The sequence below is a fragment of the Bactrocera dorsalis genome, chromosome 1 (genome assembly GCF_023373825.1).
Source record: "Bactrocera dorsalis isolate Fly_Bdor chromosome 1, ASM2337382v1, whole genome shotgun sequence".
Classification (NCBI taxonomy): domain Eukaryota; kingdom Metazoa; phylum Arthropoda; class Insecta; order Diptera; family Tephritidae; genus Bactrocera; species Bactrocera dorsalis.
In genome coordinates, this window is record NC_064303.1 from 98,155,994 (window position 1) to 98,300,172 (window position 144,179).

General features: G+C 37.4%; 10 protein-coding genes across 13 annotated transcripts; 2 read left to right on the plus strand and 8 right to left on the minus strand.

Annotated features, from left to right (window-relative positions):
• Positions 1-367: 367 nt before the first annotated feature.
• LOC105232381 (sorting nexin-2) lies at positions 368-3,270 on the minus strand. Its single transcript, XM_011214052.4, has 8 exons — positions 2,943-3,270; positions 2,313-2,434; positions 2,099-2,253; positions 1,739-1,908; positions 1,557-1,673; positions 1,041-1,484; positions 832-984; positions 368-770 (listed from the first exon to the last, which is right to left on the minus strand). Exons 1-8 carry the CDS (start codon positions 3,105-3,107, stop codon positions 720-722), a joined length of 1,377 nt encoding a protein of 458 aa, XP_011212354.1. The 5' UTR covers positions 3,108-3,270; the 3' UTR covers positions 368-719.
• Positions 3,271-6,857: 3,587 nt separating this feature from the next.
• Positions 6,858-7,834, minus strand: LOC105232399 (lectizyme-like). The gene has a single exon (XM_011214064.4). The coding sequence runs from the start codon at positions 7,785-7,787 to the stop codon at positions 6,981-6,983; it is 807 nt and encodes a 268-aa protein (XP_011212366.2). The 5' UTR covers positions 7,788-7,834; the 3' UTR covers positions 6,858-6,980.
• A 2,612-nt stretch (positions 7,835-10,446) lies between these two features.
• LOC105232407 (trypsin delta) lies at positions 10,447-11,415 on the minus strand. Its single transcript, XM_019992674.3, has one exon. It carries the CDS (start codon positions 11,372-11,374, stop codon positions 10,568-10,570), a length of 807 nt encoding a protein of 268 aa, XP_019848233.1. The 5' UTR covers positions 11,375-11,415; the 3' UTR covers positions 10,447-10,567.
• A 4,335-nt stretch (positions 11,416-15,750) lies between these two features.
• On the plus strand, positions 15,751-20,041 carry LOC105232418 (ras-related protein Rab6). 2 transcript variants are annotated; one of them, XM_049461434.1, is made up of 3 exons: positions 15,751-15,894; positions 15,961-16,162; positions 16,224-19,032. In XM_049461434.1, exon 3 carries the CDS (start codon positions 16,238-16,240, stop codon positions 16,862-16,864), a length of 627 nt encoding a protein of 208 aa, XP_049317391.1. In that variant the 5' UTR covers positions 15,751-15,894; positions 15,961-16,162; positions 16,224-16,237; the 3' UTR covers positions 16,865-19,032. The 2 variants fall into 2 exon arrangements, 1 of the variants encoding a protein (XP_049317391.1); XR_007423509.1 differs by adding an exon at positions 19,593-20,041 and having other exon boundaries at positions 15,817-16,162; positions 16,224-19,526.
• A 466-nt stretch (positions 20,042-20,507) lies between these two features.
• LOC105232434 (threonine--tRNA ligase 1, cytoplasmic) lies at positions 20,508-24,220 on the minus strand. 3 transcript variants are annotated; one of them, XM_011214124.4, is made up of 5 exons: positions 24,114-24,220; positions 23,027-23,084; positions 22,421-22,854; positions 21,690-22,360; positions 20,508-21,625 (listed from the first exon to the last, which is right to left on the minus strand). In XM_011214124.4, exons 2-5 carry the CDS (start codon positions 23,073-23,075, stop codon positions 20,710-20,712), a joined length of 2,070 nt encoding a protein of 689 aa, XP_011212426.2. In that variant the 5' UTR covers positions 23,076-23,084; positions 24,114-24,220; the 3' UTR covers positions 20,508-20,709. The 3 variants fall into 3 exon arrangements, with proteins under 3 accessions (XP_011212426.2, XP_011212417.2, XP_011212434.2); XM_011214115.3 differs by having other exon boundaries at positions 23,773-24,176; XM_011214132.4 differs by lacking the exon at positions 24,114-24,220 and adding an exon at positions 23,255-23,538.
• A 1,138-nt stretch (positions 24,221-25,358) lies between these two features.
• LOC105232457 (uncharacterized) lies at positions 25,359-28,299 on the plus strand. Its single transcript, XM_011214142.4, has 3 exons — positions 25,359-26,791; positions 27,028-27,519; positions 27,607-28,299. Exons 1-3 carry the CDS (start codon positions 25,772-25,774, stop codon positions 27,796-27,798), a joined length of 1,704 nt encoding a protein of 567 aa, XP_011212444.2. The 5' UTR covers positions 25,359-25,771; the 3' UTR covers positions 27,799-28,299.
• Positions 28,300-28,527: 228 nt separating this feature from the next.
• Positions 28,528-31,897, minus strand: LOC105232469 (engulfment and cell motility protein 1). The gene is made up of 4 exons (XM_011214153.4): positions 31,628-31,897; positions 30,165-31,184; positions 29,544-30,095; positions 28,528-29,470 (listed from the first exon to the last, which is right to left on the minus strand). Exons 1-4 carry the CDS (start codon positions 31,740-31,742, stop codon positions 28,971-28,973), a joined length of 2,187 nt encoding a protein of 728 aa, XP_011212455.2. The 5' UTR covers positions 31,743-31,897; the 3' UTR covers positions 28,528-28,970.
• Positions 31,898-32,173: 276 nt separating this feature from the next.
• LOC105232375 (protein purity of essence) lies at positions 32,174-50,918 on the minus strand. Its single transcript, XM_011214036.4, has 15 exons — positions 50,763-50,918; positions 50,486-50,580; positions 50,000-50,076; positions 49,219-49,578; positions 47,013-49,155; positions 46,438-46,944; positions 44,884-46,373; positions 40,203-44,821; positions 39,933-40,137; positions 38,847-39,551; positions 37,125-38,785; positions 36,567-37,046; positions 34,273-36,340; positions 32,605-34,201; positions 32,174-32,438 (listed from the first exon to the last, which is right to left on the minus strand). Exons 1-15 carry the CDS (start codon positions 50,855-50,857, stop codon positions 32,359-32,361), a joined length of 16,182 nt encoding a protein of 5,393 aa, XP_011212338.2. The 5' UTR covers positions 50,858-50,918; the 3' UTR covers positions 32,174-32,358.
• A 391-nt stretch (positions 50,919-51,309) lies between these two features.
• Positions 51,310-52,672, minus strand: LOC105232363 (cytochrome b-c1 complex subunit Rieske, mitochondrial). Its single transcript, XM_011214028.4, has 3 exons — positions 52,442-52,672; positions 51,740-52,119; positions 51,310-51,672 (listed from the first exon to the last, which is right to left on the minus strand). Exons 1-3 carry the CDS (start codon positions 52,530-52,532, stop codon positions 51,454-51,456), a joined length of 690 nt encoding a protein of 229 aa, XP_011212330.1. The 5' UTR covers positions 52,533-52,672; the 3' UTR covers positions 51,310-51,453.
• A 43,746-nt stretch (positions 52,673-96,418) lies between these two features.
• LOC105232353 (malate dehydrogenase, mitochondrial) lies at positions 96,419-97,950 on the minus strand. Its single transcript, XM_011214016.3, has 4 exons — positions 97,781-97,950; positions 97,518-97,725; positions 97,231-97,427; positions 96,419-97,167 (listed from the first exon to the last, which is right to left on the minus strand). The coding sequence occupies exons 1-4, from the start codon at positions 97,841-97,843 to the stop codon at positions 96,589-96,591; spliced, it is 1,047 nt and encodes a 348-aa protein (XP_011212318.1). The 5' UTR covers positions 97,844-97,950; the 3' UTR covers positions 96,419-96,588.
• Positions 97,951-144,179: the final 46,229 nt, after the last annotated feature.

The following is a 144,179-nucleotide window of genomic DNA, read 5'->3' on the forward strand; positions in this document are numbered from 1 at the left end:
AAATATGCGTTCTTTTTCTGTTCCTGGCTTCTGATGACGTCTACACATAAGACCTCAATTCTCAGGCATTGGTCGCACATAATAAAAACGCACAACCTAAATAGGTTTCTCAAACTCTAATATAAGGTGACGTTAATTTTTACAGAGAATTGTGTATTTGCATTTCTGTTTCTATTTTTAAACCTGCCTCATACATAAGCTTAAAGTGTAATGTATAAATAAATATCTTTTAAATTGCATTCTTATTTACAATTTTATTTATTCCATTTACGTAATTTTATATATTCATTTATAAATTTTCAAAATATTCTTGAGATATACATAAGTGTATATGTGAAATAGATCTAACATTTTTATCATGCCGATATATTATATATTAAATATTCAATAGTTTTTATTAGCTAACAGAGCACATACTCAATCAATAATCCTATACATGTATTAAATGTTTTTAACAAATTTTCTTTTTGTGGAATACTTTACAAAAATCATAAAAAATAATATTTAATAAAAAATACTTTGTGGAACGTAGATACACAGAATTTTTGCCCTTTAGTTTTATATGCTATATATAAAACATTTATAACGGCATTTCAGTAGCACAAATTTCCTGCTTGGATACGAATTATTTATTAGTTATTACTTTTAATACATATATAAAAGGCGTTTCACAAAACGATTCTGCATTTAAGCGATTTATGAGAGCGTAAACAGTTTTTTTAAACAATTTCTCTGGCAGAGGGTATAAAAGTTTCCCAATAAGAAATAATCTGAAAAGCAAAAAAATATATATATATATTACATTTATTTATTTAAATTATTTATCTTCACCTGTTGTTGATGCGCCATCTGATCCTCAATATATTTCATCGTGTTTACTTTGAATTCACGTATTCTGTTCAACTCAAACCGTTCCATTTCTTTTTTTATCTCGGTTGATATATCATCAAACTGTTGTTGGCAGCGTTGAACCTTTGTTTGCCACTATAATTGAGAATTTAATCAGTAAAAAAAAGATATATATTTTTATTATTTAAAACCTCTTCGACTTCTTGTTGCGCTTGTTCTAGTTTGTCAGTGCGATTAGCGAGTTCATAACGCCCTCGATTTTCTCGTCGCTTCGACAATTGTAGTTGTGCATGTTGCCAGTTTTGAAAAACTTTGACGCGCTCATGAAATACCGATTTAACAGCGCTAAATAGATCGATGTAATCTTTTACGAATTCTGCCATTATGAAAAAGTCCGAGTTGGCCTGCTCTGAACGTAGCAATTCGATTTTCTCTTCTACATCAGCTAAGTTTGAGAGTGCACGGGACAAACCAGTGTGCTCTTCACACGTACTTAGCATGGCCGCCGATTTTGCAACTAGTCCAGTCAGCGCAGATAACTCTTTACGTGTGTTAACTAGAGATTTCAATGCTGAATGCAATTTTTGTAGGTTCGCATCCAAATTTTCTACTTCAGTAATTTTCTCATCAAACCACTATAAAAAAACGAACGTATAGAACACAAATTGGTTATTTTAGTTAAATGTATATGTAATTCGTATGCTTACAGGATCACTTTCATCCATTTTATAGGTGATTTTATTTACGGTTTCTCCGACTTTATTAAAAAGACGCATTACTCCAGCCCCGCTGAGAGTTGCTGTATTAACTGCGCGAGGGAGTTCCTTTGAATATACATATGTGCATTAAATATTAATTAATATTAAGTAACCCCATAAAAATTATTTACTTGATCACTTTCCAAAAAATTTATGAAGTCGAGATCTACTCGCAACACCGGATGCTGAGCTGTGCGATTCACATATCGTTGCAAAGCAGCTCTTCGCGTTTCAACCCACTCGGCATTTCGCGGTGCCCCGGGCTCTGTTTGTTGTGGACTCATTTTCACTTTGGTACTACCTAAAACAAAAGTATTAAGCATCTGAAGTTTCTGTTTGCTATTAATAATATTTACCGCCTTGTTTATATTATTGAATACAAATGATATTTAAAGATAGAAATACATTTTTTAGTTTTAAAATTTTGCAGTTTTTAAATAGTTATTATTGAAATGTTTTTGATTTAATTAGGTATGATTGTAATGGTTTACCTATAATATTTTTTGATGGTGCCGGTGGGATAATTCTACCAAGTCTTGTATATTTTCCTGATAATACATCGTGTATTCCTAAAAAGTCACTAAATCTTCTCATTGTACTGAATTCAGAGCGTTTGAATTTCGGAATGTTTGTTTTCGTTGTTACCCTACGAAAAATAAATATTTGTTTATATAAATAAATTATATATATCTTTCCGGTACTCACTTATAAGTAAGATATGAGCCTATGCCATCGCCTACTTTTTGTGGCTCTGCCACTGTTACCTCTATGAAATAGTCGCCATTGTCGGTAAGCACATCTTCGAGATTACTTGATGATATACGGCGCTATAAATATAAACGGTTTTTATTTATTATTTGAATATAAACCTCCTTTCGTATTCATTATTATAATTCCTTTCAATACTTAAATATATATATTTCTGCTTTAATCAATGAATTCATTGCCCTCAATGAAAATTCATATGCATATACAATTTGCTGATAAGAATGCTTAATTTACGTCTTTCACAATGCAAACAAATAACTATTTCTGCTGGTCAAACTACAACAACAATGTTTAAATTGTAATTGTAAAATAATACAAAAGATGTCCATGCCGGCAAGTATTGTGTACTACATATGGATATTTTATAAAACTACAGTAGGGTTTGACATTTAAGCCTATATCTCAAATTGATGTGATAACAATTTAATGCGTAGGGAAAGTGGTTTATATTCGAGACACCGCCCATCATTTTCTGTGAGTCAGCAAACAATTGTGGAAAAATATTGTTTGTGCCAGTGTAAAGGATGTAGAAGTTTCCGAATACTTAAAATGTTAAAATAATCTTACATGAATTTCACTAGTTGGTGTTATGGCAAATAAATCGTTGTCGACAGTACCGGGCGCTGGAACCTCTTCTTCCTCGTCATCCTCTGCTCCAGAGGCACTGCCGTTATTTATGTCCACATCAGCGAATTGTTTTTGAGCATCAATCATGTTCTGTTCATCGGCCATATTTTACGATTTGGTGTTAGATTATTAGCAACAATATTTAAAATTTACGAAATTAGCTACTTTATTTAGTGTTATGGTGGATAGAATCTCTAAATGTTAGTTTTATTGTACCACCCAAAAACACAAAGAATGCAAATGTGAAATTTACATTTGTCAATTGGACGGTTCAACTGTGTAGATAAAGCAGATTTACTTTTAACATGGTTGCCAAAGTATAAATTTCGTTGATTAACTGATACGATATTCTTAATTGTACCAAATACAAAATCGATAATTTAAATTTCACTTTGATAAATAGACTTCAAATATTTATTTTTTTCAAAATCTATTTTTGATTAATTTTCTTTAGTATATAATTTCATGGTATCGTTAAATATTTTTTTTTTTTTTTTGGGAAAAATTCAATGTTTATCAATATAGTTGCAATTCAGAGACATATCATACAACGATTATCTTCCAACCAGTTGACACCATTTTTAGTGCTATTTATCGATAGTTTTGAAATAAGACATATGATTAGTCGCAACATTACGGTACAGCAAGGACTCTCTTGTGATTTGAGAACAAAATCGGTTGACCAAAAACGGCATATATACAATTTGCTATCGTGTTGATTGATTTTTCACACGGTGTGTTGTGTTATAAAGGAAGTTGATAGGGTTGTTGTCCGATATCTATATTCAAACTGTAATATGAGAAGTTTAAAGTAATATTATATATGTATGCACCTAACGTCACGCCCCTTGTCCTTTGTTGCAAAACTGTGCTTGTGTCCCCCTTTTGTATAATCTCGGGTCTTCAATTTAATGTCTCTGATATATAAATTGTTTGAGTTATCACACTAGGCTCGACATAACCTTTGTATACGAAGTGGAGTCTGTTTTCCATTGTGTAATAAAATTATAGAGAGAAACATGTTTAGTAAGTTTGATTGATATGCTTTTAGTAGTTTGTGAGATATAACAAAAATAACTTTTAGGTGAATCAAACTATTATACTCTCCGCAAAATGTTGCGAAGGTATAACTAGAAATTGCTACCTAAACTAGTTAGAAAATATCAAACTTATACCAACTACACTTATTTATTAGTGATTTATTTTATTTGTCTAGTGGTCTTGTTTCTTATCGATCTATAAATTTTATACTCGTTCATAATAACAATGTAGATAGACATGGTGTTACGCATATCAATAAATTTAGGAGGTCTGTTTGTCAGTTCGCCCGTATGTCCCTGCAATCGAGATATCGTTTTACATTACTTGAATACAATTTCGACAATTGGGGTCAATAATGTTTATACTCTTGCCACATCTTCATACAGAATATCATCTAAAACTGATCGAGATAGATATAGGGTTATATATAATTTCTAAGAATCTTATGTTTTCTTAAAAAAAAAACACACTAATTGTTAAGGAAATTCAAATGTTTTTTTATTCAATTTGAAGTACAATCGATATAATTACAGGATCGTTTCAGTGTAACCCTCCGAAAAATAACTGATTTTCGAGATTTTTTTTTAATGTTGAAATTAACTAATCAGTCCAATTATTTTTATAAATAAATACATTCATTAGAATGATTTTAATTATTTTTATTTATTGGATGTAAATTGTTAAAATGACACGTAAAAAAAAGGTCTTGTACGATGTCCTCGATTGCGGCCGTAATTTTGGTCTAAAACAAAAATTTCAAAAAGATTATTATTCTGTAAGAAAATCGCCATCGTGCTAAGGAAGCTTTTCTTATTTTTTTGAAATTTGACAAAATGGCGGTGGGTTGAACAAAAACTATGGAATTTTGTCCATTTTTCGACAGTTTTTCATAGAAAAAATAAGAAGATTAAAAAAATCTTCAAAACTCTTCCTTTGAGAGTGGAAACACCATTCTGAGAAAAAAGCGTTTAAAGATTGGAGTTGCAGTGTTCTCCGCTCTGTTCTTTTTCTACAATTTACAACAAGAATCGATTTCTCGAAAACTTCACACTGAGACGATCCCTTCAGTTCTGAATATAACATCATTCAAATGACCTGCACGACTTCTTTTGCATGAACGAATTGCCAAAATCGGATTACAATATAGTCTAATATAGTATAATATTCATACAAGTATAACACAATTTTAAATTCCATTTCATCAAATTTGACTTTTTACCGCAAATATCGGTCAATGCGTGAGATATATAATTGAATTTCCAGCATAACCCTTTCCTGACAACAGTGTGTCAAAGATGGGTTGAAACGGATCAAAACTTCTCTTAGTTGTGCATTTAAAAAATTCCTTGAAAATACGTTTTCAAGTATCCCTGAGCAATTTTTAAATTAATGTCCTTTTTCCTGCCCCCAAACGCCCTCCATTTAATGATTTCCGTTTTTCCTGACTTTAAAACGTTCAATTTGATCATATTTTAATGAAACTAAGTGAACAAGTTTTCTTAAAAATTACATGATTTAGGGCTAAATTAGAATGGAATTCTATATCTTGGTCTTAACCTCATATCCCTCATACATATAAAGAATTTCGATCCTCTGGTTGACGTTTTCCACATTAACTCAATATACATACAATATTAAATTTAGCCCCTTCGATCGAGTTGATATCACTCATTCGAAGATATTTTTAATACATAAAGATTTGCCACCATCTGAAGGAATTTCCCGGGCTTTGATTACTGCAAAATGCTGAAAAGTAGCTTTATACCGTATATATCGATGATTTATTAAAAATTATATCCAACATTTTAAAATCAATCTAGATAGCTAAAAAAGCCTTACTAAAAATATGAAACAATCAATTTAGCCCCATATTCCTAAAATATTTATATCGCAATCAAATGCATCGGTTGCCTTTATAACGCTCAATATGTTTGTGAATGAAATTAAGTGGGCATGTTTTCTTAACTATCATATGATTTAGCATAAAAATTAACGATATCGGTCCAGACTTTGGATTTTCTGCCTCTCTCATTGTCTATGCTGAATACATATAAGAGGGTGGTCTGACAAATACTCAAACTGACAGCATCACTATCGCAAGAGAAATTTGCTATCGTGTAGTACATTTTAGTACGATTACTATCAGAATAACATTGCAATTTTGTTTTAACCACCTATTAAAGCGGGTGTGTACGTTGATTATCGAAAAACGAAAAATGAGTGGGTAATTCGTCTTCTTTTTATAAAAGAACTCGCGCAGTGTAAAAACTCCTTTCAACGTGGCCGCATGTCGGTGTATGCTGAGTTGCGCCCAGGTGCCTCGAAAACATCTATAAATGGATGCAATAGTCTACGATTTGAAGTCGGTGGACCACCGAGATAGCGGAGAAATTAGAAATCTCAAAAGACTGTGCGGGTCATATCCTGCATGGGTTATTTGGCATGAAAAATCTGTCGACACGTTGGATGCTACGTAGAAAATTGATAGCCGTCGTTTCCTAGATTTCGCAAGGTATAATCTACATCGACTATCCTGACGAAGTAGATGGAAATTTATGTCTTCGACTCGGGACCAGATCTTTAAAAATGTATATTTAGATGGGTGAAGAAGTTAATGCATCAATAGGTCAAGCGTATCTAGCTAAACAGAAACTAAGTTTGCTAGTTTGCTTTGTTTAAATCTCTATTTTCCAAAATTATCGTTTTTTGTAGGCGAAGTACTTAACTTTTATATGGTGAAGAATATACTTGTACGTATTTTCTTCAATTTAGTTAGAGATTTGGTATTTTTCCATTAAATTAGAACACAACACGTACTTGAAAAAAGGGATTTTCTTATTTCTGAGTTTACTAAAGATTAAACCGCCTTTTATTCATATTTTCATTATAGTAATTTATTAAACTATGTATTTACAAATCTATGATCGTTCCAATATCTTATTTTTGTTTGGCCGAAATCCATGAAATAAAATCTGACACTTGAACATAAACAGATGGCGAATTGGGCTGACCACATGGCACCTTTCCCCATGAAACAATACCAATTAGAGTAGTTTTACCATTTTGAGTTTGCACCAAAGGACCTCCAGAGTCCGATGTACAAATTCCAATACCTCCAGTTAGAGGTCCTGTACATATATTTGTAGAATGTACATCAATACCCTTTGATCCAAGTGCTTTAACGCAAGCGGATTCGCTGATGATTGGTATGTTTTTTGCCACTTGCAACACACTGGGATAAGATGGTACAGATGTGGTCGAAGTCGAGCCCCAACCAAATAAATCTGCATTTCCAGTTGGCACAACCTTAGCTGATGGTAAATTTATGGCTTTAACTGCAGTCGTCCATTGAAAAGCGGTTGCTGTATAAACAAGACCAATGTCATAAGGCGCTATACCCCCGGTATAAAGGTCATGTATCACATAAGAACTAATTGCACGCTTTTGTGTGGTACTTGCTGCGCCATTTACATTGTTGGTACCAGCGATGAGTTGACTGCTTAACACTTGGGATTTCGAGGTCAAGCAGTGGGCTGCCGTCAGTACCCAGTTCGCATTTAAAATGCTGCCTGCACAATAATGTATACCACTCCGTTGAAATGAAACAATGTAAGGCGCGGCCTGTGTCGCAGCTACAGTGCCCCCGACAACACGTCCAAATACCCGGGTTTCCGTTGAGGTAAAACCGTGAGCGTGTTGACAGTAAAGTAGAATTGCCAAAAACACCGAACAGCGTAGTGCCATTGTTAATACTTTGAAGTTATAAACGCAACTGATCGTATATAGCTTGATCAATGATATTTCTACTTTTTAAACGATAATAGGATATCTTATTTATAGTACTTAAATGTATATGTATTATGTATAGTAGCAATAATTATCTATACGAATTCGTAGAATAACAAGAAAGGCTACTCTTACATACTAAACGTACTTATCGATAATCGCTTCAATACAACTCAACTAAAATGTGTTTATTCCTGATAAAGTATATTTTTTACTCCCCCAGAAGAGCAAACGGGCTTCTCTTTTTTAGCTAACCACAACATGCTCTTTGTTTGAACCCTCAACTGTTGTTTATTATTTTTATACTCTTGCAACCAGTTGCTGGAGTGTATAATAGTTTTGACTTTTGTCAGCCGGTCCGTCCGTCCTTCCGTGCAAGCTGTATCTTGAGTAAGAATTAAGATATCTTGATTAAACTTGGCACAAATATTCATTTGCGAAAAAGTAAGGCGTTCATAGATGAGCGTAATTGGATCTCTGCCACGCCCACAAAACGCCATTAATCAAAAATGTATAAAAGACCATAACTAAGCATTAAATTAAGATATAAAACTGTAATTTGCCAAGGGGATCGCAGTGGCAAGCGGTTCACCATATATTTGATTGAATGGACCTCCTAAACCACTTAAGCCACAATAACTAAATTCACTCTCGACAAATCCCTTTAGCGCCTCTATCAACGCTGTAAAAATTGAAGACTCCCACTCTACTGCCCATATAAAGGTGCTATTAAAAACTACCTTTGGCCGATAAGCCACGTATAGACCAGTTTGGTCCTTAGCGATAACAAATGGAGTTCAGTTGCTAAGTCCAAGATGAGTAGTCTTCCTTTAGGATGCCAGCGACGCGAGTTTTAACATACTCTGCGGCTATCGATACCTTCTCCAGTGTATCATACCCATGATACCTACCGTGTAGTCTTTATAATGTGTGCACAAGAGATGCTCCAATGTTTCCCTGGAGCCCTGCTCTAGACATTTCCTGTAGTCTTCTCGTTCGAGTGTCAATAGGAATTATGTCTACTTCAGATCAACCGTTTTGCACATGACTTTTGCAGTTTTGCACGCAGGTAGCTCGTTCCATTGGGTTTTGTTTTTTTTTACCATGTTTCTGTCGATATCGTCGTATAGACAATGCATAGGTTTCCCAATGTTGATCACGTTTTCGTATGTTAGCCGTACACCATTCTTGGCAATCTCGTCCACTATTTTATTGCCCTCGATGCCTTTGTATCCTGGGACCCAGTAGAAGTGAAGTTGCTTGCTTCTGGCAACCACTGGCGCTCTGCTTTTCTTCTCACAATATGCGATAAAAGGTTATTTATTGATTTGCTGCTTGGCTGTTTACGCTGATGTTGAATCTGGAATTGCCTGTAATTGTGGCTTTCGCAATAACAACTGAGGTCTTTGATATTGCGAAAATATATTGAAATATACTGCAGAGGTCCGTCAACTTAAAAGGTTGACTTATGCCTAACTCTGGACAGCATATTCCCGCACCAACTCCTTTGTCCATTTTCGAGCCATCTCTTTCTTTTGACTTCCTCTAGGTGGGTTTCCATACGGCCCATACTACTGCACCGAAGACTAGAATTAGTTTTATAATAGCTGTGAAGCAACAGTCCATGATAGGGGGAGAGAACTCAGGTTGTGCCGAGTATTTGCCTACACGTGCTCTAGAAATGTCCAGGAATGCTTCAAGAGCGTATTCCTTTTATTCAAGACATGAAATACCAGTGTATGGATTGCAATCTCTACTGATTTGCCCCTTCGTATATGCGTGCTGCGCCTTGGACAAGCTTCTAGGAGGCTCTACGGCCCTAATGTGCGCGTCAAATATTTCCTCTAGCGTTGCCTGCAGAAAAAAAGTTAAGCATATACGTCTTAACTCTTTTGAGTAGGTTGGGTTGTTCCTACCTGTCTTCGGTATGAAAATTACCCTAGCCCCTATGAGTGTGGTACATAGCTGAACTTCAAGCGTCCCCTAGAAATCACCCTTAGCCATGGCACGGATAGACCGAGCGCTTTCTGTAGCATTACTGAAATGATTCCATCAGTACCGGGTGATTTGTATTATACCGCTCACTCCACTACTTTTCCGAATTAGACCGGACGAGGTAGGGCTTGGGGATAATAGTTTCCTAAGTCTCACTTATACATGGGTATTTTCAAATCCATTTTACACCCGAGATGGTTTGATTCTTGCAAGTAGCAAGAGTGTAAAGTGATATTGGTACACACCAGAGACCAAAGATCAGTCTAACAGTGAACTTCTGCTCTGCAGAAGGGGACGACTGCCCTACCAGTTAGAAAATTTATAACCGTCTTTTCCTGTTTCGTTGTAATATACATCGACTATTTGGACAAGGTAGATGGAAATTTGAGTCGTCGCCTCGGAACATTTCAGATCTTTAAGAAGCATTTATGAGTTAAGAAGTGGAGCATCGCTAGGTCGAGCGTATCTAGCTACACAGAAACTAAGTTTGCTAATTAAATCGCTATTTTTCCAAAATTATCGGTTTTTACCTTTCATATTGTTAAAGAATATACATATGTACATATTTTCTTTAATTTATTTAGAGATTTGGTATTTTTCCACTAATTTAGAATACAACGAGTACTTGCAAAAAAGGATTAATTTTTAGGTTTACTAAAGATTAAACCGCCTTTTATTCATATTCATTTCATTGTGGTGTTTTATTAAACTGTTTACAAATCTATGATCGTTCCAATATCTTATTATTTTTGATTGGCCGAAATCCATGAAATGAAATCTGACACCTGAACATAAACAGATGGCGAATTGGGTTGACCACATGGCACCTTTCCCCATGAAACAATACCAATTAGAGTAGTTACACCATTTTGAGTTTGCACCAAAGGACCTCCAGAGTCAGATGTACAAATTCCAATACCTCCAGTTAGAGGTCCTGTACATATATTTGTAGAATGTACATCAATACCCTTTGATCCTAGTGCTTCAACGCAAGCGGATTCGCTGATGATTGGTATATTTTTAGCCACTTGCAACTCACTGGGATAAGATGGTACAGATGTGGTCGAAGTCGAGCCCCAACCATATAAATCCGCATTTCCAGTTGGCACAACATTAGCTGATGGTAAATTTATGGCTTTAACTGCAGTCGTCCATTGAAAAGCGGTTGCTGTATAAACAAGACCAATGTCATAAGGCGCTATACCCCCGGTATAAAGGTCATGTATCACATAAGAACTAATTGCACGCTTTTGTGTGGTACTTGCTGCGCCATTTACATTGTTGGTACCAGCGATGAGTTGACTGCTTAACACTTGGGATTTCGAGGTCAAGCAGTGGGCTGCCGTCAGTACCCAGTTCGCATTTAAAATGCTGCCTGCGCAATAATGTACATCACTCTGTTGAAACGAGACAATGTAAGGCGCGGACTCTGCCGCAGCTGCAGTGCCCCCCACAACGCGTCCGCATACTAGATTTTCCGTTGAGGTAAAACCGAGAGCGTGTTGACAGCAAAGTAGAATTGCCAAAAACACCGAACAGCGTAGTGCCATTATTAGTACTTTGAAGTTATGAACGCAACTGATCGCATATAGCTTGGTCAACGATATTTCTACTTTTTAAACGATAATAAGATATCTTATTTATACGTATACGTATAATAACATTAATTAATCTTTTTTAGTATGTGTATTCTAATATTTCATTCTTTTGCATTATACAAATTCGTAGAATAACAAGAAAAGGCTACTATCTTATCGTACTAAACGTACTTATCGATAATCGCTTCAATACAACTCAACTAAAAAGTGTTTATTTCTGAATAGAGCAAAGTTTTTATTTTCCCAGAAGAGAAAACGTTCTTCTCTTTTTTTGCTCCTTTTGACACGCTCTTCTTTTGAATCCTCAGCCTTAGTTTTTTATTATTATTTTAATACTCTTATCAGCAGTTTTTGCAGAGTATAATAGTTTTTTTTTTGTTTCATCGGTACAAAATGGTAGAATACAGTGTTTGTCCGGAAAGTGATAGGACAATCGTTACAATTCTTTAAAAACATTCAAAATAGGCTCCTTCTGCATCGATGCAGCGCGATTTCCAAGCATTGAAGGCGTCACGGAAGGCATTCTCCGGAATAGCCTTGAGCGCCGAGGTGCATGCTGCTTGTATGCAGGCGGGTGCCAATCGGAAGATTGCTCGTTGGTTTCGGACTCATGACTCGTCATCTGAGATTACGTTCTTCAAAAATTGGGGGTCACTTTCACAAATGTTCAAGTTTTCTTGGCACACTTCCACTCGCCATAATTTATGGTCGTCAGTGAGCACTTTTGGGACCATCTTCGCGCACAGCTTGCGCATGTTCAAGTGCTCCGTCAGGAACCATAGATTTTGATAAATTTAACATCTGGGCAATTAAACGAATACTTAGTCGACGGTCTGAGTTCAAAACTTTGCGCACACGAGTCACATTGTCGGCGTATATCGAAGTCGCAGGTCTCTCAGCACGGTCTTCATCAGCGACCTCTTTCCGGCCCTTCAAAAAGGCCTGGTGCTACCGAAATACACCACATCTTACTAAAGCATCATCTGGGTAAGTCTGCTTGATCACATCAAACGTCTCTGCCGCAGATTTACCGAGTTTCACACAGAATTTAATCGCGTACCTCTGCTCTAACGAACGCTGCATTTTCGGCTTGCACCACTCACAGAAACACGTAGCGCGAAAATGTTTGTCCTGACACTCCAGGTGCTCGGAGACAACTGACCAGCCACATGTTCGTTAGCTAGGAACGCCCTCTACCGCATTCGCGGTGGAAGAAAACCAGTTCTATTACTTTCCGGACAAACCCTGTAGAACTACAACCAAATACATGGATTATATTGGCAGACAATTTCTGCACTTCTATTCACGGCAAAAATTGATTAATTGAGAGAATATTCCTGAAAGTGAAAATTAATTGGTTGGACCATAACTGGCTCATTAATCAGGCTACATTAGCGCCTAAAAATGTAGATGTTGATGAAATTAATGTTAAGACGTATTTTAAATCATTCACAACTGTTGTTGATGAAAATTAAAACGCAAATTATCTAGATATGCCCGAAATGACATCACATAAATTTCGATTAAAAATTAATTCACCTACAATTATGCAACGGTACGCATTACTTAAGCAGAGGAAATATTATTGTTGCAACCATTTCGACTGGAAAATTTAATGAAGAAATGATCATTAGAATGCACAATACGATACAGATTAAGATAATAAATTAAGTTTGATAATTTATATAATTAAAAACTATGTATAAATATTATTTATAAAAATAAAAAATGATCTACCCTCTTTCATTACCTCAAATGTTGTCAAATGACAATTTTGATCAATCATTTCAAATTTGAAATTAATATTCAAATTTTACCCTCGTGGATTCCTGCAACGGAAATAACTTCCTTTGTTTTTATTCATAAATACAATTTACCGTATTGAATAATTGATGATTAATGTATACTTTCGCCACAGCAACGCGTAGAAAGGGTCTTCATGTTTTTTTTTTTTATAAATATAAAAAATGGCTACTATCTTATCAAACCAATTCGTACTAAAAATTGTTAGATAAAACAGCGGAATCCAATTATTAATTAATTTATTACTTTGTATCTGAAATCCGCCATCCAATTTATTAATTATAAATCGGACGATTGCGTGAAAGATCCAAACATTTCATTTGAAATAATATTCATTTGAATTCCGTAAAACACTTTAATTAAATTCATTTTTCATTGTTTAAGGTGCATAATAGAGCGTAATTAAATGTAGTATTTTACAAATAGGAAAGGGCAACGGGTGTAACCAAACATTTTATACTCTTGCAACTTGCAAGAATCAAAGCAAGGGAAATACCTTAAAGTATTTTATATGGCAAGTAGACGTGATTGCAGACCGATTACGACGAATGTCACGTACCAAAGTTGGTTGCTATCGGTTCGGGCGGATTTCTAGATATGTTATTTCACCAAAAAGTGGGCGGTACAGCGGCCATCGTCCAGTTTTCTCCCCGGTTGCTATTAAGTTCTCTCATACCATCTCGGGTGTAAAATTTTATGTCTCTGTTGTATTTAGTTATTGATTTAACGCACTTTTAATAGTTTTTAACAGTACCATTATATCAGGAGTAGTCAGTGGTTATCTTCCGATTTCATTCACTTTTACATTGTCGGTAGGAGTGTTTAAGGGATTTATCAGGAACGAATTTAGTTTCTGTAGCTTGAGTGGCTTACGAGATATTTACATTTAACCAATTAGAGAGCGAGACACGACCACTTTTTCAAAATTTTAACGCAAAGGTGCCCTTATTATCTTAATTTGGCTTAGTTGTGGCACTTTAAAAGCTTTCGGTTAATGACATTTTGTAAGCGTGACAGTGGACCGGTTACGGCCTTACGATGTCGTCAAACATGTGTGACAAGTTTGATTAAGATTCATTTTTTAGTCAAGTTACAGTTTGCGCAGACGGACGGACAGACAGTCATCCGGATTTGTTTTGCACACGTCCCTTTCTTCTATACAAGTTTCTCATTTGTCGAAATCGTCGATGTTGAACCTCTCGCACAAATTGATTGATCGGAATCAAGTTCCTGCAAGGAATATTTTGTATTTGTAAAGGGTATATACTTAGTTATAGCTTCGTTGCAACCAAAGCTAACAAGTTTTCGTGTATATGTATATATTTTATAAATAATATAAATATAATATTTTATGAACGTTTCTTTCTAAGCGTTTCAAACTTAATATACACCTTTATATTTTCAATCAAGAATGAAAATAATAAAACTATCTTCATAGAAGGATCGCATATAAAAAACAAACAAAATATTAATTAATTAAATTTTTAAGTAATAAGAAATTAAGGGCAGAAGTAATAAAAACTCGAAAAACTACTAAAATTCGACTTGCGTTAAAAACTTAACTTGATCGGTCAGTTTGGACGACGGCTATATGCTACAGTGATCCGATCCAAATAATTTGTTCGATGACTGTTGCGTTGCCTGGGTCCATGCCAAATTGTATGAAGAAATCTTGTGAAATGAAAGTTTTTTGTATATACTATAGTAGTACGATCTGAACATCTGAATGTACAAAGGGTCATTGACACAATAAAATGTAAACAAAAAGGTCATTGACCCCAAACGTAAACAAAGGTTGCGGACTTGGCTAAATGTGAACAAAAGAGTCATTGAACTAATAGAATGTAAGCAAAGGTGGCATTAACCTTGCCAAAATGTAAACAAACGGGTCATGAACCTAATAATGCGTTCAAAGGGGTCATTTACCCCATTAAATTGAAACAAAGGTTGTGGACTTGGCTTAATGTAAACAAAGGGGTCATTGACCTCATAATGTAAACAAAGGGGTCATTGATCTCATCAATTTTAAACATACAAAGTTTTTAGTCAAAATAAAATCCTTAAATGTTGTTTTTTATTTGACAAGATGGCTTCCATAAATTTGGCATCAATGATTGTCCACTACAATCTATGAGAACATTGTACTATGAGTACTGTAATGCAGTAATCCCATACAGATTGAAAAGTAAACAGCACCACTTGCATAACGATTTATTTGTTTTGATAAATTAATAGCTAAGCATATATCAATATAAGAAAAAAAATGGAGACTGCTTCTTGTTTATGCTCAACATAATTATTGTGATAACTATTGACTAAAAGGTCAGGTGGCGTAAGATATATTTTTTGTAATGAAAATTTGCATTTCGTGCGAAATCAACGGCAAAAATTGCATTCGTTCACTAATTCTATCCATTTTAATAAAAATATCTATGTTTGTGCAAATATCGGTATTTTAGTTCTATTCGTATTTTTATTCACAATCAATTTTTATTTTCACTAAGTTATTTTGGTGAAATGGTAACTCTATTGTGAATATGGAAGAGAAGTGAAATGAATAATTTCTTATTTGACAGTTTATTAACACGACACATGTCGGTAAAGTAGTGTCAATCAAACGTTATAGAAAGATTGCTGACGGTGACTAATGAAAAAGCGATCCAAAAAGTGTAGGTGAAAATTATAAAGCCACAAATTGTAATTTAATTACAAGAAATACGTATTAAAATATTTAGAAAAAAGTTACTTCAACAGCCAAAATAATAGAGTGAGAATAGTTTACTAACAGTGCATTGAAAATTAAAAACCCAACCCAAAGCAAAGAGGTCAGCAGTGAGAAAAAAAGAAAGCAACTACGCCAACGTCGACGAAGATAAGTGCAAGAAGGATAAGTAAAGGAGTGAACTATAAGCAACATTTTAAGAAAGGGCCGTAAAGGTGATATCTTTAGTGCTGTGGGGAAAATAAACTAATTAAATAATTACAATCATTTAAACAGCTTATATTTAAAAAATGTCATCCGGCGAGTTTGGTAATCCCCTGCGCAAATTTAAGCTTGTGTTCCTTGGCGAGCAGAGTGTCGGTAAGACTTCGCTGATCACACGCTTCATGTACGATAGCTTCGACAATACTTATCAGGCGACAATTGGTATTGATTTTCTTTCGAAAACTATGTACCTTGAAGATCGAACCGTGCGACTACAATTATGGGATACTGCCGGCCAAGAACGCTTTCGTTCACTTATCCCCTCATATATTCGCGACTCTACTGTAGCCGTTGTTGTCTACGATATAACAAATACAAATTCTTTCCACCAAACCTCCAAATGGATTGATGACGTTCGCACGGAACGAGGTAGTGACGTCATTATCATGTTAGTAGGCAACAAGACAGACTTATCGGACAAACGACAGGTGTCCACCGAAGAGGGTGAACGCAAAGCTAAAGAGCTGAATGTGATGTTTATCGAAACGAGTGCGAAGGCCGGTTATAATGTGAAGCAGCTGTTTAGACGTGTAGCGGCTGCGTTGCCTGGAATGGATTCGACAGAAAATAAACCCTCGGAAGATATGCAAGAGGTTGTACTGAAAGATTCACCAAATGAATCAAAGGATCCCGAGGGTGGTTGTGCCTGCTGAAGAATCAACGAATATAGTGAACGATCTAAAAAAATATTAAAAACAATTATATAATTATAGCAGTCTAGAGCACTGAATGGTAATTTAACAGTATGAAGATGACGATGTAGAAAAGTATAAAAAGGCTTAAGAAGAGATACACAATTTTATGTTTAAGTTTATTTATAACGTAAATAAAACTAAAATCGATTAACTGAATAATCAATTGATCTTTATGATGGATAGTAGGCGCATAAAAGCATTTAATATATATGATTAATTATGATATCATAATATTACAACTAGTACTGAAACGGTCTGAACAACAAATGCTGAATTAGAAGCTGAAATTGTTAAGCATTTTCAGCGAAGAACGATTGGTAGTTGGTGGGATTAGCTGATAGTTTTGTGCTTACAAAGTAAAAGCACCATTAATACAACTAAGCATTTGAATAAGTGTGAATCATAAAATTTCATAAATACACATTTATGTAGCTTAAAATATTGTGAAATTATCATAAAAATGCCAGCCTACTTAAAAACATAATATGCAAATGCACCTGACACTTATGTATGTAGCATATAAAATTGCTAGAAATTTAAGAGCCATAGCGCTCAAGTACACCTACTTGAAATGCATTTGCAACTTCCAGAGATACAATTTTGCCGAGTGTGTATTTTTAAGAGAATTATTTAACTTTTGTATTTCATTGCACAGACTTCGTTTTATGCTAAACGCACGATTTGTAAACTTTAAAAATCTTTGTTTTAATATCTGCCTAGCTAAAATTATGAATAATCTTTCAATCCTAATCTCTATAACTATACTTATATGTTATTGTCATATACATATAATTTGAACTTGGCTTGGGTAAAATGAAAAAGCGAAATGATGTGCACAAATGGTACGCAAATAATATTTAGTTAATAATAAGAATCAGCTGAATTTGACAAGTTGTGCAAATATAAAGTATATACAAATGATGATGCATGCATATGAACTTTATTGAGTTGAAAAATATGTAATTTGTTTTTTTATTCGATATTGTTTACGAAGATTACATAATTGAGTTTAGCTATGTACATACATGAATACATATTGGTATAGTCCGCTAATTTTTTACAATCGATGCATAGATATTTGACTTGGAGGCGCTTATTTACAATACTATTTTATACACATAACTTTTAAAATTGCTTAACATTCCTGTTTATTTTATTGTGTTACTATCTAATTTGTATTGATGTAAACCATTATTGTCTTTTAATACTCATTTGAGTTATTTACTTAACTTCTTATAGAAAAATAATTGAACAGTTTTACATGTGCTAATTGAGCTTCAAAGATGGTAGAACCACAATTTACAAAATTTTATATACATACCTAACCGCTCATAAAATATATTAAATGCTCGTTGCGTTGATTTTTGTCAAACTCGGATTCATAGTTTCGGTTCCTCACACTTGTAAAAAATATATGTTATATTGAGTTTTTTTGTAATTATTCAGTTAACTTTTCAACATCAAGACATGAGGAAGTTAAAAAAAAAAATACCAAACATTTATTTATCAGTACCTGTTGTTGCTATTCATATTTTTACTTCCTCCAGTTTTATTATAAGTTCTGCCCAAAAATGTTTAGACTGTAAAAATGCATCTATAGGTAGGTTTGCTCACCGGCTACCACTGTGTGTTCAAGCATATGAAGATTAAAGCAATGTCTCGCTGAAAAATAACAAATTATATAGTTAATTGCAAAACCGACAGTCACATTACTTTTAAAAACACATATTCAGCCTAATACAACTAAAGATTTAAAACAAAATGGCAAAATAAAAACGAAATGATTTAGTAATATTACAACAATTTGGGTCATCTTATTATCAATGACATGCAAAAAGCACATTATAAAATTTGACAAGCTTCGAATTAACGGCCGCCAAAATTAAATTTCTAATGCAGCTTAACAATAGCATTAATTAAATTATGAGATTGCGATCATTGTAGTAAAAAGCAAATAACTACCACAAGTAAGAGTAATGAAGTTTATATGAAAATTAAATGAAACATTTTAAGCAAATTACACATTAAGTTAAAGTATTTGAATGATCAGTGGAAATTGCACTTGCTACGTGAAAATATTTTTAAAGGAATAACATATTTGCAATAAAGTTTTTTGAAATACATAATCCATTATCTAATTTTGTTGTTTCGTACATTTTCCATGTAAGTAGGAAAGTAAAAACAAAAAAAAATAAGTACAAAAATAACACTGAGACCCTACGTAAATTGCTTACATTCCACCAGAATAAAAAGGAATCTTTATACATACGTGAATTCGTTGACACAACATTTTTACAGCAACAGTAATGACAGTTTCTTAATTTTGTTACGTTCTTAACGTTAAATATAATGTAATATTTGTTAAGGAAGTAATAATTAATATTTAAAAGTAAGCTAAATCTACTGTATGGCAACCTCATACAACGAACATGTTGGTTGAAGTAATGACACAACAAAATTTTTGTTGCCTTCGCGTCGTCCTTGTGCAGTTAGCGTTATTTTACATTTACCGGTTGAGCTGAGCAAATACGCGTGGCTGTGATAGTCTTTCCTGTTATAAACTTTTATAACTACAATTATAAATAATTGGGAGCAACATTTATTTGACTTGATAATTGATGTAAATATATTTGATTTTAATGCTTTATGAATTTGATTGTCATTATATATGGTACATAATTTTTAGATGACTGCGCATTGTTTGATACTGACAAAAGTACTTCACATGGAAAAAACAGCAATCGACAGGAACTTATTGGCGAAATATGTGGAAAATATGTGCAGACTCAAGCAAACACGATATGCGCTTATTGCTTAAAAAGTATCCAAAGAATTATATATAATATATATAACTTATTGGCGAAATATGTGGAAAATATGTACAGACTCATGCGCATTATTTGATACTAACAAGTACTTCACATGGAAAAGGCAACAACCGACAGGAATTTATTGGCGAAATATGTGCTGACTCATGCAAGCACGATACGCGCTTATTGCTTAAAATCTATCCAAAGGATTATATATTTATAATTTTATTTGATTGCACTAAGTGCATAAACAGATGATTATTTAATTAATACTTTTATTAATTTTTAAACGCAATGGGAATTCGTTTCATAAAAACGCCTTTTTCTATTTTGTCTTTAAAATATACGTTGGTTCTGTTAATTATTTTCTTTCTGTGTATATTCGTTTTTGGAGGAATAAAAAATTATATGGCAACTCAGCGGTTACCAGATGCAGCATAAATTTTTCGCATCGGCCTACTGCACGATTCTGGGGGCCTGGTGCAATTCGGCGATTCGTAAAACGAATTTTAGCGTCGCGCCGAGCGGCTGCATCATGTTCGAAGCAACCCCGAACCCAACATGTCGAAGCAACCCCGAACACAACATGTTCGAATGTTCTCATGCAACATGTTGCAACGAGTTTGATCATCCACCTACTGCACATTTCTGGGCGCCTGGTGCAAATCGAGGATTTTTAAAATGAATTTCAGCGCGCGCACGACGCCGACGCCGGCATCGCTGCCGACGTCAGTATTGAGTGAATGAGCGGAATGAGTGAATCTGTTTACTGATTGAATTTAAACCACCAATTCAATTTACTGACCCATTTAAAGTACATTTTATTGAATAAAGTAAATTTCACAAATGTAACTCGAATTATTATGCGTTCGAGGTTTTATGCGAATAGTTATTTGCATGTGCAAACATTTTCAAAGCTTTTATAATTATAATTTGCATAGATAATACGAATATCAGGAAATAAATTATTGGTGCTTCTGCATCTCACAAACTTTAGAAGCTATCTTCATTTGTAATGAATTCGTCACGTATCTTGGTCAGCTTGGTTATCAGATCGGTGATTGAGACTTCTCCATGCACCTTGTTGTCGCGTGTGCGCACATTCACCGTGTCAGAGGAACGTTCCTTCTCACCCACCACCAGTATGAAATTGAATTGCGCCAACTGAGCATTACGTATCTTCTTATTCAAGGTATCACCAGCGTCCGTATCAGCTTCTGCCATAAATCCTGCTGAATGCAATTGATCACGTACAGACTGCGCGTACTCATCGTATTGCGGACCGACGGGCACAACCATCACTTGGCGAGGCGACAACCAGAACGGCCATTTGCCGGCATAATTTTCTGTAAGAATGGCAATCATACGCTCTACTGAACCGAGAATAGCACGGTGAATTATGACCGGACGTTTCTTTTCGCCATCATCGGCGATGTAATTTAAATTAAAACGCTGTGGCAACTGGAAATCCAATTGTATTGTAGCACATTGATGAGCCCGCTTCAGTGCATCCATAATGGTAATATCAATTTTTGGTCCATAGAAAGCGCCATCACCGGGATTCTCTTTCCATGGTAGTCCGAATTCATCCAAAGACTCGGCCAGTGCCTTTTCAGCAGTATTCCATTGCTCCAACTCGCCAAGATACTTTTCAGGACGTGTCGATAAAACGAGATTGAATGAGAATCCAAATATAGTGTATACGTGTCGTAAGAAATCCAAACATCCCTTCATTTCGTTCTTTATCTGTTCAGGTGCGCAAAAAATATGCGCATCATCTTGTTGGAAACGCCGTACACGTGTAAGTCCAGTAAGTGCACCAGATAGTTCATTGCGATGCAATACACCGAAATCAGCCATACGTAGAGGGAGTTCTCGCCACGAACGATTGCGGGTGTCGAACACTAGGCTGGAATTAGAGATTTTCATTGAGTATCGATTTTAATACTTATTATAAAACAAATTTCATTTACCAATGTCCTGGACAGTTCATAGGTTTAAGTGCAAACTTCTCTTTCTCCACTTCGAAAGAGAACATATTTTCAGCATAGTGTTGCCAATGACCCGAAGTCATCCACAGTTTTGAGTTATATACATTTGGCGTAATGACTTCTTGGAAACCTCGTTTTCTATATTCCGATTTTATGAAGTTCATCAAAGTGTTATAAATGTGAGCACCACGCGGTTGGAAGAAACACGAGCCTGGTGATAATTCGTGGAAGAAAAACAACTCCTGTTCTCGACCAATTTTACGATGATCACGTTTAGCTGCTTCTTCTTGTATCTTTTCCCATTCCTTCAATTGTTTTGGATCAGGGAATGAAATGCCATAAACTCTTTGCAATGTTTCAGCGTCAGCTTTGCCTTCCCAATAGGTTGAGGAATTTTTCGTAATTTTCAGAGCTTTTACTTTGCCAGTATGACGGACATGAGGACCTCGGCAAAGATCAATAAGAGAACCACACTTGTACACAGTGGTTGTCTCCGTATTGACTTTCTCGTTTAAAATACGCAGTTTGAATTCATTGTACTTAAACATTTCCAATAAATCGGCCTTTTTCAATTCCAAACGTTCGAATGGTTGTTTTTCCTTAACAATCTGCTTTACAAGACTTTCCATACTTGCATAATCATTGGTAGAAATCTGGAACAAAACATATATAATCATGTGTTTTATGCGTACGTATATATGAAATACACTTACACCGTCTCCATCCAAATGCATATCATAATAAAAACCATTATCAATTGGTGGTCCATAGCATAAATGCCCACCGTACATGCGTTCCATAGCTTCGCCCATGATGTGTGCTGAACTATGCCAAAAAACAGCTTGTGCCTCAGGATCATCAAATTTAAGCAGTTGCAAATTGCAATCCTGCTCAAGTACACGATCCAAATCCCAAACTGCGCCATTCACTTTCGCCACAACGGTATTATCAGCCAGACCTTGGCTAATACCCTTCGCAACATCGTAAGGTGTGGTCTCCCATGAAGTAGCATGAACTTGCTTTCCATCCGGCAATGTTACCTTAATAGGTGTACGGGTTTTGGCAGCCAACTCAGCCTCTCGTTCGACCTTCAATTTTTCCCAGAGGGCATTACGCTCTTCAATATAACTTGGCCAAGGATTCAATTCTGAAATTTTTTGCAATAAGAACTATTAATAATAAAAACATGTACATAGACAGTGAGAAAAATCAATTGCACTTTTGCTGCAAATGAGCATTGATATATGTATGTATACTTGAATGTGGAAGTTAAAATATGAATCGTTAAATTGATATAATTCATTTATAATTTTGCTCACCTTTTTTGCCGGTTGCAGCAGGTGCGTTCTTTTGCTTCTCTTTCTTCATTTTTGAAACCTAGAAAAGTTAAACAAATCGTTAACTCGATTTATAAAACATACATATGTATATGTATATTTATCTAACTGAGAAGGTTAAGGTTCTCTTCAAAAGTAAAACATTACATTAAAAACACAAGCTTTTAACGTAATTAACATATGTATGGCATTACTTATGTATAAACGTACAAGTACTGAAAACCAGTAAAATATTATCTGTGGTCTCTCCTTCTACAATCAAAATTAATTACTCAATGTTTCGAACTGTTTGTCAAAGACATCTTTGCCACTTCAACTAATTTCTTTTACTGCCAACTTGGCTTTTAGCTATATTTTTTTATATGAACATTGACTGATGCAATCTTCTGCGAGCTTAATGAGTTTGTGGTGTACAACGTCAAACGAAGTTGTAGTGAAAATAGTTTCAATTCTCTTCTCTTTTTCACACTCTACGCCGCAACATTTTGATGTCTAATCTGTTTTTGTTATGAAGTATTACTAACAATGTTTGTATGAATCATGCGCATGCACCACGCGGCTATTAGCTTGAAAGACATATTAATGTTATTGGCTTTTGAATTTGGTGCTGGCAAAACAAATAAAAATGTACATATACTATTTCTATTTGTTTTATCATATAAGTACTAAGTATAGTATATATAGGATATGTGGATATAAGTATTTAACTATTTTTTTTAGACACCGACCAATGTTGCATAGCGCCGACAGAAAGTCTCTTGTGGTGGTCCGCTTCTTTGAAGGATATTAGTCTTGTTGCTTTTTGCATCAAATATATGACCTAGTCGCTTTCGTAGCAGTTCTGTGGAATTTGTCTGTTCATGTTCTATTTTACCATTAACACCAACAAAATATGATTGCGATTTGGTAACTACGGCAATGTGGCATTGAGCGAATAGGTGTTTGATACCGGGTGTTATAAGGTAAGATCTTGGCGCACCTGCCACTTGTACAATATTATACATAACTCAAGCACTTCACTAAGCTACAAAAGCTAAGTTTATCACAAATTAATTATAAATAAACATGCCTCGAAATTATTATCCAAAAATTAAGCTTCTGCACCACGTTTCACGAAATCCCGTTGCAGCGAAAACTGTCAAAAGTAAACTGTGCGAAAAGTGATGCCATATCTATAAAACGATGTACATGTCAAAATAAATCATAAAATTAATATGCATAATAGGGGTATTCTATTGCTCTTTCAAGAATTCAGATTGCAAAAATACAACACCGAAATATACAAGGGCACGAGAGCACCCATTGCAGAATCTAGTGATATATGAGCGACTGATTCAGTCAATTTATTGTAAATGACTATTTTGCCTGGCTATTGTGAATTGGCGCACCTTCTGCATGCATTTTTAACAAAAAAACTGTAACAAAACTTTAAAATTTAAATAGAAATTATAAAATCTAATTAAAATTTACCTTTCTCAACAGTTTAACGACGTAATATGTCTTTATGTAAAATGGCAACTACAACAGGGTTGCAATTTTATTTTTGCGTGACATTGCACGCTAATATACACGGGTTTTGGTCTGACATATTTCACAGCCCTTGCAAATATTTTTCTGCGTGTGTTTGTTGTTGTGCCGTTGTAAATCTGCAATGCTTGCACCGTGCACCGGGTTTTGCAAGAGCAAGAGAATACCCCTATGGGTTTTGGTCTGACATATTTCACAGCCCTTGCAAATATTTTTCTGCGTGTGTTTGTTGTTGTGCCGTTGTAAATCTGCAATGCTTGCACCGTGCACCGGGTTTTGCAAGAGCAAGAGAATACCCCTAATATGTTATGCTTATTGTAAAGTTTTGATTCAACTTACGTTTTTGTTTTGATACTAGTTATTATTACAACATTCGTTTATATATCATAACTTAACTGTATTTATGTTTTGCTTCTGATATAAATTTGTGAACAAAAAATATAGCATACTTTTAGGCTGCAAGAGATTTACGAAGAAAGTAAACAAGATAGAAAGTGGTGCCTATGATACAATATTTTACCGTTTGTTTTATAAGCATATCCGGTATCAATTAAATGACGAATATTCCGTTTATTAAAACTAACAGCGGGACAACTTTCAACTTTGGAAACACATAATACGAATAACATGTGTATTAATGCAAACTCTGAAGAGTTATTTGTTGTTTTCAGCCTCTCTCAGCATGCAAAACAACGTTTAATGTGCTCACCATATTCACTTGCTTTATTACTCTACTCTCAAATACCTCCACCAACTGTCAAGGACTATTACAACCCAAAAGCTGTTCAGTTAGTTATTGATTTCTATTTTGCTCAACTTTGCATTATATCCTCACAAGTTTCTCGGTGAAAACGTTCTAGCAAATTCCTTTAATATTTTAAAATTTTTATTTATAACCCGTACTTTAATCCCAAAGACTAACTTTAATAAACTAAAAAGCGAAAAAATTCATAAAATTTAATTATTTCGGAGTTTTAAGTTTCATAAACACGAAGTGAACAGTGTAAAGCAAACAAGATTTCCCATCTACTTGAGAATCCGCTCCATCAATCGCCTTCGGCTTCGGGCACTGTGATTGTGGAGAGAACGGATTTTTATAACGTGGCCAGCGGCGACATCATCAGAACGCAGCACAGTAAAGTGCACCCTAGTCCGGGGGCCGCCCGCAGTGTGTGGGCGTTGCCCCTGACATCATGTAACATGGTCGCTGAAGAAGATAGCGCCGCCAACACGGAAGAACGTCCGCACTCACCACCGTCGTTACGTCGTGGCGTACGTAGCGGCGTAGGTGTGAACAATGTTGGCGGCCGAGTTGGACACACGGCTGGAGGAGATGGCGCTATCGACGATCACGATGATAGCAACATACTGTTATTCGAGGGTCTTGACGGTGCTATGGCACATTTAGATGATATATTTGATGTGATAAAAAATGGCGAAGTATGTGATGTGGAAAATTTGGTGGAGAAATTCGGAATAGAATGTTTGTCGGCACGCGATCGACATGGTTATACGCCAGGCCATTGGGTTGCGCTGAATGGCAATGTGGAAATGATGCGTTATTTAATCGAACGAAATGCACCAGTTGATTTACCCTGTCTGGGTACACAGGGCCCGCGACCTATACACTGGGCATGTCGCAAAGGTCATGCGGCTGTGGTTCAAGTATTGTTGCAGGCAGGTGTTGCTGTAAATGCAGCTGATTTTAAGGGTCTTACACCGCTCATGAGCGCCTGTATGTATGGCAAGACAGCCACTGCTGCTTACTTACTCGGCATGGGTGCGTTAAATCACTTAACGGATATAAATGGTGACACCGCTTTACATTGGGCAGCCTATAAAGGTCATGCCGATCTAATGCGTTTGCTAATGTACTCTGGTGTTGAACTGCAGAAAACGGATAATTTCGGGTCGACACCATTACATTTGGCTTGTCTTTCGGGCAATATGACCTGTGTACGCTTATTGTGTGAAAAATCCAATATGGATTTAGAGCCGCGTGACAAAAATGGTAAAACACCGATAATGTTGGCGCAGGCACATCAACATCAGGACATTGTGCGTTTGCTGTACAATGAAGTTAAGAAAAAATCACGTTGGATTCCGTCGATTTCAGAAATTTGGGGTTGGTTATTTGGTGGCGCTGGCGATTCAAAGGGACCATTGCTACTTTTTTTATTCTCAGTACTATTATGGGGATATCCTATGTATATGATAAGGGTAAGATTTTTATGTACCAGCGGCTAATGATACTACAAATTAAAACTCATTATATTTAGGGATAAAAATTGATTACGTTGGTTAGTTAGACAAATAATAATATGATAAATAAAACATAGAAGAGGATAATGTTATAAACAAATAATAAAATAATTTAGCATTTGTGGTACACAAATACACTTCTAAAGACAACTGTTTATATTTATTTAATTCATGATTTCATATACTTTTTTAAGGCTATACCAATTACCTGGAACATACTTCGCCGCTCCCATTATTGTTTCATCTATTGGAATGCTGTCATGTGGATCAGTTGGGTCATTGCAAATCGCCGAGACCCTGGCTACATACCACTCAGCTCGGACGCTTACTATCGCGCCATCAAACAAATACCGTATTTTGATAAGTTGAAAAAACGTAATGTGATATTGACGCGTTTGTGCCATAGCTGTCGTTGTTTACGACCGTTGCGTGCTAAACATTGTCGCGTCTGCAACCGTTGTGTTTCGTATTTTGATCATCACTGTCCGTTCATCTATAATTGTGTGGGCTTGCGAAATCGTATGTGGTTCTTCTTGTTCGTACTGTCAGTGGCGGTGAATTGCTCGTTTACCATTTACTTTGCTTGCTACTGTGTAATGATTGAGGGCTTTACATTGCTCTATGTCTTGGGTTTGCTGGAGGCGGTGGTCTTTTGCGGACTCGGTTGGATATTGACTTGCACTTCGGTATGTTGCATGGATAACACATAATAATTTTCATAAACATGTGTGATACTTTATTTTTATATATATATAATCATACTTTCTTCACAGATATTACATGCCTGCATGAATCTCACCACGAATGAGATGTTCAATTATAAACGTTATCCATATTTACGTGACAAACGTGGCCGTTATCAGAATCCATTTTCACGTGGTCCTATACTGAATTTATTGGAATTCTTTGTTTGTCTACCTGATCGGATTGATGAAAATGATCTACTCATGGAGGATAATATTTGATTGAAAACTTAGGTACGCGCTAATGCGCGGCGCCGTAAAATACCAGCACATGGATAATAAATAGCTTAAATCAAATGAGCGGGGTTATAAAATCCCCTCTTGGCAGCTAAATGCACATTGAATGAAAGATAGCTAAATACTTGCTTAAATATAAATTCACCACGCGGCTTAAGTCTACAAAGCATTATTACGAAGAAACAAATTAAGAATGACTGTGAATTGTTACGCTAAAACTTTGAAACAAGTTTCAAGAAAATTCCGCGTTGTATGTGGTCAGATGACCGGAAGGCAAACTAATAATACTTGTACAAATATTAACTCCAGGATGGTACAAATGCATGGTCTAAAACGCCTAATAAGCTAATTTGTACAATGAACCGCAATGTGTTTATTGAAATGAAAAAAATACTTAGCAACTTTCTTTCGAATACGGTTTTTCAAGGATTCTGATCAATGTGACCGAAACGATCCGAATTTAACTTGGTAGTATTTATATGTTTTGAAGAAAATTGTGTAAATTAATTTACGTTCATTGCGTATAGGGTTAAAATAAAGCTTTGAATTCCTATATACGCAGTATATCACAACGGCCTTATCAACTATAATATTGATGTTGTCAGCAATGTAAACTGCTGGAAAATAATGAAAGTAATACAAAAAATACTTATAAGAACTCGCGTAGCACCCAAGAATTCCCCATAGCAGTACAAAAAAAGTTTCGCACAACACAGTTTAAATTCATAATATGTTGTATTCCAAAAAAATGCATACTATGTCTAGCTTAAAACATGTAAAAATAAATATATGTAGTTTGTTGTTCACACGAAAGCTGTAGCGGCATAATCGTGAATAAAAATATTGCATATTATTAAAAAAAAAAATACAAATATCTATTATTTATGTAATAATTTGTTACTTTGTTCAAATTTCTTGTTTTTCGTTGTAGATACTTGTAGATTGGTATAAAATATTATACAAGTCCCGCTACTAAGGGACCTACAGACGACATACAAATATAGCAAACAATACGTATTCTTAATATTGTATTAAATTTAGACTTACTTTACTTTGGCATGTTTTTCGAAAAAAGATCCTTGGAATTTCTTATTTGAGTTATCATCACAACATCAATACATAAACATAGAATAATGCAAGGCACGCAAAACACCTTCCTAACTCTCGAAACAAAAATCATAGTTTTCTGGATCTTCAGGTATTGGTGGTGGATCTTTGCTAATGTCCACACCTTCGGTATCCAGTAAACGTAATTTGATTTCCATTGACAATAACGTGTCGAAATCTTCCTTCTTTTGTTTACTTGTCATTTCCTGACCCAGCAAAGCATTTATACCATCTGTCCAATAATGAAATGTAGTCTCATCTGGTGCTACAAAATCCAATGTGGTATTCTCCATACAATCGAGCGTAATCGAGAAAGCCAGATTACCAGCATTTTTACGTGTACGCATTTCTTTCATATGTGGACATTCTTTGCCCTCGAGCAACTGTTTTATATCGTTAACGGTCACTTTGTTAGTAAGTTCTTCGAGAGTTGGCACGGTTTTCTCATCACAATCACCATAATGTATAACCTTATGATTGGGCGAGAGGCGGGCATACCAAAATTTATCTTTGGAACGTGTGCCACGAGAGTATTTGGAAAAACGGGTGCCTAAAATAAAAAAAAAAATTAAAGAAAATTTTCAGTATTTAAATAATATTAATCAAATTTCAATTGACATCACCTTCTACCAAATAAGATAGACGCTGCTGTTTAATTAAATCGAGTATGTGTGGTGAGATCTTTTCTTTCAACTTGACTATAGCTGATGCTGTGGAATCGCATTCTTCTTTTGAGATGCGTTCTTGTTGACGTAAATTAGTAATCGTTTGATAAGTTAGTAGAGCAATTTTCGCACGAAACTCTTCTAGATTTTCCGGGCGTTCCTTGAGTGTGCGTATGATTTGTTCACGCACCACACTGAATACCTTTTGAAAATCTTCCGCTGTGGCACGCATATCCTTCCACGTACGATTTAACGTTATAATACAAATACAGAAAAATTCTTCGAATGGATGATCATGCGTAAAGAACATTGGTTGAAAATCTGCCGATTGCTCTGCTGGCGGTTCACCTATACGTAGTATATCGCAAAGCACCTTTACCAATTCAATGGAGGTGCGACCGAAGGGACATTCATGCTCGTCAGCACGACATGAGTTTTCGTGTACAATTTTGGTGTACTGTTGTGTATATGTACGTGCAAAGTATACCATGCAATCTAATGCCAGAATACCTAAATGGTTGCGAATGAATATATTTTAGTCAACATGTGTATGGTAATGTGATTATTTTCTACACTTACCTGGAGGTGTTTCAATAAAATCCTGTGCCGGATTGATGTCACATTTAAAGCCCAATTTCTTATAAAACTGCGAAAAATTTACATTACCACCACCTGATCCGCCACCACCCCGTCGCAAATGCTCTTCACCCATACCCATTTGACCAGAATAATCATCGAATGCAATGCGTCGTAGTTCTTTGATCTTATCGTGCGCATCTTGATCCTGTGCGTTCATTTTCATGCGCATTCGTTGCTCTAACAAGCCCAAAGTGAGTGTTTGCAAAACATACAATTGATGAGTCATCTCTATTTGCCGTCCCGAAGGATTGCCTAACAATGCCAAACGATAAGGCTTTGCACTAATGGTATGAGCAATTTGCCGTTTGCGTGCTTCGTCCGCCTTCACGAATAGGGCATTGATTAACGCAATAGCATTCTGTTGTGTTGTTGCCGAATTGGCATCTTGGAGTAGACGCAGTAAATCTTGTAGAGTGACATCTTTTTCGACTAGCACATATTTGCTGCTATTTTGCACAATATTCTCCAAGTTGGAGAGTGCACTTTGGGTACATTCTTTGGGAAAATGTTGAAAATTACAAACAATATAAATGTTTCGTTGTACGAATGTGCTTTGTAATATTTCCCAAGATATTGTATCATGCTCCATTAGCTCGACGAAGCTTTGTAAACTGTATTTTAGTATGTCGTCATCTTTTTGTGTAGGATCCTCTATCATATTGATGATAATAGTCAGACCTTGTTCTTTGATGAACTCCATTGCGAAAGTATGATCCTTGCTAAGTGTAGCAAGGTGCTTTAAACATTTCGTCTTCTCCACAAGGGAACCTGAACGTAATGACTCGAGTGTATCATTCGCGGTTTTCGATGGAGAATATGACAAATGTAATACTGAACCGTTTTTGATTTCATTACGATTTTTCTCTGTGACATATTTTTGATTATTCGCATCACAGAATTCCAGTGCATAATTTTGTGGATCAGCTATATCCCAATAACTGCAGATCTCTTGAATTTTACCTAAAAAAAAATATACAATTAAATAAAGTAACTTGTATATGTGATAGTTTTAGTAAAATTTTATAAAACAAAAAAAAAAAAATGCAATGCATATTGCTATGTTTTAACTGTAATTAACAAAAAAAAATCTTATTTTTATATAATTGTAGCTGTCTGTTTATAGAAAAACAGTATTTAATATATGAGTGAACGTGAAAATACTTATAGAAACCCCATTTGTATGAAGGTATGTAAATGATAAATGAAAAGTTTTTAGTTTGTATGCCTGCCATTACTTTTTGCTTCCTGTTGTGGGTGCTGCATTCGAATCGAAAACTAGCATAATTGCGGAAGGGCGTTGGCCGCTTTATTATGTTTGGTATATTTACCCCACACAGTGAATAGTTAAGAGTTTAGCTCTAGCAATTAATGCAAACATTGCATATTTTTGCATGAATATTTACCCGTTAAAGGTTGTCGCTGATCCAAACATATTAGTTGCGGCACATAATTCTCCAACTCCACAGCAATTTTCACGATGTGTGCATCTTTGACCAGAGTTTTTTTCGGTATATTCATAATTACGAAGATTTTTTTTCTTTTCTGAATGTGTTTATGGATGAATTATTAATTAATAAATATATATCTTTACTCTAAATTATTCGTTAAAAAATCAGCTAATATTAATCACTTTACTAAAATCAACTGAAAAGAAACTGATTAACATTCTTCTTCTTTGCACGAACTTATTCACAATAAATTGAATGACAAACAAAACACTGGCGTATGTAAGAGGGTTCTTAACAAATACTGAAAAAAGGGGTTGACGTCGTGTTGAGAAAATTCAAAACTTAAAAAATTTTCAATTATATGATTGAATTTGTTAAAAATTATAAAAATTAAGTACTTAGATCGCAAAAAAAAAATTAAAATAATGCATTCTAAATAAATTACCTGGAATTTCCAAGCGTTCGGTCAGAAAATTTATTCTATTTAAATAAAACACAAAATTTATTAAGTATGGAACGCTAAGATTTATTGAGATTAAATTTGCAGTAAACATTCAGTAACAAAGTATGTAATGAACGCATTTGAAGCAAATTAGGTAATTCAGTGCTACAATGTTATGCTTTGCAATCGACAATAAGAAGCATATTGGTTAATAAATTTATTGTGTATGTATATTCTCGTTAATTCAAGCGGTCGAAGTTGTGGGTAATGCAGCCAAAACCTCATCAATAAATCCGTCGGGATTTTCAATCAAATGCAGCAAACCTGAAATAGATATAAACTTGATTATTTTATTCACCTTAAACATTTATATTAAACATAATGTACGGAAAATAATAATAATAAATATTTTCTCAAAGATAAATATGTGCCACCATGCACTTATACATAATATTCTGTAACCTATTTAATTAAAATCAAATTAACTCACCAGCTACATCGCAAAATTCGCCGAAAGATGTGCACGGAAGATATTCATCGGTGAAAGTTTGCAAAATCGTATCGGTTGACTTAAGCATAGCTTCGTCATTTTTACGTATATAATCGAATAAAGAAATCGACCAGTCCTCCTCCTTTGGTGTGCTAACCGACTTAAAAATAACGCTGTAAATTAAATCGATGAGCGCCCACATCAGCAAGAACGGACGATAAACGCTGTAATCCTTGGTCTGGCGATCGCTCGGCGAAAGTAATGCTTTGCATAATACAGACGGTGAAATGTGACGTGCTTGCGCTACAGCTATCAAACGTTTTAAGTGAGCCAACTTGTGCTTATTCCATGTTTCATGACTGTGTAATGCTAACGAAATGGTCAGCATATACAGTGGACCTTCGACTTCATAACCATATTCCAACCATTTTTCCGATGGCGCTGCTGTCAAATATGAAATCAGCGTTTTACAATCACGTGCTGCTGAGCGAGAGGACAATAATAAGTATACTGCATAGAAAAGTAAATAGGGCACAAAGTGCATATTTGATTGTGGGCCACCACCGCCGGCGTCATCGTGGAAACTACGTTCCCAAGCAAAACGCATTAGTAACATTTTGAGATCGTGTATGCTGCTGGGGAAGGATATGTCACAACGCTGGGTACTTTCCTGCATGTAACTGCTGTGACGCGTCATGCATGCCGAAAAAGCGGCTTCGGAAACGTCTGGACCCCAAAGCGGTAACAAACCGTTGCAGCGTGTATTGGCATTTTGTAAACTAGCACGTTCCCATTCATCACGACCTCGTGCCAAACGTATAGCAGAGGTGTGACAATCTACGTGCACTACATTGAAGTGTGTAACAGTGGTGTAGCCGATAGTTTTGCGTGATTTCAATTCAAATTCCTCCACATTGCAGCGTTTGGTAAAAGTATATATGCCAAGTACTTTGGCTGGCTGACAGGCATAACCCTCACGGCATATAAAGCAGGTGAGACCAGTCTCATCACGTAATTTTTCAATCTTTTGTAATATCGATCCCTTGGCTGTTACTTGACCCTTTTCATTGGTGCGCATGCCAAGTGCGTCCAGTTGTTTTTCACGCGTAGCCATTGCCAGGCGCTTCTTTTCGGCGCGTGTGAAATCACGTACTTCCTGTACCCGAGTGGCAGTTGCTTCATCAGTGCACAAAGCCTCTAGTAGATTTTCAGCCAGACTACCGACATGCTCATCGCTGGATACTTGTTCGAGACGATGTATAATTGGTATAATATCTTTGCTAATAGCCAGCTGTGTAGCCTCATGTTTGCTAGCGAGACCAGTGAGGAAACGTAGTATGTACTTAAGGCTGGGCCGTGAAATGAACTCTTTTAATTCGTCCGAGTCTGTGCGCAGCAATGTGGGTTTTACGCAGGGTGCATGATTTGTAATGTAGGCGATGGCACGTTCAACAATGCCCAACCCAACTATGTAGTCCTTCAGGGTGCCACCAATGCAATTGTGCTCTATTTGGTTGGTTAATACGCAAAATAGTTCCATCTTGAATTCCTCTTCGGGTGTACGTTCACTATCAAAGTGGTTGAAATCTAGAATTTCCTATAAAACGAAGGGAGTCGATATAGTAAAACAGTAATAATACGCCTTTACTTTTATTTTCACGAACTTACCTTGAAGTTCTCGCATAATAATGCCATTTTCACTTCATTGCCATAAACTAGCGCTGCAAGTACGCGTATAAGATGACGCAGTACCGATGGATTGTTGCGTACATTTGCACAATCGGTACACGAAATCAATGCCGATACATACTCGGGTCCGCCAAAAGTGAGTGAGAATTGCAAAAATGAGTCTAATGTGTCATTTGCCGCTTTTGAAAGTATAGTCTCCATTATTTCCAATAATTGTTCGGTCACAGACGATTGTATGGAATCGTTCTCCGATTGTAGACACACCTGCAATACCTTAAGCAATGTGTTGATCGCACCTAATTCCGGTTGACATAACACTTCTTGGCAACGACGCACTTTTACGCAAATAAGGAACAATTTCAGTAGTACTTGTATCAATTCGCGAGTTCGTGATATATTCTGCAGACTGCCAATACGATCGAGCATCACCTTCAGCCCGTTACAATCGGCCAATACATTCGCCATGCGATACAGTTGTTCAGTGTCCACTTCTTCTTGACTCTTATTGTTTAATGTCTCAACAAATTCTTCAGTTGCGTCGCCCAATAGACCACGCATACGATAAACAATACGCATAGCATCACGTTCACCACCCTCTGCTAGCCACACCTTTTTGTAGACATCCTTCACGGGTAGATCCAAACTAATGATCTTATTGTTCACCAATAATTCCATGCCATTATCATCCTCTAACAGCGCTATCAACTCACAATCAGTACAAATTTTATTTTTAACATCGCGCATAAGCGGACCCAGCCCTACCTCAGTTGAGGGATATGGATTGCCCAACATGCGTCCTTGTAAGAAGTCTTCTTGCTGTGGATCCTTCTCAAGTGTCATAAAGAATTCACTTTCATCATTCTCTTCCGGATGTATAATGGAGTAGAGTCTTTCGAAAATAAACACCGGCGTCTTTATATCATTCATACGCGTTTTTTCAACCGTATCGATTAGAATTTCCATAAATGCGCGCGTTTCCTCCTCGGTGCCGCTGGTCATCTCTTCCAACATTTCCAGTAATTTCTCTTGTGCATCATCGATAAGTCGCGTACGTTGCACAACCAATTTGCGTAGCGATAAGTAACCCTCGAGTACGGGTCCAAGTAGACGTGTCTTGTACGCCTGCCGTATGGTGGAGCTCTCAAGGAAGAGCGATAGTAATTCTACAAATTGACGCAATGCATAACCTTGTGATAAGTCCGATGATAATGTGGTCTCTTCCAAGCGATGTATTTTAACAATTTCGGCCGTTAATAATTGTGACACCTCTACAAGCACACCCTTCAGTGCTAAATATTGACGCCATGGTGTGTCGGAAGCAAGCGCGCGATACAGCGCCAAAAATTCTGCGCTCGCCTCACCTGCCTCGCCCACATACTTAAGAAAGCCGGTCAACAGGTTTAGTATCTCACGTTTACGTTCATGTGTACGGCTCAACGAGGTGATAAGTGAGCATGCCAATTGACGACCGAAACGTGAATTAGTATTGAATAGAATGGGCTGCAACCAATTTGCGTTTAGCACTAGTGGCGCATTAATGCGTTCTTTATTTAGTACACGATTACGCCAGCGTCGACCGTACTTCTCCGACAAATAGAATTCGCGTACTAATTGACGTTTTTTCTTTGCTGATTCTGTCGGTTCGGTTGCGGGCATTGCAACATTACCACTGTTCGAACCAGTATTTTGTTCGACTACCGATTGTAGCATTGCGGCCAACATACGATCGTCTGGGAGTATGGATGAGGCGGCAGCGGCAGCAGTAGTGGCTGCCGAGTTTCCGCCGGTGCTTGTAAAGGCTTTACGTGTCTTTGCTGCTGCTGTGTTAGCTGGCATGCGAGTTTTCCAGGCTTCATATGAGTGCTGGGGATCGCCACTTAACCACTTATTGAAGTTGACCGTAAGACCGTCAATACTGGTGATCGTAGATAATTGTGAAGGGCTTAAATCACGATTTATTTTACTTGTCGGTATCGTAGGGCAAATAAGTGCTTGCATTATTCTCAAACAAGGTTGAATTACCGATATTGCGGGTCCACGTGGTGCACTATGGATTAAAAAATAATCTAATTAACGAATGCTGAACATTTTTCTAGAGATAGAGACGTTAGTTTAAGTCTAATTATGGAAGGAAAACATATCGTTCTAAGGAACCGAATCGGTTTATATAGACTAGGCGGGTCAAATTTGATGCTGGTGTATATTAAACCACGACAAGAGCGTAGCAGGACAAAGAAGACTATTTTCTAACAAAAAATGTAAAATAAACTCACCGACATGTTACAAGAAACAGCTCAAATACCACTTTCAATTTATTCTCCCAGCAAAAATCGTCCTGTGCGATCAGCACCTCCAGCAAAACCATCTCATGGTGTATGGCGGCATCCAAATTGGCCAAAGGTATAGCGCCCAATAGTGCGGTTTTCACACGTTCAGTAATCAAATCCAATAAACTCATGCAAGCGAACTGGTTATTTTTGGTCAATAGCACAAGTAAATTGCGAACTTCATCTTGTATTTGTGGTGTACCACGCCGTAGGTTATGTTGAGCTAATTCTTCGACTAAACCCTGTGAATACAAACCTATACGACAATCATAGTTGGAGGCCATTGCACGTAGTAGCGTGAGACATTGCTCTGTAGAGGCTAGTGCGCATCCGTAACAACGGTTTATAGCATAATTTTCACGCATATCCATGTTTTGAGAATTGTGTGATTGATCTTGTTGACTGCGATCGTAAGCGACCAATTCACTGTAAATAAAAGCGTAAATGTTTAATTTTTATTAAAAATAACCGTTATTATGTTTATATATTTTTGTTTTAACGCACCTGCGACAGGCCTTCACCTTCTGTACTATTTTACTTAATTCTTCGAAAGAAGAACGCGACTCCACACAGTATTTTTGCGCTAAAAGCTGTATGATTTTGTTCACTTGTGAAGTGCTGTGTACAGTGCCAAGATTGTCATCCACGAGGCGATCGGAACAACGATGTTCGGCTACCTTTTGTATAAGTAATTCTAGCATTTGTTTGTTAGTTTGTAATTGGCGATAAATTCGATCAGCGCGTTCCAATGAAGAATGTATGATTTGCACTGTTTTAGCGCGATCTTCTGCCGATTCGATGGGGTCGACGGCGCAGCAAACACGTCCATATATGCTAAAGTCAAATTTGGCATATTTGCAGAAACCACAAGAATGGCAAAGGAATGGATCCTTTTCGTCATAATTGATGGCGCGACATTTATGACATTGGAATACATTTTCACCACAATTGGCACAGACACCCGGATAGGCGGGTACTGCGGCACTGCAGCGTGGACATTGCAAGTTTTCACTGGAACCAGTTACGGTCTCGTAGAAATCAGCGTATTCTATCATCAAATTACAAGCGGTAATCGGTAAAGGAAAATCTATTTTTACCTCAGTTTGACCTGATTGTAATGGCACTGAGCGTGCTTTATGCCACATAGCTGGACGATTCTTCAGCTCCACCACTGCTTGTACAGTACGGTTATTGTAGTAAATATTGATGGTACGCACCATTTTTGTACGTTTCAAATCAGCAATGCGCACAACCATTTTGGAAATTGTGTGACTTTGTACCAATTTCACGATCATTGTGGTTGTGGTGAATTTCGAATCGGATTTTATTGATGGCAATTTAATGTTGGCCATTGCTACTTCGGGGTTATTGCATACAAGACACGGTTCTGATTCTAAATAATAGCCGTTCATTTGCAGTATTTGTTCAAGTGTAGTATAGATTGGTGCATTCGGATGCTTCGAAAGTAAATCGTTCTGTTGACGTAATACTTCAACTGCTTTCTCCGTATACTCTGGCAGTTTGTCAACAATTGATTTTGTGCTGAGTGTCAAATAACCCAGTATATCAACAAATTGTGCGGTACGTCTACCGAAAGCCGGCACCAATGGCCACATGTTCCACAAAATACTAATTAATTTCTCTTTTTGACGATCATTGGAGTTTTCGTAAATGGCGAATATCAATGAATGTGCTTGCCAACGTATCGAGGTGATGTTGGTCTCCAGTAGAAAGATGCGCACAAATTTATTCAGCAGTGTGTCAGAAACAAAACGGAATATCTGATGTACGAATGTGCTGCAATGAGCTGGATCAAATTTGGAATCGAAAGAGATTTCGATGTCTTCAGATTTCTCACGTTCCGCACGCAATTTGGATGATGTGCCGGGCGTTTGTTGTTGTTGTTGCTGTTGTTTAACGGCCTGTATGTTATTGCAAAGCGCTGCTTGTAGTAGTTGCAGGAGAATCGGTGAAACGCCATCGTCGAGTTGATAGCAAGCGATCTCAATCAAAACTGGTATGACATCCTCATGAATGAGGCAGAATTTTTGCCAATTGCCAGTGCGTATTTGACTGATCTCTTGACAGGTGCGCAAATGTTCGGTGAGTTCGACGAGTGAGTCATAGCTAAGGATCGGTATCGATTGATTTGAAAGCACTAAATTCTGAAAAAATAAAAAAAGCATGGCATATATATATTTACCAAAATAAAATGACAACAAATACCTTCGTATTAAATAGACTGCAAATCTCCTTAACAAAATTGAAGTGCACATCGAGCGAGTGTCCATCACGGAACATGCGGAACTTCTCTTTGTTACCACAAATGTACATGAGCAATTTGCGTACTTGTCGACGCAGCAATGCATTCAAATTCAGCATCATATATTCGCACAGTGTGTAGGTCATGTTCTCGCAATAGTTGTGATACCAATCATAGGGGCCAGGATGTGTGGCCGAAAGTCGTAAGATTTGATATGGCAAACGTACGGAAATCTCGGTTAACAAGGCATCATATGAATCAAAGATATCGGGATAATTTTTCAAATAGTTATGTGGTATTAGCATCGAAATATCAGGCTTGGCGCCATGTCGTATCGGTTTGAGTAGATTAGTTTTTGTTGATGTTGTTGCAGCGCTAGAATTTGGTGTACCGACAGCTACAACTGCGTTGTTACCATTTGCACTTTGTTCGCTAGATATACGTTTCCAGTGTTCCAGTAGTGATTCCATTACGACCAATGAGAATGTGAATGCACCATTATTGCTGAGTATGCTAGCTGTGGTGCTGGCTACAAATGATGCGTTATCCTTGAATTGATGTGGTGGTGATGTAGTGCCTGCCTGCTTGGACTTTGTCTTTCCCATTAAGACGCCGAAGAGGCAGAGCAACACAAGTCGAACTTCGTTTTTAGCGTTGCGATCCTTCATCTTGTCAAATAAAATAAAGAATTATGTAGTAAGTGATACGATATCGTAAAGCGACTTATAAAAATATTTTAAAAATTTTAATGCGGACTTTAAATATGTAGAAAGTCACTCAGTTGTCGAAAAGTGTCAGAAGAAACGAGGTTCTCATTTCAGACTCGGCAAACTTCGTGGAATTTTAATTTTTTATAAAATTATGTATAAAAGTAGTAAATGTTTACATCTTTGCAAGATCGGGGAATATACATAACTAACTGCCAAGTACAGAAATCTAAAACTCTTTTTTATAGACTCTTATGTAAGAAATGGTTACATGACACTTTTAAATATTTTACAACTCTACAATAATCTTTAAGACCTCAAAATAACGGATAGTACACCTACCTTGAAAGTATTCGAAATTGAGTCCATTTCGACATAGTCCACAAGGGCTGATAAAAGTTCGTTTAACACCTTTTGGTCGCGTTCGTTATTGCCATTCAGATCGGTTGTCAACATAAGTATTACTTGGATTAATGGTATGGCTTGGACACCATTGCAACTATCGAAAGTTTGTATATTGAGGATGATATTCTCCAAAATTGAAATTCTATTTGAAATATAATAAAAAATTATTTAACTACACATTAATTAAAAAAGGTAGCAGCAATTTACCTCAGATCATGCAATTTGGCCAAATTTTCATCCTCAGAGAGCAACTCCTCATTTGGCACGCTTGTAACTGCGGCTGCTGCTGCGCTAGTACTAGCAACAGGCTCATCGGTGCCGCCTACTGCGCCAGCATTTGTATTGGATTTGTTGGTTATATTTATGTTAGATGGTGCATTTGCAGAACGCGGTGGCGAAGCATTAGCCTGATCGCCATATGTGCTACTACGTCCAGATGTGCCACCAATACTCTCCACTCCACTACCACCACTTTCCGAACCACCACTTCCGGCCGGTTCAGCCGGTGATGTACGTAATGTAGAGCCATCGGTAGCAACATTGGAACCTTCATCATCGGAGCCACCAGCTGAGACACTTGCTGTATTCGCCGCCATACCAATATTATTGCCTTCAAGTGCTTGTAAATTATGTAGGTTGCCGGCATTTCGAATACCTTGTAGATTTGCCAGACCTTGTTGCAATGATTGTAGACCTTCGCCGTCATGTTGTTGCAAACTTAGAGCAATCGCTAAATCCATAATTGCTTCATCGTCGGCATCCTGTTGTAGACCCAAAAGTTGTGGAAAACCGCCACCCATAAATGCTTCTAAATTTAATAGTTGATGTCCCGCATCGTGCGCAAGCGGATCTATTGCGCTAGCGTCCACAAATTCAGCGCTATTACTACGACCAACTGCAGCAGCCGAGGGACCACCAATAGCAGCTGCAGCCGCTTCTAATACTTCGTCGGCGGCCACTTCAGCTGCGCCGGTAACTGCTAGCGTTGTTAGATTGGTGGACGTAATCGTGCCAGTGGTGTTAGAAGGTGTGGGTGTCGAGCAAACCGGCGGTGTTACAATAGCAACCTTGCGACGTTTCAAACGTGGATTTAGCAATAATATAATGGCTTCCTTGGCGCTATGACTTATAACGCTTGATTCGTTCTTCAGCAGGTCTATAAAGTACTTAGTCATGCGTTCCACTTGATCGGCATCAGAGAGTGCAAACGCATGCATTATTTCTACTAAACAGTGAACAATAGTTTCTGTGTGACTAAGACCACGTCTAACGATAGATGTCGGCTCGTCGACATGTGGTGTGATTTGATATAATTTTTCAACGAATTCGAGTATGTCTTGGACGAGTTCAATTTTGTTATCCAAACAAATCTTTGTGAGGGACTGCGGACGTGACATTGCAATACTGCGTACCAACAGGACTAGACGATAGAAAGCCTCTGGATCCACATCACGGACCGTTTCTGGCGAATTTAATTTGCTCTTTAACGCCTGCAGTTCGGCATTCACATAGTGTATAACCTCGTTGTCTTTGTAAGAATGATAGGCGTTGCGATTACCGAATAGTGTGGCTAAAACATAACGCGATTGCGCTTGCACTTGATTTGGTGTGGGTAATAAAAGCAATGAAGTTGCCGTTTTAATTGCTTCCTGTTTAATTGTTGCCGTTATATTACTGCCGCCTAGCAAATTCAGTGAATAGTCCAGCACTTCTAGCAGATTTGTAACCATTTTATCCAAATTGTTTATAGAAGTGAAGCCCTCACCGAAATTTGCCGCAGATAGCTGACCGTTGAAGTTAACGTTGGCGTTGCCAGCGGTGCCCGTCACAACGTTACCGGCTGTATCATCACTGTCATCTGGCCAGCCAACTAAATCTTTTGATTTACCGTACACTTCAATGCTATCCAGCATACTGACATTCTCGGGATCCTGTGATTTGCCGAAAATAACTTTTAAACATTTATCTGATTGTAGAATCTCTTCACGCGTCAAAGGTATATCGAACCAGCGTGCACGGCGTACAACCGTGGGTATAGTGCGCCCCAGTACTGTTACGGTTTGTGGCGCACGTAATGCATCCTGTGTGCCTAACAGCACGCGTATACCAACAATTACTGTGTTCGGGTCGTTATTGTATACTTCCAGTGTAAAGCCGGTGGGCTTTGTAGAAGCTACAAACATGCCAGTGGAGAAGAGGCGCGTTTTGAGTTTTTGCTTATTATAAATTTGCAGCAAATCATTGCCGCCGAACTCCACGTCAGATAACATTGTGCAATGTTCGAAGAAGTCAATTGGGAATATGGGTGCGCCATTAGGACCGACAGTTTTTTGTTGATTAGTTGTTTTGCGTTTCGATTTCTTATTAGAATTACATTTTGCGAACAGCGTTGAAGAGTACAATTGATTGCCAAAGGGTTGAACTTGTGGCGATAACCAGAAGCTGGTGTTTTCAGGCTGAGCAGTGAATATGCGTAAACTGCCGTCTTCGCACAATAATATAAGCGTGGTTTTCTCTACACCAGCTACTGTGTGACGTATTGCCACCATATCCATTATACGTGATTTCGAGGATTGTGCTTTGATCTCTTGCATTAGTATGCGTTCTGGTGTGAACATGAAAATGACTGGATTGTTGGAGGTGTGCATCATGGAGCAAATTAAACCAGGATGTCCAGTTATTTCGGTCCATTGACACAATGGCTGTGGCGGACCTTTAGATGAGTTCTTAGATGCGGGTGCAGTTTGTAGATGTGTTATGCTCTTCACACCCTTGTTCACGTCGGTAAGTGGCGCCATGAAACTGCGTCCAACCGAATAACTGAAAAACAGCAGTTGTAGCGTGTGCGAATAATAAATTGATACACCACCGCCACCCACTTGTCCACTAACATCCTTGATGTGTGGATGATTAAGTTCCAAAGTATTGGTTACATAAAAATCGCCATGCTTAGCTAAACTTTGGTCATCCAATTTCTGGTAGTAAATGTAGCCAGAGGAGGCTATGATCAACATGTAATATACGCCATCTTGGTAAACGAATGTGCAATCGCGAATTTTGCCAATCGCTACAAGGAAATAATATTTGGGACTATAAGAATCTTCAGACAACTCGTAGATTTTCACATAATCTGCAGTGACGAGCGCCAACATAGTCTGCGAACCGGGCAGCCAATTGGCTTTCTTAATAAAGTTTCCATTCTCGAGCTGCGGTGTCAATACAATGTGCTCGTTGGTAGCGCCACTATTGGAGAATGTTAGAATGTGACATTCTTTCAAACCACATACGGCTAAACAGTCTTCATTCGCCGGATTGGCGGTTAGTGAGAGTACTGTGCACGGTATAGGCGCCGATGAAAGTTGTGTGAGTGTAAGCTTACGTTTGGCAGCATCTGCTTGCTTAAGTAATGCCGATAATTGTAAAATTGTAACTTTTCCTTTTTCGTGAGATACAGCTAAATGCTGACGCTTGCCATGCGGTGAGGAGAGGCAACACAATGCCACACGACGCACTAGACCAGATGAGAGCAACTGTTTTATGGTCTGGCCTTGATCGCCCGAATAGCTCATGCGTACATTCTCAAATGCGCCTTCCTGTGAACCCAGTGTGGGCACCATCAATTGATCGGTGATTTGGAAAGTCTGTTCGGGTGCATGTAAACGTTCCAATGCGGTCTTGGCTCGCTTGTGACAACCAACAATGGAAAAGAGTGCACAATTTTCGCGTATCGATGGTAGCAACACATCCAAGAAGTCAAGAATGCAATGTACGATTACACTCCATTGTTCGTTATTCTGAAACAGTTCACGACTTGAGCCCAACCATTTCATTAGCAAAGTAATGCGCTCGTTGGGCACATCCATGCGTTGTGTGTATGTGGCGATTTGTGTTGGAGGTGTTTGTGCGCGTTTTTTGCTATTCAACGCATTCAAATTACTGGCATAAGCGCTCTGGCTGTAATCGATAAGTTGACGACTGTCTGCGCCTGAACTGCCAATGCCGCCACCAACACTCGAAGAGACACGTCGACTGAGTGCTTGACAAGAACCGTCCTCTTTAGCGCCACAGTCGCAAAAGAAGTTACCATACTTAGCATAGCTAACGTCATGTCCTTTGTGACACACGCGTGCGCATACTGAGCACACGCCAACCGTATTTACCATGTTACAGGTGTGACAATGATACCAGTGTTGATTCATGAATTCCTTTTGGGTTTGTGAAAATGTGCAGAGTTTATTGTTGAGGCTATCTTCATCTGAGTCCTCAACAAATGAGTCATCCTCTTCCAGGCCCAAATCATCGATAAGCTCCTCTAAATCAGTTTGCATTTCATCATCCCATGATGGTGTCAAATTTTTACTGCCCTTATAACCGAGACTCTGCAACAATTCGCTCAGATATTTAAGAAGTGCATTGATGTTTTCAAGTGTAACAGCCGGTACTAACGATGTGACATTTTTGGGATTCAAAGCACGTTCGAGTACTTGAAATTTAATTATTTCTAGCCAAGCTATGGTAGCTTTGAAAAGTATGGCATGGCCACAATCTTGTGTTTTGTCGGCTAGTATTATCATAACTTGGAGCATGTCAGCAAAATCAGATGCCTCTTGTGGTGGTGCAATCAACGACTGTCCTAGTTGGATTAGCGATTGGAAGAATATCTTGCCAACACCTGTTGGAGATTTGCTGCTGCGTGTAATGTACTTCACAACGCTTAACAAAAGTGCTCCGTTGCGTTCGGCACCTTCGGCGTCTTGCGATGTTTCCTCCGATTGATTTGTCACATAACTGTTGCCGACATTTTGCCAAAGGTTAAAGGTCTCGGCCTATAAAATGAAATGCAATTAGGTTATAATTTAATATTTTCAAGTTATTTTTTTTTGTTTACCTGTATAGTGGGAGCGCAAGCTATTGCACCATCATCTTCGGTCTCCATGGCTTCTGCGTCTAAGCCAGAAGATTGCGCCAATTGATCCGTTATGCTAGGTATCGCTGAAACGGTAGCCATATTTGTTGGTGTTTGTGCATTACTTGACGGTGTACTTGAGGGTTGCATGCTTGCAAGCACTTTATCCACCGTATCAGAACCGCCAGTTGCGCAACTGGGACCATAAATAATATGACTTAACCAATCTTTTATATGAGGGACATGGAAATATGCCAACTCGTTGAAGCATTGCAACAAATCCTCCATTGGAAAGCTGCAATCGGTTTGTTCGGCCATTTGGAAGAGCTTCTCAACGAATTGTAATAGCTTTTTGGCATAACAAACAGACATTGTAGTACCTGTGAAGGATAACAGCAGCTCTACCATGCTACCCGCTTTATTTACGTAGAAGAAATTATGCATTGCCTTGACACCGGTGGGTTTATCAAGCATTTGTGTCACAGTTTTTAGAACGGAGAAAAGCATTACTTCGCTAAAGATCACTTTGCTTGTGTTGGCCTGCGATTGACGCAATTCACGGGCAAATTCTAAAAGAAGCTTGTAACAGTGTCGCAATGTGTACTCGTATACGAGCAACTGTTGTGCCTCATTGCTGCTATCGTGTCCGGTCATTAGGGTGTGCATGCATTTCTCACCTTTTTCATACACATATTCTGTACGTACATCCAACATTGTCGATATTAGCAAGGATTTCAATTCATTTTCAATATCCAAACCGACATTTGCACCGCTAGTGCTGGGCACAACATCCACATTGCAATATGGAAGTAGTAAATCAATTAGACTTAATATGGACTTCATACAGTGTTTCAGCGAATTCAATAAGGAATAATTATTGTAGCGTGTTAGCTCAGCAATATGCGCTTCAATTACTGCTAAAGTGTATTCCTCTACTGGATAGTTGGGTTTGGTGAATATAGTACCATCTGATACGCGTAAGCATTTTGGCCACTCGACATTAATTATATCTTTATCCTGATTCGGTAAGAGCTTTATAAATGTTGCTTTTAATTCGGTTGTAAGTGGATTTTTCGAGCTAACAATTGGCACGATAAGATTGAGTATATTGACGGGTGTGGCATCTGTAAGTTGTAACGTCATTTTGCTGCGTACTGTTTCAGAAACAATTTTGTAAGTTTCAAGTAATAACAATAGCAGATCACGACTAGTTTGGGCGCGTTCCTGTAGCAGGGTAGATGGTGAATCAGATTTATTTTTTTGTTCCAACGATTCCGAAGAAGAGTAGACATCTTGTTCGCCCGTTGTAATTGGTGAATTAGAGCTGGGTAAGCTAGGGCTAGCGCTACCGCTATTATTGCTGCTCGCAGCAGCACGTTGTAGCTTGATACCTTCTTTAGCGGCCCATGCTACAGCCTGCATGTGCGCGACAACAGCATCGAGCAGTATAATATGAGATAAGCGTGGATTAACTGTAAAAAAGTATTATGAATAGCGTGAAGATCATTCGAAATAATTACAACAAATTAAACTCACCTTTATCTACGGCATTGTTGAATGATTCCACGCCTAGTAATGTCTGTTTCAAACTGAAACTGATATCGCTGACGCGATCACTGACATTGGACCAAAGCGTTTCTGCAAACTGTGTATACATGCCTTGCTTGATTAAACTGTTCACAATCAAATAATGCGATGTTGACATGGGACAACGTATAGACCAAAGCAAAGAGTGTAAATTCGGCACTTTATCTTCGAGCAACGATTCAACGTGGACCGTTGAAGGGGGCAAACCGAGTAGTAATTTCCAACAAATGCTGAAACAATATTGCATAGCGCATAAAGTATGTGAGGTGATTTTGCTTTGTGACATGTCAGTCACGGAAAGTATATCGATTAGTGCATCGACCAGAAGCGGATATTTTAATTTGTCGGGTGTGCACAATATGAAATTCCATGCTAGTCCATCAAGTTTGAATTCCTGTTGTGTCGTAGTAGCAGATTGATCGACCACAGTAAGTGAATAGAAAGTGGGACGTATATCTAAAATGAATATTAGAATTTTGATTAGTTACAAGTGGCGTTTTATTTACATAAAATGAAAGCATTACTTGAGAGATAGTCCGAAGATGATTTGCGGAATTTTTCTTCTATATCCTTGCGACAGAAAGATGTCAATTTCGTTTTGCTATTAAGCAAATCGGAAACTTTTTGATTTTCATGCATTGTTGTTATGCTAAATAAATTCCAACGCACTTGATCTAGCAGTTCAGGTGGTGCATTGTACAGATGTTTCATTAGATACTCAAGGAAGAGTAACAAACGTGATAGCAATATTATTTGACTATTGCGTACAGGCTTATCTGGCGAAACGCCGCGGCAAACTTCAGCGCAACGTGTTACCGCACCTGCTGTTAGCAACAATATCATTTTCTTTTGCATTAAATTCAACGAATGGAAAAGAAACAGCAGCAGCTGCGCATGCTCCATATTAAGATCCTCATAGTCAACATCAGATGCTGTGCTTGCAACAGAAGTGCAACAAACACCTTCGACGAGTGTGTTAATTAAACGGTGCCATACTGATAGGCAGGCGGCTTCTTTTTCTTGTGTTGGCTTAAGCAATAGAATTTGGACTAGCACTGATAAGGTGCTTGGATATACCTGTAGTGGCCAGGCATTGGTATCTGTTGACCAAGGCGAAATCGAAAGATGTTGTAGTAAATTTGATTGCAAAGTTTCGCTTAGCAATGAAGCTGATATCAAATTGTGTAAATAGCGACCAACTGCACCGGAGAAACGTATCATGGCAGCTTGCCATTTGGCACACGTGGACGCCTCAGCTTCACCACGTGCTGTATCACGATCCAGATCCTTTAGTATGTTCGCCAATAGTAACATTTGTTGGTCGCTCAACCCGGCTTTTACATAGCGATGTAAATAGGCATGTTTGTTGGCAAAAAATTGTTCCATGAAACAAAATATTTGCGCTGCTAAATCTAAATATTCATGTGGCTCATCAACAGCTGGCACTAAGTTTGACTTCTGCGCTTCAGTGCTACGATCTGGAGCTTGCAGATTTGCCGGGTCTTCATTTCCCTCAGGCGAGAGGGTTTCCTTGAACCAATGACCTAAATAACTTTCGCTATCATCTTCTTCAGAATTGTCCGAGCAGGATAGTGTATCATTAAAGTATGTTGTTGAATCCGAGTAACTGATGGCCTCACATTCAGTGCGGTCTTTGGCGTTGGCCCGTTTAAGTGCGCACGCTTTTCGGTAAGCGACTGTTGCAAGAAAAGTGAAAAGTTGATGCAATGTGGCGGTGTTAAGTACACGTATCAAACGCTGTAGTGACGTGTAGTTTTCTAATATGTCGAAACTAGCTGGTTCTGGTAAATTCTGATTGGTGTTGTTTACACCAATATCGTTGCAAGTGGATTCAATTTTTAAATCTTCAACTAATTCACTCAGCAATTTAATACAATGATTGGCTATTGCGGCGTTTAGCACTCCAAAGCCTTGCTGAACCTTGAAGAGATTGACACGTGCTGTTGGTGTGGATGGCGTGTCTGGTGGACGTTGAGTAGCGCCAACTATAGTTTTAGATTTAGATGCATCTTCCAGTTGTGCTGCCGATTTACTACTTGTGCCACCGCTACCTGAGGCACCAAGAGCACCTTGTATGCCACTAACCAATAACCAGGCACCAAAACACAAGTGGTTCTGATATACATGAGAACGCGCAGATCGTTTGAAGACATTGCCTATAATAGTGTAAATTTCCAATGCTTTATCAACAATAAAACGTGAATGCTCTTCTGTTTCATCAGTTTCTTTCGATTGTGCTCCACTACCACCACCAGAAGATTGTTGACTCTTCTGTGAGGACGATGAGCTCGACATGCTAAGCACGCTACTCGCAATGGATGTTAATACAGCGCAGTAGAGTGCTGAAATAGCGCAATTGGATAGTTTAGTTATACGGCTAGGTGATAGCGGTTGCATGACGGGCAAGGATAAAGCTTGCCATAGTATAGCGATGTCAGTAACCATATGGGATAGTGTATTCTTTATTTGTGTAGCTTCAGTTTGTGTAAGTGGCAAATACAATGGTTTTGTATTTATAGCTGCAATAGTTTCCTGATACTTAGCGCGATAACGTGCCAAAATGGGCAATGAAATACACACATCAAGTATAACATCCGCTCCATTTAGTGACTGCAAATATGCAACATTTGCTATGGTGAAAATATCCTAAAACAAAAACAATTTTTTCAATTAGTTTTATGAACAAGATATACTTAATTACAAACATACAGCACAATCTGTGATTTCATCACTTAGTGGCGACCAGGCACTTTTGCCAGCTTCCAGTGGTGCAGTTAACTGTTGAAATATAACCGTTGATAAATCTGAACGCGAGCGTTTTATCTCCGATTTTGGAGACTCCTTATCACCACCAGAAACAATACTTTTGTTTGGTTCAGGATACTTTGCTCCCTTTAATACAGCTGCTACGACATTGAAATCTAAATGTAGCAGTCCAGATACGCCAGGATGCGGATTTTTCAATGTAGCGTTTTGTGGAGGTTTGCCCTCGCAAAGACTTTTCAAAGAGGGTAACAGCCATTTTATTTCATCTCTAAGAGATTGTGTATAGCTGGGTTTCTTGGTTATCTTTATTATAGAAAAAATATATAAATGCAAATTAACAATGTTGATTCTAAAGTTTAAAAGTGATTTATTCAATTATCTTTACTAACTGCACTTTAAAGTGCACTACTAATTAATGGGGGCAAACTGTTCCGCCTTAAGTATATAAATTTGTAAATAAGTATTTGATATATTTTTTATTTATTTTTTAGAACTATTGTAGTAATTTTTATATTCAACAATGCTAAATACATAATGTTTATTAACTTTTTTTTTAAATCGGCTATTGACACCGTTATAATTAAAAAAAAAAGTGCTCCAAATAAGATATTTTGAAAACTATGTTTGCATGGAAAACAATATCAAATACTTAAAAACTGTCTTTAATTACGCTTAAATATTTGTGTACGTATTTTGAAAATATATTTTAACATCATATACTCACCTTACTCAATTTATGGATTATGAATCGTATAAGTATCGCACAGGCCTCTTGTATTTGCGGCAACTGTGTTTGACAAACTGTTTTTGTATAGAATGAAAGATGAAAAGAGAATTAGAAAAATATGCAAATGAATTGCAATTTTAAGCACCCCCTGCCTTCCGGCACAAAACAAAATTCAAACAGCTGGTATTTAAAGCATAGATATATAAGCACATATACATAAATGCCCATACCTTTTCTTTGCTAACAAATATATAGAGCAACCATTTCAATATGAATATATAACGGTACATGCCAATCAATTTAAAATTCAACAATAAATTGTTAACCATGAGAAAATAGTTTTAATTTTACTAAAACGAATACATTCTATATTTAAGTGGATGAACTTTTAATTCTTCTAAAGTTGAAGCAAAGAAAAGCTATTGTAACTGAAAAAATTGTGTATGTATACCTTCTCGGTGAAAAATCGTTGTCGAGACTTACCAAGTTTACATTGGCTCAATTTGTCTGCAGCAACTGCTGCAAAGGCCATATAAAATTGCGCATAATTACTTTCATCATCGAAAAAATCGTTTTCACTGCAATTAAATTATAACAAACACGATTAAAATATCAGAAAACGTATTTCACAAGTGTGGAAAAATTTTCACTCGTCGGCCGCCATCTTTGATTTGCGAGTGCATTGCAAATTTCTGATTAAGCACCGATTACTAATTACGATTAGATAAAAACTTATATATCAAATATTTGTATTATTTACCATCTTGTTATGGCCTTAACCACATTAACTATATCTGTTTTAGTAAAGGAGCCATAACGACTCGCTATGAGCGGTTTTATAAAGCTCCAATCCATCTTGAAATTTCACAAAGACTGATTTGTCATTTATTGACTGACATATGACTTTGTTTTTGCCGTTTTTCCAATTCATTTTCGTATTATCATTCACAATAGGTATGCTTGTTGCCAGACGAGTGATAATTATTTTAATTGTAGAATTGTTATATATATCCAACTTTAGATAAATGTAGTGATCAAGTAGTTATATATGCGTTCGTCTGATAGTTCAGTTTATAAAACAAATCGGGGAAATTTTTTATGATGCACTGCGGCATTGTAGGTCTTGGGTCAGGCAACCAAGATCAAGAAATATATTCGTCGAATTTTAGTAATGGATTCAAGTCGTTTCTTGCATTTCTGTTTTTCTACATGAACTAAGGCATCTTTCTATAATTTTTGTTATAACAAATAAGTGTATAAAAACCTGTTATAAATAATATAAATCTAGAAATGATATAACTGCAGAATTTGCTTGGAGTGAAGATCACATCATATGTAACTAATCATACATATCGTCGAAGCTCTTTTTGCCTCACTGTTTTTTATTGAGTTCTAAATTATGTTTACACTTTCCACTTCGATTTTTTCTATTTAACTAAATATCAATGTGCTTAACCAACAACCAAGGTGCCGTCATCGGGGAATTCATGAGCGGGTACTTCCAAGTTCAATGGGGCTGGTCCCTTGCGTATACGACCGGAGGCATCGTAGTGAGAACCATGGCAAGGGCAGTAATAACCACCAAAGTCGCCTGCATTAGCAATTGGCACACAACCCAAATGTGTGCAAACACCGATTACCACCAACCATTCGGGTTTGATAACACGTTGCTGAAATTAAAGTAAAATATTAGCGATCGTTTTATGAGAAAGACCATACTATTTGGATGCTACTCACGTCATCGCCTTGAGGATCACGCAAAGTTGATACAGCAACGGAGCGTTCAGTTGAAATTTCATCGGCTGTGCGATGACGAATGAACAAAGGCTTACCACGCCATTTGAATGTGACAGATTTGCCTTCTGGAATATCGCTAAGTTTGATTTCAATCTTAGCCATGGCCAATACATCAGCGGTTGCGCTCATCGAACTTACGAACGCTGTTACAAGTCCTTTAGCAGCGTAAGCACTGCCTACAGCTCCGGCACCAATCAACATGTAGGAGAACGCTTTGCGACTCTCTGCCGAATCATCCTTGCGGTTGGGCGTATTTACAGACTCACGACGGTAAGGAGAGAAGTCAGGTACTTGCAAGTCAGTGTGTGCATTGCGTTGAACTGCAAAATCAATCTTAGATTTTTAGTATATCCAACTAACATTTAAGTATATTTATGAGTTACAAAATGAAATTATTTCAAACTTCAGTTTCTAGTTTGTTTTTAAGCACTGTTTTTAGAATGACGTTTATGCCTAACCTCAAAAAACATTACATAATGTAAGTCCTCTGAAAACGGGCACAAATCATTATTATTGTATATCAGCTATTCAATTTCAACTTTTTGTTTTATTTTCGATGTATTCATACACTTTTCTTTAAAACACTACATCACTTGGTTGTGCAATAACTTCAAGGAAACACTGCTCCAGTCCGATACTTACCTTGAGCGGATGCCACTGTTGCTGGTTTGAGCACATTGGATACGGTTTGGCTGCCAGCCCGTAGGTAAGCACGAGTTACTGCGTTCATCATATTTGAAATTTTATTCAAAACTCGATTTTTTCAAAGTTCGAAATGTATTTAAGATTATCGTGGTGGCCAAATTTGTTGCGAAAAATTTCGCTGCCTACCGAAATTGCTGCTGATATCTGACAATCGACTAATAGCAGAAAAAATAAAAGATGAAATGTCAAAAAAAGACAAGTACGCAGATGGCGCTGCTATTTTGTTATGGTTTGGAAACGTACTAAATATGGCGAATAACGATGCCAGATTTCATTCGAAGCAAAGCTTATTTGATAATAGCAAAAATCGGTCGAAATTATGTACCCTAAAATGGTGTAAAATCGGAATTGTTCGCGAAGGGCACTTCCGGTTTCATCGCACTGTTTGTCGCAAATTCTTTCCCCAGGAGACTGGCTAACTAATTTTCTTGGTTCCTCTCCGGAATAGCCTTGAGAGCCGGGGTGCATGCTGCTTGCATCCCCTCTGTCGTCTCTTAATGCTTGCCTTTCATCGGCCTTTTCAGGCAAGGAAACAAAAAAGTCCTGGGAGCCACATCTGCGGAGCCGTTGGGATGCCGGATTTGGTTAGGCAGTTGTTCACAAGAAAGGCAGTGTGAGGTTGGGCGTTGTCGTGGTGCAATTTCCAATCGACTGCGATGTCTTGTCGGACCGGATTGAACTTTGGTTTGAGTCTCTTGAGGACTTCCACGTAAAATTTGGCATTGACGGTTTGTCCAGGAGGAACAAATTAATGGTGGACGATGCCTTTATGATGTTGATATCATCGGCCTCAACACCCGCGCCGTTGGTTCTGCTATCTCCAAACTGAACAAGGAAGCAGCGCAAATGGGTCTGGCAGTGGACGAGGGCAAGATGAAATATCTTCTGTCATCAAACAAATAGTCGTCGCACTCGCGACTAGGCTCTCACGTCGCTGTTGACAGTCATAACTTCGAAGTTGTAGACAATTTCGTCTATATTGGATCCAGCATTAACACCACCAACAATGTAAGCCTGGAAATCCAACGCAGGATTACTCTTGCCAACAGGTGCTACTTCGGACTGAGTAGGCAATTGAAAAGTAAAGTCCTCTCTCGACGAACAAAAGCCAAACTCTATAAGTCGCTCATAATTCCCGTCCTGCTATATGGTGCAGAGGCTTGGACGATGACAACAACCGATGAGTCAACGTTGCGAGTTTTCGAGAGAAAAGTTCTGCGAAAGATTTATGGTCCTTTGCGCGTTGGCCACGGCGAATATCGCATTCGATGGAACGATGAGCTGTACGAGATATACGACGACATTGACATAGTTCAGCAAATTAAAAGACAGCGGCTACGCTGGCTAGGTCATGTTGTCCGGATGGATGAAAACACTCCAGCTCTGAAAGTATTCGACGCAGTATCCGACGCGGGAAGCAGAGAAAGAGGAAGACCTCCGCTCCGTTGGAAGGACCAAGTGGAGAAGGACCTGGCTTCGCTTGGAATATCCAATTGGCGCCACGTAGCGATGAGAAGAAACGACTGGCGCTCTGTTGTTGACTCGGCTATAATCGCCTTTGATGTCAAAAAGACAATGAGCATCGTTTTCACTTTGGATTTACTCATTCATCAGCGACGTCTTCCCGGCCCTTCAAAAAGGCCTGGTGCCACCGAAACACATCACTTCTTGCTAAAGCAACAACTGGGTAAGCCTGCTCGACATTTGATATGGTCTCTGTCGCAGATTTATTGAGTTTCACGCAGAATTTAATCGCGTGCCTCTGCTCTAACGAACGCAGCATTTTCGGCTTGCGCCACTTACAGAAACACTTCGCGTGAAAATGTTTGTCTTGGCCCTCCAGGTGCTTGGAGATAATCGTTAGCTAGGAACGCCCTCTACCGAATCCACTCGGTGCGCGCACGCTGTACGCACATATACAGTCGTGGCGAAAGAGAATCAGTCCTATTACTTTCCGGACAAACCCTGTATACTAGCCCCAATTCCGTCTGCCGTTTTCGAGGGGTTTTCAAAGGAGCTGATCAAATCACTTTCTGAAAAGGTAACTGGTGCAAATTCTAACCATTTTCACTTTTTCTGCTTAATTTTTATAGACTGGATTAGGGAGAGGAGGAACATTTATAGATTAGTTGACAGCATAGAGTTGACAGCATAGCGAAATAAGTTGAAGCTTTTTTAAATTGAAATAATTATTAAGACTGGACTTAAGTGCTTAATTGTTCGCGCAAGTAGATATTGAAAATACCTAAATTATAAGTTAATAAAGGCATAAAGCACATACCTACACACAAGCTTTAAAGAGGAAAGATATTGAAAAATACGGACAAAAAGCAGCATGGCTTCCCGCTGAGTAGAAAATTAAAATCTTGAGTGAAAAACTGTCACAGTCTTGCTTTTTATAAATTGTTGTGATAAATTAGGAAAGAAAAGTGAAAGAAGAATGAAAGAGAATTGTATATACAATTAAATTAAAGAGAAAAATAAATAAAAATTCTTAAATAGTTATTAAATTGTTGGAAAAAATTTGAGAAAGATAAGAACAAGTTTTTATGGAAGATAGTTTCCACAAAACAAATGTACCATCTGATCAAATTTAACCCGAACTAGCAAAAATAACAACACTTCACGTATTTCAATATAAATATTTATTATCAAAATAAGCACCTGAGCCAACAATTTGTTTAATTTTCCGTACACTTGTTGTAAGTCTCGGCTGGGACAGCCTTCAATGACCATAGCGAACTTTGTTTTTTTTTTTCGGCTACGGTTCAATTTCGGAGCTTTCAATGAGGCCAAATATTGGGGAGAGAGTAAGAACGCCAGTAGCTACTAGTGTGGAGAGAGAGGAGTCGCTGGAGAAGAGGCGTAGTGACCTTTTGAACAGATGGATCGAAGTTAGGAGGGAAAATTGGAGTAGGAACTTTTCTGTAAGAAGCTTTCCGTCAGTCTTAGCTTTAGGCTACCGGACCACTGTAGTGGTTTTCAAGCAAGAGTGGGTGCTATTAGAGCGGTAGACGTACTGCTACGAAGTGCAGACTCTTTTAGAATAGTGTGCGTTCACTCCGACAGCAGAGCGGCAATACAAGCCTTGAGCTCGTTAACTGTGCGCTAGTAGGTAGTAAAGGAGAGTATGTCTGAATCGCTTGCAACTGCAAGTTGAGCTAGGCAGAGGGGGCACTCTTGCCCTTTTCAAATTGGAATGGGACCAAGTTGCATCTCTATTGGTTTCTTGCGTTCTTGCACTGGACCAATAGATCTCACGTGAGACTGCAACACCCTTTTGGCCTAAAGTAGAATACCACCGAACTACTTGCTCTGAGCAAAGAACTAGGTGCCGTAATGGAAGGTGCTTTTACTGAAAATTGTTCAATAGACATTCATGCGATAAGACTATAAAACTTGACGGGCATATGTTGTCAAATTTGTATGGTGGAGGATAAGGAGGAAACACCTTCGCAATTTCTCCTTCTTTGCCCCACCTTTGCAAGACTGAGGTTGAAAAATTTCACAGCCTTACCTTCGGCGAAACGCGAGACATAGCAAAAATTCACTTGTGATGGCTAATACAACAAATTAGTGACAGGCTCCAATCGTTTTGTCCATCTGACCTCTACAGACATCTATTATATACATATTATTTTAGGTAACAGAAAGGTCCGGTGTTCTAAGCTGTCCAAGTAAGATCCTTATTTGGATCAACCCTGTAACCTAACCTACCTCACCTAACCTAGAGAATTATAAAATACTTCTGTATATCAATTGTTAGTTAATCATTATACAATCAACTACTACACTCCGAATGGACGATGACAACATCTTATGAGTCGGAGTTACGAGTTTTAGAGAGATATGTTCTGCGGAAGATTTATGGTCCTTCGTGTATTGGTAACGGTGCATATCGCTGTCGATGGAAGGAGGAGCTGCACGAGATATACGACGACATTGACATATAGTAGCATAGTGAACTAAGAGACAGCGGCTACGCTGGCTAGATCACGTTGTCCGAATGGATGAAAACACTCTAGCTCTGAGAGTATTCAACGCAATACCCGGCGGGGAAAGCAGAGGAAGACCTCCACTCCCTTGAAAAGGCCAGGTGGAGAAGGAGGACCTGGCTACACTTGGAATCTCCAATTGGCGCCAAACAGCGAAAAATAGTGAACGACTGAATCATAATTAAAACGATTTGTAAAATCCCCACGCCAACCACTTTTTACCTTTTTACTTAATTTTTTTTAGGAGGAACCGAACCAAGCAACTCTGGTAGTTCAATGAATTCATGTAAGCATAAAAGAAAAAAAGCAAAACCACACACCAACGCATAGCCTACATCTAGGCGCCCACACAATGCATAAATATGGCAGTAAAGCACGCTCGCGTTTATTGGTGAGTGTGTGTAGATGTTATGCGTTCGATATGTGTGTGTGTGTGTGTGCTGCTGAACTAAATAAAAGTGCGTGAGTTTTGAAAACAACTCAAACTATGTCGGCTAGGCGCCATTGGCATACTTTATTTTCGGCTAAAACTGTTTTGCAGTCGCCAACGACGCAATCAAAGACTCCAACCGTATACAACACACATACACACACACCCATCTAAGGATATGAAAGAGTGCGAGAGTAAAGCCAGGAAACGAAGCAATACGAGCTTCATACATATTTTCAAATAAATCCAACATGTACATATGTACATATGTGTATGAATATATAAAAATATATGAAAGTTTGTGCATCTTTATGCCTGCGTGACTGAGTGTTGCACGAAAAGCCAACAGCTATTTGGCGTAGAGCGCTCATGCTCGGCTGCTGCATCAACTTACTTGTGCCACAAATCCTCTGACGGATTGCTTGTCTACTTTTTGTTTACACATTTTCCATAACACAACATAAACAACAACAATAAAATGAACAACAACATTATCTCTCTACTCACATCCCCATTTATGTTCGTATCTTGGCAGTAGTTTATGCGACCCACTTAAATAGCAATAACAACTACAATGTATGTGGATATGTGTTTTTGTATGAGTATATACATTGTATAATAACGGTAGTAAAGGAATCAGTTACAAAATGGAAATAACAATAACAACAACAACAAAACGAAAAATACCAGCAAAAATATAATACATTGTAAAATACAAAAAAATTTCAAAAAAGGACCAAATAGCGAAAGTGAAATCTATAAGTAAAAGAGTATAAAGTATAATAAAGGTAAAACTAGACAGTTAACGTCATTTTGATAACTTTTACTATCCGCAGCCAAAGCGTAGGGCGAACATTGGGTTAACCCGGATTTGCCGGTACGTATTAGGAGTAAAAGTGGTTGTACAAGTATATACATATTCCAAACTGAGTGTGAGTGCACCTAAGCAGTATCCGGCAAGTCACGGCTACCGAAACTCCAATACATTTGAAAGAATTAGCGCGGAAACTAACACTTAAGTAGGCACCGTCCAACCAATAAAGCTTTTGCGTAAAAAAGCGTTGAGTAATCACAAGGACACAAGACTTTCGGTTAGAATTGTTAATTGGGCCCTCAAAATTTCATAATAGCTTTAACAGAAATCTCAGGTAGCGCTGTAGGGTAACTAACCGGTGACTTAACCGACAGTTGGCGTGCAGGGTAATAGAGTTCAGCGTTATCGTTTGAAATCAAAATTCGGACCAAAATTGGCAGTTTCATTTGGCTTTGGTAATTGACGTATAGTTGGTGTACATAAGGTTTTGGAAAGGTCAATGAAAGTTGATTTTATTTGCCAACAAAAAAACGAATATTTTGGAAAAATGGATATTTATATCTCAACACAGTCTCTTGTTGGTTCGATATATTTGATGCAGCCATGTTTCAACTTCTTTAAACCGTCCGAAAGATATTTTTCTGTAGTTCTGTGCAGAATTCGGAAGGTAGGCAGAAAGGATAGTTTAGACCTCATAACCTCATACCGACAAAAGATTATTTTCTTGTGGAGGAGAAAAATCATGTGGTAAATTTCGGATCGATTTATCAAAACTAAGAGAAAATTTTATTTTATGAAATTATATATTCTACACTTTAATCTAATAATTTTTACTATCTTTAGAGCAAGATATTGATTCCACGTGCAAAAAACTGCTGATCCTTCCAGGAAAAAAACTAGTCCAAGAAGTTTTAGGTGAAAAAAATCTGAAGTGATAACAAATCTGGGGAATATGGCGGTTATGGTCATACAACCCATTCAAGCTCCAATAGCTTTCGGCGAGTCATCAAACTTGACGTCTTGCGTTATCCTGATAGAACACTATACCTATTCAAACAGACAACATGATCTTTTTTAGATGACTGCCAGCCTTCGAAGTAGCTTGAGCTGGTTAAATCTTTTTAGCCCATGATCTCTTATAAACAACCCATTTCCGTCGCCAGTAACAAAGCACTTCAAACATGGATCACGTGCAAAAAATTCTATGAGGTTTGATAAGTAAATCACGGTCGTTAATGCTACGAAGCACATTTCTTTCTACATACAAGACCATGAACGCAGTTAACTCTTGCCAACAAATGCTACTTTGGACTTTGAATTGGAAAGTAAAATCCTCTCTGAACGAACAAAAACCAAACTCTGTAAACCACGTCCGAAAGGACAAAAGTATGTACACCAGCTCAAAAAGTATTCGACGCTGTACCCGCCAGGGCAAGCAGAAGAAGAGGAAGATCTCCACTCCAGGGGGGATAGGACCAGGTGGAGAAGGACCTGGCTTCGCTTAAAATCTGCAATTTGCGCCAAGCAACGAAAAGGAAGAACGACTGGCGCGCTGTTGTAAACTCAGCTATAGAAGAAAAAGAAGAACATTAGGAAACCATATTTGAAGCATCGAAATCAAAACTGAGCTTCTGAACGGTCGTATTAGACAATTTTAATCTTTCAGCAATCTCTCAAGTTCTTATTTCATCATATGCGTAATCTTTGCTAATGTTGGAAAAGGCTTTGGCCACTCTGTTTTGATAACAAAAAAACACAAGTCTATGAAGGGTACAAAACCTTCAAAGACGGTCGAGAGATCGTTGAAGACATGCTTCATTCTGGACGCCCTTCGACTTCTTCTGATGAAAATATTAATAATGTTAAGGATATGGTGCTTGAAATTTGTCAGGAAAGTGTTAGAGAGATAGCAAGAGAGCTCTACATCTCTCACGAGTCCGTTTGAATGATTTTGGTTGATATTTTGGGTATGAAATACATTCTTGCTTGACACGTCCCGATAAAGTTGAAATTTTTTCAAAAAGAGTACCGTAAACCGACCTCTTTGGACATGCTGATTCCGATCCCACATTCATGCAAATTGCCGATGAGACATGAGTCTATGAGTTTGACATGCAAACAAGTCAAGATTAATCGGAACCCATTGCAACTGTGGCCTCCTCCCGATTTCAGTTGATGGAAGAGATAAAAAGATTCTCTGAAAGGGCTGAAGACCATTCCAAAAAGTGCTTATGAAAAGTGTTTTGAGGACTGGAAAATCGTTGCCATAAGTCATCTGATGAGGACAAAATACTTATAATTTCCGGGTACTTTTTGTCACAATGCATATCGATAAAATGTGAAGTTGGTTGCGATAAAATTCAATATGGTCAGCCAAATATACATACTATATACTTTATAGGGTCCGCGGCGTTTCCTTCTGGATACTAAAAACTTCGTGGCAATATTAATACATCTTGCTCAGGGTATAATTACAGTTGTATTACATCATATACTGCTGCTTAAGAACTATGATATACAGATCAAATCTATATATACATATATACACATACCAAAAAATCTGATTCACTCAACGAATATAACAGAACTGAAAGAAAAATCAATCTATCTTCAAGTGCGTGTAACTAACTCAATCTCCATTAGATTAATATTTAAGTATTAAGACATCTTGCACCATTTACAGCAATTTAAAGAAAAGTAATTTCACAGATCCTTAAAAAGCACATTAACCAAATGTGTGTCCTTTCAAAGTTTACCCACTTATCCATTTTCTGCATTTCCACTTACAACTGCCACATTCGGCTTTACTTTTTGCACAGCACACACACCCACGCAACACTGCCACACAGGCAACCGTGTGCTTGCCACGCGTGCATTGTACCGTAAACGCATTGCTTTTTGTCGTTCCGCCTCCAGCAAAGCTACGCTCGCACTTTTGGCATTTTAAAAGCAGCAAGGCAAAGAAATGCAAAAGGAAAACTACACAAGCACATACAGACGTGCGTCGAAAAGCCAAGGAGGAAAAGCAAAACGTAAGCAAAAAAAAGTTAAAAGAAATTCGAAGAAAAACGAGGAAAACATTTGTCCCAAATTCCCAATAGCTGCGCACACACACACATACAAATTTTCATTTTCTAAGCTCAACTGCAAAAAAAAACGAAATGAAAACAAAACAAAGCTGACGATAACAAGTGAGCGGAAATGAATGAGGAAGAAATGCAGGATAACAATGCATAACGGAGCCGAGGAGCGAATGGCTGCGTATGCTTCTAACTTCTAATACAGCCGTTGCTGCCACAAAACGGACGGACATTCAAGTCATTGTTAGCAGGCACATTTTGTTGTTGTTGTAGCGTTGCGTTTTCACAATTGTATGAGTGTATATGCGTATGTGTTTGTGTGTGTCTTTCGTGCGCGCTGCTCTGCGTTGCGCATTACGTGCCTCGCTGTGCTGCGTTTCTCAAAGGACCCTGCCACGCATGACTCATGCCACCATAAATCTAACCGAAATTACATTATTCCACCATTTGCCATAGCAGCCACACAGTCGAGCCTAAGTAGTGGCAGCGCCATTGAACGCATCCACATTCATGCCATGCCGTGCTGGCGCTCAGTGCAGTCCACCAGCACCCCACCACTACCACATTTGTAAGTTGCGTTGCCAGACCTCGCTGCGAAGGTTTTATCATCCATGCGCATGGGTGTGTGCGTGTGCATGGAAACCATCATCATCATCCCTCCGACGCGTCTAACTGACGCCAACGCGTGCAGACCATTGTGATAACGCTGCAGAATGTGGCATGACGTGGAGGTGAAGCAGTACGAGTGGGGCATGTGGTCTTGCTGTTTTGTGTTTACTCATAAAGAAACAAAAAATAGAAATAAAATTAAAAAACCACAACAAAATATGCAAAAGCTCTAGAGAACTGAAATGAATGTTGAAGCATAAGTGCGTACAGCGGCGCGGCTTTCCATTTATGCAGTCGCTGTAATGCGGACAACAGTGGCGCCACCAACACCAACACTAGCAATACATCTCACACAGCTGCTATATGCACAATACATGCGTATATGTATGTATGTGTGTGAGCATAAAAGCCACAGCATAATCATCGCCTTTAAATATGTTACAGGGAAAAGTTAAAGTGAGTCCATTTAAAGTTTTTGCAACGTTAAAAATGGTGGGCCTTACCCAAATCTAATTTTTTGCCTAATACGAGTACATATAGTTCCACCGCACTCACACATTTTCCAGCAAAGGGCACAGAGATCGGCTTTTACAAACTCTAATTAGTTTTTAAAGGTTAGGTCGGTCTACAACTCCAAAAAGCAGCCCTTTGTTAGGTTAGGTTAGATGGCTGATCAAAGATCGCACGTGGACTGCTATATGTAGTCCTTTATGAAGCCATAGAAAAGAAGATCTTCTGTGTTCGAACTCCATTCCAGCCAGGTCGGTGGGATGTGTGAAGATATGCGCTTCCAAGTGCTTAAGTCTTGACATGCTAAATGCGGGTCATTCATCTTCTTCCATACAGCTTCTGCAGATGGCGTCTAGTAGGAGTCCCAGCCTTACTGTATGGACACCAATAGGGCAATGACCGTTAAAAGCCCTAAAACTAGGAAGAGGCTAATTTTACTGAGGTCAAAGAGATCACTAAACCTCTTCCAATCGATCTTGGGCCAAAAGGCTTTTGTGACAGCGCAGGCGATGGTAGCCAAGAGCTTCCGAGAAGCCTAGCTATCTAGTAGTAAAACACAAGAGTATACGGGAGCATCGATCCGCTCCCATTCTACCGACAGCGGTTCTAGGGTGCCTTTTCTTGCTAGCTCATCAGCTTAACGGTTTCCTGCAATTCCACTGTGGCCTGGCATCCATACCAGTCTTATCACAAAGACACTCGATGATATTGATAGTGAGGTTGGGCACTCTTTGAAAATCAAAGCAGCCTAACCTTGATAATTTATGATCGGGTTATGGAAAAAAGAGACGAATTTACCTATTTCAAGCTTCAAGCTTTGGTATATACAAAAAGAACAGACAGAGAGACAGATGGCCGTGGGTAAATCGACAGAATTCGAACCTCTGATCATTTACTATATACATATACACTTCAAAGGATCTCCGACTTCTTTTCTGATTGTTACAACAAATTAGTATACCTTGTTTTGATTATAAAAATCGTAAGTCATTTACTATATTAATATTACATTACTGTGAAGCTGATTAAACAGAAATTTTCTCACCCAAACCTTTCGATACGTCTATTGGGATTGCAAAACCTCTACTTTTCTCATTTTTCTAATAATTGCATAATGTGGAAATAATCAATATACTTCTCCGATATTGAGAAATTTCGGCCTAACTATCCCTGAAATGTCCACTGTGCTTTCGGCACACCCTCCATACCGAATATATCCTTGAACCCTGAACAAGGAAGAAATTGTGTAAGAAGCAAGTAAAAGTGAAAGCGAAATTTCTAACATAACAAAATTCATTGTTGCTGTTGTTATTCTATATTCACCAAAAAATAACTGTATGTGCCGAGGCATTAAAAAGAAAAATGCGCCACGGGTGAGGCACTCGGGCGCATGCTATGATAACAACTGTGCATATAATGCGATTGCATATTTCTGTACACTTATTTATATGCTTACAACACACATACAGGTTATATTATATACACGTAACTGTATATAAATATATATTAAGAAATATTGTGTAAGCAGCTGATATATATATAAACATACATGCTTACATACACAAAACATTGCGTATGCGTATTGCAAGTAAATGAAAAATTCAAGAGCTACTGCATTCTCTCTCACTCGCAACTATAATGAAAAAGCTAACACACACACAGGTGCATACATAATATAAACACATCCTTCGACGTAGTGCTTTGCCAAGGACATTGAAGCCATTAAATTCGGGCATAAAAGCTTTGCATACGCATTCGGTTGCACTCGTGTGCAGTTCGTCGTTTCGCATGTGATGCGCTGGTGCTCCAACTCACACGACTCTTACACGGACGGTTGCGCTGCAAAGCTATAGAGAGTGCAAAGCACAACAATGGTTGTAAGTCAGAGGAAGAGAGTGAGAGCGATTGAGAGAGTGGGAATGAGAGAGCTATATTAGATTGCTTTCATAAGTTCTTCGCGTTATATTTGCATCTTTGTGCTTCTTCAGCATTTTGCTGCATTTTTCTTCTCAAACAAAGTACTCTCAATTAATACTCCAGTACTCTCGCCAGTCGTGAGAGTATGTATGCTCTGAGAGGCGCATCAAATCGTTGACGTTGTGGTCAGCGTTCTGGCAGCCGCGCAGCGAATGCAAACAAATGCAATGTTTTTATTTTCATTGGAACAATTAAAGTTGCCGCCTTTTAGGCGTCGAATGACATTGCGCAGGCGCATGACGCATGCACACCGCTCGTACTCTCGCCGGTTGCGACGCAACGCAGTTGCAAGTTTGTAATTTGCAGTTTTCATGGCAGTTAGCAATTCTGCGGCTGCTAACGTGCTTTGTGCTCTTATGGTTTTCAGGGCTAAATCTCTCTACTCTTTTGTGGAAGCGTATGCTCTCTCTGTTTTTTATTTTTTTTTTTGCTTTTCCCCAACGACAAATGCTAAAGTTGACTCTTTTATTTTTGTTGTTGTTGCTCACTTTCACTTTCATTTTTCCTTGAAGTCGTTCAGTGACATGCAGTCATTGCTCTCTTTCATTTCGTTGTTGTCATTTATCCTTTTGCCGCTTTCACTTTTATTTCCTTTTTGGCGCCGAGCTGCTTCCACTCATATCATTTATATTAATCTTTAGCAATGTTTGTTATAGTTGTTGTTATAATATATTGCACAGCGCTTACGAAAGCATTGAAAAAAGTATTTTTTGTTGTTGGTTTTGCTTATGTCATGAGTGCCACACATAGTAGGCTGTGTGCGTGATTAGCGGCGCCATCATCAAGTACAGTGGAGCAATCATAAAAAATGTGGTAATTGAAAAAAAAAATACAAATAGTTCTTTGTTAGAAAAACGAAAACCTGCCTGAAAATGTCTCCATACATGCTTCAAAATAATGTTGTTATGAAGATAAATTTAATATATTAAAAATTAACTGAACTATTTCCTTTTGTATATACATAATATCATTAATTGTTCATAAGTTGCTGCCCTTTTCGAAATGGTAACTAGAAAAATTATCTTGAAACTACAAAAATAAGGAAAATCCTTCCGTGAAATAGGTCAACTTGTAAAAAGAACTCATTCCTCTTTGCAGTACGTAGTTTAAAATGGCGAAATACCTGATTCCATTGCGTCTAAACCTCGCTTTGGCCGACCTAGCAAATTAACCGAGTGCGAAGAACGTGAAATATTGCGGTCAGTAAAAGAAAATACTAGGATAACTGCCTCTAAAATAAGAGAAAATATCAAAAAAAAATCGTTCATGAGGATACTGTCAGGAAAATATTGAAGAATAATGAATATCATGCACGCTTATCACGAAATAAACCATACATTTCACACGTCAAAAGAAGAAAAGATATAGATTTTGCAAATGATTATATAAATAAGTCTCCAAAATTCTCAGATTAAAGCAAATATTGTATATTTGGTATCAAAGAAAGAAAGCTCGTGTGGCGTAAGAGCGGGATAGGCCTTGAAAAAGAAAACCTGTTACCTACAGTGAAGCATGGAGGAAGTGGTATAATGATCTTGCGGCTTGGCAAGCCTGTTTTTATTGAGTCAACAATGGATCAGTATATTTATTTAAATATTTAGGAAACAAATATGAAGGAATGTGTTGAACAGTTGAAGCTTGGTAACGATTTTTGATTTCAACCTTACAGCGATTCAAAGCATTCAGTCAACAATGTAAAGCTTTGGTTGCTCTACAACATTAAGCACCAGTTGTGTGCGCCACCCCAATCTCCATATCTTAATTTTATAGAGCATTTATGGGATTTGCTCGAGCATAGGATTTGCCAGCACATCATTATCTCGATGCTCAAAAACGTTATTATAATAGAATGGGATAAAATCAGTAAACAGGACATATCCAAGTTGATCCATTTCCGTTATTTGATCTAGTGTATGGAGACTTTTCTGGCAAGTGTAGTTAAGTAGTTGGTAGTAATATTGATCCTGTTTTATCTATTTTTGCCAATACCATATACTATCAATATTGCACAAACTAAAAAATGTTCCCTGGGTTTCATAAAGTACCTCACATACATACAATCACCAATCATATGGAGTAAGGTCAGACAGATGTTCGAAAATTCTGATATTAGTTATATGGGTAGTTCGAAAATATTAGGCATATGGGTACTCAGGGAAGTATTGACCCGATTCAACCCATTTTTGATATACAGAAATAACATTGTCAGGGAAGGATGTCCCTGTATTTCAATTATAACTATATCTCACATAGTAGTCGATATTTTCGGTCAAAAGCCATCTATAAGTATTGGAGATATGACCATTAAACTTATTAGAGGGCAGAGAAACTCAAATCTACTCAGCTCGCTATTTTATTTATATATACATACTTTACAGGGCCTTTGACGTTTCTTTCTGGATGTTACAAATTCAGAAGTTACGTGTGATATTTGGAATTTCATCACTGTAACCCGCTTAATGCCATTTCAAACTTATACACCCCCATACATACATATGTATTTACAAGGAAGCACAACAACTTTTACACTCGGCTATCAACAAATACCAAACACTCGTAAATCAAATTGATAGCGAGTGAAGTGTGTGCCTGGCGGAATGGTGTGTTGTCAGCAAGCCTACCACTCTCACTTTTTTTGCTGCGCTCTCACACGCACTCTGCGCACAGTGACTTCCGTCTTTTATATGGTTTCCGGTTTGGTATAGCGTACACGTAGACGGCGCAGCCAAAGTTAACGGCACTCACGAATGCTGTTGCCTTTACCTTCGCCTTCGATTTTGCCTTTGCGTTTACCTTCGCCTTCAACTTACACCTCTTGCACCACTGCTATTCCCTTGCTCAGACATTTGTTTATATAGCTCTAATACCATTTGTTGTTGTAAAATATTACGTTGTTGTTGTGCGTATGAATTGCTGATAAGAACGCACTCAAGTAAACTTGAGAGCTGCTACTATAATGCCAATGCACTCTTCACTCCTATGCAGTTTATAAAATGAGAGCAAGCTTAGTGAGCTCAAAGGAAATCAAAGAGACTCAATGAGAAGTGAGAGCGCTTTAATTTATCCTTGCGACTAGCTCGTACATTTTCTTACACTTTCTCGCTCTCCTGCTATCTGACTCACGAAGAGTTGTTCTCTCAAAGCCGGCTCTACATTTGCACCCAGCACGCGGTTAAGGGTGAAAGCGCAGTGCGGCCGAACGCATGTTGCGTAAGGATCAAGGCCGTTCATAGCGAGGTATGTAGCTTTAATGCGAAAAGAGTGAAGCAATGTGGGAGTAGTTTTCGTGAGAAAGACCGCCAAATATTTGAAAGCACAAAATGTGCCCTGTTGTTGTTGCTTGTAGTCTGAGGCTTGACGACTAATGCTCTTGCTGCCACCATCGCGCTCAATGGTGTTACTTTGTTCTTGCATTTCTGTAAAAAATATGTAGTTGCAATCATGCTGGAGAAGGAATGGGTCGATAAGTAGACTGAGAGGTTGCTCGGTTCGTTAGCTTCACCGGATGGCTACTGGCGCAGCACTGTAAATGCCACGTTCATTCCTCGTTCGTGACTCGTTTGCTGCTGGCGCCTTTTTTCATGCAACACACTATGCGTGCACGTACTTGCCGCATGCCACAGCTACTTGGTATGCGTTATATGCCGTTAGTTAGTACTGCTGCGCTTTCTCCAACACATACGATGGTGATAAAAGCGGGGTAGGGGGGTCTGCTGCGACGTGGGGTTTGCATAATGCGCATACTGCCTGCCGCCTGGTGGGGGTTACCATGGAGTGGGGCTTTTTTTGTTTTGGATCTGTTATGTTAAGAAACTCTGTGGATGGTGTGTGTACGTTTTGTTGGTGGGAAGGGTTGCTGCGCGCAACTTTGGCTTGTGGCATGTGGTATGCGATAGGCAGATGCGTGGCATTTCATTAATAATGGCCGGGTTGCGTTTTTCGTTCGATGCGTGTGCGCTACATTCGCATTCGCAGTCGGAAAGGGGGTGGGGGTGCCATAGTTAATGCTGTGTTTCTTGTTGTTGTTCGCCATATTTCTGTTGTAGCATTCGTGTGCTATCGTTATCGCAAGGCGTTGCTGTTGCTCGTTGTTTTTGTTGTTGGTGACATAGGTTGCAGGCTTTTTCAAGTGAATCGCTTTCTATAAATATACATACAAGCATATAGTCAGAGGCTTTTAAGAGTGGGCGAATAGTTAAGCAAAGCAATGTCAAAAGGGCTGACGGTTTGACAGTCTGATGGATGTGGAGTGGCTACTGCCGTAGTTTGGATGGAATTGGGAGAGTATATTGAATATTATGTGCACTTCTTCTGTGTGCATGCTTGCATATGGATTTAGGCCTACATTGTGGATCTGTAAATATCCATATATATATATTTATACATAACGCCCAGTAGAACATGAAGGGAGTGTTTTAGTCGAAGCCAGGAAGCCGGACACCAAAGGGTCTCAAAGAGGGACATTCAGAAATTCTCTCAAACTTCGATTACATCTCTGATAACTTGGGTCTACTCCCATCTGCAGCTTCTCCGCACACATATGTACCTTCGAGGGATATGTCGGAATTCATGAGGGAAGTTTTATGTCGGGAGCTCTCAATCAACTCTTGTTTCAAATTCTCAGGTCACTGTACTCTGTCGTTGAAGGAGATGTGGCAGCCATCAGGGTAGCAGCAGATGTGTAGGGAAAAATACATCCACTCCTAAAGCACTGCTGCTATACAGACCTTAAGTCCGCTGGTAGTGAGGAAGTGAGAAAATCGGTGAGAATAAATATTTAGTTCCCCAGACTGGAACTAAGAAAAATTCTTGAATTTCTTATATGTCTTCGCACTCGCACCTCGTAGATAATTTCGTCTATCTTGGAACCAACACCAACACTATTAACAACATCAGCCTTGAAGTCCAAATTCTACAAGTGACTCACCATCCCCGTCATGCTATATGGTGCAGAGCCATGTACGATGAAAATATCTGATGAGTCGGCGTTATGAGTTTTCGAGAAAAGGGTTCTGTGGAACATTGGAAGAGGAAGACCTCGATTCCGTTGGAAAGACAAAGTGGAGAAGGACCTGGCTACACTTGGAATCTCCAATAGGGGACAAACAGAGAAAAGTAAAACGAATGACGCGCTGTTGTCAATACGGCTATAACCGCGTAACGGTACAACAATGAAGAATAATTAAATTAATAAGATTAAATTGCTGAAAAATATTTCCTACAGGCCACATTGAGCGGAGGGTGCTACAAGCAGGTTGATGAGCGAGAATTTCGCCTTTTAGGCAATGACATTTTTGTGTTTCTGCTTTTATTTTTCTTTGGTACGTTCTTTCATGCTCCTTTTTGAAAGGAATGACGAGTGCGTTGGCTCAACGGCGGCAGCAGAGTTGCGGCAACGCCAGCGACAAACACTATGCCTGCAGTTGTATGAAATGTATTGTTGTTGTTGTTGATATTATGTACTTTGCTGCACATACAAGGAGTAAATATGAGTACATGGGCAGAACGCCACGAAGTATGCTACAGAGAAAATAGGCTGTGTCGGCATAGCGATCTAAGTGCTATTGTTGTTGGTGGTGGTGGTGCCGTTGTTATTAGTGTTGGCAAAAGTGCGTAGCTGCGTTGTTGCTTGCTCGGCACAGTACAACCGAAGCCCGCAAGTGGGCTTGTTTGCTGCGCTGACTCACACGTATACACGAGTCTATTCACACACACACGCGTATACACAATCTTTTCGTTATAAATATGTGTGAGGGTATTTTCTATGTGTGCACTCGCATCTGCAAGCGCTATGCGTTCGTGCTAAATACATACATATATACATATGTTTTAGTGTTTGTATGTCTAAGAAGTATATGGTTGAAGGATGTCGGCTGCCAAAGTTGCGGTGGTTGGAGGCTTTGAGTGGCTGTGGGTTGCATTTGCCGTCGGGCGCATTCAGCAGAAAACCAGTTTTGTGCCTATAAATGCATGTACATAGCTGTGCTGTTGTGTGCGTGTATGCGTATGTAACACCACGGCTGTCTTTGGTTGCCTCGGTTGTGGTGCGTTTCGCTACGCTGTGGTGCATAGTAATAAGCGACCAGAAGGTTTTTAGTTTGATTTAAAATCTGAAGTACACTCGTATCGAATCAGCGGTAAGGGGAGTGCGCTGCTGAACGAACATATATACAATGGATGGAGACACATGTGTTGGTGTGGGTTTCAAAAAATATAGTGCACTATGTAGTTGTGGCAGTGTGGGATAGGGAATGGTATTGTTGTATGTTTGTAGTGGTAGTGGGTATTTATATATAGTATAGTGCTGTGTAGTAGTTGCGTGAGTTGAAAAGAATGTAAAGCTTAGTTAAGCGGGTACAAGGTGGCGTGGGTTGGGTGGTTGGTGAAAGTTGTTAATGCCATGCATGCACTTACCAAAACAGAAAACAAAAAAAGAAGAAGAAAGTTTTGCGTGTGCGTGCATGGTTTGAGGCAGTATATTAAAGTTTTGTGAATTTATTTAAAGAATAGCTTTTCCAGAACGTTCATTTTCAAAATTTTAAGTTTCCATTCTTAGTAATGAATTTTTTTTATTAATTATATTAACCATATCTTCAACAATATCTTCTAGATCACTACCGCTACAATAGCCAAATTCCAACAGCATGAGAATGGGTGAATTTGAATGATAAATCCGCCCTCTCCCCATATAACGGTACTGTTAAAAACTACCTAAAACGCAATAAATCAATAACTAAATATACCAGAACCATTAAATTTACCCTAGAAACGGTATGAGAGAGTCCTTATAACAATTAGGCAATGGGCGCGGCACAGCCTACTTTAAGTAAAATCATATATCTCATGACCTGCTCGGCCGATTTCAACCAAATTAAAATTCTAATTTCGTGGAGCGAAAATGGACTAAAGTGGACTGCAACTACGCCTTTTTCCCAAAACACAGTTTTAAAATTCATTTGATTCTTTCCTTGCTAGTGTACAAATCAAAAAGCAATTAATAGTTATAACGGGATAAAACCAAAACAATTAGACGGAATATGTCTCGGGGTTGATCATATCTCTAAACCTTGCCAGGTTGAAATCTCCTAGTAGTAGCTTGGCGTTCCAGTGCAGCAGCAATGCATGGTCTTGACCCTATCATCATGGAAGCTACCTCAGCAGCAATGCATGGTTTTGACCCTATCATCATGGAAGCTACCTCAAAAATTATCCAAATCCAAATTGCTCAAGCGCCTAGGTAACGAATATTTGGACCTCAGAGAACATAGTTGGTTATTTACCGCAAATGTCGGTCAATGTGTGAAACATATGATCGAAATTCACGAAGAATCTTTTCCTGATAATGGTATGTCTGTGTGTTCAAAATGTTTTGAATCGTGTCAATACCTCCTTAGCACCCGTATACCCAACATAATGATTTTCGAACTTCCAAGTGACTTTATATCCCATATATCGGCCAACATGTCAATACTAATGCCAGCGAAAATCATTTTACATACATACATACATATATACTGAATGAGAATTGGGGTAGTATTGACCCGGTTTTACGGAGTTTATATGGAGTAAAGTCACCCGGATGTTATATGTTTGTTATAAGGAAGGTAAGTCAAGTTTTCGCACAATTCTATCCATTTTAGGCAGAGAGGCACGCTGTTATCAGTAAAAATGCTCTTTTATAACTCGTAGTTCCCCTAACTTTAAATCTGGAATTGCCTATAAAAGTCAAATTTCATACAAATTTTCTTCCATAACTCAAAGTCTCTCTAACTGGAATGGATTACAATCGCCTAGATTCCTATTTTTTGGTTGACGGTTTATACCTTAAGGTACTTTACTGTTTTTATATTTTAGGCTTTAAAGCCCGTACATATCATAATCACGTTTGTGTACATATAGCTTAATCAATAACATACATATCTCGATACGAACTTCAACAAAAATTTTATAATTCGAATGGCCTTTTGCAGGGACCGAATTCAGCTTCGATTACGTCTATCTTAAATAATTAAAAACTTTCGACATAGATTAAAAACAACGCACAGTATCAGTACATAAATGAGCACATATACAGTTATAAACACATATAAAAGTAAAATGTGCTTGTGCAGCCTAAAAGTGTGCTACAAATGACTGTGTTGATAAGGATAAAATTCGACTAGAATATAGTTGTTAGTGAACTTGGAAACCGAAGCGACACATTTTCAAAGCACTAATGCTGCGGGCGTCAGAAGACCGAGCATACACCCACACATTCAGTGGGTTTAAGTATAAAATATATATTTATAACAACTATATGTATGTATGGAGTTGTTAGCTTTTAGTACATAAGCATTGAAGAGTTTGTTGACAAAATTTGGGCAGCGACGCAACGAAAGTGAGCGACTGCATTGTGACAAGTAACCGAGACGAATTAGGAGGAAACTGTGTCCTGGTGCTTAGACACACACAAACATGCACATGCACGTATATATGTATATACGTGTGTATGTTCATAGTTACATACATTCACTTTTGGCACACACAAATGCCAGCACAATTGCGTGGGCAGCATTGCTGCATGAGATTTTCCTTGTTGTTTTTGTTGTTCGCGGTGTTAAAGTAGTTTTGAACGGAAATTGTTGGCATCACCAGCATGCCATAACGTAGGTAGCGCGCTGATGGCGGCAGAGAAGCAGGTTTGATAAGATATTATCAATATATATATATAAATATATTTAGACAACAACAACTACTAACATGAAAATAAAGCAGCAATAACAATTAACAAGAAACACAACAATTGACATCGATTTATGCTACACAATTGCAGCAACAAAGAACGGTGCTGTTAACTTTCGTCGTTAGGTATATTGAATTATATATGTATACATATGCATATGTATATACATACGAGTACTTATTATAATATACGAGTATATGTATGTGTGTTAGTGAGAGCGCATGTTATTGAAATTTGAGGATTTTTGTCTCAGTGCCCTAATTAATATCATGTCTCCAAAGATACATACATATTTACCGAAAATACGCACAACTTCATATTATATATACTGGTTACAAGTACCGTTAAGCATCCGTGAAAATTAATGCTGTCAGTGGTGTCAATGTTGTTGTTATTTTATTAGTTACTGTCGGTAACGCTGTTATCAATGAAATTGACATTGTCAGTGTCGATGATTTTTAACTGTTTTTTATTTTACTGTTATTATTTTAAAATTTTAAATAGTTGAGAGGAAAACAAATTCTCTTGTATAAAGTTATACTTGTATGTATGATATAAAGATGTGTGTGTATATGTGCACGATAAATACATATGCAAATAGAGAAGGTAAGTTAAGCTCTCGGAAAACCTGCCGATCTAGTACCTGAGTATATTTACTTGCCATACAGAATAGTGGTATATAATTGAGAGATTTCTCTCCGCCTATATACGAGAGAATCATGAATAAAGTTAAGAAAAATGATTTTCGGCTGACGATCCTATGATTCTCAAATTCTATTCGTCATGTAAAAGTCAAGAAAAAAGATTTCTCATAATAATTAGTTAAGCTCGTCTTTCACTGTTGTTTTTGTAAAACATTTTTTCCCATTTACCATAGACTACTTATAGGATAAATAGGAATAAGAATAAAAATTTCGTAGTGAAATGTGCGGATATAGCGAAGAAACCGACATCTAAACGCAGAATGTAGCCCGAGTACCCAAACCTCAAAAACCTCATTTTCAGTCTTCTGTGCGACAGAGTAATTGAAAAGGAAGGGGGAAACGCACGTGCTCGACGGAATGTTAGTAAGGGAACTCCATAAGGTGGAATTCTCTGTTCACTGCCACGAATGGGAGATATCCGTCTACAACCAGCGGATACAGTGAAACATCTAGGGCTTATCCTTGATAAGAAGCTTTCATGGAAGCTGAATATCGAAGAGAGAGCATGGATTGCCTTGCTGTAGTGTAGCCCTGGGCAAAAGGTGGAGGCTCTCATCAAAGTGATCTCTTGCTCTACAACATCATAGCCAAGCCCGTTATGTTCTTTGGAGTTCCTATGTGGTGGAGGTCTCTAGAAAAGACCACACTTGGAAAGAAACTCGAGAACATTCAACGGGCGCTCATGAGTATATGTGGTGCTCTAAGGCCCACTCCAACCAGCCTGGGTTCCTAAAAGAACACGGGTCTCAAATCCTCACTCTCTTTGACTTCATACCGGATCATGGAATCGCTAAACCGAACTCTGGCGGCTCCTGCTCTACCAATATACCGGTGAGAGAGTTGTGGGTGCGAAGATGCCGTTGATAGAGAGGGGCAGTGAGCTTCTTCCCATCCGTGAATGCTTGGGGGAAGGGTGGTGAAGAGGTCTACTGTCATGAGCTTATATCAACTCCAGTTTCAGACTTCCTGACAATCGCAGTGTTTTCCAGGCCGAGGTTAGAGCCATTGAGGTAGCAGTATATTTACTGCTCCGGAGTGCAGGATCCTTCAGAGAAGTAACCATCCACATCAGATAGCAGAACGACGATACTTGCTTTGAACTCATTAACAGACCATTGCCGTCCACGCAGTAAGGCTGGGAATCCTATCAGACGCCATCTGCATAAGCTGTTTGAAGGAAGATCAGGAGGAAACAACTCAACACTCCCTTCTTAACTGTCCCGAGTTTGGGAGGTCAAGACTTAAGGACTTCAGATCGCATAGAGGATGAATTTGGTGGACTTCCAAAGTAGCTAAATCTGTAAGGTTGTCTGCCACATATAAAAAAGAACTGTGATACTCTTACTGATGGATGATCCAGGACCTCAAACTTCAGGCTGACAATATATGTATCTATATACTTCTTTGACAAATTTTTAAGTGTTCAAGTTCATAATTTAAAATAATTTAACTAGGTATGCTTCGCAAAATAAATCTAAACCGTAATTTATGCAATTAGCGGTTGATTTCTCTATCACTATGCGATGAATTCAGTATCCTAAGTCTCTTCATTCTTTTTATGTTCATTACTCCATTTACCCGCCAGTTAAGGATGCCAATGGCAACTAACCGACAATCATTTTCAAAATTAGTCCAGTAGCATTTTAACTAAATAGAATTTAATGATGGATGAATGGAGCAAGAGCAGCAGCGAGCGAGAGAGTAAAGCGACAGGCATAACTCATTTGAGATATGAATGCAGAAGTTCAGCAGCAGATTTGAGGGAAAAAACAAATGCTTGATTATGATTATGGCAGCTAATAAAACTGGAAATCAGCATTATATAAGTATATATATATATATATATAAAGTAGACATGGAGCGAATGCGTTAAGGGGTTGGGTTGGGTGTATAACTATGGCGGTAAAAGTAAAATTATGCAAATGGCGGAATGCTGTCGACTTGAAATTAGCACGAAGATGAGAGCGAGGGCGAATGAATTTCCGACTACTTGTGATTGCTGCGTAGAACTAGGTGAGTGTGTTAAAATGTCAAGAGTCCACGGTAGCTGCGACATTTCCAGCTTTAAGTTGCGTTGGTAAGGGACTCAAAATATAGTTGGGATTTTGAATTTATTAATTTTAAAGCAATGCAAAAGTTTAAGCTTGTAATACAGAAGTAAGTTTTCAACTCGCGTCTATTGGAATATAAACTTCGATAGTAGGGCTTGAAATTAGCCAAGATCCAGAGAGTGAACAATGTATTGCTCTCATATACTCGTATGACAATGAAAACAGAAATGTTTGATTTGAAAAAATACTCAATAGTTGGAGCTTTGTAGTCCATAAGCCATATCGGTTTTTTTAATCTCGAAAAATTTTAACTAAGTTAAGTAACATGTTGTTGTTGATGTTATTACAATTATATTTTGTGGTAAAAAGTATATATTATCAACGTCGAAGTTCAAGAATTCAATTGTTGAATAGGTTTTTAAGGGTATAAAAAGAGATGAGAGAAGCGAGACACATTTACAGTTAAAAAAATGCGGCGACTCTCAGATTTCAAGACTGAGGCATACTATTGTAGAACTGCAGGGGTGATTTTGTGACTGATGCCCAGAGCATACTAAAATTATGGAGTAAACACTTCTCCAGCCTGCTGATTGGCAGTGAAAGCATAACACCAGGAGATGGTGGGCCCAATTCCCCAATCGATGATGATGGACCAGACGTTCCACTCCTTGAAATCGAATGCAGAATTTCGGACTAAGTAGGCGATTGAGAAGTAAATTCCTCTCTAATTCATCATCTCCATACTGATATATGGTGCAGAGGCATGGACGATGACAACGTCTGATAAGTCGGCGTTACAAGTTTTCGAGAGAAAGGTTCTGCGGAAGATTTATGGTCCTTTGCTTATTAGCAACGGCGTATTCGTATAGTCAACAGACATAAGGTTAAGCTTGACTCTGGTTTTACGCTGATTTACTCTAATTCAATACTGCTACATACTACTTATAACCCCCCACATAAAAGATAATCTAATAATTTAGGAAAACTTCTTGATGATAATCTTACAGAATTGTGGATAGAAAGTATGTATTGGATAAAATTTCCAGATCACAATAGTAGTTCTACACCTCTTTGGTGATTATTTTGCACTGTCAGCCGAAGTAGTTAAGATGATGGAATAAATTGAACCGGTTAAAAAAAAATATTAAATATTGAGGTCCTATGTACCATCTAAGCAGTAAAGGAAAATATGTATATGTATAAGAACAACTACTTTTTCAACCAGAAATTGTCAGTTTTCGACTAAAAATCACACGAGTTTTTGGTTTAGTCACCTTACAATCGTCCACTTCTTCTCTTTCTTGCATTCCTTACATTGCCACGAAATTTCCATGAAAAATTGCCTGAATCTGTAATGCATCATTCATGCTTTTCCGTTGTTTCGACGCATTTTCTTCATTTTTGTTGCTTTCGTATGAGCAAATATTAACAAAAAATAGTACGTGCAGACTTTGAAAACCAAATGCTTATCGGCAAATAATTTTACACATATGTACATAAATTTATATATATAAGTTACATATTAGTAAGCATGTATTTTTGAATATATGTTTAACTTTGACAATTTCTTTTAGCTAGCAAGAATTCTCTCCTTTTTTATATTGTTGCAAAAATTAAAAAAACTCATAAGAATTTTACTAGAAAAAGTTACTGTGAAGCAACCGTTAAAATTTCGTGTAGAAAGACGCTATGGTCTTCGAGTACCATCGTCGCCTGACTTAAAGAAAAACGAGTTTAAGTCTATGAGTTCTAAAATTTACTAACACTACAATGAAAATATTTTTTCCATGTTCTTCCAACTGAATTATGTTTATATGAACCTATAGTTTATTTTAAGGAAGAAAAATCGATTTTCTTACATCCTGGATCGACCTAAACCATTAATAACAAAAACTGGTGGTCAATTCTGGACTATACTTCGACGTAGCACCATTTCAAAATTTTCAAAATTCTAATTGCATATGAAAATTCTTATATAGAAATCAGATAGAACGAGGGTTTGCATGCACTGAACATTACAAGGACAATATACCAATAAATAAGAATGGCAACAAAATGCAGCAGTGATAAACTTGTCGAGTAAGCAAAGACTTTAAGTGGGACATACGGTTCATGCGCTTGAAATCTTGACAACAACAGAAGAGATGCGTTGGAGGAACAGATGACTCACCCAAACCGGAAATGAAGCGCACGCAAGAAAGGAAGTCACTAGAGCGATGGCAGTGTTAGAAATCAGGCAACCAAATAGACGAGGGAGCAGAAGAGGTGGACGAAATAGTATACAATGGTAGATGCTGGTAAACAGAAAAGAAAAAACAAGAATCAAGAAGAATCAGCAAGAGTGCTACAAGTTGAGTTACCAAGAAACAGCGGCAGCAGTAGAGTGGCGTTATGCGCGTTGCAGGTGATGGAAGTGAAGCAAATGGGCAGCTGCGTGATGCTGATGGCGTTGCGTTGGCAATGCGTCGGACCATTGCTGCCAGCGGTGTGTATGACTGGTGGAGCATGTGTTTGCATGTAAGTGTAAAGTGGTTATAACGGTTGTTTAGATGTTTTCGCAAGGTGCAGGCACATCATGAGCGCAAAGGGGAGCGAGAATTACGTTAGGCGCAATATGTAGTTGTGTGGTCGTGTGTTAGATATCTGTTAGGCCGACAATGTGGCATCACATTTACTGACGCAATTCCGTTTTTACCATGGAAACAGCTGCCAGCTGCTTGTCATGGTATGGACCAAGCACTACAACAACACCAAAACAGAAGCATTTCAGCTTAAATGACAGTCGCTGCAAAAAGTAGGCGCTACTGCGTGGCTTAAGCACAATCGTTTATGTACATATTGTATGTGTGTGCGTAGCTATTTGTGGATATACAAAATGTTGTTGCTGCTGGTGCCAGCTGGCTATTTAAACTATATTCGTTGGCTATTTGGGTGCCTTGCATGACATCCCTTTTGGCATTTTGTGCACACGCACTTACCAATACCATTAAAAATTACTTTACGCATCACTTTTTTGTTTTCATTTGTGTACACATATATATGTTTTTCTCTTTCTGCTGTCCCACGGCCATGAGTGTTGACTATAATTCGCACACATTCTCCTTGTACTGCAAATAAGCCTCAGCCTCGCATATTTATATTGTATGTGCACCAATATATAGGAGTATTTACCTTTTTAATTCTGCATGCTGCGAATGGCATGAGGGTTTTCGAAGCCAATGAAACTAGTCATGTCACGTCCAAATTTTCTAACGGTATAGTGTTTACTTTAAAGTTGTTTCCCTAACACATTTCAAAATTGAATTAAAGTGAGATATTTCTTAGGAATATTTTGAAAGTCAATGCGAAAATTATCTCCTTTTTGGAGCTTATAGAAATTTTAATAGTATTTTTTAAATTTGCTTTCTTCTTTTTTCAAATTTATTTTCTTTTTACTTGTCTATCTTTTTTTTTTGTTTTTGGATATCTGTGCTGTAGTAACCGAATTTCATGTCCTCGAAATACTCTAAACTTGGAAACTGCCTCGATAAATCTAAATAAAAAGTCAAATAACTCATAATAGTAAAAATAGGGCTCTTTCGAAAACCTTCACTGTTAGTACTTTGAGAACTATGGCAAATTCCTGAATTGTTCGATATATTAATGAAGAACATGCAGTGAACAAAGAAAGGAAAGTTAAATGGTTGTTAGACCCGTGAATCTTCATTTTGGCGACTTATGAGGATTGCTCAGCAATTTAAGAAGGAAATATACTCTAACATGTGCACTAGGAGGAGAGATTCACTTAAATGTGTTTACCACGTAAAAAATTCTTAAAAAGAGTTGAGATTATTTACAACAAATGATTCCAAAATCTGCATGCCAGCTTTGGTAGAGTATAATTGTTCATGCGAATAAGGGTTGAAGTCTCACTTACTTACTGAGAGCCACTAACCATATGTTTACCATGGAAAAAATCTTGGAAAATAAGTAAGTATCTAAGAGATCGGTCCATATCCGTCTGTCTGTCTGTATAAATGCGAACTAGACCCTCAGTTTTTGACATACATATCTATCTGAAATTTTTCTTTCTCTCCGAAAAGTTGCTCATTCCTTAAAACCGTCGATATTGGACCATTATAAGATACAGCCGACATACAAACTGACCGAACAAAAATCAAGAAACAAATCTTTTTATATCCTTTCAATCTATAAGATATGGAATTGTGAGGGGTATAATAGCATAAATGGTATTATAGCTTAAGAGAAATCGAAGTCACCGATTTTTTTGTTTTCAATTGCTACCGACTACTTTTTCTATTATTTTTGTTATCAAATAAAAAGAGTAGAGTAGGTAGTTTGAAAACGATTAAATTTTCAACCAATTTTATTTCTGCACTAACGAGTATCAGAAAATAAATTTTTATAGCAGCATGAGTGCGTGTACAAAAAAGTTACTCATACCACATGACACACCGCCACCAAGAGTTTCTCATAAAATATTATACACAACAAGTGCATAAAGTGTGAGCGCCAAAGTTTCGGGACAGTCATTGCGTATGCTTTTAGAGCTGTGCTGGCATAGATAACGGTAACGTGCTGATGCTGCTGGTAGTGGCCACACATTGCCCACACACACTACGCTAGATTGAAGGATTTCACATGCAAGGCCTTTGGAATATTGTACTCGACACGCACAAGTACATCTAGATGTGTGGTGTGCAAAATTTATGTTGTTGTTTGGCAATTTTGTTGTAATATAACGTGGCGCTGTTTTTCATGCCGCCATATATCTGATGTATTTTAATGGCGCGCACATATATTTGTCATTATTGCTAACTGACCAATAACATGTAAGTAAGTATGTATGTGTGGTTATCTATGGAGGCAAACAAAAACTGTCGAATAAAAAATGAGACAAATGTAAAAAACGCGAATGACTGCAAAATATGGAAAAGTTCCACACGCACATTCCTAATGATTCTTTTATTTGTTGGAGTTCAATGAAAATGGCGTTCACGGGCGGATGTGCTTACACAATTTTATAAACTTCTATATATGTATATGTATATAAACATGAATATTATTTTTATATATATGTATAATAGAGTTGGTCAAAAACACGAATGTTTATTTTTTTTGCCTGATGCTCTGAGAAATTGCTTTGTAGACACCTCTAAGAAAGTCTCTCTAAAAAGGAGATTTCCTACAAGACTATGAGCTTTGCCAATTAAAGTATTTTTTATTGGGCTAAAAAATTCATGAGAAAATATAAATTTGTTTTAAAATAATCAGGAGCTAACTGTTAATATGCGTAAAGGGTTAGGTTTACGAAAAAATCTGAAGAGACCATTTTATAGAGCATTCATTTAACGAAATGAAATCGAACCATTTCCGAAGCGAGTGGTAATAGGGGGCGAAAAGTAGATCAAATACGACAATAGTGAGCGAAAGAGATCATGGTCTAAGCTCAACAAATGGTAGCAAAGCCAGGATTGAGACCTCGAAAGGTTATGCTACGTGTTTGGTGGAATTGGAAAGGAATCATCCACCATGAGCTGCTCCAGCCTATTCGAACGACTGATTATACATTTTACTGTCAACAACTGATGAGATTGAAGCAAGCAATTGAAAAAAACGGCCAGAACTGATCAACAGAAAAGGCTTCGTCTTCCATCAGGACAACGCTAGACCACAAACATCTTTGATGACTCGGCAAAAACTGGGGGAGCTTGGCTGGGAAGTTTTGATGAATCCACGATATAGTCCCGACCTTGCACCATCGGACTATCATTTGTCTCGGTCAATGCAGAACTCCCTTAATGGAGTAAAGTTGGATTCAAGAGAAGCCTGTGAAAATTACTTGTCACAGTTTTTCGCCGAGAATCGAAAAAAGTTTTACACTGATGGAATAATGTCTCTAGCGGAAAAGTGGCTAAAAATGGTCGATCAAAATGGTACATATTAGGTTCATAAAAGCTCATTATAAATACAAAAAAATAAGTTGAAGTTTGATTAGAAATACGAAAAGACTTTTTCGCCAACCCAATATAAAGGTCTTACGAATAGTGTGCTAGAAGAGGTTGCACTCTTACCTAACTGCCACCAATTTTAAATATGATCATATATTGCAACAACCACGTTTGTTTGTGAAACAAGAAAAAACTGTTGTGATGGGCCAAAAGGCACATCCCATTTGCTTAATGTTACTATGGTAAATATTTCAGATTAAGAAGAATCTATAAAATCTATTCTACTTTAACCAATTAAAATCTTCACATAGCTTTCACTATAAAATAAATTTACGAAAAAGTCAATAAAAAACAAAAAGAAAAGATTACCTTTATTGATTAAAAACTATAAAATAGGGCGTATTTTCTCTTTGCTGGTGTCCATCTTCGGCGCGAGTCAAGATGCAGTCAAGCTATCTTAAAACTGCCTAAGAACTTTCTTTAATACAAAATCTTATCTTTCCAAAATCAAATAGCGTAATCGATTTGCCCTTATACAACTATAAGTAAGTACTATTTAAGCCATCTATTAGATGGATAATGGATTTCATTTAACTAGAACTAGATAGACTGGTTATAGAAAATAATTTTAAAATCACAATTTTTTATTATGTTGTAAATTTAAAACAACGCGCATACAAAAAAATCCATAAATATTCTTTTTCAATATGGATTTTTCATATATGGAATTTTCGCAGCAACAACATGTTGTGACATTTGAATTTTAACATTTTCGTAGCCAATAGACGTGGTGAAGAGCAAATGTTGCGTTCAAAAAACCAAATGCAAAATCAAATTCAACGAATCGGCGGGCGAAACGCAGCTGTTGTGTCGCAAGCGATATGCAGATATGTATGTATGCTAAACACAAACCAACTAATTTTTTGCTAGTGCACTAGCTACCCGCATTCCTATATTTTTTCATTTTTTATTACCGGGCTTTTTTCCAAAATTTGCACCGTGCATTGCTTGCCGAAAATTCGACAGCGCCGCCGGCTGTAAATCCCGTATTTCTCATCTCATTTCCCATGCGTTGCTTTTTGGCCGTCCTGTGCGCACATTCATTTCGCGTTCAACTCATGCGGGTCGCGAGCGCTCCGGTACCGGTATGTTGCAATTTCAGAATCGATAAATTGCAATTAATTTAATGGTCATAACGACGTGTATGAAATTTGTGAATAAATCATTCGTTTTTGGCGGTTGCGTGGGTCATATCGCATTGCCCGTGACCGCCAATGGTCGGTTCTTGGCTGTTGGTCGCATATAACATAGATGCTGAGCGTTCGATGTTGATTTGTTATTGTTATTTTTACTACCTTAATGTTGTTGTTATTGCCACTATTTGTATGTATTTTTACGATTGCGATGCCTTTTTTGCGAACTTATTGTAAAACATGGATCAGCATTGGTTTAATTTCGATATGTGTTCGCCAGTGCGTATGAGTAACGTGAGTTTGCAATTTGCGAAATTGAAAAGAGAAATGCGTTGTTTAAAGACTTTAAACTTGTTGGTGAAAAGAAGTTTCTGAAAATTTTAAGGGAAAACTTCTAGAAAGTGTGTTTATTTTATATATATCCTTTAGAAGATTTTCCTCAAAACATTTCCGTGTCTTCATTTTGTAATATAATTCTTTTCTAAGATATTCGTTGTTTTCAGATACTACTCGTACCCATTTGAGTTCATTTTTTTTGTAGAGCATTTAATTTCCTACAAAATCGACTTTTTGACCCACCCTAATTTGTGTCTATATCTAGGAGAGAAAAGGATCCATTCAACATTTCAGATCGATATCTCAAAAACTGAGGAACTAGTTTGAGTGTATAGAAAGACGGACATAGTTCAACTCGTCATGCTGACGAGTTTATATCCGACATTTTTATTCGAGCTAAAAGCGAGCTAATGAGCTAATAAGGTTCTTTCAAGCGCACTGTGTGAAATATTAGACCATCGCTAACAAACCCATTGGACCTTATCAGGGTGGGTTCGGGCCTGGAAAATCATTAACTCATCAGATATTCACCATGGGTTAAATCTTGGAAAAGACCCGTGTAAAGAAAGTCGACACACACCATCTCTTCGTAGATTTTAATGATTTTTTGACAGCACGAAAAGGAGGTGCCTGAATTTGTTATCCCCGCGAAACTAATACGGCTAAGTAAACTGACATTGAACAATATCAAAAGCTCTGTCAGAAGCGGGAATGAGCGAGCTGTTTTATACCAAATGAGGTTTCAGACCAGGCGACTTCCTATCATGCGACTTTTTAAATCTACTCCTGAAAAAAATAATTCGAGCTGAGATCTGAATAGAGAAAGTATAATCTTCTACAAAAAGTGTACAACTGCTGGAGTTCACCGATGATATCGATATCAGAGGAGGAAAATGGGTCTGGTAGTGAACGAGGCCAAGACGAAATATCTCCTGTCATCAGTCGTCGCCTTCGCGACTTGGTTCCCATGCCACTGTTGATAGTTACAACTTCGAAGTCGTAGATAATTTCGTCTACATTGGAACCAGAATTAACTCCAACAACAGGCAATTGAGAAGTAAAGTTCTCTCTCGACGAACAAAGACCAAACTCTATAAGTCACTCATCATCCCTGTCCTGCTATATGGTGCAGAGGTATGGACTATGACAACATCTGATGGGTCATCGGCTTACGAGTTTTCAAACAAAAGGTTCAGCGGAAGATTTATGGTTCTTTGCCCATTGGCAACAGTGAATACCGCCGCAGTCGATTGAACAATGAGTATACGACGACGTTGATATAGATCAGTGAATTAAGAAACAGCAGCTATGCTGGCTGGGTATTGTCGTCCGAATTGGGAGCAGAGGGAAAGCAGAATAGGCGGAAGACCCTCGACTCTGTTAGAAAGACCAGGAAGGAGAATACCCTGGCTACACTTGGAATCTCCAATTGGCACCAAACAGCGAAAAGGAAGAACGACTGGCGCGAATTTGTAAACTCGGCTATAACCGCGTAAGCGATGTTTCCGACAATAAAGAAAAGAAATGAGCTAATCATTGTTTTTGTAGATTGGTAATAAGCTAATGAGAACACAACGGAGAGAATAATGAAGAAGTAAATCCGACGAATGTAATTTAGATTAAATAAACATCTTGGAGAATTTATTTGTAATATTTTGGAAAACTTAATAAAGTCACACCGGTAATGTTCAATCAAATTAGGTGTAGAGAGAACCTTGTAAGCGATAGTATATTGATTATTTTGCAATTTTTGACCGCCTAGTACACGTATCAGAAAACAGGGTTATAAGGGTTTGTTTATTATCTTATGCATAACCTCCATTGAATTGGATATGGTAAAATCAATGGATCTCAATTCCTCGCCAAGATATAATGTGATAGGGTGAAGTGAATGTGACGGATTAAATGCGGTATTCAGCATTAATTTCCATTATAGATATAATCTTAATGGGCGAAATTAAAGATGGTACTTGAGGACGTGTCATCTATCTTAAACAAAATTTTGCTCCAAACTTAAATTTTTTACATGACAGCAAGATTAAATTTTTCTACCATTTCATTGTAATTGAAGGCTGTGGGTCAGCAAGGCTGACGAATAATTCCAATTTTTTATTTGTAACGACACTTGAAGATTTCCTATATTATATTACAGTTCTTTAACTGATTTTCAAAAATAAATTACACTGATTGCTTAAGTGTCTGCAAGTCCATCTAAATTTTCGGCACTCACCAAGGATGCAGTTAAATAAATTGCTGATTGTACTCAGTTCATTTAGGTGGAAGGTAAGTAAAACAAGAAAAAACGGCTTCACCGAAGTTGTAATACTCTTCACAGGTTAATTTTTAAAGCAAAAAAGCAGCTGTATGTTATAGTAGTCCGATCTAAACAAAACGCCTGAACATTGTAGCATTGTCTTGAACAATAATCTATGCCAAATTGCGTAAGGGAGCCTCGGTTCGGATGTAGGGACGATTTAGAGAAAACAGGAGTTTTGAAAAATTTTATATCGATAACTCGGATGAGAATTAATCGGCTCGACACAAAATAATTTATATATGTATACTTATATATTTTATATATATGTATATAGAGTCTCCAAGACTTCCTTCTAGGTGTTACAAACTTCGTTCAGGGTATAAATAATCAGTATAACGGTGAAGGTGCGAAATGACGGGTACACACCCATTTCAGTTTATTGATTTATATGTTGAAACCATTACAAGGGACATTGCTGCCCCGCAATGCCGAGTGGGCCGGAGCAATGCCAGCTCTAAGTTGCTGTCATCAACAATCTCCAGTGGGGCACGCACAAGCAGCTGGACTTCCGCTATTGTTATTGTAGCTACTCTTTAGCGCGGCCGTACGCTCATCTGCGTACATTGATTTTCTGGACTTGCATTTGCTGTCGCCAGCAACGCAGCCCAAATAGGAAGCAAAACATTTACCATTACTAGATGCCTTAAAACTTTACCCTTGCAGCACCCTGTCCAGCTGCCCATTAACCTATCCTGGCTCACCATCTGCTTAGTGTAACAATTCTGCTGGCTGCCGAAGCGCTTTTGTTCCCAACTTTTACCGAAAATATTGCGGAAAATATGCGAGTAGTAGAGAGTGGATGGGAGAGAGAGAGAGGGGTACGAAAACGCAATGCTCCCGGTAGTGGTGGAATTGCAGGTGTGTATGCAGGCGTGTCAACAGCCGTCGGCGTGGTGTGAGTGGAACAGTTCAGCGTGTGCGTTCTCTTCAGCCCACAGTGGCTGGAATTATTGGTGCCATGAAGGTGTGTAGCCGCTTTCGAGGTATGGTATGGTATGTGGCTAATGCGCGGTGTGGTGGGGTTGTTGAGATTCAATGTGGCAAAGTAATTGAAAAGAGTGGTTGGTTGTTTTGTTTTGTCGCAGCATTATTGCTGTTATTGTTATTGACTGTTTGCTGCGTGCGGCGCGCTGCTTTTGTATAAGAGTCAGAACCGTGTGCCAGAGTCTGCCTTCTTGCTTCATTACTATGTACGCATGAAAAGCTGAGGCTCCTTCCTTTTTCTGCATACTGGTGGACAATTTTAACAAAGAAAGCTGCTGTTGTTATTGTTGTAATGCTAATTTTTGTTGTTCCAGTGTGTACACAATAGAATTATTGTGCAGTGCGTTAATTGCGGGAGTTGACATGCGTTTCGGCGTCTTTCATTAACACTCTACCTTTTGTACCCAACGCTTGTTGGATTCGAAGGGTGAAGTTACAATTTTTGTTCAACTTATAGCTATATACGAAGGCGATCTCAACGTTATATGCTTTATACTCGATCCATTTCTCATCTGAAAAACATGTTTCAAACCTCTCTGTTCGAGTCCATTATCTTCTCGACGACAGACTTTTTCAAGTGTGTAAACAAAAGCGAAGTCGCCTTGTTCTAAAACTGGAGAATAGTGGATGGGGTAGTAGTTCGTAAAATTATTTGACCAATTTAGCAGTGTCTATGGCTTAGGTCAGGTCGTTGACGTGGTGGATGAGCACATTTTTCTCGCCAAATGGGAACTTTTTTCCTACATTTCGAAGTCGATTCGACCCAATAATTCGCCATAAACGAGCCTACGACTATTTTACCTGTCTCGATGTAACGGTGGTCATCTCCTTTCTGGCCAATGGAACAGCCTCCGCGATCTTCGGATCAAGTTTTTGACTGTTCTTTGGTGCTGGGTATGCACAAATGGAACTATATTTAGTAGACCATCATGAACCGACGAAGAGACTCCTTAGAATTGCTGTTTCATGCAGGATATGATCCCTATTGTCTTTTGAGATTCTCACTGCTTTTATTATCTCGTTTATCTTCAATCGACGGTCTGCCAATATAAGATCGCGTATTTTTGTCACATTACCCTATGTCTAGGCTACATGGCAAGAACTCATCAAAATCCGAAGTTCAGTGAAAAGAGTTAATTTGTTACATCGATAACGGATTTCGCCATTGCCAATGCGCAGAGAACCATAAATCTTACGCCAAACCTTTCTCTCGAAAACTCTGTCCGTCAACAATGACGTGTGAGCCAAGTCGCGAGTGTGGCGACTATTTGTTTGATAAGAGGAGATATTTCGTCTTGACCTCGTTCACAACCACAGAGGATGGATTCATGAGTAGAAGTTCACGTAAATGAGGAAAGTACGCTATTCACTTGGGAATGGCCAGAAACGATTATATTACATATGGATCAAGCAACTTACGACTTCTGGTCTCAGACCAAGTATCTTCTGGGTAGCCAAAAAACTATCTTTTGAAGGCGAAACATGGGGAAACGTTGGGAGCTGTGTTTGGGACCAGCCACGTATAAAAACGCACTCAATGAAAAATAACAACCAGCCTCAGATGAGAGACTCCCTTTTGATGACGACCATGGCAACCGAACTAAGGATTACGATTTGAAGGCATGCACCTGGAATGTCCGGTCCCTTAATTGGGAAGGTGTCGCTGCCCAGCTGGTTGATTTCCTCGTTAGAGTGAAGGCTGACATCATCGCCGTCCAATAAATGCGATGGATGGGTCAGAGAATACTTGGTTTAGGACTGCCAGTTGTGAGCTGATTGAGTCATATGTAAAAGAATTGTTTCTGGCCATTCCCAAGTGAACACATGACTCCATCATCCATCCAACCATCAAAGAAAATAGTACGAAGAAATCAAGTGCTCCTTGATTTCATCGCAGTATTTCCCCAGCAAAAACAAGAGTCAAATAATCGATCGCTGTTGCGCTCTTTTCATTTGTCTAAGATTTGATAATACGTCAGCTTCCACATGTGTTCAAAACGAGACTAAAAATCCGATTTAGTTGAAAGTTGATAGTTGCCGTCTATAATGCCAGTACCACCGTAAGTTTTCCTTGCGATAGTTGCGCCATCGGGCTGTGAGGCTAATTATTTATCGCACCACCGAAACACCACAGAAAATTACTGCTCTTCGTACTCAATCGACCTGACCGAAGAGGTTACGTCTCGTTGTGTGAATTAACGTTGGGCACAAAATAATTTCATCTTCATCCCGAAGCCATTTTCATACTTGTATGGGATACATAACTTCGGCAGCTGCGCTCGTGTTGTTGCATGTGGCGCGCGTCGTTTTGGCAAATGTTGCGTCTAATCATTAATTAGCAGCGACGACGCTGATGACAGTGACAAGCTGAATAACCAAAGTAAAAATAACATGAAATTGAACGCAACGCAAATTGAAAGCAGCACAACGTTGTGGCTCAGACCGATGGTGCCGCTGTTTGAAATAAGTCCAGGCTATGCGTTAATCTATGTAGACTACGCCTCATTTTTGCTGTTGCTATTGTTATTTTACAATTTTAAACTGTTGCTTGTCGCCATTTTTTGTTATTATTACGATGATTGTTATTATTGTGCGCGCTTATTTGACCAACAACAACAAAAATTATTCGCTTGCAATAAAATATGTTTTTTTTTTCGTTCCTGTCCCACGCATTGTTCAAGCATCTTCAATGAATTTTATATAAAATGTTTCATCTCTCATCATTGACAGCCATAATTGCTGCCCTTTGTTGTTGCCGCTGCTACGCTTCGTGATGTGCGCCTGACAGGATGACATCCTGCCGCGTGAACGCACGCACTCTCATTTTATCCTTTAACGGGACGTATTCTATTTGGGAATAAATATGTTTGGCGAGTGGTAGAGCGGCGAGAGATGGATGGTTGGTGTGTTGAATTGTTTTATAAATGGATGGTTAGGTAGATGGATGGTTGGTTGGTTGGATGGATGGGTGCATGCTTGGTTGCTTTGTGCGTTGGCTGTGGCATGGTTAGGCAAGTAAACGCTTGGAAACGCATGCAAACGCACACTCACATATACATAGGCACATGCAACATAATCACCTATAAATGTGCGCTACGCATAGCGCTGACTTTCAAGTGCTTTGCAAAGTAAGGTGCCACCGCTGTGTGTGTGCTTTGTATTGGTGCGGCGTGTGGGTGGTTGCGTTTGTTGCGCACCACCTACTCAACGCAATGGTGGTGTAATTATTGAAATTACTGCTCTGCTTTGCTGCAGCACGGTGAGAATGGCACAGCCGCTTAGCATGTACATACATAACGGTAATTAAAAAGTGCTTTCGTGCTGCGTGGAACGCAATATTGTACACACACATACATACTACTCACAAACATCCATGACGTTCGTTGAAAATCAATCCATCAAAAGCTTTTCGTTAAGATGTCGTTTTAGGAAATTAATTAAAAATTCGTCGTTACTGCGTAAGTACTTGATGTTGTTGTAATTAAATCGAATACCATCGGGAGAATACTTTTAAGCGACAAAATTGTGCGCAACTGCTACGCATAGCGGAAGTCTATGCTGCGGGACGGGACGTTTGTAATTGCAATCCGCCTAGAAACTTTATTGTGCGTGAGCTACCTAGCTTTTGTGCAAACTTTCTGTTTAAAGTAACTGTATATTATTCTATGTAGTCTTCTTCGCGAGAGCGAGTTATAAAATAGTTTAGGAGCTGACCAATATAAGCAATTCTTACTCACTTTGCGCTCAATAAGAAAGCTGGTTGTGTGAGAAAAATACAAGAAGATGTTGAAAAGAATTAATGAAGATACTAACGGGTGATCCAAGTCTCCACGCAGTGAAAAAATATAGCAGCCGTAGCTGAGAGTGTACATGAGGACCGTGGAAAGTCCATTCGGCGCAGTTCGCAGCAACACGGATTGACGTAGGGAGCGATTTGGCGCATTTTACGTCGAGATCTTAAATTCTACTCCCTTCCCAAGCGAATCGCTACGCTTTATGTGCTCTTGGAAAGTTTCAAGAAGTTCCGACATATTCGAGTATTCGAGTCAAATTTTGTTCAGCCCATTTCCGACTCAAGCAAAATTGCCATTTCATCAAGAAAAAAGAACAGTTCGGTGTGGTTTATGGCCGATGGAATCATTGGTCCATATTTCTTAAAAAATAATGCTGGTGAGAAAGTAACCGTCAGTGGCGACCGTTATCGCGCCATGTCAACCGACTAATTGATGCCTGAAATTGAAGCTCATGATCACGGTGACATTTGCTTTTAAAAAGACGACGCCACTTCCAATGCATCGCATCAATCAATGGATCTATTAGGAGAACACTTCGGTGAGCAGATAATTTCACGTTGTGGGCCGGTCTATTGGCCTCCAGGATCGTGTGATATCACACCGTTATATTTTTTCCTGTAGGGATATGTAAAGTCTAAAGCTATGTGGACAATCCTGCTTCGATTCAGAACTTGGGGCAAACCTAACGAGACGTACTCGCAGCCAACATTTGGAACTGTTATCTTCGACATATAAATGCCAAAGAATGTTCTTTAAAAAGTAGGGAACCTCGAAATAGATCGCTCTTCGTAACAGTTTTGAGTATTATGAGTGTATTGCAAGAGAAAATTATATTCTTTTCAATTATCTTTCAAAATTCCAGTCGAATCGAAACTCGTAAATCGGTCGGGGATTTGATGCATGATTTGAAAGAGAAATCGTTGAGTGAATTCAAAAAACGCTTGGAAGTTATACAAGGAAACTATTCTCCTTAGATGTCGCCCATAAAAAATTAGAGCAAATTGTGGCCAAACGTATATTTTTGATGACGAGTCATTTCCATGAGCCGCGAAAGGTTACTACGGAGAACATCAAGGCAAAGTACAAAGAATAGTCAACTGTCGATTAATATTTTGTGAGCGCAATTCGAAAAGTTTCTGTGTCTTTCCGTGACCATCAAACAAACATGGACTCTCTGCTTCGCTGGATCAATCATTTTTTCAAAATCTTAATACTTATCCAACCACCTTCGTCTAAAATAGCCAAGGAAGAGAGGATCGACTTAGGTATGTCCGGCAAAACCCAAAGTTTGTCGTGTCACATAACAATTTACTGTATAATCGGCTTCTTTTGAAGAATAGAAATGACCGCTCCCATACACAGTGCGTTTCAAAGTAAACTTTTTGAATCTAGCGTCCCCTAGTGGCGCCATCTACATATATGTCGACTGATGCGTTAAAATCTGATATCCTCATTGATTGTATAGTGAGAACTTCATGACAATTCATTTATTGGGAGTGAAGTTATTGTAAGGAAAGCGTTATTCAGACGTAGAGGCCATTCAAAAGGCTTCCACCGGCATATTGGCGGCCATACCGGCCAACGAGCTAAAACACTCGTTCGACATGCTTTTGGACCGTGCAAAAAGCTGTATTGAAGCAGAAGGAGACTATTTTGAATAAAATAAATTGATTTTGCCGAAAAAACCATTTGTTCTGTTTACTTTGGAACGCACCTTGTAAATACGAGAGAAAAATGTTAACTCAAAAACTCAGCTTTAATAGGCGAGGCCTTAAGGGGGTATTCTACTCTAGAATTTTGAAAAATTCGATTTTTTTTCATATATTTAAAGTTTAGACCCTTAAGAACATATCCTCCAAAGGATTTTTAAAAATTAAAATTATTTTAAGAGCTACAGTTACTTTAGTGACGCAGTACCTAGCCCGGTAGGTAGGTTGACTTTTAAACGCGTTTTTCTCGAAACTACTTTTTCCACACGGTACCGGCATTATCTCAAGTTCTATACAACCGATTTACTTGAAATTTTGTGTGAACCTTCTTTATATAATCCTTTATCGTTCCTACCAGCATCGTGTCAAAATTTTTGTTTTTAATATTTAAAAAAATTCAGGAATTTCAAAAAAAAGCGTAAAAAATGATTTTTATTTTCAGGCAGTCGCCATTTTTCAAAAATTTTTAGTGTTTCTTGAGGTAGGGACTACGACAGCATCCTTACTAATTAAGAATTTCCTTTGATATTTTTTTTCAGACCACCAGTAGAGTCGGGATTAATGTCACCAGGATGCGCCATTTTTTTACACCTGTCTACCCCCCTCTAATTATTTTAATTTTTAATATTTTTTTCTAAAATTTTTTTTCTGTATTCTTAAGATATCAATAAAAACACCATAAAAAATGGATAGTAAAAATATTTTTTGGTTTTTTTTAATAAAATTCAAAAAACTGCCCAAAATTTGATTTCTAGACTAGGATACCCCCTTACCAGATATTTAGGTGCAAACGAATGGACGAAGAAAAGAAAAATTCTATTAATTTCAAATATGGTTCAAATTCAGAAAAATCTATCGATAACTTAAACAAACTGAAAAATACAACTAAACGTTAGATCTCCCAACAACAAAAACAAAACACGTGAATTTTTTAAACAGCAAAAGTTTCAACAAATTTAATGTGTGTCAGTATTGGCGGAAGTACTTTGGGAACTCACAATTTTACAAATCTATTTTTAATGTATTTGCAAATAAATAATTTGCTGAGGGTGAAAGGAAAAGTGGTTAGACCTGCAAAACTTTTCGTATAAAAAATATAGAAAGGCATTAAAAAGGGAAACTGAAAAATGACAGACCGAAAACATGCCCACACACAGACTCACACACGAATAGTATAAAAGCGACTAGCTTAAAAATCATACAAGCAAAATCTGGAGCACTAAACCAACAACAACAACAATAAAAATGACAAAAGGAACAACAACAGCAAATGAAGTTAACGAACAAGCTGAAAAGTGTGAATCTATAATAACCCAAAAAATGGGACACAACAACTAACTAGGACATCACTACTGCGCAGACAAAGACTTTTGCATGGCGACGAAAGCTGCAAGGGCACGTTGAAGTGGGCGGACGTGGACCACAAGCAGAATATGCTGCACCACTACCAGCTCCAAAGCGATTTTGGCATTATAAAGTGAATACAAACGCACACATGCACACATAGTTTTGTACAATATGAGAATATTAGTGCTTATTATGCAGGGAAAGCGTACCCTTGAAGCTTTTTTACACAAACAACAACGAACAATAAATCTTTCATCCTGCTTCAGTGTGTACGACTTTTACGGTTATGGTAACTGTGTCGAATAGTTGCAATTACATGCAAACATACTTACAACACTTTTTAATAATACCCTGTAGGAAAAATGAGCCTGTATTAGAAAATTCGAATGTTTTTGTTTGTTGTTCTAATGTACGGGTCCTCAGCCACGTTGTTAAGCATCTTTTTTTGTGCCCTTGATACGACGTCGTTTAGCCAAAAATGGAGGAATTTCGTTCTGAGGCTATCATTGACTCGCTTCGTACCCTAAGTATTAACAAAAATGTCTATTCATAAGAGAGGTTGAGATACTCTTCCATCTCTCTGATGCCAACACGACAAGAACGGTTTCTTCAATATTTTCGATGTACTCGTATTGTCATGGATGTACCACTCACATGAGCGATGACTTCACTACCTTCACTTAAATCCATGTGTTGATAATAGACTTCCAAAACACTTCTCCAACATTTTCAAGATTTTCAACAATTTCGTAAATGTGATTCTATTGGATTCACGCAAGTGAGAAAAGTTCTAACACAAGTGAGGAAAGCTTTCTGAGCTCCTTTCACGGAGGTTGGAGTTATATGTAGAAGTTCACGCAAGTGAGGAAAGTTCTCTGATCGCCACTCTTTTACTTTAAGGATCACGATTTAAGGACATGCACCTGGAATATGCCTCGGCCCAACTGCTTGATGTCCTTGTCAGAGTGAAGATTGACATCACCGCCGTCCAAGAAATACGATGGAGGGGACATGGACTGAGACGAGTAGGTCCTTGTGGCATTTACTACAGTGATCATATAAAGGAGCGCAAATTCGGTGTGGGACTCATGGTGCGAGAGTGACGCCGTCGCCGAGTATTATCATTCACCCCGGTGTATGAACGTCTAGCCACAATCTGCATGAAAGCGAAATTCTTTAACATATCGCTAAACTCAGCCTCCATGATAAAATAACCTCAAATGGGTTGAGGCTGATCGACTTCGCAGTGGCCCGAAATATGATTATCTGCAGTCGATTCCAGTCTAAAAAAATTTATCAAGCTACTTGGCTGTCTCCGGATCGAAAAGTCACCAACCAGATCGATCATGTTTTGATAGACGGAAGACACGTCTCCGGTGACTTAGACGTGCGTACGCTTCGAGGTCCTAACATTGACTAAGTGCGGGATGGGACAGATACCGAGAATGGAAGAGGGAAGAGTTTGATAAGCTGGCCGACAGGGGCAAGAATCGAAAATTCTATGAAAACCGTACCGGAGCATACTGTTGTAGCATACTGAAATTATGGAGAAAACCAGGAGATGGTGAATCCGATTCCTCAACCGATGACGATGGAGTGGACGTTCCATTGCCCAACCATTAAGAAGTTCGAATAGCAATTACCCATCTGAAGAACAACAAAGCGGCGGGCGGGGGAAGAACTGATAAGGAGCATGCATATGCTTTTTTGTAAAATATTGTGGACGAAAGTATTCCCGACGATTGGAATTTAAGTGTGCTCTGCCACCTTATTACGCTTGCTGTGTTCACCATAAAAAGTGGGGTCTTTCATCCGAGGCAGTTCTTTCCTCTTCATTGAGAGTGGTTTCTACGTGGAGAGCCTACTTAAACCCTTCTTAGAAAAAATATGATTTTAATCACAAAACAGCTTCTGTTCTTCTCCACCAACTTATAATGGGGTTGTGTCGCTATAATAAAAGACTCAAGATTTAAAGACAATCATAAGTATTGTCCACAAAGCCGAATGAAAAATTTGAAAAAATCATTTCAGAAACTCGTAAGCATTATTGAAATTAAAAGGCCGCTGTAAGCTAAAGCACTTGTGTCCTTCAGGGATGCTTCAGTGTAGTTGCTGCTTAGTCGAAATTTGTGTGAATAACTTATTTACGGCATGAACTTTTTCAAGTACATATATACATACAAATGTACAAGTATATGCATGTATGTAAAAACTTTTTTAAATGATTAGGAAGGAGGATAAAGTTTCTAACCCAAATAGTGTAACTACTTATATTCATACATTGAAAGATGCAAGTGAAAGTAAATTATGTTTGTGCATATCTGGGGAAACTGTTTATACATACGAGGTATGACAATTAAGTAATGAGACTGATTCCATTAAAACCGTATATTTGAAAACTATTCTACAACTCTGCTATCCCCTTCAAAGTAGTCCCCTTGGGGACTATCGCTATACAGCGATTCCAGCGCGTTTTCCATGCTTCGTAACATTTCTGGAACGCTTCGACTGGGATGTCCGCGAGTATCCTCGTCACGGCCGCCTGGATGTCCGTAATCGACTCAAAATGGGTTCCTTTGACCACCGATTTTGTTTTAGGAAACAAAAAGGGTCACATGTCGGGCGAATAAGGTGGCTGTTGCAACACGGCGATCGCTTTAGAGGCCAAATACAGGGACACGCTGAGGGCGACGTGGCACGGCGCATTATCGTAATGCCGGATCCAGTTACGAGCGATGTCTTTGCTTTGCCGTTTGGTTTCCATACTTTCATTTATTTCACCATACACTCTTACAATTTTAGTGGACGTTTCCGAAGCTGTTTTATCGCGACGCGTTGCTCTTGATTTCGTTTTTCCATTTTCGTGACGAGCACTACAAACACACGTCCACTCAACTTGACGCAGCAGGCGAACTGGAGAGGAGAGGGATGCCGGAAAAAGAGAAAGGGAATTACAAGGTCACAGGTTTACCACAAGCGCGGCAATAAATTCAGTCTCATTACTTAATTGTCAAACCTCGTAAACTTATACATACAAATATACATGCACTTTTTTTAAGAGTTCTTCATGGTTCTTGATGAAACTATTCTAGCTTCATTTATTCAATCCCTTACAAAATTTCTAATTTTGCTAAATGAGCAATAATGATATTAAAAAAGAAGTTCTTAGGGCTCTTTTACACACTGAACAGGTTTGTAATAGCCAGAAGGAAACGTCGACGATCCTCAGTGTGTCGAGGTGCATCGACTTAGCAACCTTTTTTCCCCAAAAAGCTGCCCATCGATATCTGACGAAGCAGAATCGAAAATTCCGGAAGAGATATCTGTAAGGTACACATTAACTATGACTTTTCTCTGAACCAAAGTTTGTGGAGCTTACACACATCAATTAGAACAATTATGATATAACGGTTTTCGAAAGCAACACAACAAATATATTCAAAATATATATTTCTACATACATCCATGGAAATAATGATGTTAACACAAGTATATAGGTTTAAAGGCATAATGAGAGCGCACAAAAAGTATCCAATATCAAAGGGGGATTTCCCTACTTCGTTAACATTTCTTATCCTTCTTGTCATCTTTATTTGACTTTTTAAAATAATCGATACCCTTTTGGATATCCTTTTTCAATTGTTCCACCGCTATACAATACAATTTCTCCTCATCTGCGCTCAACTTCGGTAAACCCAAATTCTTTTCCACACCATTTTTGCCTAACTGCAAAGGCGTCGAGAAGTAAGCGCAGTCACTAACATCGGAAGCTACAAATGAACACTTCACCGGCTTGCCATCGCCCTTTAGACCTTTCAACAAAGCTTCTGTGAAGAGGAGAGCTGCGTGCGCCATTGAAAGCGTAGCGGAACCGCCACCATCCTGATCTTTAGCTTTAACTACCTCCGTGCCTGCTTCTTGTATGCGTTTGATCAATTTTGTGGCTTTTTCCTTATCCAGTTTCAATGCCGGCTTACATTGTGAGAGTACAGGCAAAATTGTCTGACCGGAATGACCACCAATTACGGGCATAACAACTTTCGATGGTTCTACGCCTAATATTTGAGCAATAAAAGTGCGTGAACGTACTAAATCGAGTGTGGTAACGCCGAATAGACGTTTAGGATCGAAGACATTCTTCTGTAAAAGTTATGCAAAGTTTAAATTTTATAAGTAAACTATTGGTTTCCAAAAATGAGATACTTTTTTTAGAATTTCCGCTGCCAGCGGTACGCAAGAGTTAACGGGATTTGTGACTATGCAGAATAGAGCCTTTGGACATTTTTCCGCAACAACGTTTGCGATCTCCTCAACAACACTCGCATTCTTATTAAATAGATCTTCACGCTTCATACCGGGTTTGCGTGCCGTACCACCTACCACCATCACAACATGCGCCTCTTCCAAAAACATGAAGGAAAACACAATTAAATTTAGAAGATGAAAATGAAAAAAAACTGCGTATTTCTCGTAGTTTTAATTCAACTCACTCTCCAAGGCGGCTGGTAAGTTTTCCGCACATTGAAAGCCCTCAATAGAGATCTTTGTATCGATGTGCGACAGATCGGCATACACGCCCGGTGTCTTCTTTATGTCGTAAATGGAGAGCTTACTCACAAGTTTGTTACGTTTAAGGAGCAAACACAATGGTTGCCCAATACCACCAGAAGAACCAACCACAGCCACTTTAAAATCATTCTATGGGAAAATAGAGATTTTGTATGAGAAATTACGGTATCTAATACCAACATACTCTCGTGGTTGTGCCGAAGTTGCGCACAAGTCGTGTGATCTGCCGAAATTTCAAACTATTCATCTGCAAGCTAGACTGCGACTATTTTTTCGGATTTATGCTTTTATTTTGTGAGTTTGAAAAGTCTACAAAATAAATTATAAATTCTTGTCTTGTCGATGTTCAAAATAATGAAGACATATTTCGCTTTCATATTGTATGAAATAATTTATAAAGTAGGTTTTGTTTGGCCTAAAATAACACAGTGGTACAGATATTTTGTATTAATTAGTCGGTTCAACTATATAAAATATTTTTTTTGAGTTAAGATTCTTCGCAAATTTGTCGACAGGAAGTTAAATTTCTTCTTTTTAATTCTTCATTTCCAAGGGTTGACACAAGGATTCAGCTCTTCTTCTTTTTTATTGGTGTCAACACCGCTTACGCGGTTACCGCCAGTCGCATCTTCTTTTTGCAATGTGGCGCCAATTGGAAATTCCTAGATCCTTCTCCACCTGTTCTTTCCAACGGAGTGGAGGTCTTTCTCTTCCCCTGCGTCACCCGGCGGGTACTGCGACAAAAGCTTTCAGAGCTGGAGTGTTCGTCCATTCGGACAACATGACCAGCGTAATCACCGTCTTTTAATTCGCTGAACTACGTCAATGACTTCTTTCTCTTCCTCTGCTTCCTCAGGTGGACACTGCATCGAATACTCTCGGACCTTTAGAGTTTTTATCCGTTCAGACGACATGATCTAGTCCGCGTAGTCAGACAAATACTACAGAGATTGCAAGAGAACTCGACATCTCTTGCGAGTCCGTTCGAATGATTTTGGGAATGAAACACCGAGTTTTTTTCAAAAAAGGTTACGGTACTCAGGGTCTCATTCGACATGCTTCATGGTACGAATTCCGATCTCACATTCATGGAGAGTATTATAACTGCTGACGAAACATGAGTTTATGAGTTTGACATGCAAGCAAGAGAACAATCACCGGAATGGAGGGAAAAAACGAACCGAACCCAAAAAGACCACGCCAAAGCCGCTCAAAAATCAAGGTGATGCTCATTATTCTTTCGATATTTGTGATTTGGTACATTATGAATGTGTTCCGCAGGGACAAACAGTCAACAAGGAGCTTTATTTGCCCATATTGAGGTGTTTAGGTGAGAACAACTGTTGAAAACGGTCGGAATTGTCGCAGAACAATTCATGGATTTTACACGATGATAACCCACCATCCAAAAACGCAATGAATACCATCGATTAACAACCGTATTCACCAGATTTGACTACGTGTGATTTTTTCTTGTTCCCCAAGCTAAAATTGCCGCTTCGTGGAACTTGTTTTCAGTTGATCGAAGAAACAAAACGGCTGAAAGGCGTTCTAGAAAGTGTTTGCGAAAAGTGTTTCGAGGACTGAAAAAATCGTTGGTATAAGTATGTATATTACATATGGTGGGGATTCCTTTAAAGGCGATAAAGTAAATATGAATGAATAATTAAATATTTTGCGTTTTATTTACAATTTCGGGAGAAGAAATTCCGGTTATGAGTTTAAATATATTGGCCTATGAAAAAAAAATTAAGTATGAAAATTCAAAGTTTCCGATTACTAGTGAAATATTAAATGCAATTGTTCAGATGTTGACAAGATCGTTGCCTAATATAATATAAAAATAAGAAAGCTTAATTTGCTTATAAAATTGTCTAAGCTTTTATAAAGCTTAGGTCTGTTATTTCGTGCGATCGTCCGCCTTTATGCTAGACTAAAGCTTCAAGATAATTTGATTCTAATATTTTTTTTAACAGCTAACAGAAACGTCGTACTCCAATACTTATTGTGGTTTCTTTGTTTGTCTTCGTTGCGTCCTCTGCAATTACCTCACATTAACAGAGTTGCATGGACCTACAAAATATTTCATTCTCAAACTTCTTTTCATCACGGTCTTGGTTTTTTCGTAATTTTCTGCTTTTCTATTCTTTTGTCAAATTATTTTAAGCTCCCACGTATCTTCACACTGTGAAGCCCTAAGAAACAAAAAAAAACAACAATTGAAAACTAATGAATTACTGCAAAGCTATGTTTTTTTATGGATCTACTATGCCTATGTATATATGTATGTATTTGTCTGCCTCTCACTTTAGCATCATCTAACTACATATGTACATACTCATAGACGCATATATGGTATAGTGCGTTAATCATATACATACGTACATATTTGTATATTTAACCACGCTTTGCCCGAAACCTCTCTTACATTCATCAATTTTATTTGCGTATATTTTATTTGCTATCAAATTCAATTGTTACTCACGAAATTGTTGTATTTGCTTCTGTGCGCCGTGATTGAATATGTTGTTATTGTTTTGATGTTTTTGTGATCACACCTTGAACTTCACCGAATTTTCGCAATTTGTTTTGTTTGACTAGTTTTCTAGAGATTCACATAAGCGCATACAGTTAGATGTTTTCTATTTTGATAAAGGGTGTTCAAATAGGTGCGTTCATGTTACTAATAAGTAAAATATGGTTCTCGGTAGTCATATTAAATTTATTTGCTTGTCTTCACATTAGTCCAGCTTAACTTTCAAGATGAATTAGAATTTTCTCCAGTTATGGAGGAAGACAAACACAACAGATCTTTGAGAAATCTTTATATTATATTTGACGGCTTTCAAAATATCTAATTTTTACCTTATTAAATTCTAAAACACCTCTAGAATATTTTCCTAAATTTTCTAGTTGATCTGAGTGAGATTTTCGGAGATACAGCCTTTAGAACTTGTGCTTTCGAGGCTTCGTTTTTCTGGCGTTTTTCTTGAAACTGAGTTTTTGAAGTCGGTTGGCAAGATTTCTCGAGAACTACTTAACCGGTCTTCATGAATTTTTACAGGTCTTTGAGATACAGTTCCTAAAGACTTGGACGAAAATTTTTTTTCGATTATAAATATTTGAAAAAAAAAATCGCGAAATTTTCATTTTTTTTTAATGTTTGCCAAAAATCCAGTTTTCAGTTCTATTTTCCTTCGTCCAAGTTGAAAAAAGTTGTTGAAAAAAGGAGGTTGTTTTTACCTGAGGAAACCCATGTAATCCCTTAAAGGCTTGTTCCAGCATTGCTACCTCAAAATATAAAATAAGCGTTTTAAGAAGTTCTGTTTTTGTCTGAGAATAAACGGACTCGAGCCCTTACGACTCTTATGAAAAAGCAAGTTTTAGCAAGTTGAGTTCATAATATCAACCTCCACTTTTCTCTCAGATCATTTAAGATGTCATAAATATTGGAAGATCGTTTTCAATACTTCTTTGCACAACTTGACTCATACTATAAGAACAAATTTTTCTGGTGGTTTGGTTTGATTTCTCCACTCCTTAATTATATATAAAATTCCTCAACAGAAGTTCGAATATAACCCGGTTGCAACTTCGCTTTTTATAAAAAAAAAAAATAAGATATCTAGTACCTCTCGTACCCTTTAGTTATGTGCTATATTTAAGTTAAAAATATAAAACGTTCTGACATAGGTTTCAATAAACATTTTAAAATCAATACAAAATTAATAAAAAAATGCGTATCGAATTTTCTCCAATAAACAAACCATTAAAGAACTTATGGGAACATATAGTATTAATGTGAATCAACTCTTATTCCACAAAAAACATGGAAACATAAAAAGTCTTAGCTCGGGCGCATAAATCTGTGTGTGGCTGCTTTCAGACTTAGACTACGTGATCATTTGAGTTCTGCATTTTTCTACGAGCTTCACAAATTCGTAGTCCAACTAACACAGTCAAAACTGCAAATTTAGAATCTTATATGTTAGATACTATGAACGCATACGCTGGACGCCCCATTGCGTTGACGTACCACACGCGCTTCTCGGTGTTCTTATGAGTTTTATTTCTTTTTATACTCTTGCAACATGTTGCTACAGAGTGTAATAGTTTTGTGAACCTAACCTAATTTAAGTAAAAATGTAGACATCTTGACATGATACGGGTTCGTAGATAGGCATAATAAGACCACTGGCACGCCCACAAATCGCTATTAACCGAAAACCTATAAAGTTCCATAACTAATCACTAAATTAAGATATAAAACTGTAGTTTGGTAGAGAGGATCGCAGTTGCACCTGTTGGGAAAAAAAATCTTTAAATGTGGGCGTGGCCTCTCCTTGTAATAAGTTTAATGCACATATCTCCTAAGCCACTAAAGCTACAACAACCAAATTTGCTAAGTAGAAATCCTATAACAACTTCTATCGACAGTGTGAAAATGGATGAAATTGGAGAATAACCCCGCTTACTCCTCATATAACGGTACTTTTCAAAGCACCTAAACGAACAATAAATCCAAAACTAAACACGACATTAAATTTTAGTTCTGAGATGGTATGAGACGGTTTTATGGAAGACGGTGTCAAGTAGGACGATGGACGTGACACCGCTCATTTTTTGGTAAAATCACAAATCTCGGGATCCGACGAATGGATTTCGGCTAAATTTAGTACGACACATTCTTCTCATATTCCTACGTCACAATATAGCAATATTTTTAATTCCATTTGATTCTTTCCAGTACACAAATCAAGAAGAAATTAATGCAATAGGATAAAACTTTGCGCTAATAATTATTTTAAAGTATTCCACCTTATGACCAAAAATTGTTCAAATAGAACAAAAACTGTTCAAGACCCTAGGCACCGAATATATGGACCCCAGTACCTATAGTTGATTTTTGGCCGAAAATATCGGCCAATGTATACCTAATAAATGAAGATTTTCGAACTGGGTGACTTTATACCGGTTATATCGGCCAAAACTTGTCTGGGAGTTATCTTAATAAAATTGAGAGAGCTTGTTTTACTCATAACAGTGTATGTTTATGTCTAAATTAGATACAATTTGGCCAATATTTGATGTAGCCCCCATTTAACTAATATCAGGATTTTCGAACATCCGACTGACTTTACTCCGTATGAGTAGTGATTGTATGTGAAGTAACTTAATGAAACCCAGGGAATATGTTTTTAGTATGTGGCATGATAAAAGTTAATAGATAAAATCGGGTCGATACTACCCAAACTCCCATATACTACATATGAGTATCGCTTTACTAACAAACCTTGTGCCCAATATGTCGGTCAATTTATGAGCTATGTGTATATATCATATATATAAAATTGTTTGGATTCCGATCCTCTGGTTAACGTTTTATGCTTTAAGTTATTACCCAGGCTTTGGTTCCCACAAGTTGCAAGAGTATAAAATGTTCTGTTACACCTGAACTTAGCCCTTCCTTACTTGTTTACTTCTTTATTTTCCGCTGCGCGGTAGTTAAGTGTTTGTCATGGTTGTTGTTGGCGTTCGTGAATTTGCTATTTTGACTGCAAAAAAGTGACAAAAAATTATTTTTGGACTTTCATGCAAGTTCCTTGGAGCGAGTTTGCCTCACATCAATATTCGTCTATTAACTACAATATTTTCTATGTATGCAATATGCGTATACAATGCGTTATTATTGTTTTTGTTGTTGTGACAAATGTCTTGTACCCCGCTGCTGCTGCTTTGTCAAGCACATTTTTAGTGCTATAGTCATTGTTGTTGTTGTGTTGTGTCATTTTTCACGATCATGCGTTTGAATATTCGATGCGAATGAACTTTTCAAGGTGATTTTAGCAAATGCTTTTTAGTCGCATTAGACGCACCGCAAAATACGATCACAACAGCAATGAATATGCTAGAAGAACTTACGTAATACTTAGAAAATGCCACTTTAATGGACAGTGTTGCACATCTTAAGAATATCATGACATAAATTAGTTACATACATATATTACAATGTTTGCATAAATTATTTAATAACTTTCTTTTTAATTTCTTTATCTCTGTCTTGGTTGTTGCTCTTGTAGCGGTTATCTAATTCTAGCTTGGGTGGTAAGGATCGGTTGTTATCGAAATCACTCCACGCTAGGACCAGGAAACGTGCTGATTCAACTGAGTCGGATCATAGCGCGAGGAGTGTTAGATGATTAGCATACGTCGGGTATTCAGGTATTTAAAGAACTGGAGAGTCATACGAGGACTCACGACGTACAACATATGTATGTATATTTGGAATGTCGTGGTTGATTCTGGATAAGTAGGACTTTAACCTGCTACAATACCCAGAACGAAGTTGAGCTGGTCACTCAAGATTCTCGTGGCAACTCGAGCTCCTCGTCTGCAACGAGATTAAAAGTACGCCATTCATTAAGAGGGAGTTAGAGAAGGTGTTAATGTCCCCATTGAGAATAGAGGTCAGTGTGTGTCTAAAGTTAGTTGCGTCCGAAGTCTGGTCGGCGTACTGTGTGAAGTCGTCGACGTAATCCAGGAAAAACCTCTTGATGTTCCTAGGAGGTGGCTTCGCTTCAAGCAAGCGACTGCAGGGATGGTTTCTACGAAAACTGCTTAGAGTGGAGCTCATTATGTTTCGTGACCGGAAGCTTGCGGCCTTCATTGTGCAAAATATACAATCGGAGACATCAAGAGGCAGCCTGTAATAGTTTAGAGTGCAGCATTTTGACACGTCTGCAGCTTCTTCGTCTGCGTTCCACTACATACAGACCATATGGGTGTGCGGTAGGTTATGTCCAGCTGGCTGATTGCCTTGTATGTTGGCAACAACGTTTCTTTGTATTTTTCCTGCCTTGGTCTTAGGTTAAGGTCTCCACATCAATTTCAAGTTCAACTTCGGTTTCAGTTTTGCCTTTGCTTTAGATATCAATTAATGTTTAGTATATTAGATGGAGTATATGCTTTGGGTAGTAGGATGGGGCTGACAGATCGAGAAGACTCCAAAAAATGTCAAGATCAAAACACCAGGAAAACAATGGAGCATCTCAAGTGTACTTGTCCTGCATTGGCAAGATTACGCTGTAAGCACCTGGGATATAATACACTGGAAGAGGTATCGATAGTGAGGTGATAGGGTCTGTTAAAATTCGCATCAAGCGGAGGCGTCTTAAAAGATCTCTACTTCTCTTGGACCTAGGAACTGAACTCCATCTGATATCGCAGAGGACCAAAACTGGTCTATGCATGGCTTATTGCCTACCAGTTTAACCTTACCTAATCTAACCTTTGCACTTGTCCTGCATTCGCAAGGCAACGCTTCAAGCATTATGAGGCACACAGTATGAGATACTTAATTATGTACGAGTATCTTCAGTGAGACCACCTAAATTTTAGAATTCGTCAAGCACTGGCATCCTAAAGGCTGATTAAACCTCATGGACTACATGACGCCACTCCATCTGGTATCGCTAAGAACTAAAACTAACTAGACTCCCCTACCTAACCTAACTAACCTACGGAGAAAACATGTTTTACTTTCATCTGGTTCCTAGAAATCAGAAAACCACAGAGATTATGGTTTAAGAATTTAATTTACTTGGTTTAGAGTTATTAAATCGTAAGCAATCGTTTTAAGGTAAGAGATTTTTATAGGAAGAATGACCACCACTAAAATCAATTACTATCTTTATGCGAAATTTAATTATCAGAGCTTCAAAAGACTTTCTTTCGAGCGACTTGTCTTGCCACCCTCGTAATTACACTTAGTTTTCGCATTTAAACGCGTTGTTTACCTATTATGCTATGCGCTATAATTCGCATTCTATTTTATTCCCCACTAGTTGCGTTTCCCCACCTATTTGTTATTCTTTTGAGGCACTCTTGCTGGTTCTTACAATTTTATTTATTTATAATTTTTTTTTGGTCGGGAACTCGAGACCTGTTTGCGGTGCGTTTGCCGCTTGAGACGCTGGCTCCGCGGTCGGCATTGTTGTGACTGATGTTGCTATTATTGGGCTTTATGCTAGTGCTGTTGCTTCTGCGGCTATGTTCTTATTGTTGTTGTTGTGCGCTATGTTGTGTCTATTTTGTTAATTAACTTTTGCGAGTGTGTGTGTGTGCGAGTCGAATATGTTTGTGTGCGCATTGTGTGCGTTTGCATGCGTTTTTGTGCGTTTTCTCTGACTTTTTGCTCATTCCCAAATTGTTGTCTATCTTTTTTCAAATTGCTTTTTGGTGCGTTCGTTTGTTGTTTGCGTTTATAATGTTGTTTTTTTTTTCGTTGCCTTTTAATTGGCGCTCTGCGCGCAGTGACAAATTTTGCATGCCGAGTGGAATGATCGCCTGTACACTTTTCAAGGTTATACGTTTTTTTTTTCTCTTCACTGGCTTTGCTGGCAGTTCCTACATTTCTTGTCGCTGTTTCGGCCGTTTGGCCCGGCACGCATCCGCCTAGACCATATACACGATAATTTATACTTTTAACTATCGCTGCTAGGTTGCCGTTGGGGCCTCTGCTCGCAATACGCATTTTTTATTATTCTCTCTATTTGATTATGCAAATGCCCGCTCGCTTGTGCTGCATAGTTTTTGTTGCTCACGCACTTGAGCGTTAACAAAAACACACAATGCCAAAAAAAAGCGTTGTTGTTCTGTTGAAGTCAATTGAATTTTGTTTTCAGATAACAAATCAGGTACAGTGTGCAGCGCTGAAACGCTGAAAAACTCCGAAGAAGGCTATTGGTAGGCGCAAGTTTTTGTAGAATTTTTTTTTGTTTGCTGGCCTTCAACCTAGTTTTAGATTATATTTTTTTTTATTTTCTAGCGTTTGCTTTTATTAATGATCTAGAATGTTAAGCTTTTTGTAGAATTTTATTTTTAATTTCTGTTCATCTTTTTTATGCGTTGCGTTTCACTTTTATTCAAGGGTCTCACACATCTTTTCTAGAATTCGCATGTCTTTTTTATTTTAAGAATGTTTAAAATATTTGTTTAGTTTTTATTTGAAACAATGTAATTCTTGTTCAGTTGGACTGACAACTTGTTATATAAGCTGAGGAATTGAATTTACAACTACTAGGCATTTAATATTGAGTATTAATAGTTTTAGACTATTAGAGAGTATTTATTTAGGAAGTGAAAGAAGGGAATGAAACGAGACAGGGGAAAAAACGATAAGTACAGCTACGCCGAAGCAGATTATTCACAAATAAAATTAATTTGATTTTAATCGTCAGTTTGTATGACAGTATATGCCATAGTGGTCCGATCTAAACAATTTGATCGGAGATTATAGCGCTGCCTTGGAAAATAATTTGTTACAATTCTTGTGAAGCTATCTTGTGAAATGAAGAAGTTTCCATACAAGAATGTGATTTTCATCGAGCAGCCGTATGGTAGTTAAGCAATATTCCCCTTCAGCTTCTTATGAAGAAAAGAACGTTAAACTTCAGATCTATATCTCAAAATCTGATGGGCTAGTTCGGGTATAGACAGATAGATGAACAACGTCCGGATCCAATCAATGCATTGAGCAACGCTCTGAAAATGTTAACCATTTCTCAATACCAATTGGCGCTGTGGAATGGACGCGCTAACCACCTTAGTAGGGATCGAGGCTCATCTAAACCCTCTGCCGTACTTTGGGTCGGGCATCTGGTTGCAATACAACTCCACATTCAACTAACCAAGTGTAAGTTCTTCCCGCATTCAGGTGTGAACCACAACCATTACGATACTCTTCGAGGGGCCAGTCCGCAATAACAGGTTGGAGCGAGCTCCAAGGGCTTCTGTCCCCTGCAGAAACAGAATTAGGTCTCTCCTCAGACCTCGTAGCCAAAATTACTACCAGCTGAGCTTTCATACTACTCTGGACTGGTGACCATGGGTTGGAACCCACATGCACATCAGACGCACACACCATTCACACAAGAAGCTAACCCTAATATCCAGTTAAATCCCTTCACCTAAACAATTCACGCGCAAACGACACGAACTATTCGGCATTCCGATTAGTGGAGATCATACCGCTAATATCAAAATGTACCCAGATTCCCAATGTCCAAGTAAAGGGTGATTTTTTAAGAGCTTGATAACTTTTTAAAAAAAAAAAAACGCATAAAATTTGCAAAATCTCATCGGTTCTTTATTTGAAACGTTAGATTGGTTCATGACATTTACTTTTTGAAGATAATTTCATTTAAATGTTGACCGCGGCTGCGTCTTAGGTGGTCCATTCGGAAAGTCCAATTTTGGGCAACTTTTTCGAGCATTTCGGCGGAATAGCCCGAATTTCTTCGGAAATGTTGTCTTCCAAAGCTGGAATAGTGCTGGCTTATTTCTGTAGACTTTAGACTTGACGTAGCCCCACAAAAAAAAATAGTCTAAAGGCGTTAAATCGCATGATCTTGGTGGCCAACTTACGGGTCCATTTCTTGAGATGAATTGTTGTCCGAAGTTTTCCCTCAAAATGGCCATAGAATCGCGAGCTGTGTGGCATGTAGCGCCATCTTGTTGAAACCACACATGTCAACCAAGTTTCAGTTCTTCCATTTTTGGCAACAAAAGTTTGTTAGCATCGAACGATAGCGATCGCCATTCACCGTAACGTTGCGTCCAACAGCATCTTTGAAAAAATACGGTCCAATGATTCCACCAGCGTACAAACCACACCAAACAGTGCATTTTTCGGGATGCATGGGCAGTTCTTGAACGGCTTCTGGTTGCTCTTCACCCCAAATGCGGCAATTTTGCTTATTTACGTAGCCATTCAACCAGAAATGAGCCTCATCGCTGAACAAAATTGTCGATAAAAACGAAACGAAACACATTTCGAACCGAAACACTGATTTTGGTAATAAAATTCAATGATTTGCAAGCGTTGCTCGTTAGTAAGTCTATTCATGATGAAATGTCAAAGCATACTGAGCATCTTTCTCTTTGACACCATGTCTGAAATCCCACGTGATCTGTCAAATACTAATGCATGAAAATCCTAACCTCAAAAAAATCACCCGTTATATAGGGCATTCTGTAATAACACGCACCCAAACCTAGACCCTCGCCACCTATCAGATAGACGCCTCTAATGCAAAAATGAATTCAGAGGGACATGTCCCGTAAGAAGAAAACCCAGACTCGAACAGAACCTGAAGTCTGAGTTACTCTCAACAAACCTAACGTCCCGGACAGACCGACAATCTGTAATGATCTTTAAATTTCTCTCTCAGCTCAGCATCATCAAGCGGAAGAACTGAGTACAGAGAAGGTCTGTAGAGATCTCTTGAATATCTATGAGACGATATCGAACGAAAAAGTGTACAAGTTTGCCAAGGTTATGAGCCTCTCTAGGTGTATCCGAGGCAGAGTTAACACTAGACCCATTAAGAACGATCAAGGTAGATTTTTATATACATTTTGAACATATAATTCAGAGCAGATGAAAATCAATAAGCAACTTCTAGATAACTAAGCGGATTTGGTTTAAGTATGGGCCAGACTACTACAACAGAACATTGTCCACTTGGAAAGCACGAGAAAAAAGTGGGTCCCCACTATAACAATATTTTCCGCAGCTGCAATCTAGAAGATAATAAGGAAACAGTTCTCCATTTTCTCTGGGCCTATGCAGCTCTATCACAAAGCATCTAGAACTAATCAAGCAATAAATCTTGAATGGCTGTCTACCAAAATTATAACGGATATAAGTGGTTTCATTCAACAAACAAATGGTTTGAGCGCAAAGATGAAACAAGATAACAAGACCATAAAGGTCTAAAGGAAGCATCAAAATGAGGCATAGAACGGTAATTGAGCTAATTGGAGGGTGCATCCCTAGCTAACAACACGCTTGAAAATACAAAATAATGCCTAGTATCTAATTCTAATCAATACGGACCAACGTTTATTGAACTTTGCTGAGTTAGCAGTTCAGCAAACTGCCACACGCGACCACATATGCCCCCATTTGGTCCACCTACGCAGTTTTCAAGTGCTAATATATACATACATACCTACATATAGATGGATGTGCTTATATATATGTATATTATTTTTAATTAATTTCCAAACATAACTTTTTTGCATTATAGCTGGTCTGATCTGTCCGACAAATGCCTGAAAGATTCGTCATCCAGCATCTATGCAATATTTTAATAAATAAATGCTCCCTATTATTTTAAATTCGCTATTTTCAAACGTCCATAATTTATGTACTTAAAAATGTCACACACACTGACTTCTTTTAACAAATTTCCATTTAATATATTTGTATGTGTGTATATAACTTTCATTAAAATGGCAGAGAGAACGCATAAATAATTAAAAATACATTTTTTTTCACGCAAAAAGTGTGTCAATTCAGCAAAACATGTGTGGAATATACACATACAAACATATTGACGTAAATACATGAGTACATACATATGTATTAATTGATGTATGTGGTTCACATAGGCCTACTAAGCTTATACAAATCTATTTAGATCGTCGGGTCGTAGCGTCTATGTACAATGAACTAGGGTTGGTATGATTTTGTTTTTCCGTTTGGTACTCTGAAAAATTGGTTCTTAGACACATCTATGAAAGTTTCTCCAGGTAAGAGCTTTTAATTATAAAATTTTTAAGAAAAATATTGCCTTACAATAATCAAACTTTAACCGTTAATATCTTTTAAACGGTGTTTTATGAAAGAATCGTAAGGCAACTTTTTGTAAAGCATTCAATTTCATATAAAGTCTATGAAACGAGATATTTTGTCCAATAATTGGAATGGATATTTGAATTTTTCTGTCTGATAATATGAAAGAATGGAACACTGAAAGGCGGAGAACCTTTCCATTATAATTTAGTGTTGAGAGTGTGTAGTCGAAAAGACCGAAACTCATATCGTCAGCTTCCTCGGACTCCGACTCTTCCTTTTAGGCTTCTTGCTCATACTTGACGAGACTTTCTTATTTGTGTCTAAGAATCTATTTTTCAGAGTACCAAGCGAAAATAAATAATCGAATCTTTTTGACCCACCCTAGTATACAACGTATTATCTGTATTTGATTCTATTTTAGTTTACTTTTTTTTACTTTGAGGGTCGTTATAATGCCGCACGTGTAAAAAATGTGCTGAAATTAAGATTTTAATTTCTTTGAGAAAGTTTAACAATGTTGTTTCAAATTGATAGTCATAAAGAAAGTATGTATTAGACTTAAGTTCCATTAGTCAAAAGTATTTCGAAAGCCATGTAAACTATGGAAGTTTCTTCAAAGCTTAAGCGATCACTTAAATTATCAAATCGAAATTATTTTTTAATTATTTGTAATATACTTAGAACTCATTACCTATTTAGCATTGTATGTTATTGAACAAGTCCTTGGAAAACCACATACCATACATAGATTGGTTTACTAAAGGTAACCTAGCCTTTCTATGTGCATACATATATGTATGTGGTTTTTCAAAGACTTATTCAATAACTTTGCTCAGGACAAGTAGTGCAGTAAATTTCCTGCGTTCTACTCAAGACCGTAGGGACCTCGCAGTCGCACAAGAACTGCTAAGCGCACGCGAGGTCCAACTCGGTCCCTCTGGTTAGATCATCGGCTTTGCAGTTGCCAACGATTCCGCTATGACCAGGCACCCAATATCGAAATAATGATATCCAACCAAGATCCTTTGATAATAGATACCTGATTTAGTATTGTAAATTTGGAAACTATTTATTCTAAAGCTGAAGTCAATTGCCGGAACTAGTGTTTACGACACTCCGACAACTGACTAGCTTCTTGTGGATAAAAGGACGGGTACATAAGCTTTATATCTATTTCTCAAAAACTGAGGGATTAGTTCGCGTAACTACAGAGATAGATAGATATACAGACGAGCATGGCAAAGTCGACTTAGCGTGTCATGCTGATCGTTTAGACATCAATTTTATAAGGTCTCTGAAGTTTCCTTTTAGTAGTTACACAGATCGTGACAAACTTAATGTACCATTCACAGGGTGCTCAACTGGTAGTAGCGAAAGCTACAAGGTCTGACCGAAGACTGTAATCTGGTATCACGGGGAGCAGTTAGCCCTTGGAGTTCGCTCCAATCTGCTCATTGGGTTTGGCTCTTTGGGGAGATTAGTGGTGGCTGTGGTTTAAGCCTAAAGACAGGTAAAATTGAAAAATTCAATTCAGTGTTGTCTCTTCCACCCGACTAATTGAAACCAAAAAATACGTGCAAGAAGTATTTATTATTTGAGGCCCTGATCCACGCATTGTATTGATTTTTAAAAAAGCACCCTGAGGTTAGGCTGACTTGGGTAGGTACTCATGTAAATCACAACGATTGTTGTTCCATTCAGAGTAGTTCGTTCATTCTACAGAAAATTATGGATTTTTCTTGTTAGCATTTTTACTTTCATTTGACAAACTAAATTAAGCTTATAGTTATTTATATACAAGTCATGTACATATGTATATATACTTGTATACATATATGACTGACTTCACTATAATCAAAATACTAAAAAGTATTGGTGAATATATGAATGAATGTATTTGTTATGTGTGTGTGTGTACAGTAATTGTGTGTGTGTGTAATAATTTGTTTATAGTTCTTTAGCCATATGAATGTTATTATTATTTTCATTTTCATTTATTACTTTTGCACATTCTATTTTTATTCTATTTACGTTATTGCTCCATTTCCCCATTTGTTTTTACCTAACAAAATAAATTTTTATTTTATTTGTTATAAACTCAACGCAGTCAGATAGTGTGAAATATGCGTGCCACACATAAAAAATATGGTAACAAACAAAAGCGCACACAGGCACATAAAAGTTCACATGTATACCACATATACATACATACATACATCTAACAATATTCTAAGTTCAAGGCATGTATGTATGTATGTATATATGTACATACATATGTGATTATTAGAATATTTTCGCAAACTATGTTTTTATATAAGCGCAATTTATAACTCAGTGAACAACAACAAAAAAACATAAACAGAAAAATTTGATTTTTAATTACAACAAAAAAACATTCTGTGGTGAAAAAAATATTGAATTTAGTTTGAAATTAAGTAAAAGTAAGTAAAAAGTGCAAAAGAAATGAAATTTCAATATTCTTACAAGCGAAAAAGCAAAAAAAGGTGGATTTACTTAGAATTAGTATTTTCAGCACATAGTGGGTCCCAACACATAAATATAATATACATATAGTACATACATATTTACGCGCATACATATTTACTAACGCATATTTGAATTCTGTCTAATTATGCCCACTGGTGGCGAAATGTGCGTAGAAGGGGCGAAAGAAATTGCCCAATTAACGCAAAAAAAACTTAAATATGCGAGTGAAATTAAAAATGAAAGCATAAAACATAAAAACAAGAAATTCTCGTAAAGACTGCCGAATTAGTTTCAAGGTTGCTTTTGTAATAGTTTATTGGCAAATTTTAAATATGTCTCATAAATATGTATTTACAGAGTGAAAGTATTTTATTTTTTGTTTTTGTTTTGAATTTCAGTTTAATTGGAAAGACAGCGGAAAAAAACAAAAACAAGTAGTTAAGTACAAAGCTCGATCAAGCTTGGCCGACATTCGTTGTAAGTGCCTCTTTCCTATAATCAATTAGAAACATTTGCTTAGAATGTTTTATGAAACTGATAACCTAATGACTTGTATTTTAATAAGCCTATTTCAATGTGTTCTTCTTTTCGATTTCAGGCAAGTGAAATGGTAAAAATGGCAAAATTGATCTCAAATATTTTATTTCATCGAAAGATTCACGGTTCTGAGTCTGAAACCGTGCCACCTTTAAAGTAATCTCCACTAGATGTAATACACTTACGCCAACCAGTCCTCGAAACACTTTTCATAAGCACATTTTGAATTGGTGTTTAGCAAACTTTTTTTAATCCTCGATCGACTGTGGAAACGGATTCTACGGAGCGCCAATTTCAGTTTGGGGCCATGAAAAAATCACACGGAGCCAAAGAATAGGTAGTTGCTCAATGGTATTCATTGCGTTTTTTTTATACTCTCGCAACAAAGTTGCTAAAGAGAGTATTATAGTTATGATCGTGAGGTTGTTTTTGTAAGTCCCTAAAACTAAAATGTCAGATATAGTCTATATATACCAAAGTGATCAGGGTCGACGAGTCGAGTTGCATCCGGATGTCTGTCCATGTCAAAATATCCGTCCGTCCGTGCAAGCTGTAACTTGAGTAAAAATTGAGATATCATGATGAAACTTGGTGTACAACGTTTTCTTGGCTCCATAAGAAGGTTAAGTTCGAAGATAGGCAAATCGGCCCCTTCCATGCCAAGCCCACAAAATGGCGGAAACAAAAACCTATAATTTGGACATCAACTACAGCCATAGATAAAGATATTCTGAAAGTGAAATTTGGCACAAAGGATCGCATTAGGGAGGGGCATATTTGGATGTAATTTTTTCTGGAAAGTGGCGTGGCCGCCCCCTAAAAAGTATTTTGTACATATCTCAGAAACTACTACAGCTATGTCAACCAAGTTACAGTATCGTTTTCCTTTAGGCATTTCCATATACAGTTCAAAATATGGAAGAAATCGGATAATAACCACGCCCAACTCCCATACAAAGGTTATGTTGAAAATCACTAAAAGTGCGTCAACCGACTAACAAAAAAACGTCAAGAAACACAAAATTTTACGGAAGAAATGGCAGAGGAAGCTGCACCCAGACTTTAGTTAGCGTTAAAAATGAAAATGGGCCTTTGGCGTCGCCCACTTTTACCAAAAACCAGATCTCAGGAACTACTCTACCGATTTCAATGAAATTCCAGTATATAATTTTCCTTAACACCCTGAACGGACATGTACGAAATATGGGTGAAATCAGTTGTTCACAACCACGCCTTCTTCCAATATAACGCTATTTGAATTCCATCTGAGTGAAAAACTTCTCTTTATAATATACACTTAGGAACAAATTATGATAGCGGAATAAAACTTTACACAAATACGGTATAGCTGAGGTATCGTGGAAAAATTGTCGTGATCGGACATCTTTTCAAGGTTTATATCGAAAACATAAGAACTCAGTGCCTAACCTTCATAACCTAATTTTTCACCGAAAAATACCTGTAAATCTCTCAGGAAATTTAATTCTAATTACTTTTACAGCAAAATAAAAAAATATGTAAATGACGGATAATGAAATCTCGATTATTACTTATCAATGCGAGAGTAGGTAACAATGTTCCTGACACCCGAAAACGTAGGAGATTCCTTACTTGTTGATTTTTAATTTGGTCACAATTGTACCGTTTTTGAAAAAAAATCAGTTTTATCGGGACGAGTCGACCGAGAATGCATTTCATACCCAAAATTTCCGTGAAAATCATTCCTACGGACTCGCGAGAGATGTCGAGCTCTCTTCCTATCTCTCTAACACTTCCCTGATGAGTTTCAAGCACCATATTCTACGCTTTTTTACAAAAGCTGTTTCATTGGGATACCTACTTAAGCAGCTGCTGCAACAAAACTGGTTGACAATATCGCGAAATTTGGGGTATAGTAATTGGAACAGTCCTACCAATTTAGCAAAATATGAAATAATTTTCTATCAAGCGCAGTCGATTACAATTTCCGGGTGTCTTTCAGTTTTTCGAGATATCGATCTGAAATTTTTTCACAGGGCCTTTTCTTCCCAAAATATCGAATCACTATATTATACAACTGTCATCAAAATAACTAACCGATCGGAATCAAGTTCGTGGTTGGAAATTCTTTTTATTTGACGAGATGTATTCACCCAAATTAGCCATTGATTATTATGTAAGCAATTTTGAAATTTTGGCATAAATTTTTCAGATCGGATCACTATAGCATATAGCTGCCATACAAACGGAACGATCGGAATCAGGTCTTTGTATGAACATTTTTCCATTTGATGATATATCTTCCAGAAATTCGGCATTGATTATCATCCTAGACAACAATAAAATCGTTGAAGAAATTGTTCAGATCGGGCAACTAAAGCATAGTTTTCTCATGTTTATGATTGAGATAATGAATTTTTAGAATAAGTGGTTATTTTCAATATTTTCAGGATGTTTTATAAGCCATCTAACTTTTGAAAACATTTTGTCTCAACAGGTGTACCTGTCGATACAAATCGCCGAACTTGTCGAGATCATGTACTGAAGTAAATGACATTACCGAATATCATAATTGCGCGAAGTAAGTGAGTAATGTAATGTAAAACGCGAAAATGAAATATCTTAAAGCAACTGCAATCATTGATTAAATTACACATACAATCGAGTCGTGTCTACATATACTCGTACATATACTTGTGTACATACATACATCTACGAATACTTTGATATTTCATGTGGTGGACGTGCGTTTTTGCAATTTGTGCGTTTAAGAAACCTACGCTGCTTCGCATACAACAACAAGCTGCTCAGCGTATAATTCTAATTCCGGCGACAATGAAGAAAGCCAACAACAAAGCGGCGAGCAAATGCAAACAGGTCAAACAATAAATTTGAAGAAACTAAAATACAACTATGAAATTTAAAAAAATAGTACTAATGTATAAATAACTCAAATAAAATAAAAAAGGAATTCACTGCGTTTGCTTGCGTGTTTGCTTGGTGGCTCGGGTGATTTTGCAGTCTTTCGGAATATGTTGCTGCTCGCTATTGCTATCTTTATTCATATATAAGTATGTACATACATATGTACACACTTAAGTATTTGCTGCTATTTCGTCTAAGTCGCCAGCGCAGCAGCGTGTCAATGAACTCTTTATGCGCTCTGCGCTGCGATGCGGTAATTTGCCAAAAAACACAAAAATCAAAAAAAAACCAAAACGACAAAAAACATAAATACACAAAAAAAAATTTTCTATAGCAAAAAATTGCTTGCTTTCATGCGTCAAGTCGAGTGAAGTAATAGGTATATATTATATCACCTACATACATATATGTATGTATTTATATCAGCAAAAAATATATTTGCATGTGTGTGTGTGTGTGTGTCAACAAACATGTGAGGCGTTAAGCTATTCGGCGGCAGCACCTTTAATCGCCAACTTCATGAATTATATGCATATCAATTGTTGTATGTGTGCGTGTGTGTGTGTATGATGTGCGGCAGCACGAGTGCAATGACTGCTGGAGTACCACAACTGAGCAGGCAACAAGACCTGCAACAACAAGTGTGTTATTAGCAACAATAATTTGCCATTAAAGTGGCAAACATTTGAAAATAAAGAATTGCTTGCTTCCTTCTGACGTTTGCAGTGACACATGCATACGTATATACACATAAATGCTTGATAGCGCCTTCACAATCACGGCACGAAAAATGTCTATGTTTGAAGTCAGCTGTCTACTGCATGGCCCACGCAAAACTTTTGCACAATCGGGCAGTCAATAATTGGGGCAATGCCTTTGAGAAGTGAGATGTATGTATGTATGCTTGTAATTAGCGTACTTTGGATTATTTCTAAGAATTTTTTTCTCACCGATAAGATGCAATCGGTTTAGAAGTTGATTACACCACCTAAAACCTAAAAAGTCTGGGGTTTTAAAAATACTTACTATATATGTATGTATGTAGTACACTGCAATTTCATTTTCCCAAGAATTCAGGCAGTTAAGCCCCTTGATTAAATATACATCCCTGTGGTCCTTCCTGTGGTGGATACGTGGATCTTTTGTTCTGAGTTAAAAATATTATTCTAACGAATCATGTTATTCTCACCACTATGGTAGATAAAAAAGTACTTCGTATGTTAACCATAGAAAAATTCATCCCCATACTATACATGTTGATCCACTCACAGAATCCTAAAAATTAACAAACTTTTCAAAGGCTTCACTCTGATAAAGACCCGGAGAGCAACACCATAATGCCGCTTGAGTGGAACCCACAAAGAATCACAAATCGCTGCCTACTAAAAATAATGCTTGATTGGTGTTATGCGAACTAGGCGTTAACAACATAACTTGGAGAATATCAGTATTATTTGAACTAGGCAGTATTAACATAACTTGATATGGTGCAAAGGCAACATCCTTAATCGTCTGAGATGAAAACCTTTTTGGAGCTCTGTGTTTCAGGATGTCTAATAAGAGAACCTTTGACCTTATCCGCGATGTTTCTCTATTACATATATATATATATACCCCGGGAAGAATGCCGAACTAACATTTAAGACAAGATCCAAACTTATTTTCTCCGATTCATAAAGCTTCTGGCTTAAGACGGTGCAAGGACAATAGCCCTAAAAAATCTTGTAGGAACCTTGTGTTTCAATATATCTAATAAGAACAATGATCTTACTTTAACTGCGATGATTTCCTATTACATATACACATACCCAGGGAAAAACGTCGACCCTATTTTTTCAGATTCCTAAAGCTTGTTTCTCAATAAAATCGAGCCTCTCTGCCAACAGTTCAGCGAGATGGTTGCAATATTCACTTCCAAACACTCTGAAAAGGATTCTTATGATGAATTATTACAGAAGCATGAAAAACCTTGGTGCGGTAGTTGTATATTTCAAGCAGAGGTCTTTCAGCAAAGCCAAGCAGCAATCAAGGCTTTAACATCGTTTCAAACATCGGCCAGAAGTTTATTGGAAAGCAGGGCAGCAGTGGAGAGTGTCGCTAGAAATAAGCGGTTTCACTTCTTCTGGTTGCCAGGTTATAAAGGCATCGGGGGCAAGGAGATAGTGGTCAAGATTGTCAACTGAGGTATACAGCTGACACCCGAAAACGTGATGATTGGAAACCCCTAGTGTTATTTATACGACGATCTCGACAGAAGCATGTTAAGGAAAATCAAAACGCGAACGTGGACCGTTCCACCTGGGTGCGAAACTGTAAGAGTCATGTGTAAAACTGTAGATCGGAAATATGAGTACAAAATTCCGACGGGCACTCGATAAAGGGACTGTAAAAACAACGTGGTATGAGACACTGGAAGAGGTATTGATAGCGAGGCTATGTAGTCTTTGAAATTCATGTCAAACGCAGACATCCTAAAGGATGACTACTTCTTATGAAAATCATAACTGTACTCCATCCAGTATCAAAATTACCGAAACTACTCAATAAGTGGCTCACTAGTCTTCCATACCAATCTAATCTAACCTAAACGGTCCTCTTAGACTAACCCATTTTGTTTTTAAAGTTGATCTTCGCGTTTTTAAAGTGTTATATATAACTATTTTGATTAATATTCTCTTCATTGAAAGCCAAAATAGTAGAGATATGAAGACTAAATCGATGAATTCAAAAGTTTTCGCAAGACGGTTTTGCTGCAGGAGCTTGCTTAGCGAAAAATAATAGCATAAATTATAAAATAAAAATAATAAATAATATTACAACAAAGTGAATTCGAAAAGAATGAAGAATAACAACACAACAATACTACAACAACTACAACAAACAACAACACAATGCGATAATAGCAATCAACCGACTGACCGAATAGTCAAACAGCCAACAGAACGATGAAGATGAATCGCCATTTTTTTGTTATTGCTTTCTGCGCGTTGTTGACCACTTTTTGCGTGTGCTACACGCATTGCATTGTTGTTGTTATTATAAGTGCCTATTCTTGGTAACGCGATTAGAAATGGCCAACTTTGAGCAAAGTTTCGTACTACGTACGGCAAATGAAAGACAACATTCTGAGGCGGATACACATAGAAACGAAAAAAAAAACAAAAACAAATGCGGCAGTGAAGTAGTGTTGCAGGCAAATGGCCGATAAACGCAAGGGGCATAATTGCAAAAAATACAATCGTCGTTGAATGCGAAAAACTTGTATAAAACATCCAACGAGCTAGAGAGAGCTCGGAAGAGTGCAGAAAGAGAGAGAGAGAGAACGAAAGTATGAAGATTGCTAAGTGAATTTGGTGCGATGGCGTTCCAACGACAATGGCGGGCAGCATAGGGAATGTGGGAAGCTTGGGAATGCACGAAAAACAACACGCATTCATGCAAATGTAAACAATTTATAAGCAAGTACATATGTATATATGTATATGTATATATGTACGTAGTGTATGTATATGTATGTCGGGTGCAAAGAACTGCTTGGAGTGAGCGCTCCCGGTTGCCAAGTATTGCATCATCGCGGCAATACATTTACGCCAATTTATAGGCAGTCGTGCGATTTTCTGTATGTATTAGTGTGTGCGTTGCTTTCGGACACACCCGGTGTTCCCTCTGCTTGAACCAGTCAAACGCGTGGGCACCTCTTGTCCGCTTGCTTCCCTACTACAACGTTGTTGTAGCATAGAATACGCGAAATTCGTTGCGCTTAGCATTGTTGCTTCGGCAGCGGTTCGTTGCGTTTTGTTCGGTTCGTCAAGCTGCCTATTTCATTATCGCCTCAGTTGGCACAGTGGGAACAAATAGCGAAATATTTTGTAATAATATTATTATGGAAGAAAATGCATTATAGTATTTTATATATATGAAATGTTTTAGATATAAAATTGTATACAAAATAAATGATCGGCCAATTTGAATGACAGCAATACACTATTGAGGTTCAGCCTGAGCAAATTGTCCGAATACAAATCTCGATTTAGATCAGTCAGTTGAATGACAGTTATAGGCGATAGTGGAATGGTTCTGAACTGTACGGGAATTTCGCTGTAGACGGTCATGGGTAAGTCCGCACAGCTCGGCACCCTGATACATATGTACATACATATATACTTTGTGGGGACTCCGACATTTTTTCTGAGTGATACAAACTTCGTGGCAAACTTAAGGGGTTACATAGGTTTCACGGCTTCAAAAAAAGATTTTTTATTGTCTTATTATTCATATTATTCCATATTATTCAAAAAATATTGTCCTAAGTTCTCATGTTGATCAGACGAATACTTTTCTGATACGAGTCTAAGTAACCGGAACGGTCCCGGATTTTAATCGACCAAGGACCGTCAACTCGGTATCATGCCTCCAAATTACTTTAGGAATATTTTCTGCCGAAGCAATGTTTTCAAAATAATTTATCAAGATTTTTTCAACCGATCCCAATCAAATTTTACATAGGTCTATAAGGTAAAATTTACTAGGTCTTGAAAACGGGATTGTTTAGATCGATTGTAACTACTTAATAAAAAACGTCGAGAAATTTTCACCAAAATTTGAATTTTTTTAAACCATTTTCACTTTCTTAATTTTTTATTTTTTCCATATAACCCCTTAATATACATAATATAATGTTCATAATATTTCTCTCCAACTTTTTCACACAACCGCTTTTGAAAACACCCCACAGTGTGGTGAGTTCTTCTCTAATTTACGCGTATTCCTTTAGCATTTTTTCTGCTTTTTGCATCTTTGATTTGATTGTTGTTTGCCGTTGCTGCTACGAGTTGCTTTGTGTTTATTGCAACTACAATTGTTGTTGTTTTCTTGCTCGCCTGTTTACTAGCCATTTCTCTAAGTTAAACTGAACGCTTTTTTTGTTGTGGATGTTTCTGGCATTTTTTCAGCGCTTTGCTGACGTTAATGCTGTCTAATCGTGTTGTTATTGTTGTTCATGCGTTGTTGATTGCTGCGAATGCGACGCTTGCCTTTGTTATTGCTATTCTAATGCGGTTATTGCTGTTGCTATTGCCATTTTCTGGTCGTTGTTGTTGTTGTTTTAGCCGAAGTGTTTAGTGGAATATTTTGACGAGTTCTTTTTTTAATGTTTTTGCCATGCTTGCATGCATATATACATTTGTACACATGTACTTATGTATGTGTAATTGTTATTTTTAACTTTTGAAGTGCAATAACCTCTCAGGCGCAAGAAAACGACTTTTTCCAATTTCAGAATTGCGAATGAATCAAGCTGAGCTAACGCTACACAATTAGGTTTTTGCAGTTTTTTTTCTAAAATTATATAATAAAATCTTCGATTTTTTATTATGTGTATGCAACTATATTTTTACGACTGCTTGCCTATGATGAGACCACTGCACTAGTTAAAGATAATGAACCACAGCAATTCTACTGTACCGTTTTTGGCAGTTGCCGGTTAAACTTCCTTTTATGTGAATGTGAACCTGGTAGATGCCCTTAAAGATCCTTTGGTAACTTCTTTTTGCTTTTCCTGAGTTCCTTTATTATTTTTGCGTATGTCTTCATACATAAATACTTTACTTTTGTCGGATAGATCCATTTCAAAACGATAAAGAGTTTGTAATAGGATCGGCAAATATCTATTATAACTTTCGTGGATACATAAGTAGGTCTTTTTCCAATCAAAATATGACTGAAAAACTACTTAGAACATTCTTTCCGGAATATTTTTTGTTTCAACCAAAAAAAAATCGGAAATTTTAGAGAAAACTTGTCATGTGGAAAGTATTGTCATTCTCAATTATAGTCAAGTTGCACTTCATACAATCTCGTTGGTTAAAATTAAATCAATATTACCACTGGTGTGATGGAGGATCGCCACGGATCCAAGGGCACAAAGATATTGAAAGAAATGCACTTGCCGACTAGCTAGCAAAAAAAGCTACGACAACCAAGACAATAGCACAATAGCATCAAAGCCCTTCTCACTCATTGCGAGAGATACTACGGAAAGCGGAAAACCCATTTAGAAATCGCTACTGGCAAGAAATGCCTTACGATGAAATACTATTTCTTGGGAAGCTCTGGTCCACATATCGTTGAAAAAGTCGATGAAATTATGGAAAGATTGACCAAGACCATCACATAAGCAGCCATGACATCGCTAAGAAACTCATCATTAAACGGTTTTGAATCATTTAAAAAAGGCTGGCTACAAAAAGAAGCTCGCTGTTTGGTTACCACATGAATTGTCTGTGTAAAATTTAATGGACCGAATTAACATCAGCGATCCTTTGCTTAAACGAAATGAAAACGAACCATTTCTGAAGCGAATGGTAACAGGAGACGAAAATTGGGTCAAATACGACAATATTGTGGTCGCAAAGCCAGAATTGACGCCTCGAAAGGTTAAGTTAAGTGTTTGGTGGGATTGGACAGCAATCATCCACCATGAGCTACTCCAGCCTGGTCGAACGATTGATTTTACATTTTACTGTCAACAACTGATGAAATTGCAGCAAGCAATCGAAAAAAACTGCCAGAACTGATAAACAGAAAGGGCTTCGTCTTCCATCAGAACAACGCTAGACCATGCACATCTTTGATGACTTGGCAAAAAGTGGGCTGGGAAGTTTTGATGCATCCATCATTTAGTCCTGAGCTTGAACCATCGGACTAGCATTTGTTTCGGTCAATACAGAATTCCCTTAATGGAGTAAAGTTGGCTTCAAGAGAAGCCTGTGAAGATTATTTGTCGTAGTTTTTCGCCAAGAAACCAGAAAAGTTTTACACTTTTACACTGATGGAATAATGTCTCTAGCGGAAAAATTGCAAAAAGTGGACGACCAAAATGATACATATGTATTTGGTTCAATAAAGTTCATTATAAATATAAAAAAAAATAAGTTGAAGTTTGATTAGAAATACGAAAAGAATATGAATAACTATTTTCGAAATTCCGGTTGACTTTATACCTCATCTATCGGTCAATAAGTGAGAAATCTTTATGAAATAACGAAAGAATCTTTTTTTAAAATAGTATATCTTCTTGCCTGTTATTGTAAACACTGGATGCAATACTTCCTACTTTAAATTAAAATATATACATACATAAATATGTTTATATATAAAATCTACATACATACATATGAATGTAAGAAAATCCCTTAACCTCTTTACCTTTGCAAGAGCATAAAATATTTGGTTGCACCCTTAGACCTATCTTACTTGTTTTTATTTTATTTCACCAACATTTGCGTTATATTATTATAAGTATTGTTACTAAATTTTAATACTATGACACCATTAACAGGCTTAGTTATATAAAAATCCATAAATGTTACTGCCATAAATGTTTACCTGCTTCGATGGTAAACAGCATTATTCCAAGAATTTCCACTTCCCAACTTCAGTTTTGCTCCCATCAAACAAAACACTTTAAGTATGATATCCAATAAGGAAACCACAAAGGCAACAACAGAGAAAAGAACTACGACAAAGTTGTTTACGAAAATGCGTAAAAATGTACGAATTGCAGAAAACAAATAATATTGCTATTATTATGGTTGAGGAAAGTAAAAAACACAATAAAATATGTATAGGGAACAATTAAAAGCAAAAGCCAAAATATACCCGTATTAGAGTGAAGCGAGGTGCTGAAAGAAAGCGAAATGTATGCTTAGGACATTCGAGAGGCGTATACGGCGAATGGAAAGCGATAGAATGGCAAAGATGGTAAGAAGGTGACGTGAAGTGAAAAATAGTAGTTTGCTAATTTGTAAATGTAAGTATGTACGTACAAATTAAATCAAGCGTTAAATAAAATATATGCAATTTAAATGTTATAGCAGCAGAAAGAATACTGCAAATTACCTGTTCCTCTATTTATACTACATACATACATATATATAATACATGTACCACTGAGGGCAAAAAATAGTACGACTTTGTAATTTAAATTTCGTGCGAAATACCATTCGTCGAAATATTTTGTTTCTTGATTGGTATGACTGTCAGTGACATCTGTGCCAAATATTACATCAAAATAATCATTAGTGTTTAGTATTCGCTTGTCTTTCTGAAGTGCATTTGGCGATTTTTACGATGAGTGAAATTATTCAACAAAGAAGATTCATTGAATTTTGTGTGCGAAATCAATTTTCTGGTGCCGAAACATTCAGAATGTTGGAAAAGGCCTTCGGTGATAATTGTTTGTCGCCAGCAAGTGTTTTTCATTAGCACCAATTTTTTAAAGATGTTCGAAAACGGCGAACCACTTCCCGTCCAGGATGGCCATCGACATCAATAATGATCAAAACTTCAATAAAATAAGGGAATTAGTGCTTGAGAATCGTCGATTAACAGTCAGAGATCATACTGGCATTGTTGGAATATCGAAAGGACCAATGAAAATCATTTTAAAAGATCACTTGGGCCTAAGAAAAACGAAGCACGATAGGTTCCAAAATCACTAAATTTTTTTCGAAAAACATCGTTAACGGTAAAGTCTGTGAAACAATGCTCTTCGACTAACAGAATGTCATGAAAGGCGATGAGTCTTGGATCTATGTTTACGACCCGGAAATCCGCCGAATATCATGGCAAAGATGGGACGAAGTCGAAAAACCACGTCAAAGAAGCTCAAAAACCAACGCTATGTTGACAGTTTTCTCCGATTATCGAGGTCCGAAGTCCTTCCGACGGCCAAACTGTCATCAAGGAATACTGGTCGAGTCTTATAATTCGTTTCCGCGAAGCTATTCGTAAAATGAGGTCGGATTTATGGACCGACTACTTTTGGTTTTTGCGCCACGAGATTACACCGTCGCATACTGCATTGATTCTTCATGAATTTTTCGCCAAATTTTCCACCAATATCGTGCCGCAACCACCGTATATGCCTGATATATGTAGCTCCGTATGACTTCGGGCTATTCAGCAAACTTAACCGACCGTTCCGGGGAAACCGTTTTGAGTCAATTGAAGACATTAAACGTGAATGCTATTCCGGAAATTGACTTTAACAACTCTTGCAAAGCTTGAAAAAACGTTTTCATAAGTGCATTAGGGTAAGGGGGATTACTTTGAGGGCAAGATATTGAAGAATAAGTTAAAAATTTTAACATTATGCACAAAGTCTTTCTTTTTTTGCCCACACTAGATATGGTCTCTAATTTACCAACAACAAAAATGTATGTAGTAAAATTTACTACAAAAAAAAAAACAAATATCGAAGGTATAAATTAAGCACGCAATGGTTGGGGTTGGAGAGGTAGGTGGGGATAAGCGTGGAGGCGAAGGGCGCCAGCTAGCGAACGCAGTCAACGTCAATGTCATTCGCAGACGCACAAACACACATTAACGAACCTTCCTATATATTTATACAAACAACAGCAACTACAAATATAAGCTGAAAATGTCATTAGAAATAGAATAAAAACGTATGGTACAAGAAATACTAGCTATACTAGTTAGAAACGCATATGTATGTAAGTAAGTGGACGCGCACGCATACATGCACGCATGCAACGCAACAAAAAATACCATAAACACACATACAATTGTGTGCGAGCGTAAAATAAAGACGAAAAGCTTAGAATTTTTAATTTTTATTTTACCGAACTTCTTGGCGCACACACACGCACACATGCATTGGTATGCATAAACACACTTATGTATGTACATACATACATATATGCTACCTAATTTTATTTTCAAAGTCACTAACCCTCTAACCTTGAAGTTTTATGTGCAGATGTAAAAATGCCTTCATGCGTGTTGTTATTGCTGTTGCTGCGACTGCGACTGCGAGTGTGACTGCGTATGCGATCGTACGTGCGAGCGAACGGTGCGTGTGCGACCAGCAGCGACGTGTGGCGAAAGAAACAGCTATAAAACTAGCGTCATTCGCAGCGTTCGTTAGCTGCGTTTTCAATGCGATCGCCATGCGACTGGCAACGAACGCCAACGTCTCCGCGCCCCTATAATACACCTCCATCATGGCACCGCCGAGCACCGCTCAATAAACACGCATCGCCTATTTCGCTGCGTTAGAAAAGCTTCAACGCATAAAATGAACACGTATCATCGAAAACGAGATTTCGTCGCGCGAACATTGCCGATTAGAACATTGCGAATGCGTGTGGGCACAGCGCGGGGGAGCGGCGTTCGTTCCATTCTATTCGCTTATGCGTGGCTCCGATAAATGCACGCTGTGTTATTGCTGCTGCCGCCCCCCACCGCTTATCTATTAACGCTAGTTCGTGTTCAGTTAACTCACACACTCACGCAGCTATTGACTCGCACCAACACTGCTCAGCGCGCTCAGCTTTTCTCACACTCTTTCGTATTCTCACTTATCTCTCCATTGTGTGTTGTGATCGTACGCCAACTGATTGGAGCTTTTTGCGAGCTTGTGAGTGCAGAAATTACTCAGTGGTCTCGTGCGTTGTCTATGTCAAGCTGTTTACTTTTAATGGTGTATTGTTCTCGTCTATCCGAATGTGGTCAAATTTACCTTAACTATTTTCAAAGCTAACTTTTTTGTAAAATAGCTTGTTTTGTGTTTTAAGGGCGGTTTTTCCAAGGTTTGGAACTTAACTGACAGTTCTGGCTGCTAACCATTTCCTTGAAGTTCTTGATATTTTAATGTCAAAAAGCCTTACAATCTGCATATTAACGCATTCAGGAAAATCTGTGTAAAGATCTTAAAGGATCGCTTTTGGTACCCGATTTGTTTATTGGTTTATATGAAGAACCCTAGCCAAACAATGTTAAGGTATGATGAGTCTACAATCCTTGAAATCCGAGTTGTACAGTCTTGATTCGCTCTGGTTATATATGTAGAACCCATTTTAGTGGAAACAGACACTTCTTATACATATATTCGCTGAATTATGTCAATATCGTCAAATAACTCGTATCGTTTCATCGACTGCGGCATTCGCCGTTGTCAATATGTAAAGGACCATAAATCTTTCGCAGAACCTTTGTCTCGAAAACTTCTAACGCCGACTCATGAAATGTTGGCATCGTCGATCTGCACCATATAGCAGGACGGGGAGGATAAGTGACTTCTAGAGTTTATTCTTTGTTCGTCGAAAGAAGACTTTACTTCTCAATTGTCTAATAGTCTGATGTAGCACGTAGGATTTCTAATGCTGCTTCCAACATAGACGAAATTTTCTACCACTTGGACCTTCGAGATTACTCCTTTTATTTCCTGGTGAACTCTTTTTCATCGAGTTTTCTGCTAATAGCCACATGTTTTAAATTTTTCATAATAGGAATTTCCAAAGTCCTTTAACAGCTATTAACTATTGGCGACAATTAGTTGCTTGATCTATCTACGTATTCCATTAATGGTATACATATGTAGGTCTGTTGTACGGTGACAAATTAAGTTCCATATTTCCAAAAGCAATTTTTGGACACAGTCTTAAAGTTACGACGAGATAAAGTATAAGGATAAAGGATCAGTTAGCGTGCATTGATATACACAAGAAGGGATACTCGGCCCTAGCCGTAGAAGTCTATTGAACTCTTATTCCCATAAATTCACATAGAAGATTATGATAGTCATTTCCACCGAACTTGAGAAAAAGTGACTAGTTTTTGCGTCCAAAATGTTTAATTATTTCAAGGTGTAGTATGAAGATTCATCTTCTGTGCTTCATGACCGCAGTAGATAGATCGATCAGCTGTACGATATATACGACGAGATATACGACGACATTGACATAATACAGCAAATTAAGAGACAGCGGTTACGCTAGCTAGATCATGTCGTTCGAATGGACGAAAACACTCCAGAACTGAGAGTATTCGAAGAAAAAAAGGAAGACCTTCACTCTATTGGAAAGACGAGGTGGAGAAGGACCTGGCTTGACTTGGAATCTCCAATTGGCGGCAAATAGTGAAAAGGAAGAAATTGAAACTGCCGATAGACAAATTGGTCGATCGAAATCAGGTCCTGGTGAAAACAACATTTTTAATGGACAATATGTTTTTACGAAATTCGGCACTGATTACACTAGTTTACAGCCATTTTGTGACTGTGAAGTTAAGGGCTGTTACTTGCTGGGGTTGCTGAAACCTAAAATGGAAAAAAGTAAAAAGTTCCCAATACGTAGGATTTTTTGTGGTATAATATGGGGCTAAGGAGTCAAACCGCCACCATTTACTAAAACACAAAAAAATTCTGTACGTGATGGAAAATTTTTGAATTAAAATCCATAATCAGGACATCTGAAGTGCCGCATCCTCTTAGCACATCAGTTCAATCTCCAAACACATTTTTCGGACCATCATGTCATATACCCGTCACACAAACTAACCGATTAAAATCAAGATAAAGAAATCTTCATAAGAACATTTTTCTTTATTAACTAACTTTGATTCCACCAGAAGTTTGTTAGTTATCTAAAAGGATCTAGCAAAACGTTTTTGTGTCACATAGATTTATGTATATTGAAAACTTAACATAAAGAGCTCTTCCTTGAATGAAGTTTTCATACGAACGTATGTAATAAAACTTCGATATATCTATTTAATAGAACTGCTCTATTGATTATAATCTAATTAAAACAAATTTACGAATAGAAAATTACTTGAAGGTCATTACAAGGCCATTTAAAAATACTTAAAAAGCTTACTGAGAAATTGTTACATTCCAGAAAAAAATAACAATAATAGTCAAATCAAAAAGTCACAATTATTGTTTCGTGAAGCGAATGAGCAATGGATTTTCGTAAATTCTTGACGTCTTGACAACTTAAATCTTTGTTGACGGCCACTTTTCATTACCACTCCTACCACAACAATTACTGCAACAGCTACGGTTATTAAATTCAATTTTATACAACGAAAATTTTCAACAGGTTTTCAGAGTTCGGCTAAAATACATACACATATCATTCTTGTGTTTGGTTTCTCAAGAACATTACAGCTGGGAAATGAAACAAATGTTGCTGTTGCATTTCTGTATGGAATAAATTATTTACAAACAATTCTAACGACAATGAGAAACAATCGGAGAATATGAAAAAAAAAATAAGAACAAGTCTAGTATCTTTTTATACCAAGCATACCATGAAGCTAGAATAAAAAAATAAGAATTAAAGTGGTCTAGGGAAATGTAACATAATATATTCCTGAAGAGATTGGCAAATGAGCCATTCGTCTAGTTACCGAAAAAGTACAGGAAATTCGGAATTCACTGAAAAGGAAATAAAATGCAGTTTTCGAAAGGGCTGACATGCGGAGCAGGACGCGATGGAATGCTTTTTGCACACACGATCTCGAATAGACTGCTGGATGGTTGTTGGACTCTTGACAGGTCACAACCTAATGGTATGAGATCCAGATGGGATTAAGTAACGACGATAAATGGAGAAAGTGTAGATAAGTAAGCAAGAGAGGAGGAACACCTCATATGACTATGTCCAGCAAGGGACTAGAAGAAGTATCAAAATTGGATATCAAGTAACTCTCAAAGTTCGCAAAAATCGTTGACGTTCTGCATATTGAATAGTTTACCTCACAAAATCTCAGACTCTATATACAAGTATACTGGATTTACTTATTAAATTTATAAAAATGATATAAAGAGCTATGTAGAGTCCAGAGAAAAGGCTTAGGATAGAAAATTTATTTTGAGAATATGAAAAATTGAATCGTAGTGTATATTTTTTGGAATCATACTTTTTGAAAGGGTTCGACAGAATTCGGTACTTCTGGGAATTAAAGTTTTAAGTGAATTGGTGTGATAGTCCCCGAATACCATTGTCGCCCGATTTGAGGTGAATGTATTATACTAACGGGTGATCCAAGTAGAGATACTTTCTTCAATAGCCTTTTTTGACACATCACGCATGAGTCGTGTGGAGCTGTTGTGACCCAGCATTCATTGTTGGATCCAGAACGCAGTGAAGAAAATATAGCAGCCGTAGCTGAGAGTGTACATACACGAAGGCCGTGGAGAGTCGACTCGGCGCCGTTCGCAGCAACTCGGACTGACGAATGGAGATCCTAAATTGAAAGTGTATAAAATACAGCTTGTGCAAGAACTCAAGCCGCTCGACCTTCCCAAGCGTCACAACGATTAGACCTTTCGGCGGAATGGGTATTTAAACAAGTAAAATTGCCGCGTATGGGACGAAGTGCAACCTAAAGAAATTCAAGGAAAAAAAACGGATTGTTGTGATTTGTGGGCCGATAGAATCATTGGTCAATATTTCTTCAAAAATAATGGCGGTGAGAACGTAACCGCCATTAACGGATCGGTACCGCGGCATGATAACTGACATTTGATGCCTGAAATTGAAGCCCGTTTTATCAAGATGGTGCCACTTCCCACACATCGCATTAATCAATGGATTTATTGAGAGAACACTTTGGTGAGAAGATAATTTCCCGTTTTGGGCCGTTCGATTGGCAATCAAGATCGTGTGATATGACACCGTTAGACTATTTTCTTCTATGTAAAGCTTCAAGTCTATGCGAACAAGCCAGTTACCAGTCGAAATGCTTCAACTAGTCTTCGAAAATCGGACTCAACGAATGGACCATCTGAGACGTAGCCGCGGTCAATATTTGAAATACAATCTTCAAAACATAAAATAAAATTTCTGTGTAGGGAACCTAGAAACAGATCACCATTTACTACAAATGAAGTTCTCCAAGGAGAAAGTCAAAAGGTTATGGCTTTAAATCCAGAGCAATTATACATCAGATAAGAAAGGGGACGTTCAAGTAGCGGTATACTCTTTGAAGGTGGGAATCAGCAGCTCATAATTTATAGACCAGTATCGACATCTTTCAGGCAGAAGCAAAGAAGGAAGTAGAATTAAGGATCTCTGTAACGGCAACTGAAACTAATATGGAAATATTGTAAAGTCACTAAAGGACGAAAAAGCTGAACCAACTTAGAAACTTCAAGAGATATTGTGGTTATAGTATGACACTAGTACCGTTAAACTCGGTAACTTTTGAATTATCAAAAAATTAAAAAACTAATCAATAGCGAAGTAGTAGATTATGGACCAAATACGGAGTACCACACTTCATTTCATATACATATTTTACAAGCTTGTAAATAAATATGTAAAAGCTTTGGAGTCATTATACAAAAATAACGGTTAAAATGATACATATTTCTACAACGAACCAGTTCTTCCATTTATTATCATTTATTATTGCATAATTATAGCACCAAGGGCTGCCTGCTTGTTAACGAGCAGTAGGCCTTGTTCCGGCAGCAAAATCATCAGCTCGAGCATAACGTTCTGTGTGTAATGCAATCCGTCAAAAGCAGTTTAATAGATACCGTTCAGCTGTTTTTTAATGTATGCATGCAAACATATACTTAAATATACACACATACAAACATAACTTATAAACTTATATGCGTTTTAGGCCTGAATATTCAGTTTTCTTCAATAGACGTTGAATTTTCAGTGCTTCAAGGTCAATATAAACAGTTGGTCTGCATTGTTGTTGGATTCGTTGACTTTATTGGTGCTTTGTCTTTTGTGTGTCTTTATGCTCTAATGCAGTTTGGTCGGATTTTGTTTTATTTGAATTTTTTTTCGGCCACGCTGCCTACATACATACGTATGTATAAGGCCTGCCTCCAACGCTGGCCTCGAACCACGGCACGTGTAACTGCAAATGCTGCCGCTGCATTAATGATGAATGCTGACCTTTCCCTTCGTTTTCCAGTTTCTTAGCTTTTTTATGCATTTATTTCAGTTATAATTTAATATTTCTTTGCTTTTGTAATTTTCGTGATTTTTCTTTTATCAAACTGAGGTTGATGTTGAAGAGCAGCACGTGAAGTTACAAGTTTTGTTTGCTTCTTCTTCTTGTTTTCTTTAAGTTATTCACTCGCTCTTTGTATGCATGTATTTTGAAGGTTAAGGGCACTCTAAAAATGCATTTGAAATGAGGCATAACTTTGTTGAGTTAATTTTTATAAGTATTTCGATTTCATTGTGTAGGGGTCAAGCTTTCGAGTGGAAATAGGTCAATTGAAAAGTGTACATCAAAAGTACCGGAAAACTAATACAAATTATAGCGAAGGTTATTGAACCGCTTTATTAATTATAAAAAGGAAGTAAATTACAACTTTTGTAATTTTATTAATAGAAACGGATGTATCAAAATTAGACATTTCATGGGAAGAGAATAAAAAAAAAATAAGTTTTTCAATATATTTTATAAAATTTTCGCATTTCAAGAGCATGGAATAGAGTTGTACATTGACAAAGAGACTCTCTAACGATTCTTTAGATATGGAAGTGGATGCAGAAGTTTGAAGAAACAGGCAAATGGGAAATAAAAAGAAATGATGTTTTTTGCGTTTTAAAAGGTTGTCTGTACCTTTAAAAATAACATAATAATATTTTCAATCGATAACTACAATAACTAGCTTTTCAGTTACTTAGTTTTTGCTTCAGTCATTACTCGGAGGTAAATGAGCCGATCACAAATAAATTTCTACGTAGTTCTTCATACAATGATCCACTAGTTTTATGATCTGATCAGACCCTATAAATTAGATATAGCGTGATGCGCTGAGTCGATTTAGCCATGTTTGTCTGACCGTCCGTCTACATATGCGTGAACTAGTCCCTCAGCTTCTGAGATATCGATCTGAAATTTTGCGGAGGTCGTTTCCTTCTCAAGAAGATGCTTATTTGTCGTTACCACTTATATCCTACCTAGTATACAAAGTGAACGGTAGAAACCAAGTTCTGTATGGGACTAATTTTTATTTGACGAGATCTCTTAACGAAATTTGGTACTTGTTAGGCTTTTACATTAGGTGTACCCCTTAAGAGATCAGATAATCTATTAAAATAAATTTTCTTTTTGATCGAAAGCGCTATAGATTTTAAATGTCGAAAAACCAGGCAGAATGAGACTGACAGAATAAAAAGACTGCAGGAAATGTCTAGAGCAAAGCACCAGGGAAACAATCGAGTATCTCTTGTGCACTTGTCCCACATTGGCAAGACTATGCTGTAACCATTTGGGGCCCTACGGTATAATACACTAAAGGAGATATCTATAGAGAGGCCGCAGAGTCTGTTAAAATTCGCGTCAAGTGCAGGAATCCTAGAGGATGACTACTCCCCATGTACCTAGTAACTGCACTCCATCTGGTATCACAAAGACCAAAACTTATTAACCTACCTAACCTAACCTAAATAGGGCCCATTAGCATGATATATTGTCATACAAGTTTTAATCTCTTATTAAATTAGGAATGTACGGATGGTAAAATTTGTATTTACTGGCATAAATCAATGTTTTTAGAACCAAATTTTAACTACGATGGCACATTTTAAAGGAAGTCATCGATATTTATAGAATAAAATTACTGAGCTTTAATGCTACATGAAAGTAAATGGAGATTAAACAGGGTTTATACGGAAAGTAATAGGACTGATTTTCTTCCGCCGCGACTGTACTTCAGAGCCGACTGGATTCGGTAGAAGGCCTTCCTAACTAACGAACGAGCGGCTGGGCAGTTGTCTCTGGGCACCTGGAGAGTCAGGACAAACATTTTCGCGCGACGTGTTTCTATGAGTGGTACAAGCCGATGCAGCGTTCGTTAGAGCAGATGCTGGGAGACCTACGACATCGACAAACACCGACAATGTGACTCGTGTGCGCAAAGTTTTGAATTCAGACCGTATACTAAATATTCGTTTAATTGCTTAGATGGTAAATTTATAAAAAAATCTGTGGTTAATGGCATAGTGACAGAGCACTTGAACATGCGCGAAGATGGTCCCAAAAGTGCTCACTGCCAAGAAAAATCTTGTAAACAGCTATCTAACCAAGGCCCGACATCCCAACGCTTCCGCAGCCGCCCTATAGCCCAGATGTGTCCCCACGGACTTTTTTTGTTTCTTTGTCGATGGGAGGCAAGCATTTTGAGATGACAGAGAGGATCCACGCAGCGTGCACCTCGGCTCTCAAGACTATTCCGGAGAATGCCTTCCGTGACGCCTTCAATACTTGGAAATCACGCTGGCAGCGCTGCATCAAGCCTATTTTAAAAGTTTTTTAAAGAATTGTAACGATTGGTTCAATAAATTTTCTTAAATCGAGTCAGTCCTATTACTTTCCAGACAAACCCTGTATATAACTTATATGTATTTATGGCTTACTGCGCTATGAATGGCTGAAAAAATAGATTGCGTCTTACTAAGGATCACAAGGTTTTTAGGCCGCTCAAAAAGTGAAATATATCTTTCTGAAAAGCGGTTACCAATCAGTTATTATACCCTCAACATTATCAACGCGCGAAATAGCAACTCATCGCCTTGACAACTGCTACTAGCTTATCTATATATTGGACTAATCTGATGGTGATTTCTATGTAATCATATACTACAAAAACCAACAGTTATATTATATATTAATATATGTACATATGTATGGATATGCTCAAAAAAATACAGTAATATGCATGAGCTCATACAATTACTCTTACAAAAAATATTGTAAACGCGTTATCAAGTGTCAGACTACTAACATTTTTTATAAATATTAAGCTAATATACAAATATACATAGGCCTAGCTATGTTTGAATATATATGTATGTAAGAGTACCTATAAAGCGGGTGTTCACATATGTATGTATGTTTGACTTTATGCACATCTAAATTATATACTCACAGCTGTACTATATAGGTGTGTATGTATTTCAGAATTATCAGTAGCCACTAACTGAAATAACGAAATATGCGTGCATATCGTGATAATAATTTTTCTATTGTGTTTTATTTTCATGCGTTCGCGGCATTTGTAATCACTCATTTTGTCACGTATGTGGATTTGGCGAAAAGGCAAAGCAAAATGTAATGTAATGAAACAAAAAGTGTATATTTTCACACACACATATATATAAATACAAGTACATATATATGCGAACGCACATGCTTACAGCAACGCAAACAAACGTCACCAACTTCATACAACAACACAAACAACAGGTGATAATGAAAAATATAAAAAATTGCCGTGCGATAACGCAACAGACGATGAAAAAGTGTCATAATATTACAACAAACATTACGAACAACAACAATAAATAACAACGTAGCAGAATATGTACATACATACATATAAATAATAATGCCACCGCTGTGAGCGCGTACTTAACAAGTGCTGCAGACAGCAACAACAGCAAGTAAAAGCCGAAATGAAGTGATTTATGACTGTGTGCGTGTGTGTGTTGCAAAGGTGCGTAAGGGCACGCACCCAGCGTGAATGCAGGTTGTGTGCATACCTTCGAATGTGTTTGTATGTATGTATGTTTTCATAAAATATATGTAAGCCCACCCATGCATATTTCGGATTCACGCACATTTCTACCTATTCCACTCGTTAATATGACTACAAACATGTGTAACTTTATAACCATATATGTATGTAAGTGCGTTTGCGAAAAATGGTTGGTGACATACAATTTAATTACAATGTTCCAAAAATTTGAATGGCATAACTATTCATAAAATCATGCCTTGTGCACATTTATGTATATTTAGATATATATTATACATAAAGTATGTGTGTACATAAGTATTAATATTATGTGAGCTGTGTGGGTAGCTAAGGTATTCTAGTGAAAACACCCACATGAGTACTCAAGTAAATGGAATTTGTTATGTGCCATATGAGTTATGGCAAATATGGTACTTAGAATTAAATATATTTGGACATATTCATATACATACATATACATACATACATACAAATACGAAAATATTTTTTTTTGCATGCGAGATCATCACAAAAAAAATAAATATATTTATATATTATATATATGTACTATTAATTTTTTCAGCCCCGTCATGGAATTTCCTTGAAAATACCCTAAAAAAATTCCCTGAAAATTTTAGCTTTTAATATTAACATTAACAACTGGACCAAGGCCTATAAAAATTTACCATAGAAAATACACTACAATCGTGAGTTTTTATCTCTATATTCCTGCAGACCGAAGGTATTTTATGGCATCGGTTTGACTTTAGACGCGTATTTCTCAGAATTGCTCACTCTATAAAAGTGCCCAGTGCAACAAAGTCGTAACTCACACCGGCGAGGTAGTACGGGGATCTAAGCCCGATTTTTCCAAGAATTTTGCGTTTTTTTGTATATATCTCGTAAATGACAGGAGCTATATAAAAAATGTACATAACAAATTTGTAGGAAATTTTATTTGCTATAAAAAAGGTTCGAGTCCAAAATAGCTATCATTTATACTTCTCGAGATATTCGGCTTTTTAAGTAAGGCTCTATAGAATTTTTATAGATGGTATGTAGTTATTAAAAAATTTATGAAAATTACATACAGCCTTACTTAAAAAGCTGAATAGCATCAATTTAGGAAGACCCAAATAAGTCTCTCACAAGTCGTTCTCAAGCGTTTGGCAACTGATTTCGTTGTGGTGAATTTTGCAATAAGATCAAGATCAAATTGACGCAAGAGCCGCTTGACCGTTGAGCAACAACTTAAAAATGATCCGGTGGCGTCATTGGGCTGTACGTCTTCGGTGATGATCAAGACCGGCACGTTACTGTTAATGGGAATCGCTACCACTCAATGATAACCGAATATTTTTGGCCTGAATTCGAATGATATGGACTTGGACAATATGTAGTTCCAACAGGACGTCGCTACAAGCCAAACAGCGAATGTCACAATCGATTAATTGAAAACCAAGTTTGGTGAACGTGTTATCTCACGAAATGTCCCAGTCAACTGGCCGCCTCGGTCGTGCGATTTGACGCCGTTAGACTATTTCCTATGGGGCTACGTCTAGTCTATGGTCTATGTTAACAAGCTAGCGACGATTGATAAACTTCGTGCCAATATCAAACGTGAAATTGCAGCGGTATCGGGCGATTTATGCTTGAAAACCGTGGGAAATTGGGTTCAGCGTCTAACCTAGTGCAAACGTGCACGTGGTAGCCATGCAAAAAAGTCGAGTTCCATACATAATCGCATCGAATATGAAACTTTTGTAGAGCTCTTATTGAAAAACACATTACATATATAATATTATGTACATAATAGCGGGTCGATATTTTTACTATAAAATCGCATATGCAGAAAACGTTCTACTTACCATTCTGAACCAATTTATCTAAGAGACTATGGGTCTAAAACCGGTTCCGAAACTGAGAAACATTTATAAATCCCTTTAAAAAAGCATGCCACACTATTTTTAGATTTCAGCTTTTCATTTAACATTATTTCATTATTGAAGCAAACAAGAACGTCGTCAACTTTCCATTTCACTTCCTTTTTAGCACCACCAGTTTATATCGTTGGCAATAAATTGACAAAATTTCTTCATTAGGCCAATGATTTAATATAATGACATATACATAAGTGCATCGGTCAATACATGCCCAATATATTGAGTTCTCAGTGAGAAATATATTAAGATTTGACAACAAAAAGCATGAATTAAATAAGATAATTTCAAAGAGGTCAAAAAATATACATAGAACTGCTTGCTCTTATTTTTGAGCATTAAGATTTGCAGAATGTGAGAAAAATATTTCACTAAGTGAAGAATATATCAAATAAAGCACCAGCCTTCTTGAAATTATTTTCAGACGCTGGAGTACACTATTTTCTTCCCACAACTACATATGTACCATGTTCGCTCAGATTTAATTCAAATTTTCATCTACTGCAGTATTATTTGAATTTTTGCTAAAATTTAATTAAAATTTTATTTTCGAAATTTCGAAAAATTATGTTGAAAAATGTGTGTGGAATAAATAATTTAAATTTGTTTTAAATATTATTTGAAATATTTTAAACACTTACCCCATTCGTAATTGAGCTGTAATAAAATAAAAAAATATATCAAATTACACATTAAATAAAAATATTTTTAATATAAATAATGTAATGGAATATGGAAAATATATGAAAAAATTATTAGCTGAATTATTGCATTGGAGTTTAAGTATCTCATAAAAATTCACATTTCCACACACAATTGAATTCCATACGGTAATTATATAATTTAATTAGACTATTATTTATTTAGTCATAATATTTCATGAAACTTTACAAAATATAAGCTAAATAACTCTCATAAAATACAATCGCTCACTTTTCATACACATTTATGCTCGTATCTTAGCAATATGTCTAAATAAAAAATTTGATTTGATTTCTTTCTGACGTTATTTGCTTATTATTTTGCGTGTGGAAATTTCTACAGGACAAGGTTGGGGCTACTGGGCGTATGAGTAATGTTGGAGTAACAGTAGCTGCGATAAATGATGTTATCAGGCGTAATTAAATTATTTCATTATTATTTGGACATATTCACGCTTTCGCTTTCACGATAGCACAACTGCATGAAAATGAGGGTTGAATAATTCTGTACCACTAAGGAAACGTAAGAAACATATTTCAAAACAAGAAAGAAGAACTAAGTGAGGTTGTAAGCCAACATTTCATGTTCTGGCTACTTGCAAGGATTAAAGCCGGGCAAGTACTTTCAGGTACATAAGGCTTGCTAGTTATGTATATATGTCGAGTTTTCACCCCAATTCATTCACTCTAAGTAGAACTATGAACCGTTTTAAGACAAACACGATCTCTCCATTTTATTAAGATAACTTACATATTGGCTGTTGTATGCGGTACAAAGGCACCCGGAAGTTTGAAAGTTTATATTTAGTATATGAGGCCTAAGCGAAGTATTAAACCGTTTCAACCTATTTTTGATACTGAGTTTCAATTAAATATCGCACACATTGACAGTTTTGGTTCTATTTAAACAATTTTTGGTCTAAATTATAAAACCGTCACAGGTGCATTTCTTGTAACTAAAATGGATATAAAAAAATATTTATCTTGATTTTCATAAGGTGGGATTGGCAGTTTAATGCTATTTAGTCCAATCTGCATAATATTTTCGGAGATTGTAGGCTTTCTTTGGGCAATAATCCATTCCAAATTTTGGGAAGAAATTTTTTTGAATAAAGAACTTTTCTATATAAGAACTTGAATCTGAACGACGAGTTTGTATGTTATTATGGTGCGATCTGGACAATTTGTTCGGAGATTGTGACGCTGCCGTGGACAATAATCTATGCCAAATTTTGGAAAAAAAATCTTGTCAAATAAAAAAGTTTTCCATGCAAGGAATTTTTTTTAATTGATCTGTTTGAATGACAGAAACATGCTATAGTGGTCCAATATGGTTCATTCCAAAAGCTGCTTGTGAAGAAAAGGGCTATATCACAAGCACCGAGGGACCATCTCGCGTATATACAGATGTATGGGCATGGCTTAGTCGACTCAGCTCCGTCACATTAATCAAGACGTTTTCTTCTTGGTGTTACCAACTACGAAACAATCTTAATATACCCTATACAGGTTACAAAAATAATAGAAATGTCAAGCTAATAATATGCTTTTAAAATCAGTTTAAGTTTTAGTAAAATATTGACTAAAGAAGTGAATCAATTTTTAGTTAAATAAAACTTTTTTAAAAATATATTATTTCCTTGACATTTTATTACTACGAGAACCATTACTAATAGAAAAATTATTATCAGTATTTTCAGAGTAAAGCTGCTCGTAAATATTTATAAACAAATACATACATATAGGCAAACACATAAGTGTTTTTTGTTTCAATGTGTATGCATTTCTTGTAATAACTAGTTCCGTATCAGGAAATATAGAAATCAATGAGAACAAAACACGTAAATACAAACGAACTTTAAAATGCGAATACATACATATATATATACACATAAGCACACTTGAGCACATAAAAGTTGGAAGCACGAGACCCTAAAACACACACATACAAATATACAAACATGTGTAAATACAAAGTTGTAATTCAAAACGAGCAATAAAGAAATAAGCGAATAAATGTGTTCGATGAAAATAATTTTCAGGGCTGAATGATAAGTATAATTGTATACATATACATATATACGTGTATATATAAGTACATAACTGCTCGGCTGACTGACCGAATACTATGCGCTCAAACGTTCGTCAGTCCAATTGACCAGTGAAAAGTTGTACATACTTCATTTGTGCGCTGCGCCAACACGTTCGGCAACTACATTGATAGAGTCGTACCTGCATACACACATACTCACATGGCGCGGAGGTGCGTATGAGTGCTTTTTATGCTTTGAATGGCAACGATTGCTGCGTGTTAAGGGCCATAAGTATTGTTGTTGCATTGAGTTAAGTATATATGCCTATGTATAGGTACGTACAGATGTATGTAGCTATTTATCACTGTAAAATCTTACATATGTATATGCCTTCGTATGTGTGCATATTTAATAAAAGCGCTTATTATCGGTGCTATTGTTGTTGGTGCGTTTTTCTGCTAACATGTTAATTGTTGCTGTTACATTGCGGCGATCAAGGTTAACATAAAACAACAACAACCAATTATAACAACTGTGAAAACATTTTTTTTGTTTGATAGCGAACGCAGCATTCATTATAAAAAGCTCAAAAATTGGTGTGTTGTTGTAGCAGCGACAAAATTATTTTGACAGTTGTGTCGCTTTGTTGAGACTGTTGAGTGTTTTTTTTTTGTTTTTTTTCTTCTAGGGCTGCACTTCGGTTTGAGAGTGAACATTTCACGCACAATGAGAAAAATTAAACAAAATAGTAAAAAGTGTAGTAGAAAATTACTAGATTTTGTATAAAGTACATTTATATATCTGCTACTATTTATGTACATATATGTATATATATTATATTACCAGCTTAATTTTTGTTTATATTTCCATTTTTATAATTAAATATGAATTAAACCGTTGTTGTTGGAATTTTAAGTGAACACTTTACTGCGCCGCAGCTTACACACACATAAATAAATTTACATACATGTCTGTATGTATGCACTTTGAATAATTATACGCCACTGCACATGATTGCCTTTTCAGCATATTTGTAGTACCCCCACCCACTTTTTGTATGAATTTATTTACCATCTTTACATTGTCGTTGAAATTGAAGGGCTCGTAATCAGTCGTTGAACAGGAAATATTAAAGGTCATCACGTGTTCTGTTACTTGCCATGCATGTCAATATATGTTCACTTGTATGTATGTGCGTGCATAATATACAAGTAAGTGTTGATATATTGGGTGATTGCTAGTAATTTTGTAATTTGACGTTTGATTGATTTTACTGCAAGGTACTTACTGGGAATTTATACATGTGGCTATATACATACATATATGAATATTTAGTATGTATGTATATGATTATTATTAAAAACATTATAATATTTTTTCAAACATGTTTAAAGGCACAATTAGGGCGAAAAGTCAAAACTTAATTTATTAGCTTGACATATTAATCGGGCATAAATAATCCAATCGATACCCGATTTCTTTTGTATTTCTATATATAGTTCTCCATACAATGAGCTATCACTTTTTTTAACTAAACAAATACTCAATTTTTGACGGACTAAAACCCAAAATTTTTTTTAAAAATTTAAGATTTTTCTTGATATCTAGATATCTTCTAATGAAATTTGTTAGATACCACCCATGAGGAAAGTTACAATCACTGCAGCTACATCGTCGGAGATCAAAAAAAAAACACCCTAATATAGCTGTCATATAAAGCGATTAAAATAGAATAAAGGTATTTTTGTACCATTTTGTGCACCTGTGGACGGTATTATTAAAAATAGAATCGGTGCAGCGGTACATCAGTACTACCATGAGCAAAAAATATTAAGTCTTTATTCATAATTATAAAACTCTTTATTTATTCTTCAATATCTATGTTAAAAAAGTCTTACTATTTTTTGCCCCACAGTAGTATTTTTCCACTTTTATTTAAAAAATATCAAAATTTTTGAAATAATTATGTTATATACACAAGCCTATAGCAAATATGATCCATTTTTTCATTATAATAGTCGCCAAATGTATAATTACAAATATTTTGAATACAAAAACCTGGTAGAGCTCTTAACTAACGAAAATAAGGACAAATTTGTGTACTTATGTACATATGTATATATATACATAAATACAGTAAATTGCAAACTACACGCACCTATGTACTACTTAATGGGTCGGAGCGCATTCAGACAAAAGTTGCGCGTTTTTACGCTGCAAATAGAAATCAGTTGAATAAATAATGCGTGTCGCATTTTCAACGCTTCCACACAGTGTTTGAACAGATTTTTTCGCTTTTATTTACTTTACTGTCGCAAATATGTATGTATGCACTATTAATATTTGGTTAGCTGCGTGCGTGCAACAACAATAATTATTATGTTATGGAAAAATAAAAACAAAAAACGAACAGCAACAACAACAACACATTGAAAAAGGCATTGAATTGTGCGTGAGTTGGCAACCGACTGATTTATGGCTGCTGTTGCTACTGCTGCAACAGTCAAGAGCAAAATTATATGCACAACAATAGACAAAATGTTAACGCGCCGACAAACAAAGGCGCTGCTTAGTCAGCGATGCGGTAATGAAAAAAAGTGCGAAGCGATGCCAAAAAAAAAAACAAAAACAAAGTTAAATAGCCAAATATATATACATACATATATGTATATAATATATGTATTATACAGGTATACAAAAATTATATATACACATGTACATTAAGATATAACAGATATATACATATACATATCTACAAAGTGGAAGAGTTTAAAAAACCGCATTGTCACCCGCAAACTTCAAGCTGCTAATAGCAGCGGTAGCGCGTTGCCAAACGCACTTCCAACAGCTTGAACGCCGAAATAACGCACTTCTGAACCGCACATCGCCCCACCTACAGCGTCTCGGCAACTTCATCAGCGCCAACTATCGGTGCGTTAGCTGCGTGTGCGCAGAGCCCTGAACATAACCTTGAAATTTAGTCGCCGTTGACTTTAAAATTTTGTTAGTTCATTTGAATAAACTCACACACACATGTATATAAGTATATTTGTATGTGTATGTATGCAAGTAAGCGTATAAATAGGCAAATTGTGTGCGCTTACGCATGTTTGGCTGTGTGTGTGTGCGCGCGCCTAATATATCAGTTGAAAATGAAATTTTATGCTGCGCCGCTTGGCATATTATGCGTTCAGTGCGTTTTTGTTCCATTTTTAGCGCCCATAAAAAAGCTGCTTTGCCATTTAAATAACCAACTCATAGAGAAGTTGAAGCGAAAAACGCAGAAAAAAGCAATAGAGGAAGCAAAAGTGAAATAAGCAAATAAAATATCTGCATATAAGTATGTGTTTGGGCATATAAAAATATATATGAATATATTACATATATGTACATATATATATTAAATGCGTTCATGTAGTTTAACAACTAAATTATATACTAATATGTGCTAGGCATTATTATTTATGCAATAGTATGCGTGCCGGGAGCTAAATATAGAAAAAGAGCGCTGCAAAAATTTACAAGCAAATCTCAAAATCTTTTAGCGATAGAAAAAAGCACGCTTATATAGTATACTCTAGCTAGTATTTTGTTGTATAATAATCATATATAGTTTATTCTACCTTTATTCGACAATCACTAAAGTCCGGCATCACTGATGAGTAATTAATTTGTTTTTTTTTTTACTGATCAGAATGGGCCGATTTGAGCTTCTATGGACCGTGGAGATTTTCTGTTGGCTACTCGGGTGGAGTGGTGAAACTAAGTGCAGATTGCACAGCCGTAGAGACTAAGGTCGCAGTAGTGCCACGTAACTCATGGTCCACTTCCTGTGTGTCTTAAGGCCTGAGCAGATCTTAAGATGACTCCATCCCTTGCATGTATTACAGCTGGCCGTGGAGTGGAGTTTGGATGGAGCCTTTTGGCGCTAACGCAGCAGAAGAATTCCTCCGGGCTCGGGTTGAACTCAATGCCAGCACGAGTCAAGAGGATACGGAGCAATCTTGCTGCAAGACATTGCTGTAGTGACGA

What these genes read in the sequence shown, in the direction of transcription:
- LOC105232381 (XM_011214052.4), bottom strand. Translation starts at nt 3,107, where the DNA reads ATGGCCGATGAACAGAACATGATTGATGCTCAAAAACAATTCGCTGAT. An exon ending in CACCAACTAGTGAAATTCAT is followed by an intron (nt 2,435 to 2,942) that starts GTAAGATTATTT and finishes TTATATTTATAG; the next exon opens with CGCCGTATATCATCAAGTAA. An exon ending in AAATGGATGAAAGTGATCCT is followed by an intron (nt 1,485 to 1,556) that starts GTAAGCATACGA and finishes GTTTTTTTATAG; the next exon opens with TGGTTTGATGAGAAAATTAC.
- LOC105232399 (XM_011214064.4), bottom strand. Translation starts at nt 7,787, where the DNA reads ATGGCACTACGCTGTTCGGTGTTTTTGGCAATTCTACTTTACTGTCAA.
- LOC105232407 (XM_019992674.3), bottom strand. Translation starts at nt 11,374, where the DNA reads ATGGCACTACGCTGTTCGGTGTTTTTGGCAATTCTACTTTGCTGTCAA.
- LOC105232418 (XM_049461434.1), top strand. Translation starts at nt 16,238, where the DNA reads ATGTCATCCGGCGAGTTTGGTAATCCCCTGCGCAAATTTAAGCTTGTG.
- LOC105232434 (XM_011214115.3), bottom strand. Translation starts at nt 24,048, where the DNA reads ATGTATAATATTGTACAAGTGGCAGGTGCGCCAAGATCTTACCTTATA. An exon ending in GTCGGCGCTATGCAACATTG is followed by an intron (nt 23,085 to 23,772) that starts GTCGGTGTCTAA and finishes TAACTTTTCTAG; the next exon opens with GTTTCAAAAATGAAGAAAGA. An exon ending in TGCTGCAACCGGCAAAAAAG is followed by an intron (nt 22,855 to 23,026) that starts GTGAGCAAAATT and finishes AAAAAATTTCAG; the next exon opens with AATTGAATCCTTGGCCAAGT.
- LOC105232457 (XM_011214142.4), top strand. Translation starts at nt 25,772, where the DNA reads ATGGTCGCTGAAGAAGATAGCGCCGCCAACACGGAAGAACGTCCGCAC. An exon ending in ATCCTATGTATATGATAAGG is followed by an intron (nt 26,792 to 27,027) that starts GTAAGATTTTTA and finishes TACTTTTTTAAG; the next exon opens with GCTATACCAATTACCTGGAA. An exon ending in GGATATTGACTTGCACTTCG is followed by an intron (nt 27,520 to 27,606) that starts GTATGTTGCATG and finishes CTTTCTTCACAG; the next exon opens with ATATTACATGCCTGCATGAA.
- LOC105232469 (XM_011214153.4), bottom strand. Translation starts at nt 31,742, where the DNA reads ATGAATATACCGAAAAAAACTCTGGTCAAAGATGCACACATCGTGAAA. An exon ending in TCAGCGACAACCTTTAACGG is followed by an intron (nt 31,185 to 31,627) that starts GTAAATATTCAT and finishes ATTTTTTTTTAG; the next exon opens with GTAAAATTCAAGAGATCTGC. An exon ending in TCTATCTTATTTGGTAGAAG is followed by an intron (nt 29,471 to 29,543) that starts GTGATGTCAATT and finishes TTTTTATTTTAG; the next exon opens with GCACCCGTTTTTCCAAATAC.
- LOC105232375 (XM_011214036.4), bottom strand. Translation starts at nt 50,857, where the DNA reads ATGGATTGGAGCTTTATAAAACCGCTCATAGCGAGTCGTTATGGCTCC. An exon ending in GTTAAGGCCATAACAAGATG is followed by an intron (nt 50,581 to 50,762) that starts GTAAATAATACA and finishes ATTTAATTGCAG; the next exon opens with TGAAAACGATTTTTTCGATG. An exon ending in CAATTTCGAATACTTTCAAG is followed by an intron (nt 39,552 to 39,932) that starts GTAGGTGTACTA and finishes TTATTTGACAAG; the next exon opens with ATGAAGGATCGCAACGCTAA.
- LOC105232363 (XM_011214028.4), bottom strand. Translation starts at nt 52,532, where the DNA reads ATGATGAACGCAGTAACTCGTGCTTACCTACGGGCTGGCAGCCAAACC. An exon ending in AACAGTGGCATCCGCTCAAG is followed by an intron (nt 52,120 to 52,441) that starts GTAAGTATCGGA and finishes TTGATTTTGCAG; the next exon opens with TTCAACGCAATGCACACACT. An exon ending in GTGATCCTCAAGGCGATGAC is followed by an intron (nt 51,673 to 51,739) that starts GTGAGTAGCATC and finishes CTTTAATTTCAG; the next exon opens with CAACGTGTTATCAAACCCGA.
- LOC105232353 (XM_011214016.3), bottom strand. Translation starts at nt 97,843, where the DNA reads ATGAATAGTTTGAAATTTCGGCAGATCACACGACTTGTGCGCAACTTC. An exon ending in ACTTCGGCACAACCACGAGA is followed by an intron (nt 97,726 to 97,780) that starts GTATGTTGGTAT and finishes ATTTTCCCATAG; the next exon opens with AATGATTTTAAAGTGGCTGT. An exon ending in CTTACCAGCCGCCTTGGAGA is followed by an intron (nt 97,428 to 97,517) that starts GTGAGTTGAATT and finishes TGTTTTTGGAAG; the next exon opens with AGGCGCATGTTGTGATGGTG.